The sequence below is a fragment of the Ranitomeya variabilis genome, chromosome 2, assembly GCF_051348905.1.
Source record: "Ranitomeya variabilis isolate aRanVar5 chromosome 2, aRanVar5.hap1, whole genome shotgun sequence".
NCBI lineage: Eukaryota > Metazoa > Chordata > Amphibia > Anura > Dendrobatidae > Ranitomeya > Ranitomeya variabilis.
The window spans coordinates 378,472,562-378,616,740 of record NC_135233.1 but is presented as its reverse complement, the minus strand read 5'-3'; the positions used below and the strand labels follow the sequence as shown (position 1 = coordinate 378,616,740).

General features: G+C 46.1%; 2 protein-coding genes and 1 long non-coding RNA gene across 4 annotated transcripts; 2 read left to right on the top strand and 1 right to left on the bottom strand.

The window, feature by feature from the left end:
- The first annotated feature begins 27,733 nt into the window (after positions 1 to 27,733).
- Positions 27,734 to 107,815, top strand: LOC143806136 (complement C4-like). 2 transcript variants are annotated; one of them, XR_013221401.1, is made up of 41 exons: positions 27,734 to 27,826; positions 36,235 to 36,445; positions 36,606 to 36,783; positions 36,876 to 36,946; positions 39,658 to 39,740; positions 50,018 to 50,100; positions 50,266 to 50,353; positions 51,332 to 51,437; positions 53,702 to 53,825; positions 57,135 to 57,250; positions 65,159 to 65,314; positions 65,393 to 65,578; positions 67,057 to 67,239; positions 67,323 to 67,475; positions 67,588 to 67,711; positions 68,308 to 68,376; positions 68,489 to 68,695; positions 70,452 to 70,563; positions 71,563 to 71,633; positions 71,730 to 71,869; positions 73,022 to 73,234; positions 73,328 to 73,379; positions 74,259 to 74,348; positions 77,533 to 77,736; positions 78,167 to 78,242; positions 78,981 to 79,140; positions 79,402 to 79,503; positions 79,583 to 79,751; positions 80,042 to 80,208; positions 80,291 to 80,443; positions 81,159 to 81,218; positions 81,672 to 81,747; positions 82,470 to 82,641; positions 85,944 to 86,034; positions 86,419 to 86,493; positions 86,846 to 86,948; positions 87,494 to 87,587; positions 104,938 to 105,085; positions 105,168 to 105,251; positions 105,791 to 105,920; positions 107,446 to 107,815. XR_013221401.1 is itself a non-coding variant. In XM_077286114.1 (41 exons), the coding sequence occupies exons 1-41, from the start codon at positions 27,753 to 27,755 to the stop codon at positions 107,585 to 107,587; spliced, it is 5,031 nt and encodes a 1,676-aa protein (XP_077142229.1). In that variant the 5' UTR covers positions 27,734 to 27,752; the 3' UTR covers positions 107,588 to 107,815. The 2 variants fall into 2 exon arrangements, 1 of the variants encoding a protein (XP_077142229.1); XM_077286114.1 differs by having other exon boundaries at positions 87,494 to 87,583; positions 104,999 to 105,085.
- LOC143806137 (uncharacterized) lies at positions 29,425 to 31,192 on the bottom strand. The gene is made up of 2 exons (XR_013221402.1): positions 31,120 to 31,192; positions 29,425 to 29,503 (listed from the first exon to the last, which is right to left on the bottom strand). It is a non-coding gene; the product is annotated as an uncharacterized LOC143806137 (long non-coding RNA).
- An 18,154-nt stretch (positions 107,816 to 125,969) lies between the features above and the next one.
- On the top strand, positions 125,970 to 132,015 carry LOC143806135 (proteasome subunit beta type-10-like). The gene is made up of 8 exons (XM_077286113.1): positions 125,970 to 126,300; positions 128,956 to 129,049; positions 129,128 to 129,225; positions 129,483 to 129,623; positions 129,819 to 129,934; positions 130,403 to 130,461; positions 130,580 to 130,731; positions 130,847 to 132,015. Exons 1-8 carry the CDS (start codon positions 126,236 to 126,238, stop codon positions 130,950 to 130,952), a joined length of 831 nt encoding a protein of 276 aa, XP_077142228.1. The 5' UTR covers positions 125,970 to 126,235; the 3' UTR covers positions 130,953 to 132,015.
- Positions 132,016 to 144,179: the final 12,164 nt, after the last annotated feature.

Genomic DNA, 144,179 nt, shown 5'->3' with positions numbered 1-144,179 from the left:
ATTTGGGGCCCCATTTTAAACTTTGCCTAGAGCCCCACTTTGCCTAAGACCGGCCCTGCCTACAAGTGTACAAAGATATTATACAGTCACCATGTGACAAGTGGGCCTGTGTAACTTGAAATGCCAGGGCTGAATTTTAGTCCCAGTCCGGCCCTGCATGCAGCCTGTGTATACAGCTGCTCCGCGTCCGCGCACATTGTCACATCACTATCTATATCTCCCTTCCCTCCAAACATTCGCTATCTGGACCCTCATCCTTTTTCCTGCCCTTTAAGGCTTCAGTGACAGATCTCCTGAGAAAGTGCTCGGTCATGGAAGTGCGGCTGCGGTGATCAGTGTGAGGTGGGGTCCTGTACAATGTGATATCATTCATTCGCAGCTCGCCCCATCAGCCCCTGTCACCCCTCACATTCCCTGAGTGCTCCCGGCGGGGGGGGGGGATCACGCAGAATAATATCCCCCATTCACGTCCCTGTGCCGAGGAGGGTCCTGAGGAGTTTTTGAAGCCTTGTCAGGGGAAATATTAGAGGAAGGAGGGAGAGGGGTGAGGTCAGTGCCAGCGCTGCCCCCTCTGTCTGGAATCTCAGGGGAAGGAGGTGGGGGCAACAGACAAGGCAGCCTCTTGTTTGCCCTGTGAGTGGCATCATGCCCATTTTTTGCCCCTTAGCGCTGTGGCCTGAACTCAGATCTCACATGTGCAGCTGACCTTCCAGCTCACTCCTCAGTGCTTCCTTCCTCTGCTCCTTCCTGCCTCCTCTCCTCATCTAACACTTTCCCTCTCGCCTCTAATTGTCTTCTTCCTCTCTAATTTCCTCGTCATTCGCTCACCTCGCCATCTTTATCTCACTTCTCCATTTCTTACACCTGTCCATGCTTGTTCAGTGTCTGCATGGAGCTGATCGTGGTGCTTTGCATTGCCAGGCACTAAGTATTAGGCTATGTGCACACGTCCGGAATTGACGTGGAAATTTCCCGCAACTCCTGCCACGGGTATATCGCATGAGGAATTGGCATGCGTATTCACGCTAAAAACTAGAGCTTTCCAAGCGATCTGTAACATCATTTGGAAAACTGAATGACAGGTTGGTCACACTTGTCAAACATAGTGTTTGACAAGTGTGACCAACTTTTTACTATTGATGCTGCCTATGCAGCATCAATAGTAAAAAGATAGAATGTTAAAAATAATAAAAAAAAAAAAAAAAATGTGATATTCTCACCTTCCGGCGTCCCTTGCAGCCTTCCCGCTCCTCGCGATGCTCACGTTCCCAGTAATACCTCACAGCAATGACCCCAGATGACGTAGCATCACGCGAGACCGCTACGTCATCACAGGTCATTGCCACAAAGCATCCCTGGGAACGCGAGCATCGCAAGGAGCAGAAGGCTGCCGGGGACGTCGGAAGGTGAGAATATCATGATTTTTTTTTTTTTTTTAACAATTATATGGTACCCAGGGGGCCTGAAGGAGAGTCTCCTCTCCTCCACCCTGGGTACCAACAGCACATCATCCGCTTACTTCCCGCATAGTGGGTATAGCCACATGCAGGAAGTAAGTGGATCAATGCATTCCTATGTGTGCGGAATCCCCGCGATTCCGCACAAGGAATGAACATGCTGCGTTTTTTTTCCGGAATGCGATTCCGCCGCGGAAAAAAACGCAACATATGCACAAAAAATGCCGAATGCATTCTAATAATAGGATGCTTAATGTAAGCTTTTTTTTTTCGTGGTTTTATTGCGTTTTTATAGCGAAAAAAAACGCAAACAATCCTGAACGTGTGCAATAGCCTTAATCTTGTGTCTAACGCTTCAAGAATATGGGCTTCAGAGCTGAAATCTACCAGCATTCCCTGCTTATTCAGTGTCAGCAGAGAACTTGTACTGGTGAATTTTAGTCTGGAAAGTGATGTCTCTACAAGAGAGGCTGAACATGTAGATGTGTGACCTGTCCTCCTGCATTATACCAGCAGAATAGTGAGTGCAGCTCTGGGGTATAATACAGGATGTAACTCAGGATCAGTAATGTATGTACACAGTGACTCCACCAGCAGAATAGTGAGTGCAGCTCTGTAGTATAATACAGGATGTAACTCAGGATCAGTAATGTATGTACACAGTGACTCCACCAGCAGAATAGTGAGTGCAGCTCTGTAGTATAATACAGGATGTAACTCAGGATCAGTAATGTAATGTATGTACACAGTGACTGCACCAGCAGAATAGTGAGTGCAGCTCTGGAGTTTAATACAGGATGTAACTCAGGATCAGTAATGTAATGTATGTACACAGTGACTGCACCAGCAGAATAGTGAGTGCAGCTCTGGGGTATAATACAGGATGTAACTCAGGATCAGTAATGTAATGTATGTACACAGTGACTGCACCAGCAGAATAGTGAGTGCAGCTCTGGGGTATAATACAGGATGTAACTCAGGATCAGTAATGTAATGTATGTACACAGTGACTGCACCAGCAGAATAGTGAGTGCAGCTCTGGAGTATAATACAGGATGTAACTCAGGATCAGTAATGTAATGTATGTACACAGTGACTGCACCAGCAGAATAGTGAGTGCAGCTCTGGAGTATAATACAGGATGTAACTCAGGATCAGTAATGTAATGTATGTACACAGTGACTGCACCAGCAGAATAGTGAGTGCAGCTCTGTAGCATAATACAGGATGTAACTCAGGATCAGTAATGTAATGTATGTACACAGTGACTGCACCAGCAGAATAGCGAGTGCAGCTCTGGAGTATAATACAGTATGTAACTCAGGATCAGTAATGTATGTACACAGTGACTGCACCAGCAGAATAGTGAGTGCAGCTCTGGGGTATAATACAGTATGTAACTCAGGATCAGTAATGTATGTACACAGTGACTCCACCAGCAGAATAGTGAGTGCAGCTCTGTAGTATAATACAGGATGTAACTCAGGATCAGTAATGTAATGTATGTACACAGTGACCGCACAAGCAGAATAGTGAGTGCAGCTCTGGAGTATAATACAGGATGTAACTCAGGATCAGTAATGTAATGTATGTACACAGTGGCTGCACCAGCAGAATAGTGGGTGCAGCTCTGGAGTTTAATACAGGATGTAACTCAGGATCAGCAATGTATGTACACAGTGACTGCACCAGCAGAATAGTGAGTGCAGCTCTGGAGTATAATACAGGATGTAACTCAGGATCAGTAATGTAATGTATGTACACAGTGACTGCACCAGCAGAATAGTGAGTGCAGCTCTGGAGTATAATACAGAATGTAACTCAGGATCAGTAATGTAATGTATGTACACAGTGACTGCACCAGCAGAATAGTGAGTGCAGCTCTGGAGTATAATACAGGATGTAACTCAGATCAGTAATTTAGAGTTGCGGGAAGACTGAACAATTTTCAATGACTAGTGGTCATGGTCCCATTTGTAAATTATGTTTATCAGATTCTTTTTAATAAAAGAGTATGTCATATTTTAAAAAAATCTTTATTGAACAAATTTTAAAACATACAAAAAAGTTTAAAAAGAGAGTATCAGACATAGGCAAAGTCACACAAACGCCTCCAAAATTAACACAGTGGAAGGTAAAAAGAGGTAAAATAGACGTGTGTGGCAGCCAGAGGAGCACCGCTGTCGCGTTTCGCGTGCCGCTTCCTCTGAGGGTGATGTCAGGGTCTGATAAGAGATTATTTATAGTAGAGCTTACCAATAGCGGTTGTTGTGAGCGCCGGATACCACGGCTATTGGTAAGCTCAGGGGTCCACCTTTGGCTGCCACACAGGTCTATTTACCTCCCTTTACCGTCTACTGTGTTACTTCAGTTTTGGTTTCCAGCTCTGATGTCGTCCAGCTCAGGACTGTGTCTATTCTTCTCCACTCTTATTCCTTACCATGGCAAGATGCGCTATCCGAGTGATCCACTGTGATATTATGCTAGACGTTTCGGTGGTCTCATTCCTGTGGCTCAGGCTCAGCCTTCTCTTCCACAGACCTCCGATCTGGTGATAGTGATACATTCGTTATCTTTTGTCGTACCTTTACTTACTATCCTTTGCTTCTATTTATTTCCTTTTAGTATTTTGTTCCGCTGTGTATTTCTTCAGTTTTGATGCATATGTCTGAAGATTGATTACTTACTGATCTGTATAATTTCTTTCTTACGATATTTTAGGTGTACAGTCATTATTACTCATTGACTCTTGTAGGCTGTGATTTGGGGTTTGTGTGCGGCTGTTCTTACTGTATGTCTGATTTTCTCTTTTTAAACTTTTTTTATATGTTTTAACATTTGTTCAATAAATATCTTTCTTTTGAGTATGTTTTATACTCCTGTGTTTCTATAGGTTTTTGTGATTTATGATATAGGAGAGCCCTTGACAGTTTTGGTCCATAACGTAACTCTTTTTGTAAAAGGTTTATGAGTTTTTCTTTTATTATTTCATGTCCTGAGATCATAAACATAAATTACAGTCCTGGTCTCGGCTCATCCAGAGGAAACTGCACTAAACTGTGGAGTTTCTTAGACTCAGGGCTGGGCTTGGCCTGAAGTCTGATGTCTCAGTTCACATATTCAGACTTTGCTGCTTCTCTGTTAGCTCTCAGGCTGCAGGATGTTACATCTGCTCCCTGCTAGTTCAGGCTCGGCAGAGCACACACTTTGATGATTTGCATACTGGTTCATGTAGTCTAAAATTGGTTTTCCAGGTTTCCAAAAAGGCCACTGCAATATTGCAATACCAGTCACAGCCATTCATAAGAGTGGTGCTATTTCTAGGATATGTCACACAGTGAATGGATCAGGAACATGACAGGAGAAGTTGAATCAGAAGAGCCTCTTAGAATAGAGCCACGTCTGGTTGTGTACAGACAATTGTTGTGAAGTTGAACTTCTGCTTAACTTTGCAACATTCTGAGAAGCCATTATAATCCAGAGGTTGGTGTGGCCCCAGTGGTGACCTGAGAAGTAAGCAGAGATCGGGGACAGCTATGGCTGTGATTAATTACTGTTTCAGGAACATTCAAGTGATAGCGTTATCTAGAGACTGCAACCAGCAAGCTCAAGTCCCCTATGTGGGATAGTAAACACCAAGCTGTGTCCTATGTGGGATAGTAACCACCAAGCTCAAGTCTCCTATGTGGGATTGTAACCACCAATCTCCTGTGCCCTATGTGGGATAGTAACCACAAAACTCCTGTGCCCTATGTAGGATAGTAACCACCAAGCTCCTGTGCCTTGTGTGGGATAGTAAGCACCAAACTCCTGTGCCCTGTGTGGGATAGTAACCACCAAACTCTTGTGCCTTGTGTGGGATAGTAACCACCAAGCACCTGTGCCTTGTGTGGGATAGTAACCACCAAGCTCAAGTCCCCTATGTGGGATAGTAACCACCAAGCTCCTGTGCCCTATGTGGGATAGTAACCACCAAACTTCAGTGACCTATGTGGGATAGTAACCACCAAGCTCAAGTCTCATATGTGGGATTGTAACCACCAATCTCCTGTTCCCTATGTGGGATATTAGCAACCAAACTCCTGTGCCCTATGTAGGATAGTAACCGCCAAGCTCCTGTGCCTTGTGTGGGATAGTAACCACCAAGCTTCTGTGCCCTGTGTGGAATAGTAACCACCATACTCAAGTCCCCTATGCGTGATAGTAACCACCAAACCCCTGTGTCATATGTTGGATAGTAACCACCAAGCTCCAGTGCCCTATGTGGGATCGTAACCACCAAGCTCCAGTGCCCTATGTCAGATAGTAACCACCAAGCTCCTGTGCCCTATGTGGAATAGTAACCACCAAGCTCCTGTGCCCTATGTGGAATAGTAACCACCAAGCTCCTGTGCCCTATGTGGGATAATAATCACCAAGTTCCTGTGTCCTATGTGGGATAGTGATCGCTAAGGCTGGTTTCACACTTGCGTTTTGATCTGCAGCGTTTTAGCTCTAAAAAACGCATGCGTTTTTTTCCTATACTTAACATTAAAAAACGCATGCGTTTTTTAGCATGCGTTTTGACGCGTTTTCGGCAACGCATGCGTTTTTTTACGCGTGCGTCTAGTTGCAGAAATGCAACCTGTAGTAATTTCTAGCGGCGTTTTTTCGCCGCAAAAAAACGCATGCGTTTATTCGCGGCAAAAAAATGTATTGCTGTCTATGTAAACGCATGCGATATTAAGCACATGCATTTGCTTGCGTTAAAAACGCATGCGTTTTTATAGAAAAACACAAGAAAACACAAGAAAAAAACAAGAAAACCCTAACCCTAACCCTAAACACAAGAAAAAACAAGAAAACCCTAACCCTAACCCTAAACACAAGAAAAAACAAGAAAACCCTAACCCTAGGGTTACTAGGGATCCTAACCCTAACCCTAAGGTTAGGATCCCTAGTAACCCTAGGGTTAGGATCCCTAGGGTTAGGGTTAGAGTTAGCGTTAGGATCCCTAGGGTTAGGGTTAGAGTTAGGGTTAGGATCCCTAGGGTTAGGGTTAGGATCCCTAGGGTTAGGGTTAGGATCCCTAGGGTTACTAGGGATCCTAACCCTAACCCTAGCTATTTCTGTTTATAGTGGGTTTTCTAGTTGATTTTGATGATTGGCAGCTGTCACACACTTCTCAGCATGCGTTTAAAAAACGCAAACGCAGGAAAAAACGCATGTAAACGCGGCAAAACGCCGCATTTTTTTTCTGCATGCAAACATGCATGCGTCTAAAAAACGTGGCGTGTTGCCGCGTTTACATGCGTTTTTTCACCACATGCGGTTTTTTAAAAAACGCTGCAGATCAAAACGCAAGTGTGAAACCAGCCTAAGCTCCTGTGCCCTATGTGGGTTAATAACCACCAATCTTCTGTGCCCTATGTGGGATAGTTACCACCAAACTCTGTTCCCTATGTGATAGTAACCACCAAGCTTCAGTGTCCTATGTGGGTTAAATACCATTAATCTCCCGTGCCCTATGTGGAATAGTAACCACCAAGCTCCTGTGCTTGTGTGTGAACCAGTACGGCGAGGGCACCGCTGAGCTCTCTGGCCACCACTGAGCCTTGTGGGGCATTGTGCTTGTCCTTGAGCTGCCGTTTGTGGTCAGTACATGCTGTAGACAGTAAGTTGGGGATGTAACGTTGTGTGATTGGTAACCTCACCATAAATACCAGATCAGTTTTGGTGTCCTCAGTCCCTTTACATTACTCACATCCCGAGCCCTCGCTTCCCCTCCATCGTCCCCCTCAGCCCTCTCCGCTATGTCTCCATTGCTCTCGCTGTAAAGGTCATGTCTGTGTGGAGTAAACCATTTCTTTGTATGATACACAATGGAGATTTTCCTGCGTTCATGTGTCTGAGCAGATAATCATGTATTATACTGGAACAGCAGCAACTCTCCCACTGATACAGGTCACCCGCAGGGCACCACGGATGACTGGTGCACCCAGGAGGTGGCACATTGGTATAGAAGTATGTCCGTGTATGTATATATCAGTATCTGGTGACCTCCCGTCACCTCCATCATCAGTATTAGGTGACCTCCCGTCCCCTCCATGATCACTATCTAGTGACCTCCCGTTGCTCCATCATCAGTATTTGGTGATCGCCCGTCACCTCCATCATCAGTATCTGATGACCGCCCATCAAATCCATCATCAGTATCTGGTGACCGCCTGTCACCTCCATCATCAGTATCTGGTGACTGCCCATCACCTCCATCATCAGTATCTGGTGACCTCCCGTCACCTCCATCATCAGTATTGGGTGACCTCCCGTCCCCTCCATGATCAGTGTCTAGTGACCGTCCATCACCTCCATCATCAATATCTGGTAACCTTCCGTTGCTCCATCATCAGTATCTGGTGACTGCCTGTCGCCTCCATTATCAGTATCTGGTGACCACCTGTCGCCTCCATCATCAGTATCTGGTGACTGCCTGTCGCCTCCATCATCAGTATCTGGTGACCACCTGTCACCTCCATTATCAGTATCTGGTGACTGCCTGTCGCCTCCATCATCAGTATTTGGTGACCACCTGTCGCCTCCATCATCAGTATCTGGTGACCACCTGTCGCCTCCATCATCAGTATCTGGTGACCGCCCGTCGCCTCCATCATCAGTATCTGGTGACCGCCCATCACCTCCTTCATCAGTATCTGATGACTGCCTGTCGCCTCCATCATCAGTATCTGGTGACCACCTGTCACCTCCATTATCAGTATCTGGTGACTGCCTGTCGCCTCCATCATCAGTATCTAATGACTGCCTGTTGCCTCCATCATCAGTATCTGGTGACGACCTGTCGCCTCCATTATCAGTATCTGGTGACTGCCTATCGCCTCCATCATCAGTATCTGATGACTGCCTGTCGCCTCCATCATCAGTATCTGATGACCTCCCGTCACCTTCATCACTTCTTCTCAGTCACTTGTACACAGGTTATGAAGGAACTCGGTAGGAGGTTGTTCCAAACATCTTGGGGAACTGACCCCAGGTCTTCTGTGTATGAGGCTTGTGTGCATCCTTCTGTCTCTTCATGTGTTTCTGGAAAGACTGGGACAGGGCTTTGTGGGGAAAATGATCTGCATAAGGGCTCATACTCACTTGCGATAAACTCGGATGAGTCTCGCATGTTAATACCCAGTGCTGCTGCCGGCACTCAGAAGTGGAGCGTGCGGCCGCATAGAAATACATGCAGCCGCACGCTCCGCTCCTGAGTGCTGGGTGCAGTGTCGGGTATTGCCGGGCGAGACTCATCCGAGTTTCTCGCAAGTGAGTATGAGCCCTAAGCCTCATACACGGAAGATCTGGGGTCAGTTTGCCAAGATGTTTGGAACAACCTCCTAATGAGATCCTTCAGAATTTTTGTGCAGGTGATAAAAAGAAGAGATGGAGGTGAAGGGCAGTTACCAGATACTGATGATGGAGGTGACAGTCTCTCACCAAATATTGATGGGATTTAGATTTCTCTTTTGTTCATTGATTTTGTATTTTGTTCATTGATATAAATAAACTATTATCACGTCTATTTTTATAGCATTTTTATGTTGCAGCATTTTCTCCAGCGTGCCTAAAACTTTTGCACAGTCAGGTATATACAATAGTGTTCAAAATACTATCTGTCCAATATGACTAACTAGATTAATCACTATTTTTGGTATAAATAATATTACCACATGTCACACAGTTTACCAGTTGGTGCAGAAGATCGCAAGAAAACCACCAGACTCCACATTCATGATCTGCAGGTTTCTGAGTTTGTGTATTAGAATAATTAATTGTAAGGTCGGGTGTTCATAATAATATCAGTGTGGAGATCAATCAGTGCGGTCGATCATTCTGTGAAGAGACAGGTGTGAATCCGGTGGCCCTTATATAAGGGTGAAGCCAGAGAGACTTGTAAGGAAGTGGAAGACGACCATTCTAATGGATGGAAGAATGGCCAGAATGTCAAAGGCTCAGCCAACAAACAGCCCCAGGATGATCACAGACGGTCACAAGATACCTGTGAGGACTGTGACAGTTAGAAGACTCCTGTGTGACGCTAATTTCTTAGCAAGAAGACCCACTGGCCTAAAGAGAAATGGAAAAACATTCTGTGGATTGATGAAAGTAAAATTGGTCTTTTTGGGTCCAAGGGCTGCAGACAGTTCATCAGATGACCCCAAAACTCTGTATTCAGCCACAGTACAGTGTACACACAGTGAAGCATGGTGGAAGCATCATGCTATGGGCAGGTTTCTCTTACTATGGTGCCTATTTACCGCACTCCAGGAATTATGGACCAGTTTGCAGATGATAAAATACTTGAGGGGGTGATGTTGCCTCACGCTGAAGAGGATATGACCATGAAATGGGGGTTTCAACAAGACAACGACCCTAAGTGCACCAGGAAACAAGAAAAATCTTGGTTTCAGTCCATCAAAATTGAGGTTATGGAGCGGCCGGCCCAATCCCTGGACCTTAATCCGATAGAACACTTGTGGGTGGCATAAAAAATGCTGTTTCTAAGGCAAAACCAACAAATGCCCAAAAATTGTGTTATGTAGTCCGAGCATCCTGGGCTGGAATAACAGGTGACAGGGGCAGAAGATGGTGACTCTGTGCAACATAAATGTGAAGCCGTTCTAAAAAACTGTGGGGAACAACTAAATATTAGGTCAGTGCATCACAGGAATGAGAAATCCTCAAAAAATAGTAATATTGTGAGTCTGTGAAGACAAAAAGACAAGTAGAAGGCTTGTATGTCCTTGTGCAGTATATAGTGTAGTACGACCTCGTACGGGGGGATCACTGTATTACCCGGGATGGTACAACAGAGCTGTCAGGGAAGGATATAATATTACACTGTGAAGGGTCTGGGGGCTTATTACGGTTATGTCGGTGGCCAGGAGGGTCCGCACCGGAAGGAATGAGGGACTACACCTGCTAGTATAACTGGTTCTGTCATGTCGGCCATGATATCATTGCTCCCAGAGGAGATGTGACCTCACAGCTCGCTGCGTGTGACAGGAAAGCCAGGAGGAAGCAGGACAATGAGACGCGCCGCACCTCACAAGGAAAGCTTTAATTGACTGCAAAAAAAACAGACATGAAATCAGAGGCAGGAAAATAGGAGGCAGCGATGTAATGCGAGGCCTGGTAAAGAACGGGTTAATGAGACGTGAACTCCCTGATGGTCACAGGGGCCATCATACTCCAGGTCTCCATGTCCCTCATGTGTTCCCAAAATGTAACACTGCAGCGTGACTTACAGCCAGCAGGGGGCAGTGCAGAGATCTGCATATTCCCATACATGGTCATTTATGAACTAGAATGGGCAGGATTCATTATACATCGGGGGTCTTCAGATAATTTATCCCCTGCGGGAATGATGCACTTATTAGTCTATGAGAATGAACCCTTTAGTGACCATGTTTCAAGTCTTAAAAAAGTGTCTTATTCTCACTTATTAATAGGTGGGGGGGTTTTTGTTTTGTTTGTTTTTTACTTTTGATGCAAAATAATAATAATAATAATAATAATAATAATAATAATAATAAAAAAAATTAAAAATAGATGCAAAAATTGCAATAGTCAAAAAATAAATTAAAAATCAGAGCAAAAAAAAAACTAAAAAAGAAAGAAAAAAAAAAGTGCAAAAAAATCCAACTTCAGATGGAGAAAGAAGAGTCTTCAGGACACAACCCCTAATAATAGGATAATTATTCATGGTGAGCGCTGCGCTTTTAAGAGTTTCTCTGGCTCCCTCTAGTGTCCATTACTGTGCACTGCACAACACGGGGAGACCAGACAGCGCCGTGGGCCACTGGGCCGCCATGCTGGCTCTATGTAGAAGATGTAATGAAATGTAATGATGAAATTATGATTTACACAATGACCCTTCAATTTTTTCTAGTTTTTGCCACAATCTAACATAAAATGTTATTAATACAAATTTTATCATTACTACAATTTTTTTTTTTTACTTTTTATTACAGGGATTATCTGTGCAAAAATAACCTGAAAATGTCCTCAGGTCTCCAGGAACATCCATGGATTGGATTATTGCAGAGGTGGCATAGAAATATTGTGTTTTCCTTGAGGCCACGTGCCCACATTGCGGAATTACTGCGGATTTACCGTGATTTTTGTGCGGTTTTTGTGCGGATTCCACTTGCGGTTTTCTATTATGGAGGAGGCGTAAACCGCTGCGGAATCCGAACATGCTGCGGAATAAACAACGATACATTTCCGCACAGTTTTTTCCGCAGCATGTGCACTGCAGATTTGGTTTTCCATAGGTTTACATGGTACTGTACACTCAGGGAAAACTGCTGCAAATCCGCAGCAGCCAATCCACAACATGTGCACATGGCCTGAGACTTCCTGCTGTCCCTGGTGCAGAGGGAACATTTCCTGAGACTGTCTGCTCCTCGCTGATGTGATTCTCTCCCCGCGGACGATGATGCCTCCAGTGATATTGGATTATTATTCTCTTATTCCATAACTTCTATAATAATGTATCAGAACAGTAAACACCATCCCACATGGAGGAGGGACACACAAAAGACCCTACTGTGACGGGGCATGGGACCCCTATATGGCACCGCTCAATATGAACTCAACATCTGACCTGTTGACCTGTTGGGTTTAGACGATGGATTCATTGCTTTCTTCTTTCTTGATCGATCGTGTTCTGATATCGGCCCGTCACAAAGGAGGGTGACATCAAAGAATGGCAGCAGGATAAAACCCAGGACACTTTGCAGACACCCAACCAACATGGGCTGAGTCCAAACACCGCTCGGGGACAGGGGACCCACTGCAGTTTCTGGGAGAAAAAAACAGCATTTTTTTATTTATTTTTTTAGAATCCTTAACAATGGAACAATGCTGGTAATAACAAAAAGTATTTCAAAGATTCCCCGGTTTTATCTCGTTCCACATTCCCTGACTATAATATAATAATATCAGTCAGTAAATAAAATCCATACATCATCCGCTCTCTGCTGTGTCCCCTGCATGGATCTGGACGGTCCCTTCCTGACCGTCTCCTCCAGACCCTCGCCCTGCTAGCCTCCTCACTCCATGGTTTGGCCCCTCCTGGATCACGCCGGCTCTGTAGATGCCCCTTTCTGCCCTGTACTTGTTTGTCTTTTGCCCCTTTGGCTACTTCCGTGCTCCGCAGCCGTACTGTAGCAGCCTCTAAAGACCTCCACTGAGGGGCAACAGGGGCCAATTTCTGGGACACTTGTGGAACCCCAATTTAGCGGTGCCTCTGTCCCCTTCTTGGCGGGAAACCAACCACAACACCAGACCGGTCATGTGTCTTCTCTAGAAATATCAACAGTCACAACCATTAACCCATTACTTGCCCCACTCCAGCACATTTTATGAACTAAAGTGAAGGCAACATCTGAACACGTCCAGTAGATTGTGTTCGCCAACATGGTGGTGGTCCTCACTAACTTCCACCCAAAACCAAACTACCAAATCTTGTAAGAGGGTGACAGGAATCCCCTCACATCCTACATCCTCTCGGTATTATTGGGGGCAGATTTAATTCTCACTCAGCACCATGTAATCGTTTATGTCGCTGCAGGGTGAAAGTAAAGTTCCTCCTGTTCTTTCCTCCATCACGTTGGCACAGAGTGCAATGGCAGGAAAACAGAATGTGTCATTTATCATCTCTGTGCACGCAGCGTTAGTTCCCTAATTTAGAATTTTTTTGCACGCTCAGCCTTAAATTTGCAAAAAGAAATAAAACATTGCAGACCCTGACCCCTGCAAACCCTGACCTCCACAGACCCAGACCTCTGCAAACCCGGACCTCCACAGACTCAGACATCAGCAGACCCGGACCTCTGCAGACCCAGGCCTCTGCAGACCCAGGCCTCCACAGACTCTGACATCAGCAGACCCGGACCTCTGCAGACCCAAACTTCTGCAAACCCTGACCTCCGCAGACGCGGACCTCTGCAGGCCTGGACCTCTGCAGACCCAGACCTCAGCAAACCCTGACCTCCGCAGACTCTGACATCAGCAGACCCAGACCTCTGCAGACCTGGACATCCACAGACTCTGACATCAGCAGACCCAGACCTCTGCAGACCCGAACCTCTGCAAACCCGGACCTCCACAGACTCTGACATCAGCAGACCCGGTCCTCTGCAGACCCGAACCTCTGCAAACCCTGACCTCCGCAGACGCGGACCTCTGCAGACCTGGACCTCTGCAGGCCCAGACCTCAGCAAACCCTGACCTCCGCAAACTCTGACATCAGCAGACCCAGACCTCTGCAGACCCAGTCCTCCACAGACTCTGACATCAGCAGACCCAGACCTCTGCAGACCCGAACCTCTGCAAACCCGGACCTCCACAGACTCTGACATCAGCAGACCCAGACATCTGCAGACCCGGACCTCCACAGAGTCTGACATCAGCAGACCCGGACCTCTGCAGACCCGAACCTCTGCAAACCCTGACCTCCGCAGACGTGGACCTCTGCAGACGTGGACCTCTGCAGACGTGGACCTCTGCAGACGTGGACCTCTGCAGACGTGGACCTCTGCAGACGTGGACCTCTGCAGACCCGGACCTCTGCAGACCCGGACCTCTGCAGACCCGGACCTCTGCAGACCCGGACCTCTGCAGACCTGCAACCCCCAAATTACATTTTCTGACAAGATCCTTCAAAAGAACTCTGTAATGTGAACAGGGTTCTCTATAACACTCCTTCATGTAGATACTGCAGCCCCCCTCCCCCCCCACTGCTCTTCTCACTCAGAATGTCCTACTAATACTTCCATTGCAGTCATCTTTAAGACGCACTCCTCCTCCCTTCAAAATGTTTATCCTTTAATATACTGCAGCCATCACATCATATAGCACTGTGTACTCACAATTGCTCCTTCTGCCTTTCTACCCAGCTAATTCTCTTTTGTCTGCTCTATGTAGAAACAGGAAGTCTCTTGTCCCTGTATTTATCATTCCCCTTTTCATCTTCTGCTCTAGCTGCTCCTCCTCCCCGTCAGAAACTTTTGCAGGGACTGATGACTCATACAGGAAAAGTTGTCCTCCTGTTTCTACATAGAGCTTAGAAAGATTCAGCTCGTCAGTTATTAATAACGTGATGTCATAGACCTAATGGACAGTATAATAATTATCTGGGTAGAAAGGCAAAATGAGCAATTGTAAGTGCACAGTGCTATATAATATGATGACTGCAATATATTAAAAGGATAGAAATTTTGACGAAAGGAGTGGTTCTTACAACTGACTTTTTAGGTGCTAACGACTGAGGGGACACCTAAAATACTCTTCCTTTGTTAGGATGGGGATGTCCCGGATTATTTAGCGCCTCTCACTCCCACATTAATAGATGTACAACCTCTCCTTCTATGTCTCACAACAAACGTATTATGTGTTTTGCCTCACTGGTCAGTTTTCAAACTTTCTAGAAAAAGATAAAGAAGGGGGGGTCTCTCAGCTTTCAATGTGACATGATTTGCTTTGCAATATTGATCTAATATGGAGGTGGAGTAAGAAATATCTGTCCTGTCTAGCAAGATGCTCCAAACCCATCACACTGTATGCGCCTCTGGGAGATATTTGGCGCATCCTCTGCCTGGTCCTTGGTATAGTTTTCGTAGAGTAATAATAATATATCTCACCCAGTTTTCACAGTGGATGTAGCAAAGTCTTGGTGATGCTGCTAGGCTTGGTTGCTCGTGACACCTCAACACTCTGGAACTTCATACAAAAATTTTCCCATACAAACTGTTGACACTCAGACAGTCCAATATCATCTACGTAGAGGCCACACGTCAGCGTCACATTAAGTATCACAACAAACACTTACACTCCTGTTACTTAGATGTAGGTGGCTCTACACACACATGTCTAATCCTAAAAGCCCTTCTGTAGCCAACCTCTAATAGAAATGAATCAATAAGGCCACACAATAGGTCTCAGTGCCGCCAACCTAAGTTCTGCCATACTTTGCTCACGAGTCCATCCAAGGCTAATGCAGGCTCAGTTGAAGCCCCCACACATAGGCGTCTAGCACCACCCAACCCGCTGTGTTTCTCTCCCGGGTTGACATCTCTCCCAGCCCCAGCAGACTATTCCATAACTGACTCCTTCTACAGCTGACAACCCACTAATTCAACACCCCTACATCAGCGGTTCAGAACAATGCCCCAGTGTTCGTCCATGGCCTGCAAAAGTATATCTTATTTTAACTCACCATCTGCTCCCCTATGATATCCTTAAAAAGGATCATGGATGGCACCTATGGGTCTTCCAAGGAAAGCAAGGTGACCTAATAAGTTGTGTTTCAACAGGTCTTCACCACTACTTCATAAGCCTCCAGCCCATTGACCCTTTTTAAATCGAATAAGCCCATTGTAGCTGCCAGTTTAGACCACTATCCCACCAAAACGCCACCAGTTTGCAAGCCCAGGTCTTACACAGGTCAATCGCACATTTTCCAGGCACCACACATGATTAAACCACAGGCTCTCTCCTTGCTTCCAGAAACACTATGTTGTTTACACTCCTGTTTGCCAAAACTTAGCACAACAGTGCTCCTCACCTCCTAGAGAGCCTGCTCTTACACTGGCGTCCCCTCCTACAGACAAGGGCCCACTTGCCCCCAACTACCTAGGCATAAAAGGTGTCCTGAGAGAAGGGGATGCCATAATCAACCATCTCTTTATGCACATCTCACAGAAGCTGTACTGGAGCATGCTGTAACCACTCCACCACCAACTGTTAGGGTACCGTCTCACAGTGGCACTTTGATCGCTACGACGGCACGATCCGTGACGTTCCAGCGATATCCATACGATATCGCTGTGTCTGACACGCAGCAGCGATCAGGGACCCTGCTGAGAATCATACGTCGTAGCAGATCGTTTGGAACTTTCTTTCGTCGCTGGATCTCCCGCTGTCATCGTTGGATCGGTGTGTGTGACACCGATCCAACGATGCGTTCGCTTGTAACCAGGGTAAACATCGGGTTACTAAGCGCAGGGCCGCGCTTAGTAACCTGATGTTTACCCTGGTTACCATCGTAAATGTGAAAAAAACCAAACAGTACATACTTACATTCCGGTGTCCGTCAGGGCCTTTGCCGTCTGCTTCCCGCACTGACTGACTGCCGGCCGGAAAGTGAAAGCAGAGCACAGCGGTGACGTAACCGCTGTGCTCTGCTTTCACTTTACGGACGGCAGTCAGTCAGTGCGGGAAGCAGTACATACTCACATTCCGGTGTCCGTCAGGTCCCTTGCCGTCTGTTTTTTTTTTTCTTACATCTACGATGGTAACCAGGGTAAACATTGGGTTACTAAGCGCGGCCCTGCGCTTAGTAACCCGATGTTTACCCTGGTTACCCGGGGACCTCGGCATCGTTGGTCGCTGGAGAGCTGTCTGTGTGACAGCTCCCCAGCGACCACACAACGACTTACCAACGATCACGGCCAGGTCGTAACGCTGGTCGTGATCGTTGGTAAATCGTTTTGTGTAACGGTACCCTAAGGCTTACTTTGTGAGGTAGATCTTTTAATCTCAAGGTTCGGGTGGCATGCGGAAGACAAATAGCAGCGGTACTGGAGACCGCAGGTAGACAGGAGACGTCCTGGAGATCGCAGACAGGTAGCATGGTTACTGGAAGCCACAGGCAGCCAGGAGATGTCCTGGAGACTAGACAAGTTGCAGAGATACTGGAAGCTGCAAGCAGACAGAAGACTGAGCGACTGGAAGAAACAGGCAGCCAGGAGATGTCTTGGAAACAGCAGACATATTGCAGAGATACTGAAGGTCACAGGCAGACAGGAAACTGAGGGACTGGAAGCTGCATGCATCAAGGAGACATCTTGGAGACTGCAGACTTGCTGCAGAGATACAGAAGGCTGCAGGCAGACAGGAGTCAGGAACACTTTAGTCTTAATATCAAGACACAGGTGTGTGTCTTGGTAGGCCTTACATAGGCCCAGGCAGGTGATCATATGGGATCACATTGGGCCATCTGCAAAGCCCAACGTGGAGCACAACAGAATTAAGCGGACCAGGGTGAAAGAAGCAAAGCTTTGATCCAGGACACGTGTGTTACACCAACATGTCTTTCTGTAACTGCCATACTCTTCACAGTCTCCTCTGAAGTTCCCCAGATAAGACCCTTCCTTAGGAACTGCTTTGTTCCTCCGGCCCAGTTTTTCTCAGCTCAGTAAACTCAACTTCTACTTGCCATGTGGCTTCAGCCACACACGGACGGACTCACTTCCAGGAAACAGCTCCCTTATAGAACCTTATAGAACCTTCACACTTTCTGCGACAATACCGACATCTAGTGACAGCAGCGACTAAAAGAGAGAGTAATAAGCCCATTCACAGAGCCTCGCAGTCACACAGAGAAGGGGTGCTATGGTTCACCCCCTTTTCACAATACTTAAGGGGGGCAATACCAAAGCATCTAATGTTCATGCCACAATTTGAAATGAACCCTGCGTCTAACATTTTACTGCAGATCTGTATAATCTATGATTTCTGGAAATCTGGAGGGGGGGGTGGGTTGTTTTGATGTTTTCCTCGGCATAGTCTTTTTTCGCTTTCTTTTTTTAATTCTTCATTTCTCAACAATCACATGATCAGTTCCTGTAAGCCGGTCGTGTGTACACATTGGGGGGTGCAGGGTTTTGGCCTTGGTAATGCTGGAACAGAAGGTGGAGTGATAGGACGAGTCAGATATTTACCTTTCTGGAAATTCCTCTAACCTGTCACCCATGATCCATAATTGTGCAGCGGCTGTAGGACTGCTCCTAAGGGGGCTGTGTGCTCAGGGCTACATCTCTATAGAGTATAAGGGGGCTGTGTGCTCAGGGCTACATCTCTATAGAGTATAAGGGGGCTGTGTGCTCAGGGCTACATCTCTATAGAGTATAAGGGGGCTGTCTGCTCAGGGCTACCTCTCTACAGAGTATAAGAGGCCATCTGCTCAGGGCTACCTCTCTATAGAGTATAAGGGGGGCTGTCTGCTCAGGGCTACATCTCTATAGAGTATAAGGGGGCTGTCTGCTCAGGGCTACCTCTCTACAGAGTATAAGGGGCCATCTGCTCAGGGCTACCTCTCTATAGAGTATAAGGGGGCTGTCTGCTCAGGGCTACCTCTCTATAGAGTATAAGGGGGCTGTGTGCTCAGGGCTACCTCTCTATAGAGTATAAGGGGGCTGTCTGCTCAGGGCTACCTCTCTATAGAGTATAAGGGGGCTGTCTGCTCAGGGCTACCTCTCTATAGAGTATAAGGGAGCCGTCTGCTCAGGGCTACCTCTCTATAGAGTATAAGGGGGCTGTCTGCTCAAGGCTACCTCTCTATAGAGTATAAGGGGCCGTCTGCTCAAGGCTACCTCTCTATAGAGTATAAGGGGCCGTCTGCTCAAGGCTACCTCTCTATAGAGTATAAGGGGGCTGTCTGCTCAGGGCTACCTCTCTATAGAGTATAAGGGGGCTGTCTGCTCAGGGCTACCTCTCTACAGAGTATAAGGGGGCTGTGTGCTCAGGGCTACCTCTCTATAGAGGATAAGGGGCCGTCTGCTCAAGGCTACCTCTCTATAGAGTATAAGGGGGCTGTGTGCTCAGGGCTACCTCTCTATAGAGTATAAGGGGTGCTGTCTGCTCAGGTCTACCTCTCTATAGAGTATAAGGGGGCTGTCTGCTCAGGGCTACCTCTCTACAGAGTATAAGGGGGCTGTGTGCTCAGGGCTACCTCTCTATAGAGGATAAGGGGCCGTCTGCTCAAGGCTACCTCTCTATAGAGTATAAGGGGGCTGTGTGCTCAGGGCTACCTCTCTATAGAGTATAAGGGGTGCTGTCTGCTCAGGTCTACCTCTTTATAGAGTATAAGGGGGCTGTGTGCTCAGGGCTACTCTCTATAGAGTATAAGGGGGCTGTCTGCTCAGGGCTACCTCTCTGTAGAGTATAAGGGGGCTGTCTGCTCAGGGCTACCTCTCTATAGAGTATAAGGGGGCTGTCTGCTCAGGGCTACCTCTCTATAGAGTATAAGGGAGCCGTCTGCTCAGGGCTACCTCTCTATAGAGGATAAGGGGCCGTCTGCTCAAGGCTACCTCTCTATAGAGTATAAGGGGTGCTGTCTGCTTAGGTCTACCTCTCTATAGAGTATAAGGGGGCTGTCTGCTCAGGGCTACCTCTCTACAGAGTATAAGGGGGCTGTCTGCTCAGGGCTACCTCTCTATAGAGGATAAGGGGCCGTCTGCTCAAGGCTACCTCTCTATAGAGTATAAGGGGTGCTGTCTGCTCAGGGCTACCTCTTTATAGAGTATAAGGGGGCTGTGTGCTCAGGGCTACTCTCTATAGAGTATAAGGGGGCTGTCTGCTCAGGGCTACCTCTCTATAGAGTATAAGGGGGCTGTGTGCTCAGGGCTACCTCTCTATAGAGTATAAGGGGGGCTGTCTGCTCAGGTCTACCTCTTTATAGAGTATAAGGGGGCTGTGTGCTCAGGGCTACTCTCTATAGAGTATAAGGGGGCTGTCTGCTCAGGGCTACCTCTCTATAGAGTATAAGGGGACTGTGTGCTCAGGGCTACTCTCTATAGAGTATAAGGGGGCTATGTGCTCAGGGCTACCTCTCTATAGAGTATAAGGGGTGCTGTCTGCTCAGGTCTACCTCTTTATAGAGTATAAGGGGGCTGTGTGCTCAGGGCTACTCTCTATAAAGTATAAGGGGGCTGTCTGCTCAGGGCTACCTCTCTATAGAGTATAAGGGGGCTGTGTGCTCAGGGCTACCTCTCTATAGAGTATAAGGGGGGCTGTCTGCTCAGGGCTACCTCTCTATAAAGTATAAGGGGTCTGTCTGCTCAGGGCTACCTCTCTATAGAGGATAAGGGCACTGTCTGCTCAGGGCTACCTCTCTATAGAGTATAAGGGGGGCTGTTTGCTCAGGGCTACTGGAGCGCCCCCGTGTAGGGCAGTGGGGTACTCGGTACCGGGTTCCTCGGTTCTCAAGGGGGATGTCACGGTGGCTGACCCGGTCCGTGGCCCTAGGGACGTCTATGTAAATGGGGGAAAGGTCTTTAAAGGGAAAATGTTCGTGATGCCACCTGTGGTATTCGGTCAGGGTGACCGACGCTGCTTTAAGGGGTCCGCTGGGGTTATGTTATTGCAGCTAGATGGTGTACCTTCCCACAGGTGAAGTGTATCCCCAGGGCTTCCCAGTGTGTAGATGGTGGATGGTGCAAGGCGCGGTGAAGAACGAGGACACAAGGTTGCAGTCTCTTTACCTTTTACTGGAAGCTTCAGCATCCACAGTCCAGGGTACGGACCACAGGGTAGGTTGGGTCCGGCCAGTCCGAAGGCAAATCCAGAGTCCCCTTATCCAGGTGGAAATCAGTAGCCTTCCTACTAGCGCCTGTGTGTTGTAGTGCCTTCCTGCTGAGCTTCTCGTTAAAGTCCTCACAACTGTTGTAGATGTTCTAAATGTTATGTATTTCTCTCTGTCCCCCTGATGGTAAGGATAGGACAAACCCGTATGACTGATGGCCTGAGGCTTTTTACAGGGACTCTAGTATGCCCCAGCCCCCACAAGTTGCCACCGTGCCTCTTGGGTGTAGGGTCGGGCAGGTAATGTGGAATTAGCTGTCCTGCCGGTCTCTGGCTACCGGATCCTGCGCCTCAGAAGGAGGCAGCCTTTGCAGGGCAGAACTCCTTCTGGTTTCCTCTCCTTTTGCTATGACTTCGTTTCTCACCCTCTACAATACAATTCGCTGTTCATGTCTCTTTCTTAGGATGCTGCCGCACGTCGGGCAGGCGCAGCTCCGTGGCCTTCTGTCTGGGCCTCTGCCAGGATCCCACCTCTGTCAGGGACCACCCTGTCAGCAACCCCTCGATGTTCCTCCTTCCTCTCTGTCTGCCTGACAGGTACTGCATGAGTGAAGCTCAGACAGCTTCTGCCTAACTTCCTATCCAGGCCACCAGTTTTACCTAATTGTGAAGAGTGCCCTAGTAAATAGGAGCATAGCTCCCCCTGGTGGACTGGAGTGTGAAGTGTGTTGCATGGTTTGTGATACCTGGTAAAGAGATCTCTTTTATTGCCTTCAGACATAACATCACTCCCCCCTAGAGGAGAATGATATTACTGCAACGACCAGGACCCTGGGGCACTGCACTACCTCTCTATAGAGTATAAGGGGGCTGTCTGCTCAGGGCTACCTGTCTATAGAGTATAAGGGGGGCTGTCTGCTCAGGGCTACCTCTCTATAGAGTATAAGGGGGGGCTGTCTGCTCAGGGCTACCTCTCTATAGAGTATAAGGGGGGCTGTCTGCTCAGGGCTACCTCTCTATAGAGTATAAGGGGGCTGTCTGCTCAGGGCTACCTCTCTATAGAGTATAAAGGGGCCGTCTGCTCAGGGCTACCTCTCTATAGAGTATAAGGGGGCCGTCTGCTCTGGTCTACTCTCTATAGAGTATAAGGGGGCTGTCTGCTCATGGCTACCTCTCTATAGAATATAAGGGGGGCTGTCTGCTCAAGGCTACCTCTCTATAGAGTATAAGGGGGCTGTCTGCTTAGGGCTACCTCTCTATAGAGTATAAGGGGGCCGTCTGCTCAGGGCTACCTCTCTAAAGAGGATAAGGGGCCGTCTGCTCAGGGCTACCTCTCTATAGAGTATAAGGGGGCTGTCTGCTCAGGGCTACCTCTCTATAGATTGTAAGGGGGCCGTCTGCTCAGGGCTACCTCTCTATAGAGGATAAGGGGCCGTCTGCTCAGGGCTACCTCTCTATAGAGTATAAGGGGGCCGTCTGCTCAGGGCTACCTCTCTATAGAGTATAAGGGGGCCGTCTGCTCAGGGCTACCTCTCTACAGAGTATAAGGGGGCTGTGTGCTCAGGGCTACCTCTCTATAGATTGTAAGGGGGCTGTGTGCTCAGGGCTACCTCTCTATAGAGTATAAGGGGGCTGTCTGCTCAGGGCTACCTCTCTATAGAGTATAAGGGGGCTGTCTGCTCAGGGCTACCTCTCTATAGAGTATAAGGGGGCTGTCTGCTCAGGGCTACCTCTCTATAGAGTATAAGGGGGCTGTCTGCTCAGGGCTACCTCTCTATAGAGTATAAGGGGACTGTGTGCTCAGGGCTACTCTCTATAGAGTATAAGGGGGCTATGTGCTCAGGGCTACCTCTCTATAGAGTATAAGGGGTGCTGTCTGCTCAGGTCTACCTCTTTATAGAGTATAAGGGGGCTGTGTGCTCAGGGCTACTCTCTATAAAGTATAAGGGGGCTGTCTGCTCAGGGCTACCTCTCTATAGAGTATAAGGGGGCTGTGTGCTCAGGGCTACCTCTCTATAGAGTATAAGGGGGGCTGTCTGCTCAGGGCTACCTCTCTATAGAGTATAAGGGGGCTGTCTGCTCAGGGCTACCTCTCTATAGAGGATAAGGGCACTGTCTGCTCAGGGCTACCTCTCTATAGAGTATAAGGGGGGCTGTTTGCTCAGGGCTACTGGAGCGCCCCCGTGTAGGGCAGTGGGGTACTCGGTACCGGGTTCCTCGGTTCTCAAGGGGGATGTCACGGTGGCTGACCCGGTCCGTGGCCCTAGGGACGTCTATGTAAATGGGGGAAAGGTCTTTAAAGGGAAAATGTTCGTGATGCCACCTGTGGTATTCGGTCAGGGTGACCGACGCTGCTTTAAGGGGTCCGCTGGGGTTATGTTATTGCAGCTAGATGGTGTACCTTCCCACAGGTGAAGTGTATCCCCAGGGCTTCCCAGTGTGTAGATGGTGGATGGTGCAAGGCGCGGTGAAGAACGAGGACACAAGGTTGCAGTCTCTTTACCTTTTACTGGAAGCTTCAGCATCCACAGTCCAGGGTACGGACCACAGGGTAGGTTGGGTCCGGCCAGTCCGAAGGCAAATCCAGAGTCCCCTTATCCAGGTGGAAATCAGTAGCCTTCCTACTAGCGCCTGTGTGTTGTAGTGCCTTCCTGCTGAGCTTCTCGTTAAAGTCCTCACAACTGTTGTAGATGTTCTAAATGTTATGTATTTCTCTCTGTCCCCCTGATGGTAAGGATAGGACAAACCCGTATGACTGATGGCCTGAGGCTTTTTACAGGGACTCTAGTATGCCCCAGCCCCCACAAGTTGCCACCGTGCCTCTTGGGTGTAGGGTCGGGCAGGTAATGTGGAATTAGCTGTCCTGCCGGTCTCTGGCTACCGGATCCTGCGCCTCAGAAGGAGGCAGCCTTTGCAGGGCAGAACTCCTTCTGGTTTCCTCTCCTTTTGCTATGACTTCGTTTCTCACCCTCTACAATACAATTCGCTGTTCATGTCTCTTTCTTAGGATGCTGCCGCACGTCGGGCAGGCGCAGCTCCGTGGCCTTCTGTCTGGGCCTCTGCCAGGATCCCACCCCTGTCAGGGACCACCCTGTCAGCAACCCCTCGATGTTCCTCCTTCCTCTCTGTCTGCCTGACAGGTACTGCATGAGTGAAGCTCAGACAGCTTCTGCCTAACTTCCTATCCAGGCCACCAGTTTTACCTTATTGTGAAGAGTGCCCTAGTAAATAGGAGCATAGCTCCCCCTGGTGGACTGGAGTGTGAAGTGTGTTGCATGGTTTGTGATACCTGGTAAAGAGATCTCTTTTATTGCCTTCAGACATAACATCACTCCCCCCTAGAGGAGAATGATATTACTGCAACGACCAGGACCCTGGGGCACTGCACTACCTCTCTATAGAGTATAAGGGGGCTGTCTGCTCAGGGCTACCTGTCTATAGAGTATAAGGGGGGCTGTCTGCTCAGGGCTACCTCTCTATAGAGTATAAGGGGGGGCTGTCTGCTCAGGGCTACCTCTCTATAGAGTATAAGGGGGGCTGTCTGCTCAGGGCTACCTCTCTATAGAGTATAAGGGGGCTGTCTGCTCAGGGCTACCTCTCTATAGAGTATAAGGGGGCTGTCTGCTCAGGGCTACCTCTCTATAGAGTATAAAGGGGCCGTCTGCTCAGGGCTACCTCTCTATAGAGTATAAGGGGGCCGTCTGCTCTGGTCTACTCTCTATAGAGTATAAGGGGGCTGTCTGCTCAGGGCTACCTCTCTATAGAATATAAGGGGGGCTGTCTGCTCAAGGCTACCTCTCTATAGAGTATAAGGGGGCTGTCTGCTTAGGGCTACCTCTCTATAGAGTATAAGGGGGCCGTCTGCTCAGGGCTACCTCTCTAAAGAGGATAAGGGGCCGTCTGCTCAGGGCTACCTCTCTATAGAGTATAAGGGGGCTGTCTGCTCAGGGCTACCTCTCTATAGATTGTAAGGGGGCTGTGTGCTCAGGGCTACCTCTCTATAGAGTATAAGGGGGCCGTCTGCTCAGGGCTACCTCTCTATAGAGGATAAGGGGCCGTCTGCTCAGGGCTACCTCTCTATAGAGTATAAGGGGGCTGTCTGCTCAGGGCTACCTCTCTATAGAGTATAAGGGGGCCGTCTGCTCAGGGCTACCTCTCTATAGAGGATAAGGGGCCGTCTGCTCAGGGCTACCTCTCTATAGAGTATAAGGGGGCCGTCTGCTCAGGGCTACCTCTCTATAGAGTATAAGGGGGCCGTCTGCTCAGGGCTACCTCTCTACAGAGTATAAGGGGGCTGTGTGCTCAGGGCTACCTCTCTATAGATTGTAAGGGGGCTGTGTGCTCAGGGCTACCTCTCTATAGAGTATAAGGGGGCTGTCTGCTCAGGGCTACCTCTCTATAGAGTATAAGGGGGCTGTCTGCTCAGGGCTACCTATCTATAGAGTATAAGGGGGCTGTCTGCTCAGGGCTACCTCTCTATAGAGTATAAGGGGGCTGTCTGCTCTGGTCTTCTCTCTATAGAGTATAAGGGGGCTGTCTGCTCAGGGCTACCTCTCTATAGAGTCTAAGGGGGCCGTCTGCTCTGGTCTACTCGCTATAGAGTATAAGGGGGCTGTCTGCTCAGGGCTACCGCTCTATAGAGTATAAGGGGGCTGTCTGCTCAGGGCTACCTCTCTATAGAGCAGGGCTCCCCAACCTGTAGCTCGGGAGCCACATGTGGCTCTCGGCCCCATGAATTGTGGCTCGCGACTGTCTGCCAGCTTGATGCATTAGGTCCAGGTCTAGCAAACAGGTATGAAGACCACATCTCAAAATGGTGAATTCTGTGAGTAGCCCCACACAGAATTGCAGATCTGGATGCACATTTACTGGTCTTAGGGGTTTAGAGATGTTTTAGGTATGATACGCTGGAGGTTTGTACTACCTGTTAGAGGAGGTGCTCAAAGCTGGATGTGACAGTGTGTTGAGAGAATACTGAACAGGGGTATTGTGGGAACCCCTGGATGTCAGTGTACTGCTCTGGAGTGATTTCTGTGGAAAAGCTTTGGTTATCATTATACCTGTAATATGGGGGCTTTGGTTGACACTACTTTGAAGGGGGCGGCAGCTGGATGTGGCTCACGACCCTCTCTCAGTGCTGAATGTGGGTCGCGACCCTCTCTCTAAGCTGAATGTGTCTCTCAAGGTCAGAAAGGTTGGGGACCACTGCTATAGAGTATAAGGGGGCTGTCTGCTCAGGGCTACCTCTCTATAGAGTATAAGGGGGCTGTCTGCTCAGGGCTACCTCTCTATAGAGTATAAGGGGGCTGTCTGCTCAGGGCTACCTCTCTATAGAGTATAAGGGGGCTGTCTGCTCAGGGATACCTTTCTATAGAGTATAAGGGGGCTGTCTGCTCAGGGCCACCCCTCTATAATTTATTTTTATTGTCAACATAGCAGTATAAGGATGGGGGTGTTTTTTTCAGGGCGAGTTGCATTTGCCATTGACATAATTTTGGGGTACCTATAACTTTTTCCTAAAGTTTTATTAACTCTTTCTGGGGAGGAACATAAAAAACAGCAATTCTGCCGCAATTTCTTTGCATTTTAAACTTTTCACTATTCAGTGCGCTGCATAAATAAACTGTATCCTGTCGGTCAGTACAAGTTTAGTTTATGGGTTTTATTACTTTTGTGCAATTATTACAGTCTTTGCACGAAAAAAGTAATTTGTTTTATGTCGCCATATTTTTTGCATGACAGTTTTTATTGATACCATTTTGTGCACTTTTTGATCTCTTTTTATTACTCTTGTTTGAAGGCATAAAAAAACACAGTAATTCTAGATTATTTTTTTAAACACCGTTCAATTAAAATTGATGTTATTTTTATTCCGAGGGTCCATTCCATGAGGAAGGTAATACAATTATATCCTTTTTTTTTATGTTTTGCTACTTGCACAAGAATAACTTTTACAAACCAAAACTTTTTTTCGCTGCCATATTCTGAAAAGCAGAACTTTTTTTTTATTTTTCTATAAACAAAGTGATGTAAGGACTTTTTATTTTTACCATTTTGGGGAACAAACAGCTTTTTGATCACTTTTTATTTCACATTTTGATAGGAAGGAAATACAAAAAAAACAGTAAATCTAAAATTGTCTTTTTAATTCTCTTTTTTACAGCGTTCACTGTGCCGTATAATTCACATGCTGTGGGTCAGTACAATAATGGTGATACTCAATTTATATTTTTTTATATTTTACTACTTTTGAACATGAAAATACATTTTTTTTTTGTTGGGGGTCTCATCACATTCCGGGAGACACAATGTCTCTATTTTTCTGTGGACGTAACTACATGAGGGCTTTGTGTGAGTGTATTTTTGCGGTATAACAAGCTGTGGTTTTTATGGATATTGTTATCAGATACGAGCAACTTTTGATTCACTTTATAATAGATTTTTTGTGAGGCAAGATGAACAAAAACAGCAATTTTGGCATTCACGTTACTTGTTTTTATGGGTTTATAGATGCGATTTTACTAAATGTGTCGTTTTTGTGGAGTTTTATTTTTTGTACAAATAATTTTTTATTAGTAAAACTTAAACACAATTTAATATTTTTTTTTCAATACTTTAAGCCCCACAATTGAACTTGAACATGAGATCCTTTGATGGCGTAGATAACCACTGCAGCCCCTGTGCCATAGTCGTCATACTCTGACCACCATGAACTTGACAGAATTATGTAGAAAAACAACATGGAGGCCAGATGTAGATGGTGTACCCTCCGTGGTCAGAATTTGGAGAGTCAGCATCTTCTATATTTCTGATTTTTTCCCGTTCTTCCCTCTTTTTCTGTTGACTTCCTCTTGACGTTCTGCTCATCTTCTCTTATCTCGGCCCGTCCCCCCTTTTATAAATATTTGGCTGCCCTCCTCGCTGGCTCAGTCCAGGTCCGGCACCATGAGGATATCTGCTCTGCTGGGCTGTCTACTATGGGCGGCCGTAGCTTCTGTCAGTGACGCACAAAGTCCCTCGTAAGTTTTATATATATACGGTATATATATATCTCCTATATAAATGTGCTCCATTCACCTTCCCTTTACTTATCCTAAATCTCTGTGCATTCTCTTCTTTCTTCACTTTCTTTAAATAACTTAATACAAAAAGTGAATCTCATATAGTATATAGAGTCATTACACACAGAGTGATCTATTTCACATGTTTATTTCTGTTAATGTTGATGATTATGGCTTACAGCCAATGAAAACCCAAAAGTCATTATCTCAGTAAATTAGAATATTTTATAATTCCAGCTTGAAAAATGATTTTAGCATCCGAAATGTTGGCCTACTGATATGTATGTTCTGTAAGTGCACTCAATACTTGGTCGGGCTCCTTTGGCATCAATTAGGCTACTCAGGGCTGCCACTAGAAATTTCGGGGCCCCATACTGGCAAAATTTTCGGGGCCCCCTTGAGACTCCACCCAGGCTCCACCCCAGCCCCGCCTCCATGCTCCACCCCTCGAACTGTCCACGGTCCCACCGCTCTCTCTTGGAAAAACTCCACTTCTCACCAATCACACATTGAGGGTACGTGTCCACCTTCAGGATGGCCAGCGGTTTCGTCAGAGCGGCAAACCCGCTCGGCGCTAAGCCCCGCCCCCTACTGTGATGCGATGATGCCGGATGTGTTCATTGCACACATCTGGGATCATCGCACCCCACACATAGGGCCCTGTGTTATAGCTTGCGGCGTCGCAGCTGCCGCAAGGAACACGGACATGCTGCGATCTTAAAAGAAGCACCGCATGTCCGGAGTCGCAGGGCCGACGGGTGCGTGTTACCACGCATAGTGGAGACGAGATTTCCTAAAATCCCCTTCACTATGCTGGAACATCTGGACGCTGCGTGTTTGACGCTGTGGCCCCACCCACGCAGCGTCAAACACGCAGCGTTTACTTAACGTGGACACGTACCCTAACAGTTCCCATCACCAGATCACACATATAGCCGGCAGATTTTGTAAGCCGCCACCATAACACGGTAGACTCTTTTGGCCGGGCACTACTCTGCTGTAACCTATTAAATATTTGTTAAAATATGCAAAACAATTTAGGTATATTTTTATTTATTTTTCAATTTTTAAAATGACCAATAATATCACATAAAAAGAACAAATACCGCTACACCATGACAAGATGACATATTACCACCACAGTGATCGAATAATATCACATACAAAGAACAAATACCGCTACACCATGACCAGATGACATATTACCACCACAGTGATCGAATAATATCACATACATAGAACAAATACCGCTACACCATGACCAGACCGCATATTACCACCACAGTGATCGAATAATATCACATACAAGGGACAAATACCGCAACACCATGTCCAGACCACATATTACCACCACATAGTGACTGAATACTACAATTCTGATCAGTAATAAAAAAAAAGCACCACACTATCACCATAAGTGCCATTATACACAGGAGATCTCTACTTAGTATGCAGTGTCTGTGTACAGATAATACAGTGATCACTAGTGAAATTATACACAGGAGCTCTGTATAGTATACAGTGTATAGTGTCAGTGTATAGGTAACACTGACTCACCAGTGACGTCTCTATGTGAAGTCCTTCATCTTTCATCCAGCACAGACCGCCATCATGTCTTCCAGCCAGGACTCGTTTCTGCAGGAAATAACACAGTTATCTCGAGCTCCGCTTGTAGAACACATTACTTAATTTTTCCCAACTTCTACATTACACCGCATAAAGAAAAAGAGGCAACATAGTGTCACTCTACACAGTAACAGGACCGCCCCCTCATTTCAAACACTGTCCTCAAAAAATAAATACATCACTGCAGTAATAATATCCCTTAATTAGTCCCTATGGTAATAATATTCCCCATCCTGGCCCCCGTGTGTCTCATTCCTGGCGTCAGCCATATGTTCTCCCATCCTGCCCTCATGAGTATCCTTTCTGCACCATATGATCTCCCCATCCTGCCCCATCTGTCTCCATCGTATCCATCCTGCCCCATGATCCTGCACAACCTGTCTCCAATTCTGCCCCCAGTGTCTCCAGTCATGCCCCCATGTCTTTCATCATACCCCATATCTCCATTCTGCCCCTGTGTCCAGCATCATAGCCCCTGTGTCCAGCATCATTCATAGCCCCTGTGTCCAGCATCATTCATAGCCCCTGTGTCCAGCATCTCAGCCCCTGTGTCCAGCATCTCAGCCCCTGTGTCCAGCATACTGCCCCTGTGTCCAGCATACTGCCCCTGTGTCCAGCATCTCTGCCCCCTGTGTCCAGCATACTGCCCCCTGTGTCCAGGATCTCTGCCCCCTGTGTCCAGCATCTCTGCCCCTGTGTCCAGCATCTCTGCCCCTGTGTCCAGCATCTCTGCCCCTGTGTCCAGCATAATGCCCCCTGTGTCCAGCATAATGCCCCTGTGTCCAGCATTCTGCCCCATGTCCAGCATCTCTGCCCCTTTGTCCAGCATACTGCCCTTTTGTCCAGCATACTGCCCCTTTGTCCAGCATACTGCCCTTTTGTCCAGCATACTGCCCCTTTGTCCAGCATAATGCCCCTGTGTCCAGCATTCTGCCCCGTGTCCAGCATCTCTGCCCCTTTGTCCAGCATACTGCCCCTTTGTCCAGCATTCTGCCCCCTGTGTCCAGCATTCTGCCCCCTGTGTCCAGCATTCTGCCCCCTGTGTCCAGCATTCTGCCCCCTTGTCCAGCATACTGCCCCCTGTGTCCAGCATCTCTGCCCGTGTCCAGCATCTCTGTCCCCTGTGTCCAGCATCTCTGCCCCCTGTGTCCAGCATCTCTGCCCCCTGTGTCCAGCATCTCTGCCCCCTGTGTCCAGCATCTCTGCCACTGTGTCCAGCATCTCTGCCCCGTGTCCAGCATCTCTGCCCCCTGTGTCCAGCATCTCTGCCCCCTGTGTCCAGCATCTCTGCCACTGTGTCCAGCATCTCTGCCCCCTGTGTCCAGCATCTCTGCCCCTGTGTCCAGCATCTCTGCCCCCTGTATCCAGCATCTCTGCCACTGTGTCCAGCATCTCTGCCCCCTGTGTCCAGCATCTCTGCCACTGTGTCCAGCATCTCTGCCCCCTGTGTCCAGCATCTCTGCCCCCTGTGTCCAGCATCTCTGCCCCCTGTGTCCAGCATCTCTGCCCCTGTGTCCAGCATACTGCCCGTGTCCAGCTTTCTGCCCCAGCATGTCCAGCGTTCTGCCCCGGGCCCCACCCCCCTGGGATCGCCGCTCTGAAAAAAAAAAAAGCCGAGTTCTTACCTTGCCATGCTCCTGCGGCGGGGAACCTCACTTCCTCCACGCAGCCGCAGGTGAAGGACGCACTCGCCGGCGGCTGACAATGACGTCAGACGCCGGCGAAGTGCGACTGCGCACTGCGGCCGCTGAAGTCAGCTGCCAGCCTCCGACTGGCTGGCGGCGGCCGGCGGCTGTTAACTATTGACGTGCGGGCACGGGCCCGCACGTCAATAGTGTCCCGCAGCGCCGGCAGGGGGGGGCCCGCAGCGCCGGCAGGTGGGGGGGCCCGCAGCGCTGGCAGGGGGGGGCCCGGTGAGCAGATTAGACGGGGCCCGATGCGGGCCCCCTCTGCTCACCGGGCCCCATACGCCAGTCATGGCTGTCATGCCCTGATGGCGGCCCTGAGGCTACTTTCACACATCAGGTTTTTAGTTTCAGGCACAATCCGGCAAGTTTTGAAAAAAAACGATTTTTTTTTTTTTTTACAGTGGATCTATTTTTTTTCCCATAGAGTTGTATTAGCTCCGGATTGCGCCTGATGGTCAGACGTTTCATCTGTGTTTTTCCAGATCCGTCCATATAGTCGTTTTTTTTGTCTGGCAAGAAAAGCGCACAGTGATGGAACCGGTCAAAACGCGTGAAATGGAGATGTGAAACGATGAGTCCGGCCTCCGGATCCTATTTTCAAAGCATTTTCCATTGTAATTATGCACATTTTCCGTCCTGGGGTCTCTCTTCCTCTCTCTCTCTCAAGTCACTGTAAACTCCATGTTAAAATTAAAAACCGGATCCGGCATAAAAACGGATCCGTTGCATCAGTTTTTTCACTATTTGCAACGGATCCGTTTTTTTGGAACATTAGCCGGATTCTGCTTGAAACAAAAAACCTGATGTGTGAAAGTATCCTTACTACATCAATGCGGCGTGGCATGGAGGCGATGAGCCTGTGGTGCTGCTGAGGGGTTATGGAAGCCCAGGTTGCTTTGATAGCAGCCTTCAGCTCGGCTGCATTGTTGGGTCTGGTGTCTCTCATCTTCCTCTTGACATTACTCCATAGATTCTCTATGGGGTTAAGGTCTGGTGAGTTTGCTGCCAATCAAGCACAGTGATACTGCTGTTTGTAAACCAGGTATTGGTGCTTTTGGCAGTGTGGACAGGTACCAAGTCCTGCTGGAGAATGACATTTCCATCTCCAAGAAGCTTGTCGGCAGAGGGAAGCATGAAATGCTCTAAAATGTCCTGGTAGACGGCTGCGCTGACTTTGATCTTGATGAAACATAGTGAACCTACACCAGCAGATGACATGGCTCCCCAAACCATCACTGATTGCGGAAACTTCACACTAGACCTCCAGCAGCTTGGATTGTGGCCTCTCCACTCTTCCTCCAGACTCTGGGACCTTGATTTACAAATGAAATGCAAAATTTACTTTCCTCGTGGAGGGTGTCAATGATGGCCTTCTGGACTTCTGTCAAGTCAGCAGTCTTCCCCATGATTGTGGAGCTACTGAAACAGACTAAGGGACCTTTTTAAACACTTAGGAGCCTTTGCAGGTGATTTTGTTAATTATTCTAATTTACTGAGATAATGACTTTTGGGTTTTCGTTGGCTGAGCCATAATCATCAACATTAACAGATATAAACACGTGAAATAGATCACTCTGTTTGTAATGACTGTATATAATATACGAGTTTGACTTTTGAAGAGATGAAATAAATTAACTTTTTGATTATATTCTAATTTTGCGAGAAGCACCTGTATCTTATCATTGAAATCTGCTTCTTTCTCCACCTGGACTGATTGTTTATTCTCAATTCAAGGGTAAAAGTTTTAAAATCTGTATTGAGTGTAGACTGAAATTCATATTACTGAGATAATAGTATAATAATAGTGTCATACAGTGCACACTAATACCAGTGTCATACAATGTCAACTAATCATACTGTCATACAGTACCCACTGATAACAGTGTCATACAGTGCCCACTATTACTAGTATCATAAAATGTCCACTAATAATAGTGTCATACAGTGTTCACTAAGGCTAGGTTCACATTGCGTTAGGGCAATCCGTTTAGCGCTAGCGCTAGCGGATTGCGCTAACGCAATGTTTATTTAGGGGCCGCGCTAGGGGTCGCGTTAACGTCCCCGCTCTCGCAGATCCCCGATCTGCGAGAGCGGGGAACGGACCTCGGGCGCGCCGCGGACGCTGCAAGCAGCGTCCGAGGCGCGCCACAGAAGAACGGCACATCGCTAGCGCGAGCCGAAAAAGGCACGCGCTTGTGATGCGCTAGAGGGAAACTTCACATTGCTGTCAATGGGTGCGCTAACGGACCCGTTGCACGGCGTTAATTGCGACATTTTCGCCGTGTTGCAACGCTGTCCGTTAGCGTGCACACATTAATGCAATGTGAACCTAGCCTAATAATAGTGTCATACAGTGCCCACTAATAATAGTATCATATAGTGCCCACTAATGCCAGTATCATCCAGTGTCCACTGATGATAGTGCCATACAGAGTCCACTAATACTAGTGTTATACAGTGACAAGTAATACTAGTGTCATACAGTGCCCACTAATAATAGTGTCATACAGTGGCCACTAATACCAGTGTCATACAGTGTCCACTAATACCGGTGTCATACAGTACCCAATAATACCAGTGTCATACAGTGCCCACTAATACCAGTGTCATACAGTGCCCACTAATACCAGTGTCATACAGTGCCCACTAATACCAGTGTCATACAGAGCCCACTAATACCAGTGTCATACAGTGCCCACTAATACCAGTGTCATACAGTGCCCACTAATACCAGTGTCATACAGTGCCCACTAATACCAGTGTCATACAGTGCCCACTAATACCAGTGTCATAGAGTGCCCACTAATACCAGTGTCATACAGTGCCCACTAATACCAGTGTCATACAGAGCCCACTAATACCAATGTTAGACAGTGCCCACTAATGCCAGTGTCATACAGTGACCACTAATACCGGTGTCATACAGTGCCCACTAATACCAGTGTCATACAGTGCCCACTAATACCAGTGTCAAACAGTGCCCACTAATACCAGTGTCATACAGTGCCCACTAATACCAGTGTCATACAGTGCCCACTAATACCAGTGTCATACAGAGCCCACTAATACCAGTGTCAAACAGTGCCCACTAATACCGGTGTCATACAGTGCCCACTAATACCAGTGTCAAACAGTGCCCACTAATACCAGTGTCATACAGTGCCCACTAATACCGGTGTCAAACAGTGCCCACTAATACCAGTGTCATACAGTGCCCACTAATACCAGTGTCATACAGTGCCCACTAATACCAGTGTCAAACAGTGCACACTAATACCGGTGTCATACAGTGCCCACTAATACCGGTGTCATACAGTGACCACTAATACCAGTGACATACAGTGCCCACTAATAATAGTGTCATACAGCGTTCACTAATACCAGTGTCATATAGTGCCCACTAATACCGGTGTCATACAGCGCCCACTAATACCAGTGTCATACAGTGCCCACTAATACCAGTGTCAAACAGTGCCCACTAATACCAGTGTCATACAGTGCCCACTAATACCAGTGTCAAACAGTGCCCACTAATACCAGTGTCATACAGTGCCCACTAATACCAGTGTCATACAGTGCCCACTAATACCAGTGTCATACAGAGCCCACTAATACCAGTGTCAAACAGTGCCCACTAATACCGGTGTCATACAGTGCCCACTAATACCAGTGTCAAACAGTGCCCACTAATACCAGTGTCATACAGTGCCCACTAATACCGGTGGCAAACAGTGCCCACTAATACCAGTGTCATACAGTGCCCACTAATACCAGTGTCATACAGTGCCCACTAATACCAGTGTCAAACAGTGCACACTAATACCGGTGTCATACAGTGCCCACTAATACCGGTGTCATACAGTGACCACTAATACCAGTGGCATACAGTGCCCACTAATAATAGTGTCATACAGCGTTCACTAACACCAGTGTCATATAGTGCCCACTAATACCGGTGTCATACAGCGCCCACTAATACCAGTGTTAGACAGTGCCCACTATTACCAGGGTCATACAGTGACCACTAATACCGGTGTCATACAGTGACCACTATTACCAGTGTCATACAGTGACCACTATTACCAGTGTCATACAGTGACCACTAATACCGGTGTTAGACAGGGTCCACTATTACCAGTGTCATACAGTGACCACTAATACCGGTGTTAGACAGGGTCCACTATTACCAGTGTCATACAGTGACCACTAATACCAGTGTCATACAGTGACCACTAATACCAGTGTCATACACTGACCACTAATACCAGTGTCATACAGAGCCCACTAATACCAGTGTCATACAGTGCCCACTAATACCAGTGTTAGACAGTGCCCACTATTACCAGTGTCATACACTGACCACTAATACCGGTGTCATACAGTGACCACTATTACCAGTGTTAGACAGGGTCCACTAATACCAGTGTCATACAGAGCCCACTAATACCATTGTCTTACTCCCTGGAGGTTTTTAACCCCTGTGTAATGCTTTTCCCCCTCAGGCCCGGCACTAACATAGCGTACCAGTTTGCCTGAAATGTCCTTTTTTCCTTTAAGTGATGATTACATATAAAACAAGGCATTAGCCAAATAAACAGAAAATTACAAACATTCTGACCATCCACGTGACGTCCACAAACCAGTATCCAGCAATGCGAACTCTCCCTCCTAGAAGTCTACATTCATTCCATTAGAAGTCTCCACCTCGGAGAAAAGAAACTATAATGAGTTGGTGTCGTGAGATAGACAACTCCTTCCCTAGAGGAGACCCCTCCACTTTCATCTGTTAGAAATGACCGTGGATCTTATCCTCAGTGACCACTGCAGGAACAATGCAGTGTTAGTTGGGGGTCTAATAAATACTTACTCTGGCTGCTTCTTGTCGTAGCTCTCCACTCTGGTGCATAGAGGGACCTCAGGTGGGTTGTCCCCTTCCCCTATGGCGTCCATACTCACTAATAATGAGAACCCTTTAGACACAGCATTTTAAGAGACAGAAATAACTGAAAATAATTTGCAAAAAATTCTCCAACTATTTCCATCTGTTCACAGGTTCCTGATTTCTGCCCCCCGTCTTCTGCACCTGGGCGTAAGGCAGGATGTGTGGTTGCAGGTGGAGTGGCCTCAGGGCGTTCAGGCCGGAAAAAGTGATGTTGCGGTGGAGCTATACCTGAGGAACCAGATAAGTTATAAGAAGTGTAGCGAGACGTATACTGCCAGCCTGAACCAAAGGAACGGCTACATCTCCAAACAGACCATAGAGGTAACGTCACCCCCTGCTGCTCCATCTTCTGGGCATCAAAAAATCAAATTCTCATGAATGTAAACCTACTAGTATTGCAGCCATTATGGATCCCATAGAGGTTGTGGTCTATGTACATTGCACTTCTCCAGAATCCGTCAGTCCTGTATTGTGTCTGTAGATCACTCCTCAGATGGAGACAGCATGTAACTTGGATAAGAGCGGGAGCTACGTCCAGCTGGTAGCAAATAGTAAGTTGATCTCCACCAAACTTCAAGTGATCTCCATCCCTGTGTCCAATAAAAGAGGCTACATCTTCATCCAGACCGACAAGAGTATATATACACCCAATGAAAAAGGTACATGCTCTATCTATCTACCCATCTTTCTATTTTATAGCTAGGGGTGTACTGTTTATTTTTTAATCTTGCCTTATTTACCCCCTACCCAGTTAAATTTCGGGTGTTCACCTTGGACCACATGATGAGACCAGCAAAGGAGCTGACCACATGCATCGTGTCTGTGAGTAGTCCTGGATGTACAACAGGTTTGGGAAAATGGAAGAGTAAGATATTGTGCAGCTCTGGACTGTATGTGTCGTAACGATAAGACCACTGAAAATGTGAAGGTTCCCCTCCATGACCCATCGAGGCATTGGTTGCAATAAGACATTGGAAGTTGCCCATGTCCTGACAACTTTCCACCTTATTTATGATGTTCCAACAGTTCTGACAGCCGCAAGCAGCCAGGAGATGTCTTGGAGATCACAGACAGGTTTCAGACAAAACTCCAGAGTAACTAGAAAGTCTGAATACCATGGAAGCTGCAGGCAGATAGGAGACGTCCAGGAGAATCCAGATAAATAGTAGTGGTGCTGAAAGCCGCAGGCAGGTAACACAGGGAGATTGTAGACAGGAACTATGCACAGACAAACTAAAAGTGTTATTTGAAAGTCTTAATACCAAGATCCAGGTGTGTGTCTTGTTACGCCTTATTTAGGCCTAGGAAGTTCAACACTTGTGATCAGGCCGGGCTTGAAAAGACCAACGTGGAGCACAAGAAAGTTTAACGGACCGGGGTGTAGGGAGCAGAGCCCAGACCTGACCCAGGTGTGTAACAGGTAGTAATTACTGCACACCAGGAACACTCCTGGAGATGCCACAACCCAGGTCTATAGCCATCAAAATTTGCTCAGACCTTTCTTTTGCCCATTTTCCTGTGTCCAGTACATCTACTGGTGATAATGGTTACATTGCAGTGGTATCAGGACAGGCGACTTATCATATTCCTCCCTTAGATGGAGCAGCCAGCCGTACTCGTCTTTCAACAGTTATCCTGTAGGCTATAAGCGGAGCAGCCAGGCACAGAACCATGAAAGAATGGGGGATGTAGTTCCCCAGTTTTAGAGAACATGAAGGTCTGACACTAATTAACCATTATCACCTATCAAGGATATAGGTGACCATTTTTAAAGAATGGAATACCCTTTTAATTCCAGACCTGCAGATCACAGGTGATCGCTGGTGGTGGCACTTTGTGAACCGTTTATTGATAGAAGATTCTTTTAAAAAATAGGAATTGCCTAAATCAGAGGACTCATTAAAGTAATACACTGACGAGCAAAAGGGTAACAATGTTTTGAACTTTTGACTTTCAGGCTCCAAATCCTTCCTGCCCCGAACTTCACAGTTCCTTCAATATCTCCATCCATTAGCCCTTTTTTCCCTTGTTTCTTCCAGATCCATTTGCACCCATCCGTTCCTAGTCTATTGACTGTTCTCTCAATGCTCCCAATCACCCGTTTCCAATCTTTAACTATGCGCTTTTCATACTTTATGCAAACTCGAGCTGATGCTGCTTATGATGATATTGAAGTCGAGGCTTCTTCACCTTTTTTTGGGCCACCATTCCAGACTTGTGTAACGTGCGTCGCACGATGCTGACATGGACGTCTGTGATCTCATTATTATGAAGTATACAAGCCACTTCCACTGCCGTCTACTGATAGACCTTGTGATGAGCCGACTTGTTGACTCCGATATCATGGCTGGACGTCCACCTCTTGGCTTCTGAATGGAAGGACATACTTCATTTTGTAATCTTCCAAGTGCCATGATGCTCACATGATGGAATTTGGCAATTTTCTTGGCCGAGAGACGGCTATCGATGAGCTGGATGATGCTGTTTCTCTTTTCTTGGCAAATCTTCTTCATGGCTTCTCCTCAATTCAAGCAAGCTTGGGAAATTTATGTATGAAATAGCCAAGATGATCGTCTATAAAATGATGGTAGTATCACGTTCAAATCAGTAGTGGATGGTGAGATATGGAGGCTGAAAGTCAGAAGCTCAAAACATTGTTACCCTTGTGCTAGTCAGGGTATTTGGATGTCTCTTTGGGAATTTTCCTCTTGTCCTTATGACCTCTGATTTGACTTTGGACTAGTTTTGTTTGCCTTCTGCTCCGATGACCTTTGACTATGAGACTACAATTTATTATTGGACTCAGAGACGGCAATCACTCACACATACAGTACCCGTTGTGACCGCACAATTAGTATGAGACTAAATCCTGGCATGGCGGCACTCACGGCCGTGCATTCCCATGTTACAGAGCCCCTGCAATGTTTTATAACCCTCGTTAATACGGCACATCGTAGAACATCTCAACAAAAGAAGAGAATCTAGCTCGCCTCCAGTAGAGTCAGCTCGTCTCCCCGGTGCAGATACGGTAATCCTCCCTGATCAGGAGCCCAGAAAAATGTAAAAATATTCCAGCTCCAAGAGAATGAAAATATTGAACATTTATTGTGATATCAAAAGTTGGCAATCCAAAAGTATCACAAAAGAATAAAAAAAAGTGCATTTCACATAAAAACACATGTATCACCGCGACCAAGAACGTGTGCTTTGAAACATGTTTTTTTTTTTTCTTTCTTGATACTTTTGGATTATGAAGATTTTATAGCTCAATGAAGTTTCAATGTTTTTATCCTTGTGGAGCCGGAATATTCTCACATTTGCGTAAAACAAATCTCTATCCGTAAGCAAGAAAGTGACATCTGGGCTCCTGTACTGCTTATGTACGAATCATTAGACTTGCCTCCCTCTGCCAGTATCAGTGGAGTCTATCTGGTCCTACAGACGTTCCTTCTCTCACTCTTTTCTGTTTTTTACATCGGTAACTCGTCACTTCTGCCATCTTGAACTCTGTTCCTGACGCCGACATCACCCAGAATGCTGAGGGCTTAAAAGTTGCAAGTTTTCAGAGGATATCGTCTGTAATAGCTGATAGTATCCAGATCCCAGACATCTCCACGTGAGTCCTGCAGCCGACAATATTCCACTGATCCGGAGTCACTCCATATCTACAGGGCTGGGCTCTGTCTATTATTATCTATGATCATTTCCTTTGTATTTTAGGCAAAAAAAATACATTTATATATTTTCATTTTTAATATTTTAAAAATTACAAAAAGGAATATGGGCTGATGCAAAAGTTTGGGCACCCGGCATGGTTAGTACCTAGTAGCACACCCTTTTGCAAGTATCACAGCTTGTAAACTCTTTTTGTAGCCAGACAAGAGTCTTTCAATTCTTGTTTGAATGATTTTCATCCATTCTTCCTTGGAAAATTCTTCCAGTTCTGTGAGATTCCTGGGTCGTCTTGCTTCCTCTGCTATTTTGACATTTTTTAACCGATTTTCAATGACATTCAGATCAGGGGACTGTGAGCGCCATTGTAAAACCTTCATCTTGCACCTTTTGAGGTCGTGTATCATGGATTTTGATGTGTGTTTAGGATCATTATCCATTTGTAGAAGCCATCCTCTTCCTCTTTTCACCTTCAGCTTTTTTACAGATGGTGCTTTGTTTGCATCAAGAATTTATTGAAATGTCATTGAACCCATTGTTCACTCTACCTGTGAAATGTTCCCCGTGCTATTGGCTGCAACACAACCCCAAAGCATGATTGATCCACCCCCATGCTTAATGGTTGGTGAGATGTTCTTTTCCTGAAATTCTGTGCCCTTTTTTTCTCCACACATATCTTTGATAATTGGGACCAAAGAGTTCTATTTTAGCCTCATCGGTCCACAGGACTTGTTTCCAAAATGCATCAGGCTTGTTTATATGTTCTTTTGCATACTTCTGATGCTTAATTTTAGGTGAAGATGCAGGAGAGGTTTTCTTCTGATGACTCTTCCATGAAGGCCATATTTGTGCAGGTGTGTCTGAACAGTAGAGCAATGTACCACAAATCCAGAGTGTGCTAAATCTTGTTTTGAAGGTCTTTTGCAGTCCAGCGGGGGTTCTGATTTGCCTCTCTAGCAATCTTACAAGCAGCTCTCACTTTTGCTTGGTCTTCCAGATCTTATCTTGACCTCCACTGCTCCTGGTAACTGCCATTTCTTAATTACATTTCGAACTGAGGAAAGGGCAGCTTGAAAACGCTTTGCTGTCTTCTCATAGCCTTGAACTGCTTTATAAGACTCTGCCATTTTCATTTTCAGAGTGCTAGTCAGCTGGTTAGAATAAATCATGGCTGCTGTTTTTTGGCACAAGGTTATAGCAGGCTGGCTTTTTATAAAGCTGGGAAATTTGCATCACCTGGCCTTTCCTAACGATGCTAGTGAACAAGCCATAACCCTAGCAGGATAATTAAGGTCTGAAACCTTGGTCAAAGTTATCTGACCACACAAATCTCCAAGGGTGCCCAGACTTTAGCATTGACCCATTTTCCTTTTTGCAATTTTTAAAATGTAAAAAATGACTAATATATGCAGTACAGACCAAAAGTTTGGACACACCTTCTCATTTAAAGATTTCTCTGTATTTTCATGACTATGAAAATTGTACATTCACACTGAAGGCATCAAAACTATGAATTAACACATGTGGAATTATATACTTAACAAAAAAGTGTGAAACAACTGAAAATATGTCTTATATTCTAGGTTCTTCAAAGTAGCCACCTTTTGCTTTGATGACTGCTTTGCACACTCTTGGCATTCTCTTGATGAGCTTCAAGAGGTAGTCACCGGAAATGGTCTTCCAACAATCTTGAAGGAGTTCCCAGAGATGCTTAGCACTTGTTGGCCCTTTTGCCTTCACTCTGCGGTACAGCTCACCCCAAACCATCTCGATTGGGTTCAGGTCCGGTGACCGTGGAGGCCAGGTCATCTGGCGTAGCACCCCATCACTCTCCTTCTTGGTCAAATAGCCCTTACATAGCCTGGAGGTGTGTTTGGGGTCATTGTCCTGTTGAAAAATAAATGATGGTCCAACTAAACGCAAACCGGATGGAATAGCATATGGCTGTAAGATGCTGTGGTAGCCATGCTGGTTCAGTATGCCTTCAATTTTGAATAAATCCCCAACAGTGTCACCAGCAAAGCACCCCCACACCATCACACCACCTCCTCCATGCTTCACGGTGGGAACCAGGCATGTAGAGTCCATCCGTTCACCTTTTCTGCGTCGCACAAAGACACGGTGGTTGGAACCAAAGATCTCAAATTTGGACTCATCAGACCAAAGCACAGATTTCCACTGGTCTAATGTCTATTCCTTGTGTTCTTTAGCCCAAACAAGTCTCTTCTGCTTAGAAACAAAACCTCAGATACAGAAACCATATCTAAAAAGAAGACAGTCCTGTCTGGATCACCCAGGACTCATCGGGATAATACCCTGAGATACTTCTTACTGAATCAACACCAAAAAACACGAAGTATATAACTCATGAATATGTTAAAGAATATATATGTTTATTAATATACAAAATCAAAAACAAATAAACAAAACATATACCAAAAAATAAAATCCAGAAAATAAACAATTAGTACTGCAGAGTCATTTGAATATTGAGAAATGGGTGCACCAAAACCAGTGTTGCACCATGGATAAAGAGGGGCATACAATGTAGTAACACAATTATAATGGGTATCTATATCATAAATAACCAGTGCCTAATATACCACAACGATAAGTGTTACACAAAGTAGAAGGGGTATACCCTATAGTCCAGTGACCACAACGTTCTATCAGTATAAGGGAGCTAATCCCGTGCTGTCATCTTACCCTTCTCTCTATCCATGTGTGTCAACACGCGCCCCTACGCGCGTTTCGCCCATGGCTTCCTCGGGGGGCCCGCATAACATACATGTCTCCCAATCCGGCTTTTATAGTCCACAGCGGTGCTACTATGTGGCGCATGTCCGTGACGAGTATGGGCGCCGCAAGCCGCATCATCACAGGCGCCAATATAGCGGTGCGGGTCACCGGAGCATGCTGGTGACGTCACTGACCCGCACACGTCAAAGAGAGGCGCCAGAGATGATGCCGCAGCCCTTGCCCGCGTCAGAGACATGCGCACTAGCACCGCAATGATTCTCCATACAGCCACCAAGGTAACGTATTAAATAGAAGCAGAAGACGGCCCACAGATACATCATGCAATACTCGTATCATCACATTTGATCACCTAATATGTGGACCAAGGGAAGATGTTGCATACATCAAAATTAGTGAGAAAGATTCTTAAAGAAAATAAATATATTAACATCTAACTCCGCCAAAATACCATATGTGGCAGATAAATATTACAGCGTGATAAAATGCAAAATTACACTGATCATAAAGTGACATAGTGCGTGCATAATGTAATATACTACATCAGTGATAAATATACAATATATACTAAAAAAACTAGCATGATGATAAAGTGAAAATGTGCATAGATATCGACAAATAATAAGCAATGTCCTGGATCTGACGATCTTATTGCACGAGATGAGATTTAAAGGTCTGCGTCCAGGCCGACTTTATTCAGAAAAGTGCATCAATGGAAAAAGGTCCATACTGTAACTATAACAATGAATAAAAAGAACAAGAGACAAATATATTAAAAACAAGAATAAAAACAGTGATCCTCAGTCCAGAGATGACATAGTCTACAAAAATGATACAAAGTTCAGTTGCTCATTAAGTCCATGGGGGATCATTGTATCAAGATTAACTATCCAACGGCATTCTTTTTGCTTCAGAACCCGTAGAGCATCACCACCTCTTATCCCCATATGGACACAATCAATCCCCCAGACTTTCAGCTCTTTAGAATTACACTTGTGTTTGAGTTTGAAATGTCTGGGGATTGTTTTTAAAGACTCCACGTCGTCCACATCACGAGCGGCCTCTATATCACGCACGTGTTCACGGGTTCTCACCCGTAACTCACGTGACGTAAGTCCAATATATATCAAATTACAACTACACATGGCATAATATATGACATGCGTAGTTGCACATGTAATATTTTCTCTAATGTCATATGTCTTGAGGCCATTCGATGATGTGAAGGACGTGGATCTGGTGTGGTTCTTACATGCCAAACATTTTCCACAGGGAAAGAAGCCCCTCCTGTTGCCCTTGCTACCAAACAGGGAAGTGGGTTTTGAGATGTAATGACTTGACACTAAAGTGTCTCTAAAATTTTTCCCTCTTCGTGCTGTCATAAGGGGTATCGGAGAGAGTTGTGTTTTCAGAACAGGGTCGGTTAACAAGACCGACCAATGCTTTTTGAGAATGGTTCTCATAAGGTCCCATTGCTGATTATACGTAGAAATGAACCTAACTTCTATCTCCTTGCCCTTTCTCCTACTGGAATTACCACCATGTGAGCCCAGGAGATCACTTCTCCTGGTATTTTTAGCTCTAACATAGCCTTTCTTAATGCACCTGTTGCTATACCCACGATCTCTAAACCTCTGCCCAAGGTCTTTGGCCTGTCCCTCGAATAGTGCATCTGAGGTACAAATTCTGCGAGCCCGCAAAAACTGGCCAGTTGGAATAGCAGCAATCGTTGAGTATTGGTGTGCAGAGGATGCATGTAATAATGAGTTGACGGACGTTTTCTTACGATACATATCCGTATGTATCGATCCATCATCCTGCACCCTTAATTCAACATCAAGAAAGGACACCGCCCTTTGATCATAAGTATAGGTAAGCCTGATGTTGGATTCATTGCGGTTCAGACCCACCATGAATGTTTCCAAGTCACTGGCAGAGCCCTGCCATATAAACAAAATATAATCGATAAAACGAAACCATCCAAGGACTTGGGGGGGCGGCCTGTGCACCGTCCAACAGCAAACCCCTCTCCCAGAAACCCAGAAAGAGGTTTGCATAGGAGGGCGCACATGCCGCCCCCATAGCGGTACCACATTGCTGTAAAAAGAATCGGTCCTTGAATGTAAAGAAATTGTGGGTGAGAATGAACCGAAACAAATCCAACACCAGTTCCCTCATATCAGCATCAAGATTGCTAGACTCCAAGAAAAAAAAGCACCGCTGTGGACTATAAAAGCCGGATTGGGAGACATGTATGTTATGCGGGCCCCCCGAGGAAGCCGTGGGCGAAACGTGCGTAGGGGCGCGTGTTGACACACATGGATAGAGAGAAGGGTAAGATGACAGCACGGGATTAGCTCCCTTATACTGATAGAACGTTGTGGTCACTGGACTATAGGGTATACCCCTTCTACTTTGTGTAACACTTATCGTTGTGGTATATTAGGCACTGGTTATTTATGATATAGATACCCATTATAATTGTGTTACTACATTGTATGCCCCTCTTTATCCATGGTGCAACACTGGTTTTGGTGCACCCATTTCTCAATATTCAAATGACTCTGCAGTACTAATTGTTTATTTTCTGGATTTTATTTTTTGGTATATGTTTTGTTTATTTGTTTTTGATTTTGTATATTAATAAACATATATATTCTTTAACATATTCATGAGTTATATACTTCGTGTTTTTTGGTGTTAAGTCTCTTCTGCTTGTTGCCTGTCCTTAGCAGTGGTTTCCTAGCAGCTATTTTACCATGAAGGCCTGCTGCACAAAGTCTCCTCTTAACAAATGTTGTAGAGATGTGTCTGCTGCTAGAACTCTGTGTGGAATTGACCTGGTCTCTAATCTGAGCTGCTGTTAACCTGCGATTTCTGAGGCTGGTGACTCGGATAAACTTATCCTCAGAAGCAGAGGTGACTCTTGGTCTTCCTTTCCTGGGGCGGTACTCATGTGAGCCAGTTTCTTTGTAGCACTTGATGGTTTTTGGCACTGCACTTTGGGACACTTTCAAAGTTTTTCCAATTTTTCGGACTGACTGACCTTCATTTCTTAAAGTAATGATAGCTACTCGATTTTCTTTACTTAGCTGCTTTTTTCATGCCATAATACAAATACTAACAGTCTATTCAGTAGGACTATCAGCTGTGTATCCACGAGACTTCTGCACAACACAACTGATGGTCCCAACCACATTTATAAGGCAAGAAATCCCACTTATTACACCTGACAGGGCACACCTGTGAAGTGAAAACCATTTCCGGTGACTACCTCTTGAAGCTCATCAAGAGAATGCCAAGAGTGTGCAAAGCAGTCATCAAAGCAAAAGGTGGCTACTTTGAAGAACCTAGAATATAAGACATAATTTCAGTTGTTTCACACTTTTTTTGTTAAGTATATAATTCCACATGTGTTAATTCATAGTTTTGATGCGTTCAGTGTGAATGTACAATTTTCATAGTCATGAAAATACAGAAAAATCTTTAAATGAGAAGGTGTGTCCAAACTTTTGGTCTGTACTGTATATGCAGCGCCCCAGAGTCCTTGTCGTTGCAGTACTGATGCTCCGCCGCTAAGGGGGGATATGGTACGTCTGATGGCACTGAAGGAGTTCACCTGACCAGGTATCACAGACACCAATACACTTCACAGTCTGGCCTCCAGGGGGAGCTAAGGGTGCTATGTATTAGGCCACTCCTCACAATCTGGTAAAACTGGGGGTTGGATAGGAAGTTAGGAAGAAGCTGACTGGGTTGGAACCAGGCAACATCCTGTGGCAGAGGGTGTTGCAGGGGAAGATTCAGGGGGGTCCCTGTCGGGGGTGGGATCCTGACAGAGACCTAGCGAACAGAGAGAACGTTACGGGACCGCGCCTGCACTTGATCGCGGCGGTACCCTAAGAAAGGACAAGAAGCGAGGTTTATTGTGCTGAGTGAGAAACGAGATCAACGCAACAAGGAGAAACACCAGTAGGAGTCGTGCTGTAAGACGAGGCAACATCCTACTGAGGCGCGCAGCCGGTGGCCGGAACGCCGAGGAAGTATTGAGCTCCAGGCCTTACTTCAAACCTACGGCAGGACAGTCAGTTATAGGCGGGCTGTCTCACCAAATCACCTAAGAAGACATAGGGGGCAACAACAGGAGAGGGGCGACACTAGGGTCCAGGAAGAGCTCCGAGCCTACCCGTCATACGGGTGCGTCCTAGCCATAGCATCTGGGGGACGAAGAAGAACATCATAATCGAGTTGTGAGGGAACTTAAGAAACAGACACAACAGTTGTGGGGACTATCCCGTAAGCACAGCAGGGGAGGACCACAACACACAAGCGCTAGAAGGTAGGCACAGATTTCCACCTGCAAAGGGAACTCTGGAGGTGCCGTCGGACCGGCCGGACTTGCGCAGCCCGGTTAACCGTATTCCGGACCGAGGATCCAGAAGCCTTCAGTAAAGAGGTAAAGAGACTGCAACCTGGTGTCCTCGTTATTTACTGCGACCTGCACCTCACCATAACATCATCACTATCCACACCTTTCATTGGGCGCCCCTCAGCAGGGTCACGGACCGGGCCTAGCCACCGTGACAACCCTAGGACAGAGACTCAGAGGCCCGGTACCGGGTACCCCTCGGCCCTGCGGCAGTGGGGGCGCTACATATACATATAATTTTTTTTGCCTATAATACAAAGGAAAGGTATCATCTTTAACTTTAGCCCATTTAAAGATCATTTCATCTTCAACTTGCTTTACTGTTCACAATAACAGTAATTTTAACCAGGGATGCTCAAACTTTTTCATGCCATTGTAGATATTATCTATCTATCTATCTATCTATCTATCTATCTATCTATCTATCTATCTATCTATCTATCTATCTACTGTATCTATCTATCTATCTATCTATCTATCTATCTATCTATCTCATATCTAAAGCGGGTGAAAAAAGTATTGAAAACGTCACCAATTAAATCTATTTCTAAAGTTGCTATTGACATGAAATTCTAACAACATGTCGGTAACAACCCATCCAATCCACACAGGCAAAGAAATCATAGATTTAATAAATTAAGCTAATGTGAAATGATGAGAAATGACACAGGGGAAAAAGTATTGAACACACTTACTGAAATATAATTAATATTTAGTACTATCTGAAGAGCCCGGCGTTGCCTGGGCATAGTAAATATCTGTTGTTAGTTATAGCACCTCACTTCTCTTATTTTCCCATCACGCCTCTCATTTTCCCCCTCACATCTTTCATTTTCCCCCTCACATCTCTCATTTTCTCCCTCACACCTCTCATTTTCCCCCTCACTCCTCTTATTTTCCTCTTATTGTGTGGCGACATGCGTGTAGCAACTTTTTGTGTGTCGAGTTGCATGTGACAGGTTAGTGTCGCAAGTTGTGTGCAGCAAGTTTTGAGCATGGCGAGTTTTATGTGTGGCGCGTTTTATGTGTGGTGCGTTTTGAGTAGGTGCAAGTTTTGTGTGAGGCAACTTTTGCATGTGTTGCAACTTTTGTGCATGTGGCAATTTTTCCGCGTGTGCAAATTTTGCATGTGGTGAGTTTTCCATGAGGTGAGTTTTGCACGTGTGGCTAGTTTTGCGTGAGCCTAGTTTTGCATGTGGCGAGTTTTGCATGTGGTGAATTTTGCGCGTGGCGAGTTTTGAGCGGTGACTTTTGTGTTTCGACTTTTATGTGGCGAGGTTAGTGTATGTGTGGTGAAATGTGTGCTGAGGGTGGTATAAGTGTTCAAGCACGTGGTAGTGTGTGGCGCATTTTGTGTGTGTGTTCATATCCCCATGTGTGGTGAGTATCCCATGTCGGGGCCCCACCTTAGCAACTGTACGGTATATACTCTTTGGCGCCATCGCTCTCATTCTTTAAGTCCCCCTTGTTCACATCTGGCAGCTGTCAATTTGCCTCCAACACTTTTCCTTTCACTTTTTCCCCATTATGTAGATAGGGGCAAAATTGTTTGGTGAATTGGAAAGCGCGGGGTTAAAATTTCGCATCACAACATAGCCTATGACTCTCTCGGGGTCCAGACTTGTGACTGTGCAAAATTTTGTGGCTGTAGCTGCGACGGTGCCGATGCCAATCCCGGACATACACACACACACCTTCAGCTTTATATATTAGATAAAAGCCTTTGTTGGTGATGAAGTTTCAAGACACTTCCTGTATGGAGAAACTAGTCGCAGGCATTGCTCAGGAGTGATTTTGTTCCATTTTTCCATACAAACACTCTTTACATCCTGAAGCTTCCGTGGGCTCCTTCTATGAGCTCTGAGTTTTATTTCCTTCCACACATTTTCTATTCGGTTCAGGTCAAGTGATTGGTTCGGCCATTCTAGCAGCTTGATTTCCCTTCTCAAACCAATTGAGAATTTCCTTGGCTGAGTGTTTGTGATCATTGTCTTGCTGAAATGTCCACCCTCGTTCATCTTCATGATCCTGGTAGATGGCAGCAGATTTTTATCAAAAATGTCTCAGTACATTTGTCCTTCAATTATATGAAGTTTGCCAGTGCCATATGCTGAAAAACAGCCTCACACCATGATGTTACCATGAGGTTGAGTGGGGAGCGTGCATATACACATGGAGGTTGAGTGGTGAGCATGCATACAGGTCATGGAGGTTGAGTGCATTACCTATTGTTTTCTCCGAAACAATTGTACCTGCTTATTCCAGGTCTTTCTGTAGCTATCCACAGTTGGTCCTTGGCTCTTTTTACAACTTCTGATAATTCTTTTCACATCTCTGACTGAAATCTCGCGGTGAGCACCTGGTCATGGCTGTTTTATAGCTCTTTCCACTTCTGGATTGTCGCCTCAATAGTGATCACTGGAGACTTCAGTAATATAGAAGTTCTTATGTAACCAATGTAATCAGTATGTTTTGCAACAATAAGGTTGCAAAGGTCTTGAGGCAGCTCACTGGTATTATAAATCATAAGATGTTTCTTGTGTGTAATCTTGGTAATGAGATGGGCCATCAGTTGAACCAGCTGATAATATTTTTCATTTAGTGGCAGGATTGCTTTCGAATTACCGATAGATTTCAGCTGGTGTCAGGACTTTCCATGGGTTATTGCAACTCTATTTATGTGTTCAATAGTTTTTCCCTGTGTCATTGCTCATTATTACACATAATTTAATTTATGGACACCTATCATTTCTTTGCCTGTATGGATTGGATGGGCTGTTACCGACATCTAGGGAGAATATAATGTCAATAGCATCTTTAGAAACATATTTACTTAGGCTATTGATGATGTGTTCAATACTTATTTCACCCACTCTATCTATCTATCTATCTATCTATCTATCTATCTATCTATCTATCTATCTATCTATCTACCTATCGCTCTAATATTTATCGATCACACCATCACCACACCATGAATTTAGAAATATTTATATAAAGATAACGCCACTTTCATTGCCATGTTTTCTCCCCAGCACTGGGGTGTGGAAGATTTCTGCTTATTACAACTCCGCTCCTGGATCGAACTTTACGACCGAGTTTGAAGTACGGAAGTACGGTGAGTTTCCAGATGTCTGAAGTAGAGCATGGCTGTGATAACCGGGTCAGGCGTATCCACATGGCCACTAGATTCTTATATATGTCGCTCCCTGCTATGTGACTCCGCATTTTATACTTTCCTTGTTGACTTGCCCTTTTAATCTTTTTTTTTCATTGTTCATAGTTTTGCCCAATTTTGAGGTGAAGATTATTCCAGAACTTCCATATTTCCTGGTTTCTGGAACAGAATTTAAAATCAAAGTTGAAGCCAGGTAACGACTCGATAATGACTATTACATAGGACGAGGAAGCATTATTGGGGTTTTCCCATCATAAGCTTATCTGATATATTCCTACATTTTCTAAAATGAAGGAGAATGTTGGTGGTAAAGCTCCTTTACTGTGTTAGTTCCTCAACTTCTGATGAAGCTTTTCTGGACGGTCTTTGAATGAAATTTTCTCCTTTCCATTCTCTGTTTCCAAAATCCCTGGATGTGCTCTTGCACACAGGATCTCTATCAGATGATGGAGCATTGCGCAGAAGAAACCCTCCAGAAGTTCTGCTTTCATGGAGGCTTCGATGAGCGCATGGGAAAATTGACAACTCTTCCAGAAGATCTCCCCTTTTCCAGTCCTTCCACGTTATGAAGGTCTTCGCTCTTTTGAGAAAAGTAAATTTTAGAACAGGGACTATGACAGGTGGTGTTAAGATCTGGCTCACAGTTTCTTACAATACAAGAGCCTCCTCCTTTTATGATGGCCATCAGGGCCAGAAAATAGGCAGAGATCAAGTTCTTCATGCCCCAGGAATTCCACCTTATGATGGCCTCCACCATGCACTGTTTTTGCCCAGGCCGGGGAAGAGAGGACACATGGCAGTCACTTGTTATATGGATACTGTATATAGTGCTCACTTCTAGGTCCCCCACACTTTTTGTCTGTTTGATGGCCAAAAGTGTTGAAGAACCATGACTATGGCATTATCTAGAACATCTAGGTGAGTCCAAGGCATAACTGTCTCTATATCTCCCATCCAGTTCAGTAGTGATGACCATAACCGCTGCTATATGTGTCTGTGTAAGGGGTGAGGTGATAATATAGGGCATACTTTCAAGTAGTCAAAGATTCTACTACATCGAACCGAGAAATGACTATGGAACATTAGTAGAACTCATCTGTAATGAAGTCCTGTAATCTCTGTATGGTCCTAACTCCACATATTATACAGTCACTATTGTCTCCTCATCCAGTTATGTGTACGGAAAGCCGGTGTTGGGCATCACTTATGTACGCCTGGGGATAATAAATCAGAATGGACAGAAGACCATCCTACAAGGCTTGGAGCAAAATGTGAAGGTGATTAATGGTTCCATATAATTCCCATATTGTCTCATACAGTCAGAAATATATTTTAATATTTGCTTAATTAGTGAATTCATTTTAATATTAGACCGTGGTCAAAAATTATTAGAACTGCATGCTACACAATCACTATTGGACCGTGAACAAGCGACAAACTAAGACTATATGGAGAAAATAATTGTTCCCCATGACTTAATCACTGAATTCCACTTTCCCATTCAGTCCCATTACCCCTGGTGTATAATCTCCTGCCCTTCACCCCCAGGGTATGGTGGAAACAACTGCAGCAACTCAGCCACAAAATGGAGACGCCGTAAGGTTACAGAGCGGGGGCCGAGTCTTGAGGAGCTGAGGGCAGAAAATTCACCACTGCTCTGCTGACCCCATAATTACAAAGTCCAGACCTCCTCTAGTATAACATCAGCACAAATACTGCGCCCCCGCCAGGAGCTTCATGGCTAAGCAGCTGCATGCAGCCGTACATCACCAAGCACAATGCCAAGTGTCGGATGCAGTGGTGTAAAGCCGCCACCACTGGACTCTGGAGGAAACGTGTTCTGTGCAGTGACGGATCGCACTTCTCTATCTGGCATCTGATGGATGATTCTAGGTTTGGTGTGAATGCCAGGAGAGCATTACCCTCCTGACTGCATTGTGCTCGCTATACAGTTAGGTGGAGGAGGATAATGCTATGGGTTGTTATCAGGCATCGGCCTTGGACCTTAGTTCCAGTCAAGGGAAATCGTAATACTTCAGCACAAGACATTGTGGACAGTTGTAGCTTTGTGGGAACCGTTTTTGAGGCCCTAGTGCATAAACCATCGACTGTAAAGGCATGGTTGAGGAGTTTGGTGTGGAAGAACCTGACTGTCCACACTGATTCGGATCTCCACAGTCCACACCATCCTGTAAGAGAGCACTAACAGTGTACAGCTGGCAGATCTTAAAAGGGCCTTCATGGACAAACTATGTGCAAGGAACTCCATCTAGCAGGTCCTAGAGGAACCCTAAACTTCATGCTTTAACTCGTATACAGGTATCTGAGCTTACGCAGGCCACCTGGGTTGAGACCAAGAAGTGGCTGCTGGCCGATGGACTGGGCTGGCAGAGGGTAGACAGAGTGTTAGGTTAGTACTAAAAGGTCAGGATCAGGAACAAAATCATAAGGCAGTAGGGTTGTCTAAACACAAGCTAAGGTCCACTATGGGAATAGCAAACTAAGTCAGAGCAATGCAACAGAAGGGAACCAGAGTCAGTAACATCTATAACTGGCAACTAGGAACAAAGTTCTCTAGCCTTAAACAATGTTTAGCCCTACCCAAGGCCTTCAGCATGGAGTAGTAGGACAACAATGTTCAGGAATTAAACCACAAACTCCCTGCCTGAATGCCACTACAAGTCCCATAATACTAAACCAAAGTGCTCCAGTGTCACCCAGTGTCAACCATGCGGTGCTGCCTGTCGACAGAACCTGAAGTAGGAGAGAGATCAGCCATGGATGTTACGCATCCAACACCTTTGAGATAAAGGAGGCTGAAGATTGTGAGTCTGGCCTCTCCCCAACATCAGGGACTAACTTCACAAATGCTCTTTTGGGTGAAGGGACAAAATTTCCCACAGACGCCTCCAAAATCTTGCATAAATCCTTCCCAGGAGGGCTAGAGCCGTTATATCTGCAGTGGGGCGACTCCATATTAATGTCTATGGATGTGATGTGAGGTCAGAAAAGCTCCTGGACGTGGAATGTGTACCTGCTCCAATACTTTTCTCCATATATTATATCTACATTTCTGATAATTATCCTAATATCTCTGAATTCTTAAAGGAGTTGTCCTGGCATAAAAAAAATAATTTTAAAATTCTCTGCTGGGGAATTGTGAGTTAATAAAGGGAGGCCGTCAATATCTATTTATTCTGAGCAGAAATCAGCTACAAAACACATATTTATCCCTGGAGGACACAACAGCCCATTGATAGTAATATAAACTATGTAATACTTCTTTTCTCCAGTGGTGGTGCTGTAGAGAAATTGAACACTCGATGCCAGGTTTCCTCAGAGGTTTGATCAACCTCAGATCCCAGATGCACCTTGTGAACAGAATTATTTTTTATTATAGAGCCTTTAAAATAAAAATAAGATTGTATAAAGAAGAAAACCCCTTTAAACATGTAGCTCTCGTTATACCGCAGATTACATTACAAATTTTTATTGTTCGACCAACAATTCTGTACTGTTGATCCGCTGCCTTGTATTTCAGCTGACGGAAGGAGAGGGCACTGTCACTGTTAGCAAAGACGCCATTGTTAAAAAGATTGGTCAGCCACAAGAAAACCTCGTGGGGTCGACCTTCTACATTGCAGTCAGTGTGATGGAGGCAGCCTGTGAGTCGTAGATCCAGTTCTCTTTTTTTGCTTTTGCTCTTGGTGTATTCTTCATGCTATGATACTAATTTAACCCCTTCAAGACATATGATGTATAATTTTGCCATATGTCATGTCCCTGGCTTTGATGCAGGCTCGCACGCCGAACCCGCAAATTTCCCGGCAGATGATGGCTGATTTAATCCGCCATCACCTTCCTCTGACAACCATGGGTGGAGGGGAGTCCGCAGCTGTTAACCTGATAAATGCCACTTTGAATCTCACCCGTGACACTATCATGAGGCACCGATAGGTTGGCCATGAAGGTTAGGAGTCTGCTGAAGACCCCCATGCCTGTCATTACAATACTCCTGGGAAAGCCAGAGTTTAGCTGGTGTTCATAGGTGGCCGTGATTTTAGCCATACATAGCAGTGCTGGTGCAATGCTATGTATAGCACAAGTGATCAGATGATCGCAGCTTCAAGTCCCATTAGGGGACTAACAAGTACAGTAAAAAGTAAAAAAAAAATGTTTTTAAAAAAATGCAAGATAAAAATAGAACAATAAAAAAATACACATATTTGGTACTCTCGAGTTCAGAAAAGTCCGATCTATCAAAATATAAAACAAATTAATCTGATCAGCAAACGGCATAATGAGAAAAAAAAATAAACACCAAAATTACATTTTTATGCCTGCACCAACATTTCAATAAAATGTAGTAAGAGGTGATCAAAATATTTTATCTACCCCAAAATGGTATCAATAAAAAAACATCAGATTGGAGTACAAAAAATAAGCCTTACACAGCCCCAGATCCCAAAAACTGAAAAAGTTACCGGTCTCAGAACATGGTGACACAAGCAAATTTTGTCTTGTTTTTTTTTACAAATTTCTGAATTATTTTTCACCACTTAAAAAAAACCTAAACATGTTTGGTGTCTGCGTACTCGTACTGACCCGGAGAATCATATTGCCAGGTTGGTTTTACTGTATAGTGAACAAAAAAAAAAAAATTGTGGAAATGCATTTTTTTGGCAATTTCAACGAACTTGGAATTTGTTTCCCCACTTTCCAGTGCGTCTCATGATAAAATGAATGGTGTCATTCAAAAGTACATCTCAAAAAAAAAAAAAAAAGCCCTCACACGGCTATGGGGCTATGGGGACAGTCCTGGAAGAAGGGAATAAAAAAACAAAAATGAAAAAAAAATAGAAAATAGCCCAATCAAGAAGGGGTTAAACTTGTTTTATTTTTTTTATTATTTTAGTAGTTAAAAAATTCAGATCCTTGTAAAAAAAAAAAAAAAAGTATTTTTTTATTTTTCTGTCTAACGTTTTTCTTGATGCCATACTGCATACATAACGTTTTGATTGTGTTTTATTACATTTTTTGAGGAGGGGCAAGACCAAAAAACAGGAATTCTGCTTTTTGATTTTCCTCTTTTTGGTGTTTAAAGTCTTTTTTAAATAATTTAGTGCATGTATTTTGATAGATCGGACTCACAGACACAACGATAAGAAATATTTTAATTTTTTAAATTTCTTCTTATTAAACTGGAAAAAGGAGAGGTGATTTAGACTTTTATTTATTTTTTTCAATTTTCGCTTTATTTTTTGTGCCGCCAAAATGCATTTTCCATAACCATGCCGGCTATTAAACAGGGTGGATTGATTTAAATCACGCCGATTTAAATCATGATTTAAATCACGATTTAAATCAAAAGATTTTTTTCTATTTAAATCGGATCGATTTTAATCATGATTTTAATCATGATTTAAATCACTGATTTAAATCAAAAGGTTTTTTTTTAATATAAATCACGATTAAAATGAGAAGTGAGAGCAGTGCGCATGTGCGCCCATAGTTACACGGACGAAACTAGGGGCAACGATCTAACGCCAGGGTGAGGGGGGGACCCCAAAGTAAGTAAAAATCTTTTTTGTTTTACTATATGGCAATAGGTAGGTGTTTAAAAGCAGCATGTCTTAATTGTATAAACTATTAATAGCCTCCACATTTTGTTCATACTGCCCCTTTAATTCCACACTTCTAGCTTGGTTTCACTTTTGGTTTAGTTTCTTTTTCCATTCAGTTGACATGCCCAAACTTGTTGGATAGTCAGCATCCTACAGAAACCTCTGGAAGAGCATGGCATTGTGAATGTTACACATATACAGCCTTTATTCTACTGAGTTAAACAACTCAGCTTTATCTCATGATGGAAGAACCTTTGGATGGTAAAATATTTTCCTCAAAAAGCAGTTTATTGAAAAAAATCCGATTTAAATCAAAAAAATCCGATTTAAATCAAAAAAATCCGATTTTTTTGATTTTTTTAAAAAAACATTGATTTTTATCCACCCTGCTATTAAAGCTCCTACTCCTGCCATGTATCTGGACATCTAAGAACAGAGCATCTCAATGCAGTGTCTGGAAACCTTCCCTTTAATGGCTCTCCGGAGGACTCACTTTTTTGGGGGGAGCCTCCTGGCGGTTCTGGTTTAACGTACCCCTGACTTTTGCCAAATCATTATTTTCGAGTTCTGTTTCTTGTTGGTCATTGGAATATTAAGGCGATATTCTGGAATAAAAAAGAGAACCAAAACCCAAGAATGGGAGATAAAACGTCCCCTGTGACAAATAACGTGGTGGTGAGCGTATTTCATTATCGCTCCATTCACTTCTGTGGGACAGATAGAGACAGACACCATTATGGGGGAGATTTCTGAAAGAAATATCTGTCCATGTTGAGCCCTAGCAACCAATCACAGCGCAACTTTCATTTCATATTCTGCTCTTGGGTAGTGAAAGCTGCGCTGTGATTGGTTGCTATGGGCAGCAAAAGCTTTTCCAAGGGTTGTCTAGGGCTAGAAAAACAGGAGCCGCACATAAATCACCAGGTCACAAATGACCCATTGTAGCTTTTTTATTATTCCCACCCCTCTCCTGAGTATTTTGATATTTGTTTTATTCAAATCCGCCATATGGTTCAAAAGATATGGGACTTTTTATTTAGCGATCATTTTCTTTATGAAGGGGGCGTGGATCACAGGACTGTCTGCATAATTAACACATGAGCCACGCCCCCTTAGCAAAGACCATAAAAAGTGGCACTAAATAAAAAGCCGATATCTCATGAACCGTATGGTGGATTTAAAGAAAAAAAAAACAAAACAGATTACTCAGGGGGAGCAACGACTATAAGGAGCAAACCTGCCCCCTTTTTTCAAGTTGACAAACCCCTTTCAGAAAACCTCTGCATTTATTGGTCTTCTTCAGGCCATTTGTTGACTCGATGGATCGATTTGACTCTGTTTTTCTCGTAGCTGGAACGTTAGAAGAGAAGGAGATGACCTCTGTGAAGTTTGTGACATCCCCCTACATCCTGGATTTATCCAAAACACGGCGGTATTTTACCCCTGGAATGCCAGTGACCATTGTGGTAAGAGGGTACGGCGGTGGTAAGAGGGTACAGTCCTCCACCGGTTTACAAAAAGACAAAATATGACATAGAATCATGTATTTTTTTGCTGATGTCCAACTTAAAGGGATTTTTCATAAACAACGTAGATGACCTATCTGAGGGACAGATGATAAAAGTATGGTTACTGAGTGTCCAACTGCAGGTCAAACGAATGAAGGTCCCAAATCCCCTGTGTGACTGGAGCAGTACTGAGCATGTGCGAGTGCAGCGCCCCAGAGTCCTGGTCGTTGCAGTGCTGTGGCTTCGCCGCTAAGGGGAGCCATGGTACGTTCGATGGCACCGAAGGAGTTCCTCCAATCAGGTATCACAGACACCAATATGTTTCACAGCTGGGCCTCCGGGGGGAGCTAAGGGTGCTATTCATTAGGCCACTCCCCACCATAGTGGGTAAACTGGGGGTCAGGCAGGAAGTTAGAGAGAGAACGCTGACGGGATTGAACGGAGCAACACCTTGTGGCAGGGGGTGTTGTGAAGGGAGAGACTGTAGGGTCTCTGCCAGGGGTGGGATCCTGGCAGAGGCTTGGCATTGAAAGAACGTAACGGGTCCGCGCAGGCTCCTGGAAGCGGCGGGACTCAAGAAAGGACTAGAAGCGAGATAGATTGTGCTGAGTGAGAAACGAGATCAAGCAGAAGGAGAATACCAGCAGGGGTTTTGTTGAGAGAGGCAGCACCCTGCTGAGGCGCAATACCGGTGGCCGGAACGCCGAGGGAGTGGATTAGAATACAGCTTCAAGCCATACTCCAAACAGCGGCAGGACAGTCGGTCTCAGGCGGGCTGTCTACCACATATCACCTATGAAGTCTTGGGGGGCAATTGCGGGAGAGGGGCGACTCTAGGGTCCCGGAAGAACTCCAGGCCTACCTGACAAACGGGTGCCATTCCAACCTGAATACAGGGAAGGGGTGGATTACAGAGGAACATCAAATCGAGTTGTGAGGGAACTTAAGAAACAGACACAACCGTTGTGGGGTTACTTTCCGTGAGCACAGCAGGGAAGGACTACAACACATAGCGCTAGAAGGAAGGCACAGATTTCCACCTGAGAGGAGAACTCTGGAGGTGCCATTGGACCGGCCGGACTTGCGTAGCCTGGTGAACCGTGTTCTGGACTGAGGACTCAGAGATCTCCAGTAAAGAGGTAAAGAGACTGCAACCTGGTGTCCTCGTTATTTACCGCGACTTACACCCCACAACCGCACCGCTACATCGCTACCATTATTACCACCTATTTCACCGGACGTCCCCCACTGACGGACAGGGCCACGGACCGGGTCTAGCCACCGTGACAACCCCGAGACTGAGAACTAGAGGCCCGGCTCCGGGTACCCCTCGGCCCTGCGGCGGTGTGGGGGCGCGCCGCAGACTTGGCGTCACGAACAGGATCTACTTAAGCCTGAAGAATCAGGTCATGTGTGCCTAGAGACTGTGATTTACTGTGCTTGGACTGTACTTTATTGCAAGACTGTGTGCTGCGCCATTTGCCGCCAAAATTCGCCGCCATTGCAGCGCTGAGGAGAGCGCAGGAAGAGAAGCGGGGCGTGGAGTGGGCGTAGACGAGCTGGAGAGCGCGAACAGCAATGGCCGCCCAGTCTAAGTATTTTTGTGTCCTGAGGACGTGCCCGTCAACAGCTGAGGTACGCCTCCTGATCTTGGTCGGAGGGTGGAGACCATGGGGACGGGGCCGCCCACGGAAGAGACCGCGGGAAGAAGACGCGGGAAAAGAGCAAAAAATGGCGGCACCAGAAGCACCACGCGGAGCTGAGTCGGCTCAGTCTGAGGCCGCGGCGTCCGAGACAGACTCCGAGGCACCGCTGCTGGGAGGTCTGACCCTTACCGAGTCCCCGATGGGCCGACCTCCGACGCCGTTATCGGAGGGACGTGTGGCTGCGGCTGAGGCCCGCCAGCTGGCCCGCCGACTGAGGGCCGATGGCCGCGCGCTCACCCGGGTAGGCCAACCCACCGAGATCAAGCTGTCTCCCATTGCCCCTTACCCGGGCCCGGCTGAAAGCACCCCACCTGCACCGGGTCTGAAGATCATGCCGGATGCGGAGCACTTACGGCGCCTTATGGCAGAGTGGCGGAGCCGGCCCCAGCCTGCAGAACAAGTGGACTTGGTTGGTGTCCCCGAGATCCCGCCCTCGCACTGGGGTGTTGTGGTGGCCTTCCATCCCCAGCAAGGGAGAGGGGTCATACAGGAGATTGGGGAGCCGATCCAGGTCCGGGTGGACCGAGAAGAGGTGGAACCTTCTGGCAGGCGGTTTGATTGTAACCTGGAGCCGGGGGACGCCGTCACCTATACGAGGTGGAGAAGGAACACCAGTGAGACGGGCTGGTTTGCCCGGGGGGTCCAACGATGTGTCGCCCTCCAGGCTGCTGCTGGGACACCAGAAGAGGATAGTCCCGGAGGAAAAGCAGCGGGACCTGACCCCGCGGAACCGGGGGAAGTTCGACCTCACCGCGCCCCGGAGAAGCGGGTACGCCTACCGACGAGGAGGACCTCCCGAAGAGGGATTCTATCTTTACTGGAGCCAGGACGGCGTCCTGGCTCACCGGACCGATCTGTGGGTCTGGTGAAGCCAGGAAGGAAATCACCTTCCGCTGAGCCTCAGTAAGATATTGCTTTCAATGTTGATGAAAATGTAAATAGTTGCTACTTTATTGTTTTAACTGTTCCTGTTGCTGCTAAACCCGCCCAGGGTTAATGGATCCCTCTGTTGACCCGGGATCCCCTTTGTTTGTTTTTCTTTTTCTTGAAGTTTTTGCACCAAGTTACACAAACTGCAGTAATCATGGACTGTGCATGATTCGAACTTCCTTTGTAAATAGTTTGCACCTTCTTAAAGGTGCTTCCTACTGGTTTTAGCCAAAGACACTTTGCGAAGATATTTGCCCTATTGGTTTGAGCCAGAGACACTTTGTGAAGATACCTTTTCTACCGGTTCTAGTTAAAGACACTTTGCGAAGATACCAAACCGGAACCTTTGCGTGGGCTGGTAGGCTGAGAGAACGAGCTACCTCAGAGAGACTTGGTCCCCTCTTAAAGGGGATGTGAAGAATTGAACTTGAGAGAGATACTGTTGCAGAACAGTAAAGCTATAATGATGCTTGAAAAGAATGTAACTGTTTTCCATGAAAAGTTAAATGTGTTCAATTTGTTTGAAATGTGAAACCTGAATAATGTTTTGAAAGGTGCAGAGAGCCCGTAGGGGTAGATGTAGAGATCTGCATAGCTGAAAGTAAAGAAGTAATGATGAAGGTGAGGATAGAAGGTAAACCCTGCGTCCCCATAGAGAGTTACTTTGTTACTAAGGACAGAAAGTGAACCCGTAGGGGTTAGAGAGTGAGTCCTTAAAGGAGCCGAGAAGAGCGGGCTCAGAGTTCTTTAAATGAAAGGAATGTTATGTCTATACTATGTATAGTAGCGAAAGGCAGTAGGCCCTGGCTGAACGGGGCGGTCCTGTAAAAGAAAGGAGAGGCAGTAGGTCTGGTGCCATAGGGACAGGCGGTCCTGCAGGTTCAAAGTAGGAGAATGTGAAGTTACCTTACCCTGTAATGTGATTATAGGAAGGCCTTTGGTAAACTAAGAGTGTATGTTTCTTAAAGGCAATGTTAATTTATTGTTCCAGAATTTGCACTAAGTAGAATACCCGGTTGGGTAACAGGAGTTATGCATAGCCTGTAATTTATAATGTTGACCATGTTTGTAACGTTAAAAGTGTCCTCACCTCCCATAAAGGGAAGCCTGTTCAAGTATACTTATCGTTTTGCACTCAACAAAATTGTATGTCTTTTTGCTAATCTGTATTGTTGTTTTTCTTCCCAGTCCCGGAGTACTGTGTTTAACCAGGGGGGAGTGCAGCGCCCCAGAGTCCTGGTCGTTGCAGTGCTGTGGCTTCGCCGCTAAGGGGAGCCATGGTACGTTCGATGGCACCGAAGGAGTTCCTCCAATCAGGTATCACAGACACCAATATGTTTCACAGCTGGGCCTCCGGGGGGAGCTAAGGGTGCTATTCATTAGGCCACTCCCCACCATAGTGGGTAAACTGGGGGTCAGGCAGGAAGTTAGAGAGAGAACGCTGACGGGATTGAACGGAGCAACACCTTGTGGCAGGGGGTGTTGTGAAGGGAGAGACTGTAGGGTCTCTGCCAGGGGTGGGATCCTGGCAGAGGCTTGGCATTGAAAGAACGTAACGGGTCCGCGCAGGCTCCTGGAAGCGGCGGGACTCAAGAAAGGACTAGAAGCGAGATAGATTGTGCTGAGTGAGAAACGAGATCAAGCAGAAGGAGAATACCAGCAGGGGTTTTGTTGAGAGAGGCAGCACCCTGCTGAGGCGCAATACCGGTGGCCGGAACGCCGAGGGAGTGGATTAGAATACAGCTTCAAGCCATACTCCAAACAGCGGCAGGACAGTCGGTCTCAGGCGGGCTGTCTACCACATATCACCTATGAAGTCTTGGGGGGCAATTGCGGGAGAGGGGCGACTCTAGGGTCCCGGAAGAACTCCAGGCCTACCTGACAAACGGGTGCCATTCCAACCTGAATACAGGGAAGGGGTGGATTACAGAGGAACATCAAATCGAGTTGTGAGGGAACTTAAGAAACAGACACAACCGTTGTGGGGTTACTTTCCGTGAGCACAGCAGGGAAGGACTACAACACATAGCGCTAGAAGGAAGGCACAGATTTCCACCTGAGAGGAGAACTCTGGAGGTGCCATTGGACCGGCCGGACTTGCGTAGCCTGGTGAACCGTGTTCTGGACTGAGGACTCAGAGATCTCCAGTAAAGAGGTAAAGAGACTGCAACCTGGTGTCCTCGTTATTTACCGCGACTTACACCCCACAACCGCACCGCTACATCGCTACCATTATTACCACCTATTTCACCGGACGTCCCCCACTGACGGACAGGGCCACGGACCGGGTCTAGCCACCGTGACAACCCCGAGACTGAGAACTAGAGGCCCGGCTCCGGGTACCCCTCGGCCCTGCGGCGGTGTGGGGGCGCGCCGCACGACCACTGCTCTGTTCACTGTCTATAGGAGTGGTGGTTGTACATGCTCACTACAAGTACATTTGCACAGCTGATCTAGAGACCCCTGTTCTCAGAATCAGTGGGGGTCTGAGCTGCCAGACCCCCAGCAATCATAAGTTTATCATATATCCTGTGGATAGGTGATAAATGTTGTTTATGGGGCAACCCCTTTAGGCTACTTTCACACTAGCGTCGTGCACTGCACATCGCTATGCGACGTTGCAGCGCACCGACGCATACTGTGGAAGCGCCGCACAACGGGGGCAGCGGATGCGGTTTTACATCGCATCCGCTGCCCCATTGTGATGTGCGGGGAGGCAGGGGCGGAGTTCCGGCCGCGCATGCGCGGTCGGAATAGACGCTGAGGACGCACAAAAAAAGTTACATGTAATGTTTTTTTGTGCCGACGGTCCGACGCAACACGACGCAACCATCGCACGACGGTTGTGACGTGTGGCAATGCGTCGCACTGCGTAGCTAATTCAAGTCTATGGAGAAAAAACGCATCCTGCAAGCAATTTTGCAGGATGCGTTTTTTCTACAGAACGACGCATAGCGACACGCAGTGCACGACGCTAGTGTGAAAGAGGCCTAACAGGAGACCTCAACAGGGAATGTGTCATCAGAAAAGTGAATGTTTAAATCAGGTTTTGGTGTTATATGCATTTTTATACATTTTTGGCAATTCTTTTAGACATCTTTATTTAAAACAAAGTTAGTAATCTTTCAATCTTCACACTCAGCATTAAGGATACTTCCTATCCTTTCAAGAAGAGTTTTCAGCAGTCTCCTTATAATCAGAGTCAGAATTACAAAGACAGCCAACACCTCTATATACAGCTGATAAGGCAGGATCCACCATTCACAATATGTGAAGTCACAGTTCACCTCCTCCTCCTGTACAGTGACTGATAACACCTCTATATACAGTAGATAACACAGGCTCCACCATTCACAATAGGTGATGCCACAGCTCACCTCCTCCTCCTCCTGTACAATGACTGATAACACCTCTATATACAGCTGATAAGGCAGGATCCACCATTCACAATATGTGAAGTCACAGCTCACCTCCTCCTCCTGTACAGTGACTGATAACACCTGTATATATAGAGTAGATAACACAGGCTCCACCATTCACAATAGGTGATGCCACAGCTCACCTCCTCCTCCTCCTGTACAATGACTGATAACACCTCTATATACAGTAGGTAACACAGGATCCACCATTCACAATAGGTGACGTCACAGCTCACCTCCTCCTCCTGTACAATAACTGATAACACTTCTATATACAGTAGATAACACAGGATCCACCATTCACAATAGGTGATGTCACAGCTCACCTCCTCCTCCTGTACAATGACTGATAACACCTCTATATACAGTAGGTAACACAGGATCCACCATTCACAATAGGTGATGTCACAGCTCACCTCCTCCTCCGGTACAATGACTGATAACACCTCTATATACAGTAGATAACACAGGATCCACCATTCACAATAGGTGATGTCACAGCTCACCTCCTCCTCCTGTACAATGACTGATAACACCTCTATATACAGTAGATAACACAGGATCCACCATTCACAATAGATGATGTCACAGCTCACCTCCTCCTCCTGTACAATGACTCATAAGTCATAACACCTCTATATAGAGCAGATAACACAGGATCCACCATTCACAATAGGTGATGTCACAGCTCACCTCCTCCTCCTGTACAATGACTGATGACACCTCTATATACAGTAGATAACACAGGATCCACCATTCACAATAGGTGATGTCACAGCTCACCTCCTCCTCCTCTTGTACAATGACTGATAACACCTCTATATACAGTAGATAACACAGGATCCACCATTCACAATAGGTGATGTCACAGCTTACCTCCTCCTCCGGTACAATGACTGATAACACCTCTATATACAGTAGATAACACAGGATCCACCATTCACAATAGGTGATGTTACAGCTCACCTCCTCCTGTACAATCACTGATAACACCTCTATATACAGTAGACAACACAGGATCCACCATTTACAATAGGAGATATCACAGCTCAAATCCTCCTCCTGTACAATGACTGATAACACCTCTATATACAGTAGATAACACAGAATCCACCATTCACAATAGGTGATGTCACAGCTCACCTCCTCCTCCTGTACAATGACTGATAACACCTCTATATACAGTAGACAACACAGCATCCACCATTTACAATAGGAGATATCACAGCTCACCTCCTCCTCCTGTACAATGACTGATAACACCTCTATATACAGTAGATAACACAGAATCCACCATTCATAATAGGTGATGTCACAGCTCACCTCCTCCTCCTGTACAATGACTGATAACACCTCTAAATACAGTAGATAACACAGGATCCACCATTCACAATAGGTGATGTCACAGCTCACCTCCTCCTCCTGTACAATGACTGATAACACCTCTATATACAGTAGATAACACAGGATCCACCATTCACAAAAGGTGATGTCACAGCTCACCTCCTCCTCCTTCCATAATTATATTTGCACACCCTCATTAGATGCCTCACTACAATAGATAAGGTCAGAGTCCGTCAATTCTTACTAATATGCATGTCTTTCCTGAAACATCAGGAAGTTAGAGTCTAAACAAGCCCAGTGGCAACTGTGAAAATTGCAAGTCTTCTATTTTTTTTTAAATTCAGATTGTGATATGGAAAAGTAATTTTACCAATTTAATATATTTTAACACACATTTTCTGATGACACATTCCCTTTAAAGAAGGGGTATTTGTAAATGGCTTTCCCTCTGTGCTCTGTGTTGTCAGGCCGAGGTCACTCATGCAGACGGCTCCCCGGCTCTGGGCGTCACAGTTAAGCTCTTCAGATCTAACATTGAACAATATTCCTTCCCGTCCGGTGACAACGGGGCGAGATCCTTCACGATCAACACACAACCCACCCAGAAAACCTTTGAAGTTAAGGTACCGGCATTGTGTGACATTGGTCATTACATCTAAAATTCAACCTTTACAAATTAACTAGGTGTTTATTGAACGCAGGTCACAGCCGGAGAGGCCGGCGCCCGCCAGGAGGAGTCTCTGACCCTGACTGCCTACAACTCCCAAACTAACAGTTTCCTCTACTTGGAGATCCCAGACCAAATACTGAGCCCCGGAGAAAACGTAAAAGTCACCATGAAGGTTGTAACTAATGATCCTGGAAGAGTGAAGAAAGTCTATTACATGGTGAGAGGCTGAAGGATGGTAGGACGGAACTATAAGTCTCCATCACTAATGACCCCTATGTATATAATTTACTGGGTTATGAGAGGTCCATGACAGGGACAAGAGCCTCCATTACTTTGTGGCCATGAGTCCCACCGTCACTAGCATGTCATATTGGGACATCCTAGAATGGTAAAAGTCTAAGAGTTAAATATCATATTGCAGGGAATCTCTCACCAGGATTTTTCTATTTAAACTGAGGGCAGCATAAAGTAGGGGCAGAGACAGTGATTCCAGGGATGTATCACTTACTGGGCTGATTGTTGTACTTTCAATACAGTCAGTGTTTTATCAGCAGGAGATTATCACTGCAGGACTAGGTGTCATGTGCAGACCAGTCATGGTATTCTGGGACTCCACCCCCACCACTGATTGGCAGCTTACTGACAATGCACAGTGTACAAGCTGCCAATCAGTGGTGTGGGCGGGGTTATACACAGCTCAGCATTCTGAGCTCTGCTACATCTGTAGCAGGGAAAACTGTGATTCTATCAAAAGTGTACAAAATAGTTCAGCAAGTGATACATCCCTGGAATCAGGGCCTCTACCCCTACATCATGCTGCTCTCAGATTACACAGATTTGCTTTAATGTAAATTTGTCCCACTGACACCTGACATCTTATGATGACTCTGACATCTCACTTGTTTGTGACTCTGACAGCCGACCTTGACACCTAATGCAGATACCTGAGGTTGATAAGTGAGGCAGACAACAGACTCTGACGCCTAAGCGCTCATTCACACATCAGTTTTTCTCCTATGAGTTCTATTCGTGTTTTTCACTGATAGAACTCGTACCCATTGTAGCCCTGTAGCCTATGGAGCTGTTTATGAGTAAAACTAATAAAACTCTGACAAACATTGGTCAAAAACACCGGTGAAATTTGGAGTGAATTTCAAGTATATCAGAAGATAGTGATTTTTCTCGTGCGTCTATAATTGTCCGAGATTCACCGGTGGTTTTGGTTAAAGCGTCACTAGAGTTTGGTCAGCGTAAGTTTTTACCAATGGAGTTTGATCAGAATTTTATGAGTTTTTCTCGGATTTAAAAATGACTGATGGAACTTTTCTCCAGCTTCTATCAGTCAGTGAAAAACGGACAGCACAGATATGGTATCCCAGTGCTGCCCAATATATTCATGGACCCAGTGGGGACTTTTTTTGGCCACCCATAGACTTGAATGGGTGAGTCCCATACACTTTACTGAATAAACTACTGAGTGCTGCCATTATTTTCACACGCTGATTCAGTCCGTGAAGGATAGCGCTCGTTGGCACTGCCCCATTGAATAACATCCGCCCGAGTGCGGACAGAAAACACTGTCATGTGAACGAGCCCTGACTGATGCTGGACTTCATAGTTCAGCCATTTATGATTTCTCATTGGGTCTATAATATCTTACTTGGGTGTTTTTTGGGTCTATATTCCTTTTCTTAGATTCTCAACAAAGGTCAGATCCTGGATTTGAAATCCATTGACCGAGTAGACGTCATGGTGGTGAACGTGCTCATCACCTCCAACATGGTTCCCTCCTTCCGGATTGTCGCCTACTATTACTTGGGCTCTGAGATTGTGGCCAATTCCGCTTGGGTGGATATCACTGATGTCTGTGAAGGCAAGGTAACCCCAACCTCAGTAGATGCCCTCAACCCCCCTGTGGGTAAATTATGGGTACATTTACTGGGGGTTTATCTATATTTCAGCTTCAGCTTAGAACAAATGTGGTGAACAGCATACTACCGGGAAAACCCTTCCAGCTCACGATAGAGACAGACGGGAAGACCGCCGTGTCCTTGTCTGCAGTAGATACCGCCGTGTACCTTCTGAACTCCAAGAATAAGCTGACCCCCTCCAAGGTAGCCGAAATCCACCACCTCTGGTCTCCAGATATTCAATGTCGAGTCCGCGGCCTGGGAATCATCAATTGTATCAAGCCGTCCTCAGTATGGCCTCCTCCATGTCTTCCAGGTTTATAAGGCCATGAATGCCTACGATCTGGGCTGCTCCCCGGGAAGTGGAAAGGATTATAAATCTGTGTTCATAGACGCAGGACTAGCGTTCGTCTCCTCGGTGGGATACAGTGACATGAAAGGTGACTGAACGATTAGGAACGGAGCCATTTATTCTGCACATTCTCAATTGAGTCGTGATAATGAAAGTGAAGGCGATAGAGTCATTAAATATTAATATGGCCTTTATGTTCTACCTATTCATTACTTTCTCTATCAATTATTTTATATTTTGATGGATCGGACTTTTATTGATAACGATGAGACAATTGTGTTTTTTTTTTAATTATTTCTTTATTTCTGAAGATAGAAGAGGTAGTGAGTTAAACTTTTATGCTTTTTTATTGTTTAATTGTTTTTAAACCTTTTTTTAACTTTATTTTTAGTCGGAGAACAAGGCTGCCGTCACACGTTCAGTATTTGGTCAGTATTTTACCTCAGTATTTGTAAGCCAAAACCAGGAGTGGGTGGTAAATGCAGAAGTGATGCATGTGTTTCTATTATACTTTTCCTCTAATTGTTCCACTCCTGGTTTTGGCTTACAAATACTGATGTAAAATACTGACCAAATACTTCTAGTGTGACGGCAGCCTAAGAAGTAGGCAAAGTTATGACACTGATGACGATGATCGATCATCAAATTTTACGATTACAACTTTTTTCTTTTATTTGCTCGTAGAACTTAGCTGCAAAGTTTCTCAAAGGAAGAAACGATCCCTGGATTTCTCTGCACTTGCTATGCAGAAAGGTAAATCTGGAGATAAGCGGTGCTGTAGCTGCTTTTTTGGATATGGTCACTATGGATGAGGTGTGGACTGGTCCATCACAGAAGATTCACCCGCGTCGTCTTCTCTCCGCAGTAAATAAGTTCCAGGACCAGAAGCTGAAGCAATGCTGCACGACCGGGATGAAGCTACTGCCGCCTCGTATGGAAAAAAAGTGTGAGACCCGAGCCAGCCGGATAAGTGCCGAGGATTGCCGCACGGCGTTTATCGAATGCTGCAAATACGCGGAGGAGCTCCGCAAGAAGATCCAAGCGAGCAAAAGGAAGGACATCATTGGGAGAAGTAAGAAATGTTATAGAATGTTGGCTTATCCTTTACATTTATCCATAATAAGAGGTCAGGTCAGGGCGACCATAGGGACCATCTCGTGCAAGTCCTGTATTAAGTATGAGCGCTGAAAAAACGCTGGTCAACATGGCCACTTGTCCCACAATATTAAAGGGGTTTGGAAGGAGCGATAATTTGGCGCCATACAGCACAACAGTGGCTTAGTGATGGCCTTCTGTATCAGATCTGAACACACGCTGATGGATCTGACCTATATCGGACCTTCTGGTGATGCACGTCCGCGCCATTTCCTTTTTTTTTTGCACACTTTGGTGCTGGATAAATTACCACACTTGTGCCAAAAAAAGAGCACCACAAATGCACTGCACCTTCAAGTTATGGAAACACGTTTTCTTGTGTTTTCCAACTTACGGAATGTAGATCAGAGCATTGAGCTAATAATGGTACAAATAGTCCAGGTGTTGCCATAATATCTTGCCCCATTTTGTTTCACCCTTATGGCTTCCCCTGATGGATTCCTGGACCATCATTACTGCTGCTTTCCTGATACTTTCCTCCTTCTCCACACTCTGATCTTCCATGTACAAACCCCTCCCGTTCTGCTACCACTAACACTATGTACCACCTATGCCGGTGGCCCTGCATGGTTTCCCTTCCCTCCTCCATGCAGGGACGCTAACTGACTCCATGCGGCGTGTTCTCCGGCATGGTTCCTGTGTCTCTGTTCCGGAGGCACATCTAGGGCATGCGTGCTGCCCTGTTCTTAAAGACCCAGCTCATGCACCTGCAAATATGCCCCCAGCTGATGCCTGGGGGGCATCCTGATTAAAAGTCACCTTCCCCAATAGGGAGGTGCCTAAGCAACATTGAGTTATTAGTGAATGAAGTGTGCTACTAGTGAGTTCTTAGGTCGCCTGGTCCTTGTGTGACTAGGTGCTGAACCTGAATCCATGGTGTGTGTGCGGCCAGTGCCCAAACCTGCTCCCCTGGTCCTTGTGTGTCCTGTGCCTGAACTTTGTCCCCTGGTCTGTGTAGCCAGTGACTGAATCCAACCCCTGGTCTTTGTGCTGCCATTCCCTGAACCTGCTACCCTGCTCCTTAAGTGGATGGTACCTGAACCCGAACCCCTGGTCTTTGTGCAGCCAGTCACTGACCTCTGAAGCCACTCCGGTGGAACCTGTACCAGTTCCCGAGACCATTGTGTCTGAACGTGCACCTATCCCAGTACTCCATGTCTGTATCCATCCTGCCCGAGGAGTAGTCTGAATAGAGCCCGAGTCCAGTCCTAGTCAGTGATCCTAACCCTTGGGGTCAGCAGCCTCATTACTCCGTAGAAGTGGTAAAATGGTGACAACCTGCTGCTTCAACATTGAGAGGTTTTCAACTACTCCCAGCATCGCTACTGGTCAGCTGCTTCCAGCTCCAGCAGTGGCCGCATGTACTTACTGTACAGCGCCATGTAGTGGCCGTTCCTGGGTACTGCAGCTCAGCTGCTGTTCACATTAATAGGAACTGAGCTACAACTCCGAGTAGCAGCCATTACACAGTGTACGGAGCTGTGCTCTTCCATATGGCCGCTACCAAAACAGATGATCGGTGGGACATGTGGATGTTGGCCTCTCACTGATGTAACAATGAAGACCTATCTAATAGTTCATCAATATCGTACCACTGCCTAAATATAAAGAATCAGCATCATCAGGATATATAAAATGGTCAGACATTTTCACCATCGAATTGTCCCACACAGCGCAAGAGGAGGACGAGGAGGAGGATTTCACTGATGAAAGTGAGGTGCAGGTTCGATCATCTTTCCCAGAAAGCTGGTTGTGGAGAACCATCGAGGTGAACAAAAAATTCAGGTACCGATACAGAGACAGGACATAGGCCCCACCCAGGTGTCAAACACCAAAGAGGGGAGGACAGGGATGTAATGTGATTAGTGGAGCCAGGAGTCAGGGGGGCGGTACCTTTATCAGTGGCAGTCGAGGAAGGAACCATTCTCTTCACGCTTCTCCTGGCTGAAGAATATCCTGTCCTTCCTTTAAGGGGCTATTATTATAAGAATGAATCCAGTATTTGCTATTCGCCTTTTGACCTCCGCTGCTCCTCCATACCACTATCCGTGCCCCCTGACAATCTTCCGGCTTCCTTTTCCAGCAGTGACAGCGTGTGACCACTGCTTCTATCAGTGGCCAATGAGTCATTAATGAGGCCATCGATTGGCTGCAGGTGTCCCTGGTGGAAGAGGAAGAAGAACAACAAAAAACTTCACACCACGTTCGGCTCATTCTTAAACAAAAAAAATGGACTACTCCTTTAAGATTGGTTTGGTACAAACCAATGCCAAAACAGCAAGATGTGATGAGGTCTTGTATGGACAAAAATTAAAATTGTAGTGACTTTGTGCGCCTCTTCTTCGTTCTGGTCCATTGGACTGCTGGAGACATCTGTCTCTAGCAGTCCAATGGACAAGGGTGAAGAAGAGGTGCACTAAGTCCCTACAATTTGAATGCAAGGCCATTGCTCCATCCAAAAGTGAACTTCATAGCCCCGTTCATGAGATCAACGGAGGTCTTTGCAGATGGACCCACAAAGATCACTGAGGGCAGATAATAATTTGTGGTCAGAAATAACCCTTTAAAGGGGTTGTCCACTAATTGGACAACCACTATGTTAATTATACAGTCCCCAATGCAAAATATAAGCAGTCTACTCTCACCTCCTGAACTGGTGCCATTCTAGCAATTTTGACGCTGTGTTTGCTGTTATATCATTGGAGCGCTGCAGCCGATCAGCAATGGGCTGCAGCGCTCACACTACACTCATAACACAATGTAAACTTCTTTCTCTGTCACCAGTGAAAATATACATGTTCATGACTCTCTCACCACATGGGAGATACAAGGAGTGGGAATGTCGGAAGGACAAGGTGAGGCCACCTCAATATTCTTATGTCTCGTCTTGAGGGCTAGTTTGGGATAGTCTGGTCCTTCAGGGGGTTCTCATCCACTCCTAATGTCCACAGGATTCTGTGTGGCTGAACCCATCAAAGTCAAAGTCTTCAAGGAATTTCATGTCCACCTCCGAGTCCCATATTCGGTGAAGAGGTTTGAGCAGATGGAGCTCCGGCCTGTGTTGTATAATTACTACGAAAAAGATCTCAAGGTGAGTCCAGGACGGTGCGAGTGTGCCTCGCTCTTTATAGACCACGTGGTCAAAGGTTATATTCAGTCACTGGTGATCTGCAGCTTATTATATTATATGGGATTATTAAATATTGTACAATCCCTGGTGTTTTGGTCTTCTATTTTATAGTTCCTAGTGGCCTAGTGGATTATTGTACAATCCCTGGCGATCATCTAGTGGTTTATCATATAGTTCAAGATGATTTAATGTGTTATTGTACAATTCTGGATCATATATTAGCTTCTTCTATAGTCCCTGGTGATCTAGTGGGATAGTGTATATTCCCTAGTGCTCTGGGGGTCTATTGTATAGTCTATAGTGATCTAGGGAGTTATTGTACAGAACCTGGGGATCTAGTGGATTATTGATAGTCCCTGGTGGTTGATGCTTTATTTTATGGCAACTAGTGATCTATTGAGTGATTATATAGTCCCTGGTGATCTAGTGGATATTGTTTAAGTGCTAATGATCTAGTGGATCACTGTATATTAGTTGGTTATCTAATGGGTTACTGTGTGGACTCTAATGTTCAAATTACTTATTATACAGTTCCTGGTGATCTAGTGGGTTTCTGTACAGGTCCAGGTAATCTAGAAGCTTTATATACTGTATGTCCCCTAGTGATCTTGTGAGCTGTTGTATATTCCCTATTGATTGAATGGGTAATTGGATAGTCCCTAGTGATCTACTGAGTCATTGTATAGTTCCTGGTGATTGAGTGGGTTATTGTATAGATTCTGGTGTTCTAGTGACTTATTATACAGTTCCCGGTGATCTAGTGGGTTTCTATACAGGTTCTGGTAATCTACAACCTTTATATATGTCTCCTAGAGATCTTGTGGGCTGTTGTATATTCCCTATTGATCGATTATGTAATTGGATAGTCTCTGGTGATCTATTGAGTCATTGTATAGTTCCTGGTGATCCAGTTGGTTATTGTATAGATTCTGGTGATTGGGTGAATCATTGTATAGTTCCTGGTGATCAAGTGGGTCTTTGTATACACTCTTATTATATAATCCTAGGCGATCTAGTGAATAACAATGGCGACTTTGATGATGTATAAGACACTTTGTGGCTTCTTGCCTTGCTCCGTCTCACAGAGCTGCTCGCTCCTCTATCCCGGCTCAGGTTAAAGTATTTCTTGAGAAGACAGAAGATTTATGTAGCGCCACCACCGCTGAAGGAGAGCCCGTAGAACAGACGGTGACGGTGCCCTCAAAGTCCGCCATATCGATCCCATTTGTTGTCGTGCCCATTGGAAAGTCAAACCCAATAGTAACTGTGAAGGCGGTGGGACTACAGGGAATAGCGGACGGAGTGAAAAAACCTCTCCGGATTTTGGTGAGATGAAACATTCAACCTAAAGATCTCAGCAACCAGCGAAAGTCTTCTTCTGTCATTGTACTGAGATTCATTACAGTTTCATCTTCTCAGAGGGAAGGAGTCACAGTCGTAGAAGAGAAAACTTACATCGTAGATCCAAAGAGTAAGAAATGGCTATTGGTAAAGATTTCTGTAACCATGTCCTTCTCTCCGGTCCTCAAAATACCCATCCTTCACCACAGTCCTCTGTATACCATCACTCCTGGCCTCTGTATACCCATCCTTCACCAAAGTCCTCCATATACCATCACTCCCATCCTCTGTATACCGTCCATCACTACAATCCTCTGTATACCCATCCATCACTCCTGCCCTCTCTACAACCGTCCATCCCTCCTGGCCTCTGTATACCCATTCATCATCTCTGTCCTCTGTATACCCATTCATCATCTCTGTCCTCTGTATACCCATTCATCATCTCTGTCCTTTGTATACCCGTCCATCAACCCTGTCCTCTGTATACCCATACATCATCTCTGTCCTCTATATACCCGTCCATCAACCCTGTCCTCTGTATACCCATACATCATCTCTGTCCTCTGTATACCCGTCCATCAACCCTGTCCTCTGTATACCCATTCATCATCTTTGTCCTCTTTATACCCGTCCATCAACCCTGTCCTCTGTATACCCATTCATCATCTCTGTCCTTTGTACATTATACCCCTCCATCAACCCTGTCCTCTGTATACCCATTCATCACCTCTGTCCTCTGTATACCCGTCCATCAACCCTGTCCTCTATATACCCATTCATCATATCTGTCCTCTGTATACCCGTTTATCAACCCTGTCCTCTGTATACCCATTCATCATCTCTGCCCTTTGTATACCCCTCCATCAATCATGTCCTCTGTATACCCATTCATCATCTCTGTCCTCTGTATACCCGTCCATTCACCCTGTCCTCTGTATACCCATTCATACCTCCTGGACACAAGTCTACTCCGCTGTCTTACATTTTATTCTTATGCATTCTGCAGATAGAAGAAGTAGTGAGATCACAGTTGATGAGGATTTTCCTTCCAATATGATCCCTGATGGAGATTTCCACTCCAGTATCAAGATGAGCGGTGAGTGTAGCGGCAACAGACAGGAAACCATCTTATTTCCTAGGTTCAACCTCATATCGTCATGGAAGTGGTTGTGTAGCGAATATCTCATCGTATATGTGCTGCTAAGCGCAGAGACATGTGGCAACTGCTCTGAGGACACTTCTGGTTTCTAAAATTGATTGTCAGATCTCATATCTTGGCCTGATGGATGAAGTACTCCATATTTCATTTTTGCTATCTTTAAGTGATGGCATTTTGGAAGAAGAATCGTGGTGGCACCCCCAACGTCTGGTAATTCCTCTCCATGCCCTTGCATTATTTACCCTGTGATTTTGTGGTTGGGCTCTGTATTATAACAGATCATTCCAACATCCAAAGAATCCTCTTGATAGCACTATTTACAGGAGTGTTGAGGCTCATCTGGTGGGATGGATTTTCCTAGCTGTATGCCTGGATGACCGGCTCGGACAGACGGCATTGCTGCAGTGAAGAACAGCTGAGCTGGATATGCTCGAGGGCACCTGGAACTATATGGATTAGCAAAGCTTGATAGGCTATATGGCACCCAAAGCTACCTGGAACAACTAAGCTAGAAAGACTTGGTATCAACTGAGGTGTGGAACAGCATAGCTGTGTTTGAAGATGAACAGCTTGGAATAGCAGAGCCGGTTAAACGGACTGACACAAGAGCCAAGCAAATGTGCAGATTCCTCGGAATGGCAGAGCTAAGTATGGTGACAGGCGTCTTGGAACAGAAAAGCTAAGTGCTAAGTATGATGACAGGTGTCTTGGAACAACAGAGCTAAGTATGATGACAGGTGTCTTGGAACAGCAGAGCTAAGTATGATGACAGGTGCCTTGGAACAGTAGAGCTAAGTATGATGACAGGTGCCTTGGAACTGTAGAGCTAAGCATAATGACAGGTGCCTTGGAACAGTAGAGCTAAGCATGATGACAGGTGCATTGGAACAGTAGAGCTAAGTATGACAGGTGCCTTGGAACAGTAGAGCTAAGCATGATGACAGGTGCCTTGGAACAGCAGAGCTAAGTATGATGACAGGTGTCTTGGAACAGCAGAGCTAAGCATGATGACAGGTGCCTTGGAACAGTAGAGCTAAGCATGATGACAGGTGCCTTGGAACAGTAGACCTAAGCATGATGACAGGTGCCTTGGAACAGTAGAGCTAAGCATGATGACAGGTGCCTTGGAACAGTAGAGCTAAGCATGATGACAGGTGCCTTGGAACAGTAGACCTAAGCATGATGACAGGAGCCTTGGAACAGTAGAGCTAAGCATGATGACAGGTGCCTTGGAACAGTAGACCTAAGCATGATGACAGGTGCCTTGGAACAGCAGAGGTAAGTGGATCGCCCCCAAGGGCTAGGGGTACTTGGTACCGGGCCCTTCGGTTCTCAAGGGGGATGTCACGGTGGCTGACACGGTCCGTGGCCCTCGGGAGGTCCGTTGTAAAAGGGGGAAAGGTCTTTAAAGGGATAATGTTCGTGACACCACCTGTGGTATTCGGACAGGGTGACCGATGCTGCTTTAAGGGGTCCGCTGGGGTGATGTTATGGCAGCTAGATGGTATACCTTCCCACAGGTGAAGAATGTCCCCAGGGCTTCCCAGTGTGTAGATGGTGGATGGTGAGAGGCGCAGTGAAGAACGAGGACACAAGGTTGCAGTCTCTTTACCTTTTTACTGAAGGCTTCAGCATCCACAGTCCAGAGTACAGACCACAGGGTAGGCAGAGTCCGGCCGCTTTGGAGGCAAATCCAGAGTCCTGTTATCCAGGTGGAAATCAGTAGCCTTCCTCTAGCGCCTGGGTGTTGTAGTACCTTACTGCTGAGCTTCTCATAAGGTCCTCACAACTGTGGTAGATGTTCTAGATGTTGTCTCTCTCTTTGTCCCCCGGATGGATAGGACAAACCCGTATGACCGGTGGCGTGAGGCTTTTTACAGGGACTCTATAATGCCCCAGCCTCTTGTGGGTGCCACCTTGCCTCCTGGGTATAGGGCGGGCAGGTAACGTGAAATTAGCTGTCCTGCCGGTCTCTGGAGCAAGGCATAAAGGACTGTTGCTCCCTCGGTGTTCCGGCTACCGGGATCCTGCGCCTCAGAAGGAGGCAGCCTGTGTAGGGCAGAACTCCTTCTGGTTTCCTCTCCTTTTGCTATGACTTCTCCTCACGGTTTACAATACAGTTTTCTGTTCGTGTCTCTTTCTGGAAGCTGCCGCATGTGGGGCAGGTGCAGCTCCGTGTCTTTCTGTCCAGGCCTCTGACAGGATCCAACTCCTGTCAGAGACCAACTAACTGAGCGGAGCTCAGCTAGCAGCTGCCTGAGTGAAGCTCAGCCAGCTTCTGCCTTTTGCCTTACTTTCTATCCAGACCACCAGTTTTACCTAATTGTGAAGAGTGCCCTAATAAATAGGAGCATAGCTCCCCCTGGTGGACTGGAGTATGAAATGTATTGTGTGTTGGTGTTACCTGATAGTGAGATCTCCTTTATTGCCTCCAAATGTAACATCACTCCCCCCCTAGAGGAGAATGATATTACTGCAATGACCAGGACCCTGGGGCGCTGCATAAGCATGATGACAGGTGCCTTGGAACAGTGGACCTAAGCATGATGACAGGTGCCTTGGAACAGTAGAGCTAAGCATGATGACAGGTGCCTTGGAACAGCAGAGCTAAGTATGATGACAGGTGCCTTGGAACAGCAGAACTAAGCATGATGACAGGTGCCTTGGAACAGCAGAGCTAAGTATGATGACAGGTGCCTTGGAACAGCAGAGATATGTATGATGACAGATGCCTTGGAACAGCGGATTTAAGTATGATGACAGGAGCCTTGGAACAGCAGAGGTAAGTATGATGACAGGAGCCTTGGAACAGCAGAGGTAAGTATGATGACAGGTGCCTTGGAACAGCAGAGCTAAGTATGATGACAGGAGCCTTGGAACAGCAGAGGCAAGTATGATGACAGGTGCCTTGGAACAGCAGGGTGAAGTATCTGGATTGGCAGGGATGAGTTTGTCAGGAAAGTCACTTTTTGGGGCTGCTGGGCATTCATGTGGAGTTGACCATAATGCTTTATTTATTTCTGATGTAAGTCTGACCCCTACAGATATAAATATGTCTTAGAACAATATTACTTGTTATTTCCTCCTGTCACTTGTACTTGTGTCTTATTTCCTCTCACAGTGGACTCCCCGATGAACACCATAAACAACAGCCTGAGTAGTGATGGGGTCAGCAGACTGATCCGGGTACCATATGGCTGCGCTGAGCAAACTATGATCTCCACTGCTCCGGGGGTCTATGCCATGCGCTACCTCGATCACACAAACAAGTGGGTGCTGCTACCACCCGACCGCAAAGACGACGCGATGGAGAACATGAAAAATGGTACTTTTATCCATTGTTAAAGAAATGATTTGTAATATGCAGATATACCCGACCACCTCACCCTGATATAGTGCTACAAAATCCTATATTTGTGTTTGATCCCCCATCCAGAGCCACCAAACCATGTTCTACAGGAAAACTGGGTGGTTTCCAACAATACCTCCCTAAGTTTAGGCATTTGTTATAATTTCACCCTAAAAATCCCATTAAGCTATGTCGTTAAGAGGAGAGACACTGAAGAATAAAGATCTAAGAAGCGATTCTGTCATTCTTTTGAAATCCAGATTTTAGTGATAAGATCATCCAAAAGTTGCATTTTTACATATTGTCTGGACTGTTTTGGTGGATGCCCATAAAGTGTCATAAAACTGACTACAAACTATACACATGACAGACTTCTTGTACATTTGGCCTGGTCTGTTGTCCCCAGGATACTCAAGAATATTGCAGTACAGGAAGACAGATGGATCCTATGGTGCATGGCTGACCAGGCCCAGCAGTACTTGGTAAGATGGGGATTTCTATACTCCTCTGTATTTCTTAGTCCCATCCATTGCTGGTGGCTTTGGGTATTTAAAGAGTTAAAATCACATCTTCATCTGTGTAAATATGTGGCCTTCACACAGTTCTGGATCATGGGTAGAGTGGCTCCTGCCATGACTTCTCCACCTACTGGCTAGACACCACCTGTGGTAGAGTACCCTAACCCATGCTCCAGGGGCCACAACCTCAATATCTGATTGGATTGGTGGATATACTGTATTCTTTCAACTTTCTACAATGATTTAGGAAGTAGTAGTCTGATACGTGGCAGGAGAACATTACACTGTTTTCAGTGACCACTAAGCCACCATAAAACAGATAATTCACATGAGATCCAAACTGGTTCCCCTTCCAGATAATATTCAGGCGCTACTGGCCTTATAGGACATGAGCTTTAGTAAGGCCTTAGTCATACCGAAATCATGGGTTCCATTTTTAAAAGATCTACGATGGATATGATGTCTCAGTAGATCCCATGGGTCCACCATGATTCAGATTAGCACAGAAGATCGCTCATTTCTGACCATTGGGACAACACAATCCCAACAGGATAGAGCCATGATGTCAACCTGATGATGATTTCAGTCACTGCTCCAATTTATCATGGAAATGTTGCACTATTTTCCCCCCAAAATGTACAGTAGCGTTATACATACAGAGTGTGCCATGTTTGTAGACAGAAATCTCTCGCTATGTCTTAGGCTGACGGCTTTTGTGGTTAAAGTCATCTCCCTCTGCCGTAAATACCTTGACGTTGACGTGGTAGAAGAAATCCAAATATCTGCCACCTACCTGACCACCAAACAGAGCGACACCGGAGCTTTCCTGGAGAACAATCCGGTGATCCACAAAGATATGATGGTAAAATGGACCTAACTTCTTCTCTGCTTTATCACATTTCCATCCATCTTCCAACTCCGCTCACATCTCCGCTTTCCAAGACGCTTTCAACTTTTCTGCTAATTCTCTCACCAGAGGATGAATGTCCCGATAATAGATGGTGAAAACAATAGCACGACAGATGCATGATCACATTACATATATTACTGCTGCATTGGCTTCCATGGTGGATAAAATGTCTACCCTGTAGACCCTTGTTGAGTATATCCTCTGTCCGCTTAGGGTGGTGTTGCTGGGAAGACTGCAGATGTGTCTCTTACGGCCTACGTGTTGGTGGCTCTCCATCTTGCCAAGGACGTGATGCCCGAAGATGATACAAAAGTGGTATGTGTGCTTCCTCCACATCGCTTTTCCATCTTTTACATAAAATTTCATGTAACTCGTCTTTTTATGTCCTTCACAGAAGAGAAGCATTTCCAAAGCCATAGACTATATCCGCTCTACGCTGGAGAACGTCAAAGAGCCATACTCCTTAGCCGTCACCGCCTATGCCCTCAATCTCGCTTCTAGTGACTCCTTTTTGAAGGACAAGGCATATAGCAGCCTCATGTTTACGGCTCAGGAGGATCGCAGTAAGTATCAAAATGGCCGAAGGAAGACCTCCAAGACGCCCCGTCCTTCTTGCCCGTATAAACCAAAGAAATATACATATGATCTTATCTGTTTTTTTTCGAGCAACCTGGATGAGATTCTGCTGTCTCTGGTGATGTGGACTGTGCTGAGATTCCCCGCAGTGCTAGAGGCAGCGAGAGCTGCTTTCTTCACAGCACAAAAAATATTCGATGTATAGCGAGACACAATCTTAAATGTTGTCACTGTAATAAGGCTACTTGGTTTTAGAGCATTTCTTTTCCCTCCGTAGATACGGATACTATTCACTTTGGTCCTGCGAAGACTGCGCTTGCTGTTGAGGCCACGGCGTATGCATTACTTACCGCCCTGCTCCAAAACGATTTACGTAGCGCCAAGAAGATGTACACCTGGCTGTCGGAGCAGGAGAATTACGGTGGGGGATTTAAGTCTACCCAGGTCAGTCTCCCAAAAAGGATTACCGCTCTGTTCCTTATGGTGCACCCTAATATGACCTAATATGACCTTTCTTTTCCGCCAGGACACAGTGATGGCGCTGGAAGCGCTCTCTGAATATTGGATCAAGACACATACAAGTGACAAGAATGAATTAAGAGTGGTGGTCAACTCACTGGAGAGGTCTCTGAAGCAGGAGTTCAGCCTGAGGAGCGAGGAAAGCATCCAGGAGGAGCTGGTGAGAGCAGGAGAAGATTGGGCTACAGGGGGAGCAAGTAGGGATGAGAGTCCCCGGTCAAGACTTTATTTGTGGCCTGACCAGTATATGTACAGCATATAACAGCTCTCCGTGTTGGGGTCCTGCTCCCAGTATGTCCACCTCATCAGCTGCATGAAGAGCTAGTGACCCAAATACGAAGCAGGGTATTACAATATATATCACCGAAAAAACTGTCAATGAGCTGCAATACCAGAAACAGCCAGTGGACAAGAGTGGCACTGTTTTATGGAGAAAGTATCCAATTTATCTAATAGTTTAGATGTACCTTACCCAACAGCCGAGATCTGCTCTTAACAGCATCAACTGGAGCTGGCACAGTTTGCTGCTGTTGAACCAGTTGCTAGACGCTGCTGTCAATCATTGACAGTGACATTTATATGACTGAGCCACCCCGCTACGCAATTGTGGGCTGCTGATTGTTTGCGACAGTAGCTGGAGGCCAATGTTGGTCCTTCTGTGAAGCCTATGGCTGGACTTTATAGGGGAGCGTCAATTTAAAGAGTAATGAGGATGGAAAAAATAAAGTTATGGCTCTTGGAAGAAGGGGAAGAAATTAAACGAAAGCGCAAAACTGGAAAACATTGCCTGATCCTGAAGGGGTTAAAGTGGAAAACACTTTAAGGCAACAGGGAGTAGTAATATAAAAGGTGCTTTTTTATTATTTGTTTTGTAGAGATCGATGGGAACAAAATTTAAGGTGAAAGTGTCTGGAAAAGGAACTGGTGTCCTAAAAGTAAGTATGCGGTAAACCTGTTATACAGCGCCCATTCAAATGAATAGGTGACCATGTAATGCACGGCAGGGACAGGGCTCCTCAGCAAGGACACTACTCCTCACCAGGGACAGGGCTCCTCAGCAGGGACACAACTCCTTAGTAGGGACACTGCTCCTCAGCAGAAACATGACTCCTCAGCAGGGACACTACTCCTCAGCAGGGACACGGTTCCTCAGCAGGGAACTGTGTATGCCGCCATTCCTCTGTTATTATAGGTGGAAATTTGTAAATATTTGTAATTTCCCCTTGTCATAGGGGTCTGTCCTGACTCATTGAGCAATGATTGGTCAGTTTAGGGGAACATGCCCCCCAACCTGGTAATACCCTGTTGTCATTTTATTTATGCATTTCTAGGAGGAATAACAGGAACTCTTTCCTCAATGTCACTGTTTCACATTTATCCGCTCTCAGGTCCTGAAGATGTATAACATCATAGAAGCGGAGAACACGACCTGCTCACAGCTGGAACTTGCAGTAAAAGTAGACGGTAATATTAATGATGAGACCTTCATAGATTATAGGTAGGGTAAATTACCCCTTATGTAGACTGTAAAGAGGATGTGCATACTGCACATACTGCATACATATATTTAAGCTCCACCCACGAGGAGCCAAAACTGCCTAGAAAGTCCCCTTTTATTGAATCTTGCACACGTGTTCTTTACAGCTCAGGAGATTGATAAAATGGGAATGTGTATGTTTAATGCTGGGCAGGAAACATTTCTGGCATGACAATAATCGTGTCTGAATTGGGGGATTGGTGCAGTTTGATTGCTGGGCCCCTCAATTAATTCTAGAAATGAAAAGTCCAATCCCCTCTGCACTGAGCATTTAGTAGTTTTAATTTTTCACACTATATATCCAGACCGTATGTGACTTTGAGGGAACAGGAGAGTGACGATGAAAGAGACCATTACAGTGACTGTGAAAGGGACCATGAGTGTGACTGCGGCAGGGACCATGATAGTGACCGTGCATGTCCCTGTGGTCAGACCCTGGCCAGTTACACATTTTTAGTCCATCTACTCTTGTTAGTTATGGGAAAACCCTTTTAGTAAAGTTGTCTAAGATTATAAAAACATTTCTAGTTTAGTCCACGTGTGATGTGTGATATCGCTGTCTGAGTTGCAGTACCCCGCACAGTCTACTAGCAAGAGTGGCACTGTTTCGGTAATCTAGGGACCATATTATTCTTCACTGTGTTGATAGGAGATACAGGTGCAGGGAACAATGATGATGAGGATTATGATTACGGCGATGATGCTATGTCTGATGAACCCATGAGGAACATTGACTGGCACGATCTGAGGAGCAGAACGCGGAGAGAAGTGTCACAGCCGAAAGAGAAAGTCAACAAAGTCATATATGAAGTGTGTCTTAGGTAAGAGCGGGCGCAGGTCTCCTACACAATATACTTGTATACAGTGATGTGACTGGAGTCCGATGGGCACTGGTGCAAGATTTGGACCTGGTTTCCCCCCTACTCGCCGCATGTCGGTCACATGTATGGGCCCTTGCAGAGTTGTAAATCTAATCAGGACATACAAGTTGCACCTCCTCCCCATTATATAGTAATGTCCCCTATCTTGGGCTCCTTCCTGGTATATATGTTCCCTATCCTGGGCCCCATCCTGGTATATATAGTCCCCATCATGGGGGATATACTGTATATGGTGAGTAAAATAAGTATTTGATACACAGCTGATGTTGCAGGTTTTCCCACCTACAAAGTATGGAGAGGTCTGTAATTTTTATCACAGGTACACTTCACCTGTGAGAGACAGAATCTAAAAATAAAAACCAGAAAATCACATTGAATGATTTTTACATCATTAATTTGTATTTGATTGCATGAAATAAGTATTTCCTCACCCACCATCCAGCAAGAATTCTGGTTTTAACAGACCTGTTAGTTTTTATTTAAGAAGCCTCCTACTCTGCACTCATTACCTGAGAAAGGTCAGGGATCAGCCCAGAACTACATGGGAGGACATGGTCAATGACCTGAAGAGAGCTGGCACCACAGTCTGAAACATTACCGTTAGTAACACACTACACCATCATGAATTAAAATCCTGCAGGGCACACAATGTCCCACTGCTCACGCCACCACATGTCCAGGCCCCTTTGAAATTCACCAAAGAGTATCTGGATGATCCAAAGGAGGCAGGTATGTGGTCAGTTGAGACCAAAGTAGAACTTTTTGGTATCAACTTCACACACCGTATTTGGAGGATAAAGAAGATTGAGTACAACCTGAAGAACACCATCCCAACCATGAAGCATGGTGGGGAAACATCATACTTTGGGGGGTGCTTTTTCTGTAAAGGGGACAGGATGACTGCACTGTATTGAAGGGAGGATGGATGGGGTCATGTATTGCAAGACTTTGGCCAACAACCTCCTTCCCTCAGTAAGAGCATTGAAGATGGGTCATGGCTGAGTCTTCCACGATGACAATGACCAGAAACACACAGCCAGGACAACTAAGGAGTGGCTCCATAAGAAGCATTTCAAGGTCCTGGAGTGGCCTAGCCAGTCTCCAGACCTGAACCCAATAGAAAATGTTTGTAGGGAGCTGAAACTCAATGTTGCCCAGCGACAACCCCAAAACCTGAAAGATCTGGAGAAGATCTGTATGGAGGAGGGGGCCAAAATCCCTGCTGCAGTGTGCGCAAACCTGGTCAAGAACTACAGGAAACGTCTGACCTCTGTAATTGCAAACAAAGGTTTCTGTACAAATATTCAGTTCTGTTTTTCTATTGTGTCAGATACTTATTTCATGCAATAAAATGCAAAATAATTATGTAAAAATCCTAAAATGTGATTTTCTGTTTTTTATTCTTAGATTCTGTCTCTCACAGGTGAAGTGTACCTACAATAAAAATTACAGATCTCTCCATTCTTTGTAGGTGGGAAAACTTCCAAAATCATCAGTGTGTCACATAATTATTCCCCCCACTGTATATCCCCTTTCTGCCACTGTTCTTTAATGCATAGAAAAAATAACTGATTCTACTCACTTTCCTTCAACTCCCCCCCGAGCGGCATCCTCTTCTGGAGCCAGCAGCTGACTTCAGCATGCAAGTGATGGGAGAGTATGACGTCCGTGACACACAGTATCACTCTACCAGAGTGCCCTACACACAGTATGATGCCCCCACAGCTCCCCTCACACAGTATGCACCCTACACATTATTTAATGCACCAAATAAACAACAGTATATATGGTCGTGTAACTGTATAAATATATAACACCTAAAAATATGAAACAACAACCAATAATTAAGGATTAAAATATAAATTTTATTGAAAACATGATAAGAACAATTTAAAATTCAGGAAAGGACCACCAGGTGGCAATAGAATGCAGGTTATCATACAAGGGCATGACAGTAAAGATTTAGGTAATTTTGCATATTATGCACTGTTCATTTTTCATAGTACATTCCATATGGAAGAATAAAATATAAAGTGAATATAGTGCATATAATAGAATTATTATGAAGAATAAATACTCAAAAAGTAAATACAGTGATAAAAAAATCAATTTTGCCCAGATAATAAATTACCTCTAAAGTGCACTAAGTAAATCGCATAATATTGCAAAAAAAATTCAATATAAAGTACATGTATCAAAAAAGTAATGCTGTGCATAAGTAAACTGTATAAATAGATAAATATACCTCCAAAAATAGATATAGTAAAGTGCCGTGCACAATGAATAAAGGAGGAGAACAAAAGAAAAATAAACTCAAATAGTTACAAAGTACACCAAAACATAATCATATGAAATGTATCCGTGGTCAGACATACCCTGATGATAAACCCGCACGGCCCAACACGTGTTTCGCTTCAGCTTTGACGAGGGAGACACATTATGTGACCCTACACATTATGATGCTCCCACAGCTTCCCACACACAGTATGATGCCCCCAAAGCTCCCCTCACACATTATGATGCTCCCACAGCTCCCCTCACACAGTATGATGCCCCCACAGCTCCCCTCACACAGTATGATGCCCCCACAGCTCCCCTCACACAGTATGATGCCCCCACAGCTCCCCTCACACAGTATGATGCCCCCACAGCTCCCCTCACACAGTATGATGCCCCAACAGCTCCACCACACAGCATGATACCCCGCAGCTCCCCATACACAGCATGATGCCCCCACAGCTCCCCTCACACAGTGTGATGCCCCCACAGCTCCCCTCACACAGTATGATGCCCCCACAGCTCCCCTCACACAGTATGATGCCCCCACAGCTCCTCTCACACAGCATGATGCCCCTACAGCTCCCCTCACACAGTATGATGCCACCACAGCTCCCTTCACACAGTATGATGCCCCCACAGCTCCCCTCACAGTTTTATTGCCCCGTTTCCGTGATGTTCAGCTCCACTTTGTGCATTGTGTGGACTGAGGCTTTGCACGGCAGGCATGATCTAATGACGTTATCGTGTCTGTGACTCCGACATAAAGCCTGAATCCTGGAAGAGTTTGCTGACGACTCCTCCACCATCGTACTCATTGGCATCTCCAGATAGATGTAGGAAGGGTCGGTGCTGCTGGATGTCACGCAGCTCTTCCATTTTTTTGAGGATTTTATTTTATTTTATTGGGATTTTTTGCTCTTTGGAGAAGATCTCTGTAGCCTCTATTGAAACTGTATTTCCAGGAGAAAATCCCAGACAGGAGCATCCGGCATGGCGATCGTGGACATTACGCTGCTCAGTGGATTCGAGCCCAGTGCTCAAGATCTGAACAAGGTGACTGATGATGACTTGTCATCCCCTTTCCCCCACAGACGCTTCTGGCCTCTATGATATGGCTTCTTTATTTTTTTTTTCACCCCAGACCTCAGAAATACATCACTTTTAGATTTTTTTCATTGCTGCATGAGGTTTGTTTTTATTTTCTTGTTAAGTTGTGTTTTTAGGGGCAAAACTTTCTTTTCTTTTTTTTTAAAGGGGCAGGAAGTAGAAAACTGAAATTCTGAAATTTTCAGAGTTTTGTATTTAGATTTATTTTAATGTATTTCTGTGAGTCACAACTGTTACCAAACTTCTACTAGATCATGAGGACCCTCAGGTCGATCTTCTCGATTTGTCATAGTCTGTGAGTAATTTTGATCTTTTTTTTGTTCCTTACAGCTGAAGGATGGCATTGAGAATTACATCAGTCACTACGAGATCCGGGGAGGAAGACTCATCATGTACTTCGATTCGGTATGAAAAGTTCTCAAAGGAGATAATAATCTCATGGTAACTTATCTTCATCTTTCCAACAGGGTCAGTTCTGCCCCCTGGAAATCTGAAGTCAAAGGGTGAAAAGTCACATTCTTAAAGGTGCAGGATCTGAGGGGGCGGAGCATGACACAAACTCCAAAACCTCCATAAGGGGGATCCCTATGTCATGCCCCGCCCCTCGGTTTTATTTGGAGTCTCCCTTTAATGACAATATAGGATCTAATACTCAGAGGTGTGATCATATATTTCTACACGACCCTGTATGTTCTCCTCCTCCATAATTTCCACATCCACCATCTTTCCTTGCACTTTAACTTTTTCCTTATTGAAGGTCTCCAACACTAGAGAATGTGTGACCTTCGAGGCGGTCCAGACAGTGACCATCTCCCCCCTGCAGCCGGCCTCTGCCATCTTGTATGATTTCTATGAGCCAGGTAAGAGTAGTTTACTAAAATCAAAGTCTTAAAGCAGAGCTGTCGAGTGCCATAAATATGTTAAAAAAAAAGTTTACCTGGTGTAAATGCCGCTGTTCTCCTGAATCCAGCAACGTTTTCCTTTTGTTCCTGGGCCTCTCTGTCCCTGAGATACGGCCTCCTTTTCTCAGTATATAAATTTAGACTTTTCAACTAAGTGGGCGTGATCCTCAATTTTTCACTTTGGGTGTGGTCTTGAGAACCACACCCACTTGTCTAAAAAGACTAGATTTTTATACAGGGTACAGGAGGCCATATCTTGGGAATGGAGAGGCGCAGGAAAAAAAGAAAAACATCGCCGGATTTAGGAGAACAGCGGCATTTACACCAGGTTAAAAAAATACATATTTCTAGGTAGTGACGGGTCATCTATAAAAGAGATGGGTCATCTATAAAAGGGGCGGGTCATCTATAAAAGGGACGGGTCATCTATAAAAGGGAAGGTCCACTTTTAAGATCCAGACTGCCATGAAGTTTCATTATGTGCATTCATTGACTTCTTGCAGAAAATCAGTGCAGAGTGTTCTACGGGGGTCCGGATAAATCCACCATGATAAGCACGCTGTGCTCAGGGGATGTCTGTCAGTGTGCCGAGGGTAAGTATACAGCGGATGTGTGCAAGTGTCACAATTCTCTGGGAGCATCTCATGCGCACCTCTTAAAGTGGTTGTAAGCGGTTTTAGTCCCAAAAACAGAGCAGTTGTCCATAGGTTGTGTCTGGTATTGCAACTAAGTCCCCACTTGTGAAGCTGCATGTTCCACTCTCAGTGGGCTTTCCCTGTGACGCTGCTCTCTGATGCCGTTCTGCTTTATACCTCCTCCCTCTCTTTTACTGATATGGTTCAGCAAGCTGTGAATTTTGTGATGATATTCAGCTCGGTTGGCTCTACATAGGCCGTGTCTGATATGGCTACTCAGTCCGTGCTAGTGAAGCTGCATGTTCAGAGCACAGTGGGCTTTCCCTGTAAAGCTGCTCTCTGACACAGGTCTGTGTTCTCCTCCCTTTCCCCCATTTTACCAATATGGCTGTGCAAGCTGTGTTTTTGTGACAATATTCATCTTTGTAGTCTTCTCATAGGCCATGTCTGGTATGGCTACTTAGTCTGTGCTTCTGAAGCTGCATGTTCAGAGCACAGTGGGCTTCCCCTGTGAAGCTGTTCTCTCCTTCCTCCGTCTTTCATTGACATGGCTGCTGTGCTAGTTATAATAATAATTATAATAATTTTTATTTATATAGCGCCAACATATTCCGCAGCACTTTACAATTAAGCGGGGACATGTACAGACAATAGATTCGGTATGAGTTAAGACAATTTAAACAGTGACATTAGGAGTGAGGTCTCGGCTCGCAAGCTTACAATCTACAAGGAAATGGGGGGACACAATAGGTGAAAAGTGCTTGTTATTTCAGGTCTGGCAATTATAATAAATAGGGATTTTCATACAAAGCTGCATGATCCAGTCATCAGCCCGTGTGTTTACGTGCAATAGTCAGGTATCAAGTGCAGTTATCATGTGCATGGAGGGTGTGGAGACAGATGAATAGTAGGGTGCAGATTTAGAATAATATTTGGAAGGAGGGAACAGGGCAAAGTTAGTTTACTGAGTAGTTGATGTGGTAGGCTTGTTTGAAGAGATGAGTTTTTAAAGCGCGCTTGAATAGGTCGGGGCTAGGTATCAGTCTGATCGTCTGGGGAAGTGCATTCCAGAGAGCTGGCGCAGCACGAGAGAAGTCTTGGAGACGGAGGTGCGAGGTTCTGATTACGGGGGATGTTAGCCTTAGGTCATTTGTAGAACGGAGGGCACGTGTAGGGCAATACACAGAGATGAGAGAGGAGATATAAGGCGGTGCAGAACTGTGGAGGGCTTTGTGGGTGAGAGAGATGAGTTTATACTGGACCCTGTAGCGAATGGGTAGCCAGTGTAATGACTGGCACAAGATGGAGGCATCGGTGAAGCGGCTGGACAGAAATATGACCCTGGCTGCCGCATTCAAGATGGATTGGAGAGGAGAAAGTTTGGTAAGAGGGAGACCGATCAGAAGAGAGTTGCAGTAGTCCAGACGAGAATGAATAAGAGGGACAGTAAGAGTCTTAGCAGTTTCAAAGGTGACAAAATGTCAGATTCTGGAGATGTTTTTAAGATGCAGGTGACAAGAGCGAGTGAGTGATCGGATATAGGGAGTAAAGGAAAGTTCGGTGTCGAAAGTGACCCCAAGACAGCGGGCATGCTGCTTGGGAGTTATGGTTGAACCCTCCAGGGTAATTTCGATGTTGGGTAGAGTGAGGTTAGTAGAAGGGAGAAACACAAGAAGTTCTGTTTTGGAGAGATTTAGTTTCAGATAGAGGGAGGACATGATGTTAGAGACAGCATACAGATAATCCTTAGTATTTTGAATTAGGGTAGGGGTGATGTGTTGTGATTTTTGTGATGATATTCCGCTCTATAGCCTCCTCACAGATATTTAAAGTGGTTGTCCACTACTTTCAGTTAACCCCCCAATGTATCCCCCCAGGGCCCCTAATCAATTTTATAAATACCTTCTGTTGCCGTTTTCGCCTGTGAGCGGCGCTATGGCGGCGGCTGAGTCCGGGTCACGTGACCCCCAGGCTGCAGCTGCCGCTAATTTCCGCCGACGTCACGTCAATTTCCAGACTCTGGAAATTGACGTGACGTCAGCAACAGACATGACCCAGGCTCCACAGGCAGCAGTCACTCAAGAGTGACTGAGCTGTGGGCGGGGCTGGGGGCTGCCTGCGGGGCTGTGCTGGGGGCGGAGCTGTGCTGGGATCTGCTCCGGCCGCGCTCATGTGCTGAGATGTGCGGCTGTTGCGGTTGCGTCAGCCGGTACGGTGGCGTTGGCGGTGGCCAATGCGGTGGCGTTGGCCGGTGCGGTGGGGTCAGCGGCCGGTGCGGTGGTGGCCGGTGCGGTGATCAGTGCGGCGGCGGGGGTCTGTGCGGTGAATCTGCGGGGCTGTGCGGTGGTGGTGGCGGCGGCGTCACTGTGTGCAGGCATCATCCGATAGGAGTACAAGTTCCATCGGATGATGCCTGCTACAGTGACAGTGAGTGACACATTAGCCAATGATGGGACAGTAGTAGTCCCATCATCCGGCTAATGTGTTGAATGTAAAATAAAAACCATACACACATATACAGGACATACAACATACACCATGCGACATGCAACATACGAGATGCAACATGCGACGACATGCAACATGCGACATGTGACGACATGCAACATGCGACATGCAACATGCGATGACATGCAACATACAACATGCGATGACATGCAACATGCGATGACATGCAGCATGCAACATGTGACGACATGCAACAACATGCGACGACATGCAACATGCGATAACATGCGACATGCAACATGCGATGACATGCGACATGCAGCATGCAACATGCGATGACATGCGACATGCAGCATGCGACGACATGCAACATGCGACGACATGCAACATACGATGACACGCAGCATGCAACATGTGACGACATGCAACAACATGCGACGACATGCAACATGCGATAACATGCGACATGCAACATGCGATGACATGCGACATGCAGCATGCAACATGCGATGACATGCGACATGCACCATGCGACGACATGCGACATGCGATGACATGCAACATGCACCATGCAACATGTGACGACATGCAACATGCCACGACATGCAATATGCCACATGCAGAACATACATACAGTACATACATACAACATACATATAGACATACAGTGCATATAACATAGATTACATACTCACCATCACTTGTCACTTTGTTCCCCAAAGCCAGTGTCACCTGTAAAAAATATTAAAATAATAAACAAACACTATACTCCCTGATCCGCAGATATCCAATTAAAACGAGTGTCCCTCGACGATCTCCCGTGGAGAGCAACAGCATCAGCTGATCCGACCGCTCTCCAGGGGCTCCAGGAATACAATGATGGCAGTATCCTTCCACAATGTATTCCTCACAATGTATTCCTACGCCCCTGTGAGAAAATAGTCCCTAGTCTCACTTTTGGCATTGCTGTGTGAGAAATTTTCCCACGCAGCAATTGCCATAAAATGAGACCAGTGAACTCTAGTAACCTCTCAGTGATGCACTGCAGGAGCCATTGTCTCCTGTCAGTGTGTCACTGAAGGTCCTATAGAGCAGTGACATCACCCAATGTCACTGTTCTATAGGGGAGATCGTCGTGGGACCCTCGTTATTATTGGACTACGGCGGACAGGTAGTATACGGTTTATTATTTTACGTTTTTTGCAGGCGCTGAAGTATGGTAAGTATGGTTAAATGAAGAATATTAAAATACTTTTTTCTGGCTGTGTCTTTTTTTTTTTTTTTTTTAACTCTTTCACTACTATAGGATTAATAATGGATAGGTGTCTTATTGACGCCTCTCCATTATTAACCCGGCTTAATGTCACCTTACAATAGCAAGGTGACATTAACCCCTTATTACCCCATATCCCACCACTACACGGGAGTGGGAAGAGAGAGGCTAAGTGCCGGAATTGGCGCATCTTAGAGATGTGCCATTTCTGGGGCGGCTGCAGACTGGTATTTGTAGCCGGGGGGGCCAATATCCATGGCCCCTCTCTAGGCTATGAATATCAGCCCGCAGCTGTCTGTGTAGCCTTTCTGGCTATAAAATATAGGGGACCCCACATCATTTTTTGGGGGGTTCCCCTATTTTAATAGCCTAACCCCTTCATGACCTTGGGATTTTCTGTTTTTCCGTGTTCGTTTTTCGCTCCCCTCCTTCCCAGAGCCATAACTTTTTTTATTTTTCTGTCAATTTGGCCATGTGAGGGCTTATTTTTTGCGGGACGAGTTGTACTTTTGAACGACATGATTGGTTTTACCATGTTGTGTACTAGAAAACGGGAAAAAAATTCCACGTGCAGTGAAATTGCAAAAAAAGTGCAGTCCCACACTTGTTTTTTGTTTGGCTTTTTTGCTAAGTTCACTAAATGCTAAAACTGACCTGCTATTATGATTCTCCAGGTCAGTACGAGTTCATAGACACCTAACATGACTAGGTTATTTTTTATCTAAGTGGTGAAAAAAAATTCCAAACTTTGCTAAAAAAAAAAAAAAAAAAAGCGCCATTTTCCGATACTCGTAGCGTCTCCATTTTTCATGATTTGGGGTCGGTTGAGGGCTTATTTTTTGCATGCCGAGCTGGCGTTTTTAATGATTCCAATTCGGTGCAGATATGTTCTTTTGATCGCCCGTTATTGCATTTTAATGCAATGTCGCGGCGACCAAAAAAACGTAATTCTGGCGTTTCCAATTTTTCTCTCGTTACGCCGTTTAGCGATCAGGTTAATGCTTTTTTTTGTTGATAGATCGGGCGATTCTGAACACGGTGATACAAATATGTGTAGGTTTGATTTTTTTTTAATTGATTTATTTTGATTGGGGCGAAAGGGGGGTGATTTAACCTTTTATATTTTTTTCACATTTTTTTTACTTTTTTTTTTTACTTTTGCCATGCTTCAATAGCCTCCATGGGAGGCTAGAAGCAGGCACAGCACGATCGGCTCTGCTACATAGCAGCGATCTGCTGTTCGCTGCTATGTAGTAGAAAATCAGTTGTGCTGTGAGCGCCGACCACAGGGTGGCGCTCACAGCTGCCGGGGATCAGTAACCATAGAGGTCTCAAGGACCTCTATGGTTACTATTCTGAAGCATCACTGACCCCCGATCATGTGACGGGGGTCGGCGATGCGCTCATATCCGTCCGCCCGGCCGGATGCGGTAGTTAAATGCCGCTGGATGCGGTAGTTAAATGCCGCTGTCTGCGTTTGACAGCGGCATTTAACTAGTTAATAGCGGCGGGTGAATCGCGATTTCACCCGCCGCTATTGCGGGCACATGTCAGCTGTTCAAAACAGCTGACATGTCCCGGCTTTGATGCGGGCTCACCGCGGAGCCCTGCATCAAAGCAGGGGAGCTGACCTCGGACGTACTATCCCGTCCGAGGTCATTAAGGGGTTTAAAGGCTACGCAGACAGCTTCGGCGGTGAGCCCACTTCAAAGCCGCAACATGTCAGCTGTTTTCAATACAACAAAAAAATTTACATGATCGCTAAACGGCGTAGCGAGAGAAAAAAATCAAAAGCCAAAATTATGTTTTGCATTAAAATACAATAACGGGCGATCAAAAGAACGTATCTGCACAAAAGTGGTATCATTAAAAACATCAGCTCGGCGCACAAAAAATTAGCCCTCACCCGACCCGATATCTCAGAAAATATAGACGCTACGGGTATCGGAAAATGGCGCAATTATTTTATTTATTTTTAGCAAACTTTGGAATTTTTTTTCACCACTTAGATAAAAAATAACCTAGACGTGTTTGGTGTCTATAAACTCGTAATGACCTGGAGAATCATAATGGCAGGTCAGTTTCATGCTGTGTGCACACGTTGCAGATTTGGGTGCAGAATTTTCTGCACAAAATCTGCATCTCCTTGCAGAAAACGCAGCTGCATTTTGAATGCATTTTTTCACGTTTTTTTCACATTTTTTGCGCGGTTTTGATGCCGTTTTTTTGTGCGGTTTTGATGCAGTTCTTGGTGCGGTTTTCAGTGCGTTTTTTTGCGTGGTATTGATTCAGGTTTTTTATGCTATTTTTATGCAGTTTTTGGTGAAGTTTTGATGCAGTTTTTGGTGCAGTTTTGATGCGTTTTTGGTGAGGTTTTGATTCAGTGTTTGGTGCGGTTTTGATGCAGTTTTTGGTGCGGTTTTGATGCAGTTTTTGGTGCAGTTTTGATGCAGTTTTTAGTGCGGTTTTCATGCAGTTTTTGGTGCGGTTTTGATGCAGTTTTGATGCCTTTTTGATGCAGTTTTTGGTGCGGTTTTGATGCTGTTTTTGGGGCAGTTTTCTTGTGTTTTTGATGCAGTATTTGGTGCGGTTTTGGTGCAGTTTTTGGTGTGGTTTTGAGGCTATGTGCACACTTTGCGGATTCTGCTGCAGACTTTTCCGCAACGGATTTGATGAAATCCGCAGTGCAAAAAGTACTGCGGATTTATTGCGTTTTTTGTGCGGTTTCCACTGCGGTTTTAGACACCTGCGGTTTTTTAACATGGAGCAGGTACCAAACCGCTGCGGATTCCGCGCGTTTTTTTCCGCAGCATGTGCACAGCGTTTTTTGTTTTCCATAGGTTAATATTGTACTGTACACCACATGGAAAACTGCTGCGGATCCGCAGCGTCCACAAACGCTGCGGATCCGCAGCAAAAACCGCAAAGTGTGCACATAGCCTGATGCAGTTTTTGGTGCACTTTTGATGCGTTTTTGGTGCAGTTTTTGGTGCATTTTTTGGTGCATTTTTTGCACGGTTTTGATGCATTTTTTATTTTTTGTGGTGCGGTTTTTCTGCGGTTTTTGTATGCGTTTTTGAAAGCTAAATAAAGATATATTATTGATAAAAAAAAGATTTGTGATGTCATTATTGTCCAACCTCCTCTTTTATATTTGTCCAACCCACACTCAATTACACACAGATAGACAGATAGATGATAGATGAAAAGTATAGACAGATCTACATATATAGACCTATAGATGCATACATCTATCTATTCATATATCTATCTATAGATATATCTGGATAGATATATCTATTGATAGATGTATGGATAATGTAGGGTGCGTGTCCACTGTCCGGATTAGGCTACTTTCACACTTCCGTCTTCTGGGCTCCATCGCAATCCGTCGTTATGGGCAAAAAACGGATCCTGCAAATGTGCTTGCAGGATGCATTTTTTGCCCATAGACTTGTATTAGCGACGGATGGGCACTCGTGCGACGGATCCGTCGTGTTTTGGCGGACCGTCGGGACAAAAAAAGTTCAATGTAACTTTTTTGTGCGACGTGTCCGCCATTTCCGACCGCGCATGCGTGGCCGGAACTCCGCCCCCTCCTCCCCGCTCATCACAATGGGCAGCGGATGCATTGTAAAACTGCATCCGCTGCCCATGTTGTGCTAAATTTAGCACAACGTCCGTCGGTACATCGGGCCGACGGTTTGCGACGGCTCCGTACCGACGGAAGTGTGAAAGTAGCCTTACATCCGAATTAGCTGCAGATTGGATGCTGCGTACTTGTAGTCCCATCGGATGATGCCTGCACACACACCCCAAAAGACCCCCCGCACAGCCCCGCACACACCCAAACAGTCCCGCATACATCCGAACAGCCCGCAGACCCCGCCCGCCTGCACACACATACACGCACACAGTCACCGCCCACACACTTCCCTCCTCCCGAACTGCAGCGTTTCTCGGACCCACATCCGCAGGAAAACTGTAGATCTTTTTTACATCTGCGGTTTTGCTGCGGATGTGCCCGACTCAAGAAAGTCTAAGGCCAGAGTCACACTACAGCGAGATACGGCCGAGTCTCGCAGGTTAAATACAAGCTCTGGCAGCGGCACTCCGGAGCGGAGCATGCAGCTCCATGTATTGCTATGCGGCTGCACGCTCCGCTCCAGAGTGCCGGTGCCAGAGCTTGGTTTTAACCTGCGAGACTCGGCCGTATCTCGCTGTAGTGTGATCCCGGCCTAAGGGTGCAGAAACGCTGCAGTCCGGCACAAAAGAAGTGACATGCTGTGGAAAAAAAAAAGCTGCGTTTCGGTGCGGCTTTTTCGGCAGCATGTGCACAACAAGTCTGCAGCTCCCATAGACTTACATTGGTTGTGCACTACACTGCGGATTTTATGCAATTCTGTGCAGCAAAAAACCCTGCGGATCTGCAATTAAATCCGCAACGTGTGCACACAGCCTTAGCATTTAGTGAACCTGGCAAAAAAGCCAAGCAAAAAACAAGTGTGGGATTGCACTTTTTTGCAATTTCATCGCACTTTGAATTTTTTTCACATTTTCTGTTACACGACATGGTAAAACCAATGGTGTCGTTCAAAAGTAGAACTTGTCCCGCAAAAGATAAGCCCTCACATGGCCATATAGACGGAAAAATTATGGCTCTGGAAAGAAGGGGAGCGATAAACGAAAAAAACTCCAGGGGTAAAGGGGTTTAGAAACATGGATATGGACATATCTATGGAAATAGATATAGATATATAGATATATCTGTATGTATTCATCTATCTATCTATCTATCTATCTATCTATCTATCTATCATCTATCTATCCATCTATCCATGTGCAATGGAGTGTGGGTTGGACAAATGTAAAAGAGGAGGTTGGACAGAAATGACATCACAAATCTTTTTGAAGATAGAGGGGGGAGAGGAGGGAGGGGTTGGGGTGTGTTTTGGAGTGGGTGTGCCAGGTGCAGAGTTACAGGTGAGTGCAATGCATCATGGAACTTGTAGTATTAGAGCACAGTAACTCAGGAGAAAGGAAGTTGTCGATTAACCCCATGAGAGCTGGATCCAGCACTAAAGATGTGCTGCTACAGCATGATAAAAGGTAATGTTCTGCCTTCCTCCACGTAGGATGCTGTGTGGATTCCAACATACGGCTAAACCTTCATCCATATCCCAGTAAACAGACTGTGTTGATGCTTAAGTCTTATTTATTAGGGTGATGATAACATAAACTATAACGTTGAACAACAATGGTGGATAGTATTCATAGTAGATGATCGAATAGTGAATGATGTTGATGTACAAAGTGGATGTTCAGTGAATAATCATAGTGGATGACTGGTGAAAAACTGTAAAGAATAACAGCATATCAGTATATGCACATACAGGGTGCAATCACATAAATAACTGGGACATTACAGCAAGAATTATACAGAGTGCATTACACAGTAATTCTAACAGCACTGCCCTATTCTATACAAAGATGCATCTATCTACATGCAGAGTAACATTAACCTAACTGCAAGCTACAGAGAACTATCTGCCTAACTATATCAGACTATAGGAGCTGCATAAGGCTGAATACTAACACAAACATAAGATGCATTTAACCCTTTATAAACGTACCGAGATCCGTTAGGACAGGGGTAGGAAAGTAAGTGAGACAGGAGCACATGTGTCTCTTCAGACCTGAGGAGAAATGGCTACTGAAGCTCGTCTTCCACAAGAAGAATGAGGGCGGAACTTACCCAGAAGACATTGCTCTTCTGAGGGAAAAGTTGGTAAACAACATGAAAAGTAGGCAACTGATGACCTCCAGTGGCCACAACTTGAATAACCTGATAATTAACTTTCTGCACATTAAGATGGGCAGAACACTCCCCGCTTGGCGTCAACAGATGCCACAATTAGGTTCTTTTGGGGAAAATAATAATACAAGCTCGGTAACGGGCCTGAGGAACAGTTTGTTCTCCCCAAGCTTGCACACTCTGACCTCTACTTTCCGCACTTTCCCATCTTTGCTGGGAAGGGTCTTGACGACTAGGCCGAGTGGCCACTCGTTCCGATGCGACTGACTGTCTTTGACGAGTACAACATCGCCAGATTGAATATTTGGGCGGTCTTTCTGCCACTTTGTCCTGGTTTGCAGAGTGGAGAGATACTGTTTCCTCCATCTATCCCAGAAGACGTTGGACACGCTTTGTACTTGCCTCCATTGTCGTCTGTAGAGGTCTTTGTCATTGAATTCTCCGAGTGGAGCTTTCGGGACACAGGTTTTCTGTGTGAGTAACATCGCAGGAGTAAGGATGGATGGATCTCCGGAATCACTAGAAAGTGCTGTCAGTGGCCTGGCATTCATGATGGCTGAGACCTCTGCCAAGAACGTGGTTAAACTCTCTTGTGTAAGTCTGGTGTTAGCTTGCAAGAAGATAGAGTCTAGTATTTTGCGTGCCATCCCTATCATCCTTTCCCACGCACCTCCCATGTGCGAAGAGTGTGGTAGATTGAAAGTCCAGGTACATCCTTGCTCGCCTAGATACCTTTCCACATTAGCGATGTCCAGATTGGAAGGGATTTGGAGTTCTCTTGCCGCTCCGACGAAATTCGTACCTCGGTCAGAACGAATATGCTTCACAGGGCCTCTGATTGCGATGAAGCGTCGAAGTGCGTTTATAAAACTTGATGTGTCCATCGATTCGATTACTTTGATATGAACGGCTCTGATGGACAGACACGTGAATAGAACTGCCCAACACTTTGCTTCTGTATGTATTTTTCTAGTCCGTCGTGTAGCCACAGACCAAGGACCGAATACATCTAGTCCAACGTTGGTGAAGGGGGGTTCAGTACTAAGTCTGTCGGGTGGAAGATTGGCCATCTTCGGATTTTGGAACGTGCCCCGCAGTTTGCGACACGTAACACAGTCGAAGATGAGTTTGCTCACTCTTCTCTTTGCTCCCACTATCCATAGTCCAGCCGCCCGTAGGTTTCCTTCAGTAAACAAATGGCCTTGGTGTCTCACTAAGACATGATGATGTTGAATCAGCAGGGTTGTTACGTGATGACGTCCAGGAATTATTATCGGGTGCCTCTCTGAAACTTCTACCTCAGCTTCTTGAAGACGGCCACCGACTCTCAGCAGCCCATCCTGATCAACAATCGGATCGAGCTTCCTCAGCCCACTGACTTCAGGGATGGGTTGTCCCTTATTGAGGTTGTCTATTTCTCTGCCATAGGTTTCTCTTTGTACGACACGAAGTATTATAACCTTGGCTCTTTCCAGGTTGGGAACAGTAAACGCAAGCCTACAGTGATGCCAACCTTTACAATGTCTCGGGCTATCAGGTAGTGCTGACTTGTAGGACTGAGTTACATGAAATAGACAAGCTACAGCTCGAACAAGTGACTTCCAGGTGAAGAACCTGCTGAACCGGTGAGATTCGAGGTGGCAGCTTGAAATCTCTGTATGTAGAGCAGACACTTGAGGTCGGATCTCTTCATCCGTGTCTGGACCCACTAGTTCGAAAGTTTCAGGCCTGCTGATGTGGGGCATCGAACGGTACAAAGAGGTAGGACCTGTGAACCATGTAGTGTCCTTCAAATAACTGGGTGCAACGGATCTAGTCGCGTGGTCCGCAGGATTGTGGTGAGTAGGTATGTAGTGCCACTGATTAGGGCCGGTGGATCTTCTTATCCGAAGTATCCGGTTGCTGACGTAGACGTAGAAGCGTCGTGTCTCGTTACAGATGTACCCCAGTACCACCTTGCTATCAGTGTAGAACTCTGCATCCTTGATCTTCAGACTCATCGCATCCGAGATCAGTTCGGCCAACTCAACTGCAAGGACAGCAGCACAGAGTTCCAGTCTGGGTATCGTGTGTTCACGAAGTGGCGCCAATTTCGTCCGGCTCATAACGAACCCGATATGGCATTGTCCGCTTACGTCTATGGTTTTGAGGTACGCTACTGCTGCAATCGCTTTGACTGATGCATCACAGAAAATACAAAGGCTTTGCGTTTTGACCTCTGTGGGTGGCACAGGAGCATACGGTTGTTTCACACGAAGGTTGGTCAGAGCTTGAAGAGACTTCCTCCACTCTGCCCACAGGTCCGCCTTTTCTGCTGGAAGTGGATCATCCCAATCAGTAGTGTCTTGGGTGAAGTCCCTGAGCATCAGTTTTCCTTGGATGGTTACTGGAGCTACGAATCCCAAGGGGTCGTATAAACTATTCACGAAGGAAAGAACTCCTCTGCGCGTGAAGGGTTTCTCATCCTTGCTGATCTGAAAGGTGAAGGCATCTGTCTTCAGGTCCCACAGCAATCCAAGGCTCCGCTGCATGGGAAGGGAGTCAATGCTGAGGTCTAAATCCTTTAGATCGCTGGAATAGTCTTCAGAGGGAAAGGCTTCCATCAACTCTCGGTTGTTGGAGGAAATCTTGTGTAACCTTAGGTTAGACTGAGCGAGCATGTCACGAGTCCTCTTTAGTAGACTGATTGCGGCCTCACTTGTCGGCGTGGACTTCAAACAGTCATCCACATAGAAATCCTTTTCCACGAAGGACCTGATGTCCGAGCCATACTCTTCTTCACCCTTTTTGGCAGAATGTCGGAGGGCGTAGATTGCGACTGCTGGGGAAGGGCTGTTCCCAAAGATGTGTACCCGCATCCGGTACTCTGCGATGTCTTTGTCTGGGTCGTTGTCACGGTACCAGAAGAACCTCAAGTAGTTTCTGTGTTCCTCTTTGACGAGAAAACAGTGGAACATCTGTTGTATGTCAGCCATAAATGCCACTGAATCTCTACGAAAACAGAGTAATACTTCCAGAAGTCTGTTGTTGAGGTCTGGGCCCGACAGTAAGACATCATTCAATGACACATCTTCGCATTTGGCGCTTGAGTCGAATACCACTCTAATTTGACCTGGCTTCTTAGGATGGTACACTCCGAAGATGGGCAGGTACCAACACTCCTCTGAGTGTCGAAGTGCAGGTGCAATCTCTGCGTGGTTGTTCTGGAATATCTTTCCCATGAAGGTAAAGAAATGTTCCCTCGTCTCAGGTGACTTCTGAAGCTTGTGTCTTAGGGAGATGAATCTGCTGTAGACCAATTCCCTGTTGTTGGGTAGGCGTCTCCTCTGAGGTCGAAATGGTAGAGGTGCGACCCAACTGTTCGACGTATCTTTGACTATTTGTTTATCCATGATGCCCAAGAACATCTTGTCTTCTATAGACATCGCTACCTTGTTGTCTTCCTTCGTCCTGTGGAAGACTGTACATCCTATGTGGTCTTGTTCACCTTCACAGGCGTGGTCTTCGTTGATAGGAACTGAGAAAGGGCAAGGTAGGGGAATGCTGCTCGGTAGTTCCTTTACCAGCAGACTATTGTGACACGGCTGGAAGAGAGATGGACGTCCATTTTCTAGTGTGCTGGTAAGCATACTGTTGACTGAGACCGGCTTGTGTGCTCCTCCTAGACAGACATCTCCTACAATGACCCATCCAAGGTCTTGCCTCTGAGCGTATGGAGCATTCCGGGAGCCGTTGATATATTCTCTAGTCTTGTGGACTCGTAGTATATCTCTTCCCAGAAGCAAAGCTATTGGAGCTTCTGGTTCCAACTCAGGTATCAAGTGGGCTATACGCTTCAGGTGGGGGTGATATGTTGCCACCTCTGGTGAAGGTATCTCAGACCTATTGTCGGGAATCTGGTTGCACTCCAGGATGGTCGGTAGTGACAGGCAGGTCTGGCCATCTATGGACTCCACTTTGTATCCGGTTGCTTTCCTCCCCGCCGTCTCGACGGTACCTGAACATGTCCTAAGGGAGTAGGGAGAACCGGGGCCTACAATGTTGAAGTTGTCAAAGAAGATGGACCTGGCTAAAGACCTATTACTTTGGTCATCCAGGATTGCATATATCTTGAGCGCTTTGTCTGTGGCCTCATGGATAGACTCGGACAAGGCAGATTTTTGAACAGGATCTTCCTCCTGTGAGTCCCTTACAGATCTCCGTACATTCAGCGATAACCGCAGGGGTGTCTTCGTCGGTGTTCTTCTGCTTCTCGTCGTGCTCCTCTGCCTGTGACAACACTCATAGAGGTGGTCCAGGGTGCAAGGCTGTATTGTGATCCGTGCTGCTGCATTCTGCACATTTCACGCTAGCTTCACAGTTCCTGGCGAAGTGGGAGGTTGTAGCACAACATTTGAAGCAGATGTTGTTTTCCTTGAGGAAACCTTTGCGATCCTCTAAAGTCTTCTCCCTGAAGGCTCTGCACTTTAGTAGAGGATGAGGTTTCCTGTGTAGAGAACACTGCTTACTGACATCCTGAGGTTTGCTCTCCTCCGTAGGGGGCTTAGTTGTCTTGTGAGGAGGACCTATGGAATCAATATTAGTTTTATGGACTGCCACGGGTGTCTTACTGGGTTTGACACCAGGGGTAGTGGAACATGACAGAGCGAAATCAAAACTAGGGTCGTTTCTGATCCTGGCTTGCTGGGCGACAAACTCAACAAATACAGTAAAAGGAGGGAAAGGTACATTATGAATTTGTTTATACCGTGCACCGTGTATAACCCACCTTTCTTGAAGATTGTAAGGAAGTTTTTGTACTATTGGATTGACACCCCTAGCAGTGTCTAAGAAAGCCAATCCGGGCAAGTGACCTTCCTTCTGGGCGACCTGTAACTCTATCAATAAATCACTCAATTCTCTAAGCCTTTGGTAACCTTTGGGCCCTATCTTAGGGAAATCATCAATTCTTTTGAATAAAGCATTCTCTATTACTTCTATGGACCCATAGCATTCATCAAGTCTTTCCCACACTTTACGTAGACCTATGTGTGGGTGTTCTATGTTAATGTCTCTTAGTCTTTTAGCATGCTCGACCGATTCAGTTCCAAGCCACTTTACCAAGAGATCTAACTCCTCACTACTAGAAAGGTCCAGTCCCTGAATGGCGTTCTGGAACGAAGCTCGCCATGACCTATAGTTTTCGGCTTTGTCAGTGAACTTTACAAGTCCTTTTGTTACCAGTTCTCGGCGGGCAAAGAACTTTGCCAAGTCTATGGTGGCTTGATCAGTGTTGGTACGAGCCGGTATGTTATAGTCATGTCTAGTGTGTGGTGCATCACCATACCTGTGAGACGCTCTTGGCTTCGGACAGTCTGCATAGTACCTTTCTGGTGAAGATGTCTCTTTAAGGTGAGGTGGGAGCTGTACCTTCTCAGTGGAACGGTAGCTGTGGTCGACATCTCTGTGCTGGACGTCTTCTTGTTTGTAGTAGCGAAGTTCGGGGTTGGATCGATGATAATCAGCGTAGGCTGATCGATGTAGTCTGTCGAGGGTGTCGTCCATGCTGGAGTGTCGATGGACGTACTCTGCAACACGCTGAGCTGGATCTTGCTGCTCTAGATCTGTTCCAAGAACGTTGCTGCATCTCTCATAATCAGGATCCTTCATGGCTTCCAAGTACTCTGCCTTAGCTATTGCAGCTGCTGTCTCTTTGTCTGCCATAAGTCTTTCTAGAGACACTTGCAGGCGCGCACTTTCTGCCTCTTGTTCTGCCCGCAGACGTGCGGTTTCGGCTTGCAGGCGTGCGGTTTCGGCTTGCAGGCGTGCAGTTTGTTCTGCCTGCAAACGTGCATTTCCTGCTTCATGCTCTGCTTGTCTCAGCTTTAGATGCATTTCTTTCTTGGCGAAGGAGGACCTCGCTTTGGCTGCTTCAGCTTCAGCACGAGCGACAACAGCCAGCTCTGCTAATGATGACCTGCTAGAGCTTGCTCGTGACCTCGTCTTGAGTGAGGATGTGCTGTTTTGAGACATTGTGCGCTTAGCTGCGTACTGCTGAGTGTTTTGGCGGGAAACTGAGTCTATGTGCGGTGGGCTTCCGCGTGGCGGGAATGATGTAGCTCTTCTTGGCGGGCTGCAGTATAGTTCTGCAGCTGTATGGCGGCTGCTGTGATACCCGAATGCGGAGCAGTGTGGGTGTTAGCGGTTCCGTACAGTCTGATTAACTACAGCCTGCGACCGGCTATCAGTTTCACTGAAGGCAGCTAATCTGTTCTTACTTTACAATCACCGCCTGCGACTGGCGGTCTCGTTTTTCACTGTTCTGCCTTCCTCCACGTAGGATGCTGTGTGGATTCCAACATACGGCTAAACCTTCATCCACATCCCAGTAAACAGACTGTGTTGATGCTTAAGTCTTATTTATTAGGGTGATGATAACATAAACTATAACGTTGAACAACAATGGTGGATAGTATTCATAGTAGATGATCGAATAGTGAATGATGTTGATGTACAAAGTGGATGTTCAGTGAATAATCATAGTGGATGACTGGTGAAAAACTGTAAAGAATAACAGCATATCAGTATATGCACATACAGGGTGCAATCACATAAATAACTGGGACATTACAGCAAGAATTATACAGAGTGCATTACACAGTAATTCTAACAGCACTGCCCTATTCTATACAAAGATGCATCTATCTACATGCAGAGTAACATTAACCTAACTGCAAGCTACAGAGAACTATCTGCCTAACTATATCAGACTATAGGAGCTGCATAAGGCTGAATACTAACACAAACATAAGATGCATTTAACCCTTTATAAACGTACCGAGATCCGTTAAGATAGGGGTAGGAAAGTAAGTGAGACAGGAGCACATGTGTCTCTCTTCAGACCTGAGGAGAAATGGCTACTGAAGCTCGTCTTCCACAAGAAGAATGAGGGCGGAACTTGCCCAGAAGACATTGCTCTTCTGAGGGAAAAGTTGGTAAACAACATGAAAAGTAGGCAACTGATGACCTCCAGTGGCCACAACTTGAATAACCTGATAATTAACTTTCTGCACATTAAGATGGGCAGAACAGGTAATATTGCTAAAATAAACACAGTGGATGTTTTCAGTGGCACATAATAGCAAGATTTATGAAAAAAATTATTGTAGTGGACAACTTCTTTAATAGGTTGTGAGAATAAGGCCATTTGGAAGAGTGTGATACTGGGGCATTTCCCGTAGAATGTAAGTCCGCAAGGACAGGGTCCTCTCCCCTCTGTACCAGTCTGTCATTGCAAATTTGTTCACTGTAATCAATATCTGTAACTCTGTACGTAACTCCTTTTCTCATGTACAGCACCATGGAATTAATGGTGCTATATAAATAAATAATAATAATAATTTCTGCCACCCCAATATTATGGCAGCAAATCTCAGACTAATGACATCATATCTCATGTTGCAAGTAACACTTAAAATTTTATATGATGTGTATATGTCTGTGAAGGTGAAATGTTTCCCTTTTATCTTTCCCCCATACCTCATTCTGGCCACAAGGCAACTTGCTGTAGCAGGAGCTCTCCCCCACTGCAGTAGGAGATAAGATAATCTTTATCTGTGCATACATTTTTATTTTGCCTCCTCTAGACCTCCAGCAGTACATCAGAGCTGTGATTACCTCACTTACCCTCTAATAATAATTACATGACTCTGCTCATTCTGTCCCAGTCTCTACAGCAAAGCTGATGCCAGTTACTGAACTCAGGAGACTGCATACTGTGTCTCCTCTAGTGGCCAGAGTGAGAACTGCAATACATAATTTTTTTCAGGCAAATTTCTCATTATTTATTACTAAACAGGTTCATGCCCCAAGAGGCAACGCTCCCTGGAGTTGAAAGGAAATGGTCGTCAAGACTTTGCCTGTTACAGCCCAAGAGTGGTATTTGGTGAGAAGAGTGGTGACGTCATGTATGTTATCATCACACAGGGACATTCTGAGATTCATTACGTCTTTCCTCCACAATACAGGATACAGCGTCAGTGTGCTGGACATAAAGGTGGTGGACGCATTTACTGTCTACACGGTGAACATTTCCGAGGTTCTGCAGAAACGTAAGTCAATAACTGCAATCAATGGGTTGTGTAGGCAATAGAGGCACTTGCCTAGGGTGACACAGTGTAGTGGGCAGCATATTAATATATTACTGTCTCAGGGACATTACTATAGTGCAGTGAAACCATTATTTAGCAGGTTCTGCAACCATTTCAGACTCCTACTTGTTGTCAGTGAATTAAATTATTTTTTAGAACCTGCCCTGATCAGGCCTGGCTGACGGAATTTCCGCCTTATCATAAAATATAGGCCATGTCACATGAGACACTGTAACAAACACTCAGCCAGATATGATCGGCGTTGTGTATAAACAAGACTGTTCCGTCCACCGACAGCAAGCAGAGATCTTTAAAAAGCAGATATCTTCAGTTGAGTTGAATATAAACCCTATTACCTCGTAGAGTGAGACACTTCACAGCATGAGTGTGCAGTTCTCCTGAAATACTCTACATGCTGGTGGGCATGGATTACATTTTTTCACCTGTTGCCGAGACTCATCCATGTTGTTCTTACCGATCCTTTGAGTCTCCCCATTCAGATTCAGATGAGGGAATCAGCCGAGGAGAGACCAGATACTTTTACCAGCGTTCATCCTGCAAAATGCAGCTTAGCAACAAGGAGTATCTGATCATGGGCCAAGACGGGCAAACCAAGGACGAGAAAGGACGGTGAGTGGTGGCCTTATGGTCATCCTGGTGGTTATTCCCATGGTCATCCTTAATAGTTATTCTGTGGGCACGAACATCCCTGATTGTTATCCTGAGGGCACTGTCATCCCTGAGGGTCATCCTGATGGTGCCGTCATCAATTATGGTCATCCTCATGGCACTATCTTCCCTAACGGGTCATCCTCATGGCCCCGTCATCCCTGATGGTCATTCTAATAGCGCTGTCATCTCTGATGGTCATCCTGATGGTGCTGTCAGCCCTGATGATCATCCTGATGGTGCTGTCAGCCCTGATGGTCATCCTGATGTCACTGTCATCCCTAATGGCCATCCTGATAGCGCCGTCATCCCTGATGGTTACCCCGATGGTGCTATCATCCCTGATGAAGACCCTGATGGCGCTGTCAGCCCTGATGAAGACCCCTATGGCGCTGTCATCCCTTATGGTCATCCTGATGGTGCTGTCCTTGCTGATGGTCATCCTGATGGCACTGTCATCCATGATGGTCATCCTGATTGCGCTGTCAGCCCTGATCATCATCCAGATGGCGCTGTCATCCCTATAACAATAATCTTTATTTATAATGGTCATCCTGATGGCGCTGTCATCCCTGATGGTAATCCTGATGGTTCTGTCATAGCTGATGGTCATCCTAATGGTTCTGTCATCGCTGATGGTCATCCTGACGGTTCTGTCATCACTGATGGTCATCCTGATGGCGCTGTCAGCCCTGATGGTCATCCTGATGGAACTGTCATCCCTGATGGGTTATCCTGATGGTGCTGTCATTGCTGATGGTCATCCTTATGGTGCTGTCATTGCTGATGGTCATCCTGATTGCGCCGTCATCGCTGATGATCATCCTGATGGCGCTGTCATCCCTGATGGTCATCCTGATGGTTCTGCCATCCCTGATGGTCATCCTGATGGTTCTGTCATCGCTGATGGTAATCATCCTGATGGCGCTGTCAGCCCTGATGGTCATCATAATGCAGTTGTTATACCAGATTGTTTCTAGTCTTCTTCCCAAGAGTCTTTATATCTTAACAAAGAGCCAATATGGCTGCTGTGGGGCCCTGGATGAGTAGGGGCCCATTTCAGGTTGATCTCTCCTCCATATAATGAGGAAACAGCACAGAAATGTGAAAGATAGGAAGTCCTGGCTCCTCCATCCCATCACAGCTGGTTATGGTGAACTCAAGCAATCACTTCAAGGGACTTATTTTTTTAAAGGCGTTGGCTCACTGTAAAATAGCAGGTGATCACTGCTGAGATAATAACTGCTGGAGCCCCCACTGATCCTGAGGCTCTAGAGTTCCAAGTTTGCATGAAGCGATGGCCTCACCAACACCCCATTCACTAACTATGAGCCTGATGGAGATTCCAGAGAATACCATAAAGTCTTATGGTTGGCCAACCCCTTTAATCCAGACTGTTAGACCCCCAGTTCTTTATTGGTTCTTCTCCTTGGCTTATCTTATCCTTCCATTTATGTATTTGACTCATCTTCCCTTTCTATTTCAGAATGAGATATTTATTGGAAAGCAACTCATGGATCGAGGAGCTGCCTGGGCCCCAAGTATGTAAAGCTACACGTCACCGGAACGCATGCAACGAAGTGAAGAACTTTATGGATGATTACCGGGAAAATGGATGTAGGTCGTGACCACATGGTGGTATAATGTGACCAGATTGCGGTATAAAATGAACACATGGCAACACAGCATGACCATATGACTGTACAATATGATTATATAGCGGTATTATGTGACTATATGAATGTATAATGATCACATGATCATTATCTCAGTATTATCTCAGCTTTATAGATCTTTTCTTCACTATTTCACTTGTTAACAGTTCAGTTTCTGCAATAAACGAGCAATGACGTGAATCTCTTGTGTGATCAATTAATACAGAAGGTTCTGGATTGTCTGAGAATTCTAGATCCCCTAGGATCGGGATTCACCAGTTGCATTTTTATTTGTCACTTTATTTCCCTTGTGATATAGTTGATGCTTTTTGATGACGTAACATTCTTTAAAATGGCGCACGCAATTCATGAATTAGAAAAAAAATGCTCTTTAGTTTTGTTTTTAATCTCTTTAGAACTAAAAGTTGCATGCTCTGCTAAAATGTCACAAAATTTGCGTGAAAAATTGTATTTTTTTAATCACTTCAGGAAAGGCGGAATATTGAAATAATTTTAAAATGTGGCAATTGATGAATCGTCTGAAAACATCTAGACACCAATAAATACGACCACAATAGTGATAATTTAAAAAACAACAGAAGTACAGATAGAAAATAAAATAAGTACAAATTAAAAGAATAAGGCATAAATGAAAAACCAGTGAAAAATACCAAAAACTAAAGAAAGAGAAATACAAGGTGCAGATGCAATAATGAAGCCCCAAGTGTCAGCCCCCTAGAGACACCAGGAGAGATGATCCGCGTTCACACAGTAACCAGACGCCGCTCACTCAGTTATTTTCTCCTAGATCTTTATTGAAGCAAAATATGTCTGTCTTGGCCGCAGCAGCCCATCTCAAGGATAAGATTTCAGGCCAGATAACTCTGCGTCCTCCTCACGTTTATCTGACTTCTCCTTGTTCTTATAAAAAAAATACACGATGGAACCCATGAGAAAAATCAGCCACACAAGGAGGGCGTACGTGGAGAGGACGTTGTCAGGTTTGCAAAGAGCCATAAGTGATTTTCCAAATCCTAGAATAAGAACAATTAATGAATACGGAAGAGAAGGTCTCGGTGGTCATCAGTGTCATCTCCATATGGGTTATTTCTTACCCTCATTCTGCAGTGTTTCTCCTCCATGGCTGATCTCATTCGCAGACACTGTGGTTGGCATTTTCACTTACATGGGTGCTGTGGAGGGAACCGCTGGTAGGTTCCTGATTGGAGGAGACTTCATCAGGATAGGCCGTGATAGACGATGAGTGTGTTGTGTCTCCAGCTAGAGTGACACTCATCTGTGAGATAAAACGTCCAACACATAACATGACAACAACCCATCCAATCACCCATATCAACAGAAGACCCTCAGCAGAACCTTGGGGACAACCCAAGATCATGAACAACATCATCACCCTTAGCAGATACCAGCTGTGGTGGCCTATGAGCCATGAGCGAGGCAACGTTGAGTAGTATGGAAATTTTTGAAGACATCGAAGGAGTAGATTGTGACACAGGCCACCTTCCTTTCTTTCCTCCTTCCTTCCTTCGTTCCCTCCTTCCTTTCCACCTCCCTCCATCCTTCCCACCTTTCCCCCTTCTCACATTCCTTCCTTTCTTCCTTGCATGTTTCCCACCTTCCTACCTTCCTTTCTTCCTTCTCTTTTTTCCTCCACCATTGTTATGGTCACACTTGGACTTGCACAGTAACGACTTGGCCAACCATATCTGTACTAGAAAAATTTGGGATGTCCAGCAAATACAAAAAATATCATTGACTCACCAGATCTTTATCATCGTCGCTGAAAAACTACTGCTGTGCAGCGCCCAAGATCCATGAATGATCACAAGAACTGGAGAAACAAGAGCGAAATGTGATGACTCGGTGGGACATGAGGTCTCTGGTACACTGTGGGTTGATATGATACTTACAGATCAGGATTCACACATACATCTTCCGTTTACCAATCATTGTGAATGATGGATTCCAGTAGAAATGATCGAAACACGGGCAGCTGCTCATCTTATGATGTCACTCTGATGTTGTAAGGGGTTACAGAGACTGGCTTATCCCCTAAACACATCCCGACTAAATGTTGTTAAATGTAAATGTCCTTCTCTGTGTATATATGGCTAGATATCTTAATGCTGCTATGTGTCCACTGTGTATAGGGAGAGTGTAGTACTCAAGTTAGCCCACTAGAGGGGGGGGGGGCATTTTAGCACACTTAGATTAGGATAGGTAACAGTTAACTTAGGAGGGGCCAACTGCATAAGGTATAGAGAGTTTCCTGCTTTGTGTCAGTAGGGCCAGGGAACCCAGACAGGTCAGGAGGGCCTTAGAGCTTGGACTACTCAGTTGACTCCGTAACATTCAAGATAGGGGCCCAGTCGTGATGGGCTTAGGGACCAAAGGTCGCAGCAGCAAAGGAATGCAGGGCAGCACCAAGATGTGGAAGCTAACTATGTGGGCTGATGCCCTCATGTCTGGCGCAAAACAGACAGGGGAACACCTGAAGGTAGTTAAGCTGGAAAGAAGGAACGCTTCTGTACCGGACAAGTCGGTACGACCCGGTGGTATTCTGGAAGAAGTGAGGGAAAGCACAGAAGTAGACAAGGATGTGTACTGTGATGTTCCCTGTGATGTTGCTGTAATTGAGCTTGATGTACTGCGAATGGATTCAAGTAAAGTTGCTTGTTACAAGTTGAAACTGGACTCTGTCTCTCTTTGTGTGAAACCAACAGGAGTGAACCCACAGCAGATCAGAGGGGACCCTGATGTTACAGAAGGCGTTAAAGAAGGTGCGCTGCAAGGGGGGCATTGTGTGTATGTGGCGGGAGACCAGGGCGAAAATGAGCAACCTTTGTCAGCCACAACTACAGCCCTGGCTCCCCTCACAATGTCACAGTGCAGGGTGTTATTTAAAGGGGAAGTGACCTTTCTACCAGCAACACACAGGATACATTATTACATATACTGTATAATACAGTGGATTATGACAAACACTTTGGGACCCCCTATGTCTGTATAGCAATTGTAATATTTTCTGCCTACAACCATTTTTGATTATTCTGGCGGCTACTGGAATTAATAAAATGTCACCCGGTCACTGCAGAACTTGATTTGTTTCTCCTTAGTTATTATAACTTTTCTACCATGTTACTAAATCCATACCAGTTTTGAGAAAAAATCGGTGACAACTGCTATCACTGCCATGACAGTTCACACAGTGGGATGTATTAAATGTATATTACAGGAATAGAAAACTAGGTCTGCATTGTAATAGAAACAGCACCACCCCTCTCAACAGGCTGTGTCTGGTATTGCAGCTCAGCTCCATCAATAAGGCTCAGCTTTAATACCACACATATGTGGCGCTGTTCATGGAAGAAATCTGACATACTTTTTTACATTTATGGACAATTCCTTTAAATCTGTTTAGTTATATAGAGGCATAAAAGGGAAGATATAAATAATAACTACATATATGTGCTGTTTAGACCCAAAGACGTTGGGTGACAAAAATTCTGTTCCTATGGGCGCATCTCCTGCCAGTCTGCACATGTAACAGCTCATAATCGTCCTCTAAGCTCCCACTGCACCCTAAAGACTAGAAATAAACTGTGATGAACCTGCACCTCAACACCCCGCCTGCCATCACTATTACGTCAGACGGATCACGTCTCACGTCTCATCACTTTCACCAACATGACGCTCCGCACCCTGTGGGCATGTGGACATGTAAGATCAGCTTGGTACAGTTTTACACAGACTTTCCCTGCCCACATGGGCCCAGGGAGGCACAGGGTGTGAGAGGATGAGGCCCACACAGTCACTGCAGAAACCAGCCCCGCTAGTATGGAAAGTTAAGTCGAAATCACGGACGTGTGGATTTGTGGATCGAGATAAAATAGCAGCCCGAGGTTAAATTATATATTTATTTGCCTTAAGGGCACACTAGACAATATACTATATACACGATGGTTCTACATATATAATGGTCAGATATGCAAATGTAATAGTGGTAGGACAAAAGGTATAAGCAGATGGATCATGTCAGTTGCTTGTGTTGTTTGACTATATGTGCACTGGGCAGCCAGCTGACTCCTAGAGGCCCCGTCTCACACAGCGACGCTGCAGCGATACAGACAACGATGCTGATCGCTGCAGCGTCGCTGTGTGGTCGCTGGGGAGCTGTCACACAGACAGCTCTCTCCAGCGACCAACGATCAGGGGAACGACTTCGGCATCGTTGAAACTGTCTTCAACGATGCCGAAGTCCCCCTGCAGCACCCGGGTAACCAGGGTAAACATCGGGTTACTAAGCGCAGGGCCGCGCTTAGTAACCCGATGTTTACCCTGGTTACCAAAAAAAACAAACAGTACATACTCGCCTTTCGGTGTCCAGGTCCCTTGCCGTCTGCTTCCTGCTCTGACTGAGCCGCCGTACAGCGAGAGCAGAGCGCAGCGGTGACGTCACTGCTGTGCTCTCACTTCTCACTGTACGGCCGGGAGTCAGTGAGAGCAGGAAGCAGACGGCAAGGGACACCGAAAGGCGAGTATGTACTGTTTGTTTTTTTTTGGTAACCAGGGTAAACATCGGGTTACTAAGCGCGGCCCTGCGCTTAGTAACCCGATGTTTACCCTGGTTACCAGTGAAGACATCGCTGGATCGGTGTCACACACACCGATTCAGCGATGTCAGCGGGGCCTCAACGACCAAAAAAAGGTCCAGGCCATTCCGACACGACCAGCGATCTCGCAGCAGGGGCCTGATCGCTGGTACGTGTCACACATAGCGAGATCGCTATGGAGGTCGCTGTTGCGTCACAAAACTTGTGACTCAGCAGCGATCTCGCTAGCGATCTCGCTATGTGAGACGGGGCCTTAAGTCCTTCACAGCACGTTACTTCACAGGACTCCCCTTTTGAAGTGTACCGCATGCATAACAATGAGAGAGACCACATGGTCATACACTAGCCTTCATGCCCTTTCAGTCACTCCCATCCTGCCCTCTGGGCTGTACCTACATCCCCTCCCCTTGCCTCTATTAGCTAAAAACTCCAAAACCTAGAATGAGTTATAACTCTTTAATGGACAGTCCTAGGGAGGCAGTTTTGGCGCAATCGGATCCGGCCGGGCCTCTGAGAATTAACACATCTTGGCTATTCGGTTCCTATTAGCCATTCTATGTATCTCCCTTCCTGGGGTGTTAGAACGGATTGAGTCCCTGGAAGGAGTTCGCTATGTTCTGGAGATCTCGGAAATATACACAATGTACGTGTCATGAAGTGACTGTCCTAGCGTGACACGATCCGATGAGTGGACAATAACAAAACGGCAAAACACACAAGGGAGCACTGGGGACACAATTACAACGATAGGGAACGGGGAAATGGACACCTCCTGCACTCTCCTAAGGATGTGCTCTGATCTCCCTGACGTCCCTATACAGGTTTTTTCAACCTGTCACCGAGCAGGATACCAAAGCCCTCGCTTGCCCTGCACCTATCCCTAAGTAGGGAATTGGCAGGTGAGAGCACTGGTCCCACCGCTGCACTAATACAACACAGGGGAAGATATAGACAACAAAGGGACAAAGACAATAACACAACACTTAGCTTTGTCTGCTGCAATGCACTGCACAGCAGAGTAAAGCACCGGATAAGAATTCAGCTGAAGAATAACAGCACTTAGCAAGCTCCTACGCCAGCCAGGTTGGTCTCCAAAAGGACCTGTATAACCAACAGTCAGATGAAGCATCAGGTGACCTTTTGAAGGATGTGGGAGTGGTCACCTCCCCCATTAGCAGACTAGGCAGCAATGTACTTACACCAATGGCCACTGAGGGGAAAACTGCATTAACCCCCGATGACCTGAAAGGAAAAAGGTTTTAGTCTGAGGGAAACCAGATCTGCCACAGATCCAAACATGGATCATGACAGTACCCCCCTTTCAATGACTGGCCTCTGAACACTCAACACCAGACCTCACCAGATAACAACCTACGGTGAGGATACCTCGATCCACCAGAGTTCACCTCGGCAGTCACCTGTCTCTCAGGTTTATGGCAAATGTAGCCCGATGAAAATGCCAACAACGTAGGCTCCGGAGGCGCCACAAATCTGAAGAGCGCCGACCTGGGGAATGAGTTGTGTACATGCAAAACTGGGGGTAACTCCAACTGAAGTCCCCGGGCTGAGAATGGCCGACACTTGATATGGCCCAATCACCCTGGAACTCTAGGTCCCAGTTGCACACTTCCACCTGATGTTCTTGGTGGACACCCATATGTACTCATTCACACACAGGTCCAGACCTGAACATTTATTATCATGCACATGTTTGTCACAAGACGGCGAATTCTTTGAGGAATTGACAACAGAGGCGTCCCCCTGTGTCACCACAATCACACCCAGGGGCTGGCTGGCAATTTTCAGCCTGGGGGGCAATCACAAGGCAGTGGCCCTCGAGTTGCGGTGGCCCTCCTTTTCCCTGCTTATATCTGGCCACTGCATTAAAGTAGCAGTGATAACAGGCTTTAAAAACAGGCTGGTACACAGATATGGGAACTGAACGGAGCTTGCTACATAGATATAGGAGCAGAATCGAGCTTACTCCAGAGATATGGGAACAGAACGGAGCTTACTACAGAGATATGTGAGCAGAACAAGCTCACTACAGAGATATGTGAGCAGAACAGAGCTTACTATAGAGATATGGGAGCAGAACCGAACTTACTAGATTCAGAGATATGGGAGCCGAACCGAGCTTACTGCAAAGATATGGGAGCAGAACCGAGCTTACTACAGAGATATGGGAGCAGAACCGAGCTTACTGCAAGGATATGGGAGCAGAACCGAGCTTACTGCAGAGATATGGGAGCAGAACAGGGCTTACTACAGAGATATGGCAGCAGAAACGAGCTTAGTACAGAGATAAGGGAGCAGAACCGAGCTTACTGCAAAGATATGGGAGCAGAACCAAGCTTACTACAGAGATATGGAAGCAGAACCGAGCTTAGTGCAGAGAAATGGGAGCAGAACCGAGCTTACTGCAGAGATATGGGAACAGAATCGAGCTTACTACAGAGATATGGGAGCAGAACCAAACTTACTACAGAGATATGGGAGCAGAACCTAGCATACTACAGAGATAAGGGAGCAGGACCGAGCTTACTAGAGAGATAAGGGAGCAGAACCGAGCTTACTACAGAGATATGGGAGCAGAACCGAGCTTACTGCAGAGATATGGGAGCAGAACCGAGCTTACTACATAGATAAAGGAGCAGAACCGAGCTTAATACGTCTACTACATGGAACCAAGTCTGCTACATAGAAACTGGAGCAGAACTGAGATTACGACATACATACAGTACCATAATCTAGATTACTACATTGATAGAGTACCAGAACCAAGCTTACTGCTTAGATATGGTGCCATAACGGAGCTTACTTACAAACATACACACAATACAGCTACACAGTGCCTAGTACTAACACCACTACACAGAGAATACATAATATCAGAGGTGTCAAACTGCATTCCTCGAGGGCCGCCAACAGGTCATGTTTTCAGGATTTCCTTAGCATTCCACAAGGTGCTGGAATCATTCTGTGCAGGTGATTAAATTATCACCTGTGCAATACAAGGAAATCCTGAAAACATGACCTGTTGGCGGCCCTCGAGGAATGCAGTTTGACACCTCTGCATAATATTATAATATCACCATTACCGCTACATGAAACAACACTCTATACAAAGACCAATGATGCCACCATACACTCCCTGACACAAGTTATGTCACTTATTCATGTTATGTAAATAAAAGCTTATAACCTGACGTTAAATTCATCCATTAGTTGTATAAGTTATTCTTTTGAAAGCTGAAACCCTCCAAAATGTGGTTTAGGTTAAGAAAATAAATTGTTATTAAAGCAGAAATATTGATCAGTTAATGGACACAGAATGGTCAGATTTTGGCAAGACAAAATTTTTGTTGCCCACAGACAAATAATTAACTTAAAATACAAATATATGTTGCATAACATTGGTGAATGAAGTTGTGGTGCTCCTCTAGATTCTTTGGTTTTGTCTTCCAAGCTTCCTCTTTCATCCTACCCCAAACATGCTCAATGATGTTCATGTCTGGTGACTGGGCTGGCCAGTCCTTGAGCACCTTGATCTTTTTTGCCTGGAGGAACTTTGTTGTAGAGATGGATGTATGAGATGGAGCACCATCCTGCTGCAGAATGACCTCTTTTATGATTTGGAATATAAGAGGTAGCTAATACTTCTTGATATTTTAGGCTATTGATATTGCCTTCCACCTTGCAAATGTTTTGCACACCCCCATACTGAATGTAACCCCAGACCATTTCCACCACCAAATGTAACTGTCTTCTGGGTGTATTTTGGATCCATACGGGCTCCAGTAGGTCTCCTGCAGTGTTTGTGGCAGCTGTGGTGTAATTCTACTGAAGAGAAATCCACCTTCTGCCACTTTTCCAGGTCCATCTATTTAGCAGGCTGTGGGAGTTTGCAGATGCCACACGGTTTTTTATTTGCCTTTTGTTTAGTGCTGGCTTCTGGGCACTGATTCGACCATGGAGGCCATTTTGAGACAGAATCCTAGAAACTGTTCTAGTTGACACAGGGACTTGAGGTGACCAGACCTGTTGGAGCTCTGCTGCTGTGGAAGAGGAGCTTGCTTTGGATTTTCTAAGCAACAAACGTTCCTCCTGAGGAGTTGTCTTGCGGGGTCAGCCAGACTTGGGCTAGTCAAACACATCTCCAGTCTCTTCAAATCTTTTTTTTAATTCTTTGTACTTGACGCTGAGACACATTAAAGGTGCCCGCCACCTCTGCAGTGGATCTGGTATTCAGCCTCTTGATAATTCAGGCTTTGGTCGCAGGGTGGATTTTTGGCATGTTGTCAGAGCTTAAGTTGCAGTTCAAGTGAAGGTCTGGGGAGCGGGGTTTCTTTTTATACACACGCACTAAATAACCAATCATTTACTGAGCACAGGTGAGGATGTAAACTAGGATTGGGTGCATTATATGACCAGGCGACAAAACTTTTGTCTTGCTAAAATCTGACCATTCTGTGTCCATTAACTAATCAATATTTCTGCATTGATGTCAATTTATTTTCTTAACCTAAACCACATTTTGGAAGGTTTCAGCTTTCAAAAGAATAATTTATACAACCAATGGATGAATTTAACATCAGGTTATAAGCTTTTATTTACATAACATGGATAAGCGACATTACTTCTGTCAGGGAGTGTACACCTTTTACTTCTTGTATACTACAATACTGATCATTAATTTTAATAAAGCACAATACTAAGTGCCATTGTATACAGGAACTCTGTATTTAAGGTCAGTGTAAAGATACTACAGTGATCACTGGTGACATTATACACAGGAGATCTGTATAAGGTGTCAGTGTACAGGTAATACAGTGATCATCACCACTGCCAGTGACATTATACACAGGAGCTTTGTATATAGTATACAGTGTATAGTGTCAGTGTACAGGTAATACACTGACTCACTAGTGACGTCTCTAGCTGAAGTCCTTCATCTTTGCTTTTCATTTTCATCCAGCACAGACTGCCATCACTTCTTCCAGCCAGGACTCATCTCTGCATAAAATAACACAGTTACCTAGAGCACGGCCTCCAGACCACATTCCTCACTTTTTCCCTTTCTTCTACACCATGTTCAAAATTATTATGCAAATTATATTTTTCTCGGATTTTCCTAAATGATCGGTGCAAATGACAGTCAGTCTAATAAAAGTCATCACCCGTTAGATTATACATTGAATTTTATTGAAGAAACCTCCCAATGATAACAGTATAATCTTCAAAATGAATAAAAACTCAAAATGCACTGTTCCAAATTATTAGACACAGTAGAATTTCTAAACATTTGATCTGTTTTAAAGAACTGAAAATGCTCATTTGTGGAATTTGCAGCATTAGGAGGTCACATTCACTGAACATAAAAGCTATTTAACGCCAAAACATCCTAACAGGCCAAGTCACATGTTACCATAGGAACCCTTCTTTGTTATCACCTTCACAATTCTCGCCTCCATTGAACTTGTGAGTATTTGGAGAGTTTCTGCTTGTATTTCTTTGCATGAAGTCAGAATAGCCTCCCAGAGCTGCTGTTTTGATGTGAACTGCCTCCCACCCTCATAGATCTTTTGCTTGATGATACTCCAAAGGTTCTGTATAGGGTTGAGGTCAGGGGAAGATGGTGGCAATACCATGAGTTTATCTCCTTTTATGCCCATAGCAGCCAATGACTCAGATATTCTTTGCAGCATGAGATGGGGCATTGTCATGCATGAAGATGATTTGGCTCCTGAAGGCACAATTCTGATTTTTATACCATAGAAGAAAGTTGTCAGTCAGAAACTCTATATACTTTGCCGAGGTCATTTTCACACCTTCAGGAACCTTAAAGGGCCCTACAAGCTGTTTCCCCATGATTCTGGCCCAAAACATGACTTCTCCATCTCCTTGCTGACGTTGCAGCCTTGTTGGGACATGGTGGCCATCCACCAACCATCCACTACTCTATCCATCTGGACCACCCAGGGTTGCTTGACACTCATCAGTAAACAAGACTGTTTGGAAATCAGTCTTCATGTGTGTCTGGACCCACTGCAACCGTTTCTGCTTGTGAACACTGTTTAGGGGTGGCCGAATAGTAGGTTTATGCACCACAGCAAGCCTTTGAAGGATCCTACACCTTGAGGTTCGAGGGACTCCAGAGGCACCAGCAGCTTCAAATAACTGTTTGCTGCTTTGTAATGGTATTTTGGCAGCTGCTCTCTTTATCCAATGAATTTGTCTGGCAGAAACCTTCCTCATTATGCCTGTATCTGCATGAACTCTGTCTGTGCTGTTTCAGTCACAAATCTCTTCACAGTATGATGACCACTCTTAAGTTTTCATGAAATATCTAATGTTTTCATACCTTGACAAAGGCATTGCACTATTTAATGCTTTTCAGCAGCAGAGAGATCCTTTTTATTTCCCATATTGCTTGAAACCTGTGGTCTGCTTAATAATGTGGAACATCATTTTTAAGTAGTTTTCCTTTAATTAGAATCACCTGGAAAACTAATGATCACATGTGTTTAAGATTGATTTTAGGGATCCATTGAGCCCTGAGACACAGTAGCATCCACGAGTTTATTTGAAAAACAAAACAATTAAATCTTTATGACACTTAAATCCAATTTGCATAATAATTTGGAACATGGTGTACACTAGACATCTGAATACAGAGGTGCACCCACAAACAATATATAATTGGTTATTATGCAACCTCATAGATTGTAAGCTTGCGAGCAGGGCCCTCATTCCTTTTGGTATCTGTTGATCTATGTGTTTATTGTTATGCTTAATGTCCATTGTCTGTACAAGTCCCCTCTAAAATGTAAAGTGTTGGCACTATAGAAATAAAATTACCGTATTTTCCGGCGTACAAGACGACTTTTTAACCCCTGAAAATCTTCTTAAAAGTCGGGGGTCGTCTTGTACGCCGGGAATCGCCTTGTACGCCGGGTGTATATGGTGGGTGGGGGGGGGAGTGATCCTGATGACGACGAGGGGGCGTCTCACAGAAAAGTGAGTATCCCCCATTACCTTATCATAGCGCTGCAGCGTGGGGTCTCTGTGCTGGGAGCGGCGGCGGCTGCTGTGCTGTGGCGGCTCCTCTTCTGCAGTGTGGGGCCTGTGGGGCGGTGGCGGCGGCGGCGTATCTTCATGCAGTCGGGGCTCCTCCGGCATCTCAGCCTGGAAGCCCCGCCGGCAACTCCATCGGTACAATGCGCTGGCCTCCGGGAAAATGGCCGCTGCTTAGATTCAGATCTCGTTGAGATCTGAATCTGAGCATGCGCAGCCCCCAGCGGCCGGGCCACCGCATCGCACCTATTGAGCTGCCTCCGGGAAAATGGCCGCTGCTCAGATTCAGATCTCGTCTCCCGAGATCTCGGGACGAGATCTGAATCTGAGCAGCGGCCATTTTCCCGGAGGCCACCTGACCGCATTGTACCCATGGAGTTGCCGGCGGGGCTTCCAGTCTTTGAGATGCCGGAGGAGCCCCGACTGTATGAAGATACGCCGCCGCCACCGCCCCACAGCACCAGAGGCCCCACACTGCAGAAGAGGAGCCGCCACAGCACAGCACAGCACAGCACAGCAGCCGCCGCTCCCAGCACAGAGACCCCACGCTGCAGCGCTATGATAAGGTAATGGGGGATACTCACTTTCCTGTGAGACGCCCCCTCGTCCTCATCAGGATCACTCCCCCCCCCCCCAAAAGGCACATATTCACCGGCCCTATAAGACGACATAGGGTGTATAAGAAGACCCCCGACTTTTAAGAAGATTTTATTTTTTAACTGGTAAAGTTGGGGGGTCGTCTTATACGCCCAGTCGTCTTATACGCCGGAAAATACGGTATTATAATTATTATTATTAACCGACCATTCCAAATATAAATTATAATCCACCACTGTGCACCCACTAACTATAAATAGCCACTTTCCCCATTTATTATATAAATTAATTTGCACCTGTACTCTTTCTCCCAATTCATTACCAGTCACTTCATCCTCAACGCCCCCCACTATGTACCTACCACTCTAACCCTAACCCCGATTCATTATAGTTACATGCCCCTCCCACCCCAATTCATTGTCATGTCTTTCTCTCTCACCCTCTATTCATTATTAACTGCTCTACCCCACATTCAATACGTCATTTACTCCCCCACCCTTAAAATTAATGATTTGTTCTTCCCCTAGATCATTTGCTCTTCCCACCCCCACCTTCAATTAAATTGCTGTCCCCTGTCCCTCACACTGAATTTATCATTTTGCAGTCCCCCCACTTTAATTTGAAGTCCCCTTACTTCATTCATTGCAGTCCCCTATCACCCCCTCACTTCATCTGCAGTGCCCTTTCATCATTTGCAGCCCCCTATCCCTCTTCCATTTCATCATGAGCAGTCCCACATCAGGCACACTTCATCATGTGCAGTCCTGCAGTCCCGTTCTCCCACTTCATCATGTGCAGTCCCCTTACCCCCCACTTCATCATGTGCAGTCACCCTTACCCCCCACTTCATGTGCAGTCCATCTTACACTCCACTTTATCATGTGCAGTCCCCATTACCCCCCACTTCATGTGCAGATCACCTTACCCCCACTTCATCATGTGCAGTCCCCCTTACCCCCCACTTCATCATGTGCAGTCCCCCTTACCCCCCACTTTATGTGCAGCCCCAATCCCCTTCATCATGCACAATCCCCCTTACCCCCACATCATCATGTGCAGCCCCATTCCATCATACAGCCCCACTCTCCCCACTTTATCATGTGCAGTCTCCTTTATCCACTAAACTATCATGTGCAGCCCCACTCCATCATGTACAGCCCCACTCAACCTTCATCATGTGCAGCCCCACTTACCCCCTCACTCCATCATGTGCAGTCTCCTTTAACCCCCAAATTCCATCATGTGCAGTCACCTTACACCTCCCACTTCATCACTTGCAGTTACCCACCATTAAATTTATTTTATAAAGAAAACAAAAAAGTTATTCATACTTACCTCACCAGTCGCTCCCCTGCAGTGCCTCTCTGCTTCTAGCATCCAGGTCATGTCGGCGAGTGCGTGAGGATGCCATCGCGCATGCCCAACACCTAACCTGGAAGTATAGAGAACATGAAGGGAGCAGTAGCTGTGCAGCCATCAAGGTGACAGCCAAGCATAGCTCCTGGCCCCAGCGCAGACGTGTGCGCTGACTGTGATGCGGCTGTGTCTGCTGCCGGCCGCGTCACAGTACAGCAGACATGGCTGCGCACAATTTGCTGTGTGGCTGTAGCCACCACCAGGCAGCTGGCCCTGAACAGCAGCTGGGGGAGCGGCCCGGGGGGCATTTGCCTCTTTGCCACCTGGGCCAGTCAGCCCCTGATCACACCCCCACAATGCTCAGGGGGAACCACCACCCTCCCCTGACCTCTCTTCCTAAGGAGACTCAGACACTCAGGATTAGCATGTGGTGAGGGTAGAGTTTTGCCCCTACTCCCTGGCAGCACCTCTGCTGCCCCCACTAGTAAAGAAGGGGTAGGTTGAAGAAGGACGGCAGAGACAGTTGCCCCTGGGCAGCAGCCCTCACATGACTGATCCCAGCTGACCACTTCCCTTGACCGCCAATCTATGACCGTGTTGTGCTTTTTCAACCAAGGGAGTCCTAAAATGATGGGTGTTGGTATGCTACCCAAGACGTAGCACGGCAGGGACTCCTCATGACAGGTCCCTATACGCAGGTGTATATCATCCATGACTTGGATCACCCACCCTTGGCTGAGTGGAACGGAGTCAATGGACTGGACTCTTAGGGGTTTAGTTACCCCGCCAACCACTACTTCAGCTAACAGGGTACACTGAGGAGAAGATATGGAGGAAATATACACTCCCTGGTCGCCTCCCTCCACACGACCAGGGGGATGCGGCTTCTTAGGTGGTACAGGTATTTTAGAGCGAGCTGGGCAGACACCGATGAAATGACCAGTCTGCCGACAGTAAAAACATGCCCCCACACCATGGCGAACCCCAGACAACCCTGTTTTGGAACCAACTCCTCCCCCCTGCATGGGTTCGTCCATCTGCTCAGGTGTGTCCCCCTCCCTTGCAAGGACTAGCGGGGGCACATTTGGTGTATGTCTCTCCCTCAAACGTCTATCAACCCGGATGGCAAGGGACATGACGACCTCCAACAACCTGGGGGCGGCGTACTGCACCAGAGTATCCTGCAACCTTGGAGACAGACCTTGCTTAAAATGGCTGATAAGGGCAGGGTCTTTCCACTGTGTGTGAGTGGCCCACCTCCTGAACTCCGAGCAGTACTCCTCAGCTAGCAGACCCCGCTGCTTGATTTTACGCAGTCGGAATTCTGCCAGAGAGACGCCATCAGGATCCCCATACACCAGCGCCAATGCCGCAAAAAACTCATCCGATGGAGAACCGGCCGGCAAGGAGAAAGCCCAGGATTGGGGACTGCCTCTGGCAAGGGTGGCGCTGTTTCAACCTCTTTAACTTTCTGGACTATTGGACCTGCTGTAATCCCTAAATGTGTCCTGTTGACAGCAGGACTGGATGGGCACAGGTTGGCGGCAGCAGTCAGTGTTCCCATTCAATGACAGCAAGCGCTGCTCTTGAGAAACGAGGAATTGTTGCAAAGTATATTAGAAGGTCGTTCAGTGCCTCATTCATATAGGAGTTTACTTTTTCAACCCCTACAATGTTTTTCTTGGGTGTCTGCACAGATCTTGCTCCAGCCAGGCGATCCGGTGTTACAGATGCATTTCTTTTCTCCGTTTCATCCTCCTCTCCATCATTGCAGACTTTAAATCTCTCACTATGGTTCCTCCTACTTCCAAACTGAAAGTAACTTGTGTGGAAATCCCCTGAAGGACACATGTCTCTATCAAGGCCAAAAATATCAGATTTCTCCACCTACAGGTTGTAGCAGAGCTCCGATCCTGATTTAACCCTTTAAGTCACATTTGTCTTTGACTATCATGTAAATGATTGACCTGCAGTCCTATGTAAAAACCAAGGATGAAAGACTGAGGCACGAATTATTGCTGATATTTAATGCCAGTCTGGATGGCTTCATGGTGTGTACGGACGATATCCTGTGGTCTGCGGTGACCGAAGCAACCCCTTAAAGGTGACACGTCAATTGCCATAAATATGTAATTTTATCACCCGGTGTAAATGCCGCTGTTCTCCTGAATCCGGCGATGTTTTACTTTTATCTCTGCTCCTCTCTGTTCCCGAGACATGGCCTCTTCTTTCTTGCCTAAAACGCAATTCTTGTTTGCCAAGAGGGTGCAGTCCCAAATAAGACAGCGGCAAAGAATAGTAGACCACGCCCCATTGGCTAACAAGAACAGATTTTCATACTGAGAAAAGGAGGCCATATCTCAGGAACAGAGAGGCGCAGGAACAAAAGAAAAACATCGCCGGATTCAGGAGAACACCGGCATTTACACCAGGTACAAAAATTACATATTTATGGGAAGTGACATGTCACCTTTAAGGTAAAACACTATATATCTATATCTATCTATCTATATATTTATGACAAGTGATAGGTCATCCTAAACTGTTTATCCGTCGGCAGCATCATATACGTACAGTACAGACCAAAAGTTTGGACACACCTTCTCATTTAAAGATTTTTCTGTATTTTCATGACTAAGAAAATTGTAAATTCACACTGAAGGCATCAAACTATGAATTAACACATGTGGAATTATATACTTAACAAAAAAGTGTGAAACAACTGAAATTATGTCTTATATTCTAGGTTCTTCAAAGTAGCCACCTTTTGCTTTGATGACTGCTTTGCACACTCTAGGCATTCTCTTGATGAGCTTCAAGAGGTAGTCACCGGGAATGGTTTTCACTTCACAGGTGTGCCCTGTCAGGTTTAATAAGTGGGATTTGTTGCCTTATAATTGGGGTTGGGACCATCAGTTGTGTTGAGCAGAAGTCTGGTGGATACACAGCTGATAGTCCTACTGAATAGATTGTTAGAATTTGTATTATGGCAAGAAAAAAGCAGCTACCGTGAGTAAAGAAAAATGAGTGGCCATCATTACTTTAAGAAAGGAAGGTCAGTCAGTCCAAAAAATTGAGAAAACTTTGAAAGTGTCCCCAAGTGCAGTTGCAAAAACCATAAACAAAGAACCAAGAACAAAGCTACAAAGAAACTGGCTCACATGGCCCAAGGAAAAGAAGACCAAGAGTCACCTCTGCTTCTGAGGATAAGTTTATCCGAGTCACCAGCCTCAGAAATCGCAGGTTAACAGCAGCTCAGATTAGAGACCAGGTCAATGTCACACAGAGTTCTAGCAGCAGACACATCTCTACAACAACTGTTAAGAGGAGACTTTGTGCAGCAGGCCTTCATGGTAAAATAGCTGCTAGGAAACCACTGCTAAGGACAGGCAACAAGCAGAAGAGACTTGTTGGGGCTAAAGAACACAAGGAATGGACATTAGACCAGTGGAAATCTGTGCTTTGGTCTGATGAGTGCAAATTTGAGATCTTTGGTTCTTTGTGCAACACAGAAAAGGTGAACGGATGGACTCTACATGCCTGGTTCCCACCGTGAAGCATGGAGGAGGAGGTGTGATGGTGTGGGGGTGCTTTGCTGGTGACACTGTTGGGAATTTTTTCAAAATTGAAGGCATACTGAACCAGCATGGCTACCACAGCATCTTGCAGCGGCATGCTATTCCATCCGGTTTGCGTTTAGTTGGACCATCATATATTTTTCAACAGGACAACGACCCCAAACACACCTCCAGGCTGTGTAAGGGCTATTTGACCAAGAAGGAGAGTGATGGGGTGCTACGCCAGATGACCTGGCCTCCACAGTCACCAGACCTGAACCCAATCGAGATGGTTTGGGGTGAGCTGGACCACAGAGTGAAGGCAAAAGGGCCAACAAGTGCTAAGCATCTCTGGGAACCACTTCAAGATTGTTGGAAGACCATTCCCTGTGACTACCTCTTGAAGCTCATCAAGAGAATGCCAAGAGTGTGCAAAGCAGTCATCAAAGCAAAAGGTGGCTACTTTGAAGAACCTAGAATATTAGACATAATTTCAGTTGTTTCCCACTTTTTTGTTAAGTATATAATTCCACATGTGTTAATTCATAGTTTTTATGCCTTCAGTGTGAACGTACAATTTTCATAGTCATGAAAATACAGAAAAATCTTTAAATGAGAAGGTGTGTCCAAACTTTTAGTCTGTACTGTACACATAGTTGTACCTAATATTACAGAAAAGCTCCTTTTACCTACCAGCTTTGTTCTCCCAATAGGACCCCGACTGATCACTCAATAAGCCCATTCATTTCAGTGGAGCTGAGCTGCAATACCAGGTATAACCTGAGATAAGGTGTGGCGCTGTTTCTGAAAGCAGCCATGTTTTTATATTCCTGTACACAAGACAGGGAGGGGTATACTGAGCGAAGACCAATCCTTTAGGAGGTCAATATACATTAACAGGGTGTTATCCTGATAGCACGACCGCTCTTATGGAGAAATTAGTAAGAAACATCTCCTTTCTTTTTTGAACATGGCGCCACTCTCCCCCACAGGTTGTGTCTGGCACTGCAGCTCAGCTCCATTGAAGTGAATGATCTGCAGTACCACAGACAACCTGTGGATAAGTGTGGCGCTATTCTAAGAGGAAAGTAGTCATGTTTGTCTTTGTAATCCCTTTAAGTGCGCGTCCCTTTTATCTCGAGTAGACGGATAGTAGTGATATCCCTTGTTTCGGGGACTGTACCGGCGGTTGGACTTGGGCCCAGCAGCTCGGTGTGTGATGTGATACGCCTGCTCGGCATCTGTCCCATGAATGGTGAGAAGATGAAAGTGAAAGGAGACTTTTCAGTTAACTCTGAAGGGTAAAAGAGAAGGGGCTGAGACAAAGCGAGCAGAGGAGAGGGACCGACAACAGCAGGGACCACCAGGGACCGCGGAGACTTCTGACCCCAGCCCCCAAAATGTTGTCAACAGGCTCCAGACATGACGCCCCACAAGGAGGGTTCAGCTTCGAGAACTGTCTCAGGTGAGGCCCGAGTCGTCCCCGGAAGTTGCTATGGGACCAGGGAAGGGTTTAGGGTCTTCTCCACCTGCTGAGGGTGGTGTGGACCTTCACAGGACCCCCTTCACCACCACGGTACCAATGGTGGAGTACAGGCATTGTAGAGGAGAGGGGCAGGAAAAGTACGAGGCTGACTAGGGCAGCGATAAGGGAGGGGCGCCAATTAATCCGGTAATAAAAAAAATTACTTTCCCTTTAAATTTTAGGAAAGCTGGGTGACTAGCTTGGTGGGATATAGTAATTTCCCCCCTTCTTACCAATCGCTGTGGTACTAAACGGGTCTCTAGTAAAGCTGTGACATGACATTTGGGAACAGTAATGGGGGCCATACTGGGTGGGGGGTCTCCCTGGACAATATGGGTGGAGGGTCTCCCTGGACCATATGGGTGGGGGGTCTCCATGAACCATACTAGGTGGAGGGTCTCCCTGCACCATTTAGGTGGGGGGTCTCCCTGGACCATACTGGGCGGGGGTCTCCCTGGACCATACTGGGTGGGGTCTCCCAGGACCATACAAGATGGGGGGTCTCCCAGGACCATATTGGGTGGGGGGACTCCCTGGACCATACTAGATGGGGGTATCCCAGGACCATACTGTGTAGGGGTCTCCCAGGACCATACTGGGTGGGGGTCTCCCTGGACCATACTGGGTGGGGCCTCCCTGGACCATACTGGGTGGGGGGTCTCCTGCTGGACCATACTGGGTGGGGGTCTCCCTGGACCATACTGGGTGGGGGGTCTCCTGCTGGACCATACTGGGTGGGGGTCTCCATGGACCATACTAGATGGGGGGTCTCCCTGGACCATACTAGATGGGAAGTCTCCCTGGACCATACTGGGTGGGGTCTCCCTGGGCCGTACTGGGTGGGGATCTCCCTGGACCATACTAGATGGGAGGTCTCCCTGGACCATACTGGGTGGGGGTCTCCCTGGACCATACTAGGTGGGGGTCTCCCTGGACCATACTGGGTGGGGTCTCCCTGGATCATACTGGGTGGGGGGTCTCCCAGCCTTCCCAAAAACACATATGAGTAAGAAAAGGCTCAAAAATTACAGGATGAAAGATGGAGTCAGCACAACTGCGCAGCTTTGCCATTCAGGAGTCTAGAAAAGTTCCAAATTGCAAGTGAAAGCGGGAATATGGGGCAGCGCAACAGTCACAGATTGTACAAATTAGGGTCCATGCAGACACTGCAGCTGTCCCCAGTGGGGCCAGAATGGTAGCACCACCACAACGCCGAAATGTGCCCTTGAACCTTGCTCAGGTGCCACGCCAGCGAGAAAACAATTATTGCCGCCAGCATCTGAATCTGCGGATGTGGGGCGGAGGGGGAAAGGAGAACTCACAGGGCAGGTGCAAAACATGGAAGGCCACAGGTATTATTGCATCGTTTGCCTTCTATAGCTTCTGATTGCATTGTCTTGCTGGCTGCAGAATGAGTTAACTGAGTGTTTGTCAGTAAGCTCGGGCCTATGGTCTGACCAGAATTTCGATCTCTTTTTCTGTGCTCCTATCGGCTGATTTATAACTACTGACAACATCAAAGCTAAATGAGACATGAAACAAAATGCCTGTAAAAGTAAAAAGCTGCAAAATTGGTAAAGAAACCCAATTGTGAAAATTATTTTTATCCTCAAATATATACATTTAAGTAAGATTTTTTTTTACAATTATGGACGACTTCTTTAAAATCTGCTAGATATGTTGAAAAAAAAAAAACTTACGAGTGTCGCAGTAGCTTCACCAATTCCCCCCTCTGCTTGGGCGTGGATAGTTATGCATACGGAATTAACAGCCGTATTCTGTGCTGACACAGAGGTGCGGATCTTCAGCTGCGGTGACCGTTTAGATTAATATCCTCTGGTTACACCCAAACCTACAGCAGCCGCTCTCTGCCAATGGCACCATTAGTAGCGTCTGCTGCTATCCTGTCCCCCCACCCCCTATATACAGTATATATACACGGTATATGCACGCTCATTTCAGTAAGCGTGCATGTGTTAAATATGCGAAGAGTCGGCTCCGGGTGTTTATGGCGGACCCCTCTTCACTTCCAAAGCCCCCCCCCCCACTTCCACGTGATATAACTTTGTATAACAGAGTTACTTATTGTGCTTTTTATCTTCACTATTTTGGGATCCGTACAACTTTTTTATTCTCTTTTTGGGAAGGGTAAAATTTTACATTTAGTTTTTTTTGTATTTTTTTTTCATATGTGCGTTCATCATAAAGAATAAATATATATATATATTTCTTAGATTTTATTTATATGGGGAGATATGAACTTTTATGTCTTTTTATATATTTTTTTCACATTTTTATTGGTGACCCTGTATTAGAACATACATTACAATTAGATATTATAATACCACGGTGTATTGTAAAACTACCATTCTCCCGTGGACTCCGATTATGTCTAAAGCTAAGTTCTGTGTTCTGCGACTGGTCACATGTCTGACTACAGGGGAGGAGCGAAGCCGTTGTCTGTTACCGGTGGCGACCGGCAGAAATTGTCATTGAAAGTACAATACAAAATATTTCAGATTTAGGGGGGTGTAGTCAGATATTACAAAACAGCAGGAAGGTCGTCACTTACATGTCTCCTCTGAACGTCCCCAGAAATAACTCCATAGAATCAAATGCATCGGCTCTTGGTCTCCAACCACTGAAAGCTCGTAAGACAGGGACCACCATTGCTGGGCTCGTCTATAAGGTTGGTTGGAGGTGCGGGGGTTGGGTTTTCCGGTGACTGAGGCTTGGTGCACTGGCTTACCTGTAGTTAATTACATAGGACGGTGTCATCCTGGGAGCCGACAGAAGAGCCACCGATGACATGGTCGTGGCGGATAAAAACTGCGCCAAGATCCACTACATCTCAGACAACATATAGTGAGTATGACCTGACGGTCGGCCCTTGTGCGCACACGTCCAGCCTGATAACCTATATAGACATGGGTTGCAGTCCCTGAGCTCGGCCCACCATCTACTTCCAGAAAAAGGGTCTCCTTGCACCAGGAACCTGAAACCGGCCAATAAAGGTGACAGGTCTGGTCCATGGGGTGGGCTTCCTCTACAACCCTTATGTCCTAGCCGCTGCTTACACGTAATACTCGCCCCCACCCTTCTTACTTTGTATTTGCCCCCAGTTGCTGTGGAGCCGGTGTGGCTGCCGATGCCGAATATGTGACCAATCTTTTGTCCTCCAACTTGGCAATGCATGCGATGTCTACGGGAAGACCACCACGTGTGTGCACGGCAACCCGGATCCTGAAACAGCTGCTATACAGGTGAATATGGGCCGAGACTGTGACACGAGAGCAGGTTCGTGGGTGTCTGGATGAGTAGAAGGCTTGGCTTCAAAATGGCCTACGACAATGGCTTCCAATCCATCTTCCAACAGGATCGGCAATGCCAGGATGTAAAGCTCATGTGTCTATAGGGTGTTGGACATGACCTTACTTCCTTATCTGTTCTCCTCTCAGATATAGAGGCCACGTAGGAGCATCGATCATCATAGGGGGGTATGACGTCCGTGGCCCCCACATTAACGGTGTCCACCCTCATGGATCTACTGACAACAGTCTCTTCACGGCTCTTGGTGAGACATGAGATGATCTATACGTCACACACTAAGGGAAACCCATGGATAAGTGCACATTCACATTACTACTAAGCAATAAGTATTTCATACACTTTTCGTCCCCATAGGGGACCTGGACCTGCGATCACTTGATTCCTTGTATTGCAGTACATGGTTATTTAACTGGTCTCCATTGGGCAGATCTTCTTAGGAGCACAAGTATGGTAAACACGGGTCTTCTGTTGGCCTCAAACTGCCTTGACAACTCCTCATCATCCAGTGGTCCTATGGGGTGACCCCCTAAGATGCTGCAGTCACTATTAACCATAGCATCTAATGGGTTCAGCTGTGTAATACAGCAGGCACACGCCTTGTAGGAAGCAAGATCTGCTCCTCAGCCCACTCCATACACACGCACCCTCTATACAGGCACCTGTAACTTCATCCTCTGCGCCGATTCTGACTGATCTCCCCCATTGGTTGTAGGATCTGGTGCACATGCTGCCATCGCTGTTTTAGAAGATTGCTACAAACCCAACATGTCGGTGAGTGGTGATACCTCCCGGGGCCTATGCTGGTCTGTGGAGTCCACACTGGGCCAGTATGGGCTCCATTTCTCCTCCACAGACAGTAGGTCTTGATTTTACCCTTTCCATCTCTCAGCTGGAGGAGGCTAAGCAGCTGGTGACGGCTTCCATAACGGCGGGCATCCTCGGTGACCTTGGATCCGGCAGTGGAGTGGATCTATGTGTCATTACACGAGAAGGGGCGCAAGTCTTACGAGGTTACACCCAGACGGAAACCAAGGGAAAGAGGTAAAATGTGTAGGAAACGGGCCATACATAATTATAGGGGACCCCTGTTAGTGGTGGGTATAAGTATTGGGCATGATCTGTATATTTTATGTTTGATCCTTCTCTCCCATCCTAGGTCATCTTCATACCGTTACCCCCGGGGCACCACCGCCGTCCTGGGAGAGACCATAACTGCTTTCGATTTGGTGGAAGAAACCGTTCAACTAATGGACGTGGAATAACGAAAAAAAGAAAGGGAACCGCACCAATGATCAGCCTCATTACTACTGATAGCGAGCGCTTGACCCCGTACATGACCAAACCTGATTGTGCTGCCATGTAAAAGACGGGGCCGCTTCATGATCAGCATCATAAGACGTTACCTCTGCTGCTGCCGCCACCTGCCTGACTTCCCGAATCCCCACTGCTGCAATCCGTACATATAATCCCGATCATTTTCTCATTGGTATGTGCAATGTTTCCTATAAGAAAAAATGAACCCCTTAAAGATGCCGACATTTTCGCTTTTTTTTTTTTGCACTGTGGCACCTTCTTCCAAGAGCCAAAACTTTTTCTTTTTTCCATCAACATGGCCGCTTGAGGGTTGGTTTGTTTTTTTTGCCAGATGAGTTGTAATTTTGAATGGCCTCATTCATTTTACCATATACTGAAAAATGAGGTGAAAAGGAAGAGCTATGATGAAATAGTGAAAAACTCCAAAATTCAGAATCTTGGGGGTTTGGTTCTTATGGCATCCATTGTACAGCAATGATTCTCCAGGTCAGTACGATTACGGCCATAACAAGCTTGCATAGTTTTATTTGTAGCTTTTTTCTTATATGAGACGTTTTGACCTAATTTTTTTCATTTTTTACCTATTCTGGAGATTCGTTTTTTTTCGTTACAGGGTCTACTTTATGGATTAAATTAAATCATCTTATGCTCAATATGTTTTTTTTTTTATATATATATAATGTGGAAGAAAAGAGGGATTCAAATTTTTGTTTTATTTTATTTTTTTAAATTGTAAGTCCTGGTTGATAAAACAGTTTTCACCTGAATTTTACGCCGTTCCCAGCAGGCTCTGTAAACTTTTTGAAAGGTTCTGCTCCTGCTCCGCACCCGGCCCATCATGTACCCTCACATCCTGGAAGGGAACGTGTTAAACATTTAGGACATGGTAAGCAAGTTGCACTAATTTTAGGTCGTACCTCTTACCATAGTCATCATGTATCTCCAGCCTTAGATCAACCCCTCGCTCGCCGCCGCTGCTCTCCACATAATAATACTCTTCTTTTTATCAGACTTTTCCTTTTGGATTTTTCTTTATTGTGATGATTTTTGTTACAGAAACAAAGATATAAAACAGCAGTGATGTCAAAGAAAAAGTTTGAAAAATGGAAAATGAAGGGGAATTTTTTTTCTTTTCTTTTTATTCTATTTGATTTGCCCATGTCCAGTCATATTCTGCTCCGAAATCCACATACAAAAACGTTAAAATAAGTCTCCTGTTGATTTGAAAAGGAAAACGCGCCTCTAGGGCTCGGGCTGCTGTTTTCTAAAAAAAAAAAAGCAACATCAATTATTGAAGGGTTTCTACTTGAAAAACTACTGAAGACTGAACCAGAAAAAAATACCCATGCCCAAAAAATGGTAAAAGCAGCATAAAAACTGGGTTTCCCGACCTTATACACACTGAGAGCCACATCATCCGTCACTTGTACAGGGGTCTCTTAGATTATGTCTCCCCTGCCCAAAATCCAGTTGGTAACAGTCACGATGAAGTGTGGAGGAAATTGAGATAAACCCGTGTGGAGAGAGGTGAGGGCATCCCCCAGTGTAAAGCAGGGGGACTACAACTCACATTTTGTACAGAGCCGAAGGTCGGACCCCTGATGAGCAACCAACTTATCACCTATCCAGTGATGTGATAGCTTATTTTTAATGGACGACCCCTTGAATAGGGGGAGTTACTGCTGGGTGGTGATCAGTATGGCCTCCTATACTTTAAACGCTCTCATAATACGAGCAGCCACCCAGCTTTCCTGTTCTCCTGATCGGCAGATGTCATAACTTCTGCAGTACCATGGGAGCTGTGAATTTATAAGTACATAACTAGACGTAGGACCCCAAAGTGAAAGAAGGTAGGATTGTAATGGAGGCCATATTGTCCCCCCACACACACCTTGTACTGGCTCGGCTCAGATGTCAATGGGCCTGGAGTAATACAAGCTTTGACCAGCAGGTGTCATCCGAGCACATTTCTTCATATGAAGCTCCATAGCAGTGACCATATAGCATTCATTACACGGTAAGATGGTGATAAATTCCTCCATGTCACTACGCTTAATTACACTGATATCCATCACAAATCATTTTTTTATTTTTAAGTGATTAAAAAAATTAAAACATTTGTATGAAAAAAAAAAATTGCTTTGCCATTTTCCGAGACCTTTTCTTTTTTTTCCGGTCTGTGAAGACCACATCTGGATACCAATTTGGGGTACACATGACATTGTGATCGCTTTTTGTTTCTGATTGTTATTTTTTTTGCATTTTTTAGGGCCGTGCAGTGACAAGTAAAACGGAGTTGTGCTTTATTCTCTTTATGGCGTTTACTAAATACACGTCATATTTTGATAGTTCAGGATTTTACAAATGCCACAATGCCACTTGTATTCTTTAATTTCTTCATTTTTAATGGGGGTCGGGGAAAGGTGGGGAATGAAATGTTACATATTTGTATATTTTAAAATATATATATTTTTTTCACTTTATTTTTTCCACTTTGGGGAATCGAACCAGTGTTCATCCGATTGCTTATACTGCAGGGCCACAGTATTGCTGGAATTGAGGGCCACGTGTTCAGTGCTATATATTCTGTGGTTGGGGGCACGTGATCAGTGCTATATCTGTACGGTCAGGACCAAGTTTTCAGTGCTATATCTGCTATGGTCTGGACCACGTGTTCAGTGCTATATCTGCTACGGTCGGGGCCACGTGATCAGTGCTGGATCTGCTACAGCCGGGGCCACGTGTTCAGTACTGGATCTACTACAGCCGGGGCCACGTGTTCAGTGCTGGATCTGTACGGTCAGGGCCACGTGATCAGTGCTATATCTGTACGGTCAGGGCCAAGTGTTCAGTGCTATATCTGTACGGTCGGGACCACGTGTTCAGTGCTATACCTGTATGGTCGGGACCACGTGTTCAGTGCTATACCTGTATGGTCGGGACCACGTGTTCAGTGCTATATCTGCTATGGTCGGGGCCACATGATCAGTGCTATATCTGTACGGTCAGGACCATGTGTTCAGTGCTATATCTGCTATGGTCGGGGCCACATGATCATTGCTATATCTGTATGGTCGGGTGTTGTGGATTCTGTTTGTGGGCTCCCTCTGGTGGTTACGGCTGGTACTGGGTGACTTTGGTGGGTTGCGGTCTCTGGGTTCCACCTGTCCATCAGAGGCTGGGTGTTTCCTATTTAGCCTGGCCTTTCTGTCATTCCCTTGCCGGCTATCAATGTATTCAGATGTGCTCAGTTTGGTTCCTGCCTACCTGCTCCCAGATCTTTCAGGATAAGCTACCGTATTTTCCGGCGTATAAGACGACTTTTTAACCCCCGAAAATCTTCTTAAAAGTCGGGGGTCGTCTTATACGCCGGGAATCGTCTTGTACGCCGGTGTATATGGTGGGTGGGGAGGGGGAGTGATCCTGATGACGAGGGGGCGTCTCACAGGAAAGTGAGTAATCCCCATTACCTTATCCTAGCGGTGCAGCGTGGGGGTGTCAGTGCTGGGAGCGGCGGCGGCTGCTGTGTTCTGGTGCGGCAGCTCCTCTTCTGTGTGGGGCCTCTGTGCTGTGGGGTGGCGGCGGCAGCGGCGTATCTTTATCCAGTTGGGGCTCCTCCGGCATCTCCTTAGCCCTGGAGGCCCCGCCGCAACTCCATCGGTGCAATGTGGTGGCCTCCGGGAAAATGGCCGCTGCTCAGATTCAGATCTCGTGTCCCGAGACTTCGGGACGAGATCTGAATCTGAGCAGCGGCCATTTTCCCGGAGGCCACCGCATCGCACCTATTGAGCTGCCTCCGGGAAAATGGCCGCTGCATTTCACCGATGGAGTTGCGGCGGGGCCTCCAGGGCTAAGGAGATGCCGGAGGAGCCCCAACTGGATAAAGATATGCCACCGCCACCCCACAGCACAGAGGCCCCACACAGAAGAGGAGCCGCCGCACCAGAGCACAGCAGCCGCCGCACCAGAGCACAGCAGCCGCCGCCGCCACTCCCAGCACTGAGACCCCCACGCTGCACCGCTACGATAAGGTAATGGGGGATACTCACTTTCCTGTGAGACGCCCCCTCGTCATCAGGATCACTCCCCCCCCCCCAAAAGGCACATATTCACCGGCCCTATAAGACGACATAGGGTGTATAAGAAGACCCCCGACTTTTAAGAAGATTTTATATTTTAACTGGTAAAGTTGGGGGGTCGTCTTATACGCCCAGTCGTCTTATACGCCGGAAAATACGGTAAGTGCTGATTTTCAGTTGTTTGGTTTTTTGTCCAGCTTGCTTATTATGTCTCTATGCTAGCTGGTAGCTCTAGTGGACTGAGGTTCTCCCCATGTGCCATGAGTTGGCACATGGGTTCTTGTAATCTCAGGATGGTTTTTTGATTAGGGTTTTTTGCTGACCGCTCAGACCCCTTTTGTATCGTTCTGCTTTCTAGTTTACAGCGGGCCTCAATTTGCTAAACTTATATATATCATCTCTATGTGTGTGCCTTCCTCTCATTTCACCGTCAATACATGTGGGGGGCAACTATACCTTTTGGGGTTCATTCCTCTGGAGGCAAGTGAGGTCTTTATTTTCTCTGCAGTGCTAGTTAGCTCTTAGGCTGGTGCGTGGCGTCTACAACCAACGTAGGCACGCTCCCTGGCTATCTCTAGTTGCGTTTGTCAGGCGTAGGGCAGCGGTCAGCCCAGGTTCCATCACCCTAGAGCTCGTCCGTTATTTATTTGTACTTTGCTTGTCCTGTGCTATCCCTTGCCATTGGGATTCATGACAGTATAGCCGGCCCGCAAAGTGTTAATTGTTTGGGCTGAAGCAGGAGAAAAAGAAGTGTTTGGGGAAATTTTTTTTTTTTTTTTTTCTTTCCCTTAGAGGTTTTGCTGCCTAGCCCTTAATTGCTGTCTAGCTGCTTCTTACCTCCTCTTAACCCTTGAATGGCTCTGACCTTGGCTGTTTAATATGGATGTCCAGAGTTTGGCTTCCAGCCTGAGTAATCTCACTGCAAAGGTTCAAAACATACAGGATTTCGTTATTCACACTCCCATGTCTGAACCTAGAATTCCTATTCCAGAGTTCTTCTCTGGAGATAGATCTACCTTCCTGAATTTCAGGAACAATTGTAAATTGTTTCTTTCTTTAAAATCTCGCTCCTCTGGAAACCCTGCTCAACAGGTCAAGATTGTTATATCTTTCCTGCGGGGAGACCCTCAGAATTGGGCATTTGCATTGGCACCAGGGGATCCTGCATTGCTCAGTGTGGATGCGTTTTTTCTGGCACTGGGATTGCTCTATGAGGAACCTAACCTGGAGATTCAGGCTGAAAAGGCTTTATTAGCCCTCTCTCAGGGGCATGATGAAGCAGAAATATATTGTCAAAAATTTCGGAAATGGTCGGTGCTTACTCAGTGGAATGAGTGCGCCCTGGCTGCTAACTTCAGAAATGGTCTTTCTGAGGCCATTAAGGATATTATGGTGGGGTTCCCTGCGCCTACAGGTCTGAATGAGTCTATGGCTATGGCCATTCAGATTGATCGGCGTTTACGGGAGCGCAAACCTGTGCACCAGTTGGCGGTGTCTTCTGAACAGGCACCTGAGACTATGCAGTGTGATAGAATTCAGTCCAGAAGTGAACGGCAAAATTATAGGCGGAAAAATGGATTGTGTTTTTATTGTGGCGATTCAGCTCGTGTTATATCAGCATGCTCTGAACGCACAAAAAAGGTTGATAAATCTTTTGCCATTGGTACTCTGCAGCCTAAGTTCATTTTGTCTGTGACTCTGATTTGTTCACTGTCTTCCATTTCCGTCGATGCCTATGTGGATTCGGGCGCTGCTCTGAGTCTTATGGATTGGTCATTTGCCAAACGCTGCGGTTTTAGTCTGGAGCCTCTGGAAGTTCCTATTCCTCTGAGGGGAATTGACTCTACACCATTGGCTATGAATAAGCCGCAGTACTGGACACAAGTGATCATGCGCATGACTCCCGTTCATCAGGAGGTGATTCGCTTCCTTGTACTGTATAATTTACATGATGTACTAGTGCTTGGTCTGCCATGGTTACAAACTCATAATCCTGTCCTGGATTGGAAAACAATGTCTGTGTTAAGCTGGGGATGTCAGGGGATTCATGATAATGCACCTCTGATTTCAATCGCTTCATCTACTCCTTCTGAGATCCCTGCGTTTTTGTCAGACTATCGGGATGTTTTTGAGGAGCCTAAGCTCAATTCGCTCCCTCCTCATAGGGATTGTGACTGTGCTATAGAATTAATTCCTGGCAGTAAGTTCCCTAAGGGTCGTTTATTTAATCTGTCAGTGCCAGAGCATACTGCTATGCGGAATTATATTAAGGAGTCCTTGGAAAAGGGACATATTCGTCCATCTTCGTCCCCTCTGGGAGCGGGTTTTTTTTTCGTGGCAAAAAAAGATGGTTCCCTGAGGCCTTGTATAGATTATCGCCTTCTGAATAAGATTACAATCAAATATCAGTATCCATTGCCATTATTGACTGATTTGTTTGCTCGCATTAAGGGGGCTAGGTGGTTCACTAAGATAGATCTTCGCGGTGCGTATAATCTTTTGCGGATAAAACAGGGTGATGAGTGGAAAACCGCATTTAATACGCCTGAGGGCCATTTTGAGTATTTGGTAATGCCTTTTGGACTCTCCAATGCTCCGTCAGTCTTTCAGTCCTTTATGCACAATATTTTCCGTGAATATCTGGATAAATTTATGATTGTGTATTTGGATGATATTTTGGTGTTTTCTGATGACTGGGAGTCTCATGTTCTACAGGTCAGGAAGGTGTTTCAGGTTCTGCGGGCCAATTCTCTGTTTGTGAAGGGCTCAAAGTGTCTCTTTGGAGTCCAGAAGATTTCTTTTTTGGGGTACATTTTTTCTCCTTCTACTATTGAGATGGATCCCGTCAAGGTTCAGGCGATTTGTGACTGGACACAACCTACATCTGTTAAGAGTCTTCAGAAGTTCTTGGGGTTTGCTAATTTTTATCGTCGGTTCATTGCTAATTTTTCCAGTGTTGTTAAACCTTTGACTGATTTGACTAAAAAGGGTGCTGATGTTGCTAATTGGTCTCCTGCGGCTGTGGAGGCCTTTCAGGAGCTTAAGCGCCGGTTTTCTTCTGCTCCTGTGTTGTGTCAACCAGATGTTTCACTTCCTTTTCAGGTGGAGGTTGATGCTTCCGAGATTGGAGCGGGGGCGGTTTTGTCACAGAGAAGTTCCAATGGCTCGGTGATGAAGCCATGTGCATTCTTCTCTAGAAAATTCTCGCCCGCCGAGCGCAATTATGATGTGGGTAATCGGGAGCTTTTGGCCATGAAGTGGGCATTTGAGGAGTGGCATCATTGGCTTGAGGGTGCTAGACATCGTGTGGTGGTCTTGACTGATCACAAGAATCTCATTTACCTTGAGTCTGCCAGGCGTCTGAATCCTAGACAGGCTCGTTGGTCGTTGTTTTTTTCTCGTTTCAATTTTGTGGTTTCATACCTGCCAGGTTCAAAGAATGTGAAGGCAGATGCTCTTTCCAGGAGTTTTGTGCCTGACTCTCCTGGAGACTCTGGGCCTACTGGTATCCTTAGGGATGGGGTAATATTGTCCGCCGTATCCCCAGACTTGCGACGTGCATTGCAGGAGTTTCAGGCGGATAAACCTGATTGTTGTCCACCAGAAAGACTGTTTGTTCCGGATGATTGGACCAGTAGAGTTATCTCCGAGGTCCATTCTTCTGTGTTGGCTGGTCATCCTGGAATATTTGGTACTAGAGACTTGGTGGCCAGGTCTTTTTGGTGGCCTTCCTTGTCAAGGGATGTGCGCACCTTTGTGCAGTCTTGTGAAGTGTGTGCTCGGGCCAAGCCTTGCTGTTCTCGAGCCAGTGGGTTGTTGTTATCCTTGCCCATCCCGAAGAGGCCTTGGACGCACATTTCCATGGATTTTATTTCTGATCTCCCTGTTTCACAGAAAATGTCCGTTATCTGGGTTGTGTGTGACCGCTTTTCTAAGATGGTTCATTTGGTGCCCTTGCCTAAGTTGCCTTCTTCCTCTGAGTTGGTCCCTTTATTTTTTCAGAACGTGGTTCGTTTGCATGGGATTCCGGAGAATATCGTTTCTGACAGGGGATCCCAGTTTGTGTCTAGATTTTGGCGGACGTTTTGTGCTAAGATGGGCATTGATTTGTCTTTCTCGTCTGCATTCCATCCTCAGACAAATGGCCAGACGGAGCGAACTAATCAGACCTTGGAAACTTATTTGAGGTGTTTTGTTTCTGCTGATCAAGATGACTGGGTTGCCTTTTTGCCACTGGCCGAATTTGCCCTAAATAATCGGGCTAGTTCTGCTACTTTAGTCTCTCCTTTTTTTTGTAATTCGGGGTTTCATCCTCGTTTTTCTTCTGGTCAGGTGGAGTCTTCGGATTGTCCTGGAGTGGACGTGGTGGTGGACAGGCTACATCACATTTGGAATCAGGTGGTGGACAATTTGAAGTTATCTCAGGAGAAGACTCAGCAGTTTGCTAATCGCCGTCGCCGCGCGGGTCCCCGACTTCTTGTTGGGGACTTGGTGTGGTTGTCTTCTCGTTTTGTCCCTATGAAGGTTTCTTCTCCTAAGTTCAAGCCTTGGTTCATCGGTCCTTATAGGATCTCGGAGATTCTTAACCCTGTATCTTTTCGTTTGGATCTCCCAGCATCGTTTGCTATTCATAATGTGTTCCATCGGTCGTTATTGCGGAGGTATGAGGTACCCGTTGTTCCTTCGGTTGAGCCTCCTGCTCCGGTGCTGGTGGAGGGAGAATTGGAGTATGTTGTTGAGAAGATCTTGGATTCTCGCTTTTCCAGACGTAAACTCCAGTATTTGGTTAAGTGGAAGGGTTATGGTCAGGAGGATAATTCCTGGGTGGTCGCCTCCGATGTTCATGCGACTGATTTGGTCCGCGCCTTCCATAGAGCTCATCCTGATCGCCCTGGGGGTTCTCGTGAGGGTTCGGTGACCCCTCCTCAAGGGGGGGGTACTGTTGTGGATTCTGTTTGTGGGCTCCCTCTGGTGGTTACGGCTGGTACTGGGTGACTTTGGTGGGTTGCGGTCTCTGGGTTCCACCTGTCCATCAGAGGCTGGGTGTTTCCTATTTAGCCTGGCCTTTCTGTCATTCCCTTGCCGGCTATCAATGTATTCAGATGTGCTCAGTTTGGTTCCTGCCTACCTGCTCCCAGATCTTTCAGGATAAGCTAAGTGCTGATTTTCAGTTGTTTGGTTTTTTGTCCAGCTTGCTTATTATGTCTCTATGCTAGCTGGTAGCTCTAGTGGACTGAGGTTCTCCCCATGTGCCATGAGTTGGCACATGGGTTCTTGTAATCTCAGGATGGTTTTTTGATTAGGGTTTTTTGCTGACCGCTCAGACCCCTTTTGTATCGTTCTGCTTTCTAGTTTACAGCGGGCCTCAATTTGCTAAACTTATATATATCATCTCTATGTGTGTGCCTTCCTCTCATTTCACCGTCAATACATGTGGGGGGCAACTATACCTTTTGGGGTTCATTCCTCTGGAGGCAAGTGAGGTCTTTATTTTCTCTGCAGTGCTAGTTAGCTCTTAGGCTGGTGCGTGGCGTCTACAACCAACGTAGGCACGCTCCCTGGCTATCTCTAGTTGCGTTTGTCAGGCGTAGGGCAGCGGTCAGCCCAGGTTCCATCACCCTAGAGCTCGTCCGTTATTTATTTGTACTTTGCTTGTCCTGTGCTATCCCTTGCCATTGGGATTCATGACAGTCGGGACCACGTGATCAGAGCTGTATCTGTACAGTCGGGGCCACGTGATCAGTGCTGTATCTGTACGGTCGGGGGCCACGTGTTCAGGGCTATATCTGTACGGTCGGGAACACGTGTTCAGTGCTATATCTGTACGGTCGGGGCCACGTGATCAGTGCTGGATCTGCTACAGCCGGGGCCACGTGTTCAGTGCTGGATCTGCTACAGCCGGGGCCACGTGTTCAGTGCTGGATCTGCTACAGCCGGGGCCACGTGTTCAGTGCTGGATCTGTACGGTCAGGGCCACGTGATCAGTGCTATATCTGTACGGTCAGGGCCAAGTGTTCAGTGCTATATCTGTACGGTCGGGACCACGTGTTCAGTGCTATATCTGTATGGTCGGGACCACGTGTTCAGTGCTATACCTGTATGGTCGGGACCACGTGTTCAGTGCTATACCTGTATGGTCGGGACCACGTGTTCAGTGCTATATCTGCTATGGTCGGGGCCACATGATCAGTGCTATATCTGTACGGTCAGGACCATGTGTTCAGTGCTATATCTGTACGGTCAGGGCCAAGTGTTCAGTGCTATATCTGTACGGTCGGGACCACGTGTTCAGTGCTATACCTGTATGGTCGGGACCACGTGTTCAGTGCTATACCTGTATGGTCGGGACCACGTGTTCAGTGCTATACCTGTATGGTCGGGACCACGTGTTCAGTGCAATATCTGCTATGGTCGGGGCCACATGATCAGTGCTATATCTGTACGGTCAGGACCATGTGTTCAGTGCTATATCTGCTATGGTCGGGGCCACATGATCATTGCTATATCTGTATGGTCGGGACCACGTGTTCAGAGCTATATCTGTACAGTCGGGGCCACGTGATCAGTGCTATATCTGTACGGTCGGGGGCCACATGTTCAGGGCTATATCTGCTATGGTCAGGACCACGTGATCAATGCTATATCTGTACGGTCGGGACCACGTGTTCAGTGTGTGGTGCAGTGACCCACGTTACAGCCAGGGGGCGCAGTGTGCGCGCTTCAAGATGCGTAATGGAGGCATAATGGTGATGAGAGAAAGTCCGGCAGGATTATAAATGGCCGGTATGTGTGTCGCAGAGGAGGTCACTCTGCGCTGTCAATCTGCAGTTAAGTTGGGGTGCTGGGACCTGTAGTTCCACGTGTAGTTGTGTAATGCTAATGGGAGATTGGCAGGGCTAGTGGTGTGAGATGGGCAGGACAAACTAGCCACACACACCCTCACTCCCACCCAGGGGAGTGGTTACAGGTATGTAATGTGACCAGGGTGTGGGTCACATGTACCTGGGAGGTTCCTGTGCAAGGTCCTGGACGGTCGGTGTTGGAGTCTCCTGGTAGTGGAGAAGTCCTGGAAGCACTGAGACCGTGGACCTGATGTATGGTCAGTGTTGGAGGCTCCAGGCTGGTGGAGTCGTCCTGGAAGCACTGTGAGACCATCGACCTGGACGGTTCTGTTGGTTCTGTTGTGGACCTTGGTCTGACGTGGAGTCTACCTGTGGAGCAGGAGTTCCTAAGAGGTAACCCCTGGTATGGGGAAAAAGAGCTATTGCTGAACTGTGCAGTCACCCGGTGACTGGAGGGATACCAGTGTGACCACTGAAGGATTTGTAAAGCCATATATAATGAACTGTTTGTGTTATGGTTTATGACGTTTAATAAACCAGAATAGACTGTTTAAAGTGGAGAAATCGTGCCTGAGTGCTTAAATCCCATGCTAAGCGAGTGTCCCCCAACACACTCAGGTAGCGTATCACCACAAGTGCTATATCTGTATGGTCGGGGGCCACGTGTTCAGGGCTATATCTGTATGGTCGGGGGCCACGTGTTCAGGGCTATATCTGTATGGTCGGGGGCCACGTGTTCAGGGCTATATCTGTATGGTCGGGGGCCACGTGTTCAGGGCTATATCTGTATGGTCGGGGCCAAGTGTTCAGTGCTATATCTGCTACGGTTGGGGCCAAGTGCTCAGTGCTATATCTGCTACAGCCGGGGCCACGTGTTCAGTGCTGGATCTGTACGGTCAGGGCCACGTGATCAGTGCTATATCTGCTACGGTCAGGGCCACGTGATCCGTGCTATATCTGTACGGTCAGGACCACATGTTCAATGCTATATCTGTACTGTCGGGACCACGTGTTCAGTGCTATATCTGCTACGGTCGGGGTCACGTGTTCAGTGCTATATCTGCTACGGTCGGGACCAAGTGTTCAGGGCTATATCTGCTACAGTCGGGGCCACGTGGTCATTGCTATATCTTTACGGTCAGGACCACGTGTTCAGTGCTATATCTGTAAGGTCGGGGCCATGTGTTCAGTGCTATACCTGCTGCAGTTGGGGGCCACATGTTCAGTGCTATATCTGTGCGGTCTGGGGCCACATGATCAGTGCTATATCTGCTATGGTCGGGGCAACATGTTCAGGGCTATATCTGTACGGTCGGGACCATGTGTTCAGTGCTATATCTGTGCGGTCTGGGGCCACGTGTTCAGGCCTATATCTGCTACGGTTGGGGGGCACATGATCAGTGCTCTATCTGCTATGGTCGGGGCAACATGTTCAGGGCTACATATTCTACGGTTGGGGCCACGTGTTCAGTGCATGATCTGCTGCGGTCAGGGGCCGCGTGATCAGTGCTATATCTTCTATGGTTGGGGCCACGTGTTCAGCGCTGGATCTGCTGCTGGAAGCTTTTTTGCCACGTTAATAGACACTTGATTTTGATGTGCTGGTAGTTGATACCACGGGGTCTGTTGTGTTAATTCCTGCAGCGTCCTGATTATGTCGGACATCTCGGCGCCTCGTCCTGTCATCCTATCATGTCAAATCCTCACAATCAGGCACGTACGAAGCTCGGACTCCTGCGCTTCTTATTTGCTGAACTTTGTTTTCTTACTTTTTCAGTCCATCTGTTGTTAAGCATTGACCATTTGCACTGGCTGTAAAGTCTCCATATCTGCTTGTCTGAATGAACGAACCCAGAGGAGACCAGAGAACATATAAGCTGAGCATGGAAAGAGGAGGCCGGGGCCCAGAGAGCCACGTGATCTTAAAGGGATAGGTCATCATTATCTGCTCAGTGGGGGCGACATCCAGCAGCCTAGCCAATCAGCCGCTACCAGCTGGAACTCCTCAGTTGTGAAGCTGCACAGCTCCATTGTCATTACAGTCCAGCACATCCGCTATGTACTGACCCCAAAATTGGACATTTATACAATGTTCAGCCATGGCCAACTGAGCTGTTTTGGCCGACAATGGCTGAGCGATGGGGGTAAAGTACATCGCCCCACACGATCAGTCATTGGTGACTTATCCTATAGATAGACCATGTAGACATGGTCTATCTATAAACCCTTTAAGGATGCAGCCACATGGCGACTG

Coding starts and splice junctions, on each gene's coding strand:
- LOC143806136 (XM_077286114.1), top strand. CDS start 27,753: ATGAGGATATCTGCTCTGCTGGGCTGTCTACTATGGGCGGCCGTAGCT. Junction 71,870..73,021: donor ACTACGAAAAAGATCTCAAG/GTGAGTCCAGGA, acceptor ATCCCGGCTCAG/GTTAAAGTATTTCTTGAGAA. Junction 105,252..105,790: donor TTCCGAGGTTCTGCAGAAAC/GTAAGTCAATAA, acceptor CTCCCCATTCAG/ATTCAGATGAGGGAATCAGC.
- LOC143806135 (XM_077286113.1), top strand. CDS start 126,236: ATGTTGTCAACAGGCTCCAGACATGACGCCCCACAAGGAGGGTTCAGC. Junction 126,301..128,955: donor AGCTTCGAGAACTGTCTCAG/GTGAGGCCCGAG, acceptor GAACGTCCCCAG/AAATAACTCCATAGAATCAA. Junction 129,226..129,482: donor TACATCTCAGACAACATATA/GTGAGTATGACC, acceptor ATTTGCCCCCAG/TTGCTGTGGAGCCGGTGTGG.